We start from the raw sequence: 144179 nt of genomic DNA, 5'->3' as shown, positions 1-144179 counted from the left end.
TTGTTTTGCATTTAATATCCAGTATGAATGAACACATGTGTCTTTCTGAGTCTGAGTTACCTCACTCAGTATGGTTTTTTCCTAGTTCCATCCATTTGTCTGCAAATTTCAAGAAGTCATTGTTTTTAACCACTGAGTAATACTCCATTGTGTAAAAGGTACCACATTTTCTTTATCCATTCTTTGGTTGAGGGGCATCTAGGTTGTTTCCAGGTTCTGGCTATTACAAATAAAGCTGCTGTGAACATAGTTGAACAGATGTCCTTGTGGTTTGATTGTGCATCCTTCGAGTATATGCCCAAGAGTGGCATTGCTGGATATTTTTCTACTTTTTTTATTTGAATTACAAACAAGATTGAATTACATGACAATCCAGTTCCCTTCATCCCCTACCACTACCCCAACTAAAACACTACCTATCACACATCCTTTCTTCTAATCTACACCTGACTCAACCTTGAGGTAGATTTATTTGCAATTTTCAGAGAAACTGCCATACTGATTCCCGAAGTGTCTGTACAAGTTTGCACTCCCACCAACAATGGCGGAGTGTTCCCCTTACTCCACATCCTCTCCAGCATAAGCTATCATCAGTGTTTTTGTTCATAGTCATTCTGACAGGTGTAAAATGGTATCTCAGAGTTGTTTTGATTTGCATTTCCCTGATAGCTAAGGATGTTGAGCAATTCCTTAAATGTCTTTTGACCATTTGATTTTCTTCTGTTGAGAATTCTGTTTCGAGAAGTCAGACTTTCACTATTTGCAGATGATATGATAGTTTACATAAGTGACCCCAAAAATTCTACCAGGGAACTCCTACAGCTGATAAACACCTTCAATAATGTGACAGGATACAAGATCAACTCAAAACAATCAGTAACCCTTCTATATACCAATGATAAATGGGCTGAGAAAGAAATCAGAGAAATATCACCCTTAAAATAGCCACAAACAACATAAAATATCTTGGAGTAAGTCTAACCCAACAAGTGAAAGACATGTATGACAAGAACTTTAAGTCTTTGAAGAAAGAAATTGAAGAAGATATCAGAAAATGGAAAGATCTCTGATTGCTTAATATAGGTACTTAGAGCTATAAACATCCCTATTAGGAATATTTTCATTTTATCTCATAGTTTTTTATATGTTGTATTTTCACTTTCTTTTTTGCAAAAATATAATGCTTTCATTAATCTTTGAGAATTCATACAGGCTTGCAATGTATTTTAATCATACTCACCCCCTACTATTCCACTTGATTTACTCCTAGATCCCCTCCCAGTTCTAAACTTCCTGTCCTTTTGGGTTTTTGTTTTTTGTTTTTTGGGTTTTTTGTTTTGTTTGTGTGTGTGTGTGTGTGTGTGTGTGTGTGTGTGTGTGTGTGTGTGTGTGTGTGTGTGGTGTGTTTGGTATTTTTTAATTTTTATATACTTATATTTTGATCATATTCTTCCTATCCTCCAAAGTCCTGCCATATCTTACCCAGCCAACTTCATTCTCTCTTTCCCTGTCCCTCTCTCTCTCCCTTGCTCCCTCCTTCTCCTTCCCTTCTCAAAAAAAGAAAACAAAAATAAAAAAGATAGAAAATGCTGAACTATAACAAACAAAAAGCACACATAAAAAAATGGCTTTTTTTGCTTTTCTATTAATTTATTTTAGAAGCACTCTTATTTACATGCCCATCCCCCATCCCTTGCCCTCCCATCCTCCCATGCTCCCCACTGACCCCCCAACCCACTCCCCACCCACTCCCCAGGGATAATGAGGCCCTCCATGGGGGATCATCAAAGTCCATCATATCATTTGGGGGAGGGACCAGACCCTCCTTCCCATATCTGGGCTGCAATAGTATCCCTCCATAGGGAATGGTCCCAAAGTCCATTTATGCTCTAGGGATAAACACTGGCTCCACTGTTAGAGGTCCCATAGACTGCCTTGGCCTCCTAGCTGGCACCCACATTCAGAGGGCTTGGTTTGGTTCAATGCTAGTTCCACAGCTTTATGACTAGGGTCTCCGTGCTCTCACTAGGTCAGGTCAACTGTTTCTGCAGGTTTCTCCAGCACCATCTTGCCTTTTGCTTTTTAATAACAAATTGTTTTCAGAACAATTTGTGCTGTCCATTTACTCTTGGGTGTTGGGCCATTTGCTGGTGCATGGTCAACCACCAGGGCTATACCCTTAAAGAACACTAACTATCCCACCCTCAGAAGCCATCAACCATCAGAAGGTCCTCCTCTAGGGGTGGGAACCCATGCACTAACAGTCCTGTGAGTGTGTGAGTGCAGTGGGCCTGAAGACACCATTTCCCTTCAGTCCTCCCAACCTCTGAGTCTTACAATCTTTCCACCCCTCTTCCACAGTGATCCTTGAGCTTTCGTGGAGGAAATGTTATATAGATGCTCCATTCATTTCCTTTTGACTCTAGGAATTTTTAAAAATCTTTTTGGCATTTACTGTGTGTGCACACACACATGGGACAAAGGAGCATCTTGTGGGGTTGGTTCTCTCCTTCCACAGTGTGATCCCAGGGATAGAACTCAGGCATCAGGTTTGTTTGCAAACCCAATCCGCTGAGAAACCTCAGTGCCCACTAATGTGTTTTGTTGTTGATGATGATGGTGATTTAAGGACTCATTCATTATTTAATAGTGTGCTGTTCAATCTCCTTGAGTTTGTATGTTCTAGACCCCTCTCCCCACCCTAGACAAGACCACACTAGTAACCTTGGCTGCCATAGAACTCACTTTGTAGGCTAGGTTGCCTTCAAACATGTAGTGATCCACCTGCCTCTGCTTCCCTAGTGCTAGGATTAAAGGTATGTGCCACCATGCCCAGCTCTTCTAGGATGTCTTTTACTATTGATTTATAGTCTTATTCCATTGTGATCATAGGCAACAAGCAGTTATTTCCATTTTCCCTATATGTGGTGAGATTTGCTTTGTGCCCTAATTTATGATCTATTTAGAGAAAGCGCTGTAGGGTGGTGAGAAGAATGTGTTTTCTGCAGTGTTTGGTGGAATGTTCTAAAGATGTCTGTTTAAATCCATTTAATTCATATGTTTCTCTCTATTTTTGTCGGGAAGACTTGTTTTGTGAGAGTAGAGTATTGAAGCCACCCACAACTATTACACTACGACCAATCATCTCTGACTTTATATCCAGTAGTACTCGTTTTATGAAATGTGATAAACCAGTGCTCAGGACATCTGTGTTTAGATTGTAATGTCTTGTTGATGGGTTGTTCCCTTAATCAGTCATCTTCTTTATCTTTTCTCACTAGTTTTTGTTGGAAGTGTATTGTGTCAGACATTATAACAGTGACACCTGCTTGTTTCCTCAGTGTGTTTCCCTGGAATAGCTTTTTCTGTCTGTTCACCCTAGGGTCTCATCTGACTTTTCTGGTGAGATGCATAAGAGGCAGCAAATGGATCCTGCTTTTTGATCCAGTTGACTAGCCTGTGTCTTTTGATTAGAAAGTTGAAACCATTAATATGAGTTGTTATTGAAAGGTCTGTACTTATCCTGGTCATTTTGTTTTGTAATGTTAGGGTTTTGTTTATTTGTTTGTTTTCCCTTTTCCTCTCTGGCTTAGCTGTTACTCTAGCATGGTTTATTTGATCAAATGGTCTCATGGATAGATTTGGTTTTCTCTTTTCTTTGAAGGATCCCTCAAGTATCTTCTATAGAACTGGCATCTTGGTTATAAATTCCTTTTGTCTGTTTTTATTATGAAAATTTTTCTCTTTTTTTAGATTTTTTTATTTAGAAACAATCTTATTTTAAATATCAATCCTAGTTCCCTCTCCATCCTCCCATGCCACCCCCATTCACTCCCCATGGATGGTGAAGCCTTCCATAGAGGATCATCAAAGTCTGTCATATCATTTGGGGGAGAGCCTAGGCCCTCCCCCATGTATCTAGGCTGAGAGAGTAGCCCTCCATGGAGAATGGGCTCTTTTTCTATCATGTTTTCCTCTTGATTTTAGCTTTTCCCGGTATAATAATCTGGGTTGGTATCTCTCAGAACTTGAAATATACCATTCCAAGCCCTTCTGGCTTTTAGAGCCTCAGTTATATGATATGCTGTTATCCTGGTGGCCTACCTTCATGTGTGACTTAGCATCTCTTGCTATTTTCAATATACTTTGTTTGTTCTGTATACTTAATGTTTTAATTATAATATGAATGGAGAGGTGCATTTCTGGTCTTCTCTGTTTGGTCCTAAATGTCTTCCATCTCAGATTGACATCATTTCCTAACTGTGGGAAGTTTTTGTGATGATTCTGTTGAAAATACATATTTTTTTTGATTTTTCGAGACAGTGTTTCTCTGTGTAGCTTTGGAGCCTATCCTGGCACTCGCTCAGGAGACCAGGCTGGCCTTGAACTCACAGAGATCCGCCTGCCTCTCCCTCACAAGTGCTGGGATTAAAGGCGTGCACCACCAACACCCGGATTGAAAATATTTTTTTGTCTTTAGAACAAAAACATTCTTCTTCTATGCATATAACTATAGACTTGGTGTTTTCAGAGTGTTGCATGATATTCATTCTTATTTAATTGTTCCATCCCTCCACCATGTTTTCAAGCTCAGATGGTCTGTAATTTCCTTAATCCATTCTATTAGTGAGACTTTCCACCGAACTTTTTATTTGATTTATTATGTTTTAAAGTTCCATCATTTTATGATGGTTTTTATTCACTATTATTTTGTTTGTTGAAATTTTCTTTCACATCTTTTACTGCCTTCTTATTTCATTTGGTTGTTTGTATTCTTATCCAGGAGCTTATTTTCTTTCATTTCTTTGAAAATCATTCTTAAGAGTTGTCTGTCCAGGGTTTCATCTAACTCACTCTCACTAGATTCTGTTCCTGAATGATTGGTCATTTTTGGAGGAGTTACACTGCCCTGATTTTTTTTAATTTCATTTATTTATTATGTATACAATGTTCTGTCTGCATGTTTTGCCTGTACACCAGAAGAGAGCACCAGATGTCATTATAGATGGTTGTGAGCCATCATGTGGTTGCTGAGAATTGAACTCATGACCTTTGGAAGAGCTGCTAGTGCTCTTAACTCTGAGCCATTTCTCCAGTCCCTGCCCTGATCTTTTGTGTGTTTCTTTATTACTGCTTTGGGATTTACACATCTGAGGTTATTTTGTTGCTTGGTTGTTTTGTTGTTGTTATTTTGTTTTTTTTCTTATCCGATATATATTCTTTCAGTTGAAGTAATTGCAGAATTCTAGTGGGACTTGAATGTGGGAAAGGAGGTGTATAGTTTAGAAAATAGTTCCTCAATCAGGGAGCTCAGAGGCCTGATAAAAGGGCTCTCTCTCTCTCTCTCTCTCTCTCTCTCTCTCTCTCTCTCTCTGTCTCTGTCTCTCTCATATATGTATATATTTATATAGATAAATACAACCATATAAATGTTGTATTAACCAATTAACAACAGTGACCCCTTTAATAACTGTTGGAAAATAAACAACCCCAGATGGAATGGAGTAGAGTACAATTTTAGTTAAGAAGATTTGAATTGAGAGGAAGGGAAATTAGATGAGAATAGAGACAAGAATTAGATTAAATGGTGAAGGAAGGAGCTGAGAGGCAAAATGAAATTGTACCAGGGTTCACAGATCCTTGAGATTATTAAAGCTATAGAAGGTTTAATTGAGAGGTACAAAGAGGAAAGAGAATGAGAGAAAGGAGAAAACTTTCAGAAATAAGAGGGGAAGAATAGGGGATTTGAGTGTAAGGTATGGTATGTCTGAGTGAAGAAACGTACAATAGCAATCTTAAAACCTAACTGAGCTATATGCACAAAGACACCATGAGATGTATATGTAAGGGTGAAGGTTAAATAATAAAATAAGAAACAGGAGCTAGAGGGCTGGTTTCGTGGTTAGGAGCACTGGCTGCTCTTCCAGAAGACCCTGCTTCAATTCCTGCACCCACATGGAAGTTCACAACCATCTGAAACTCCAGTTCCAGGCGATCCAGTTACCTCCTCTGGCCTCTGTGGGCATCAGGCATAGTGCATAGACATACATGGAGCCAAGTCATCCATGGACATAAAATGAAAATAAATAAGTCTGTTAAAATAAAACTTGAATAAAAGAGTACTTAGGGAGTGCATTGATGACACATCTGTGCTGCCATGAAAGGTGAAGTTCCCAGATCCCTGTGACTCTGGCAGATTGCAAATGTGCTGTGCCTGACCATATGCTACCAAACAACCCACTAGAGTGCTCTTCCCTGGGGAGAAGCATCTCTCCCACTCCCAGCTTTTCTCAGTTGTCTCCAGTTCTTTGTGTAGGGTTAAGGCTTGCGGGCTTTTCCTGGTCCATGTTAGATGAACAAGGTATCATCCTTGTTCAGCTCATGGTTAGGCAGCCATGTGGGTAAGACTTTATGGGTATAGCCTCTGACGTTGCCAGGGGATACAGCTTTTGCCACGTTCTCTCTGCCATAATATTCTGCCTTGTTAGGACTAGAAACAGTGGATCTCACAATCATAGACTAAAACCATGTGCCAAAATAAATTTCTTTCTTTAAATTATTCCTCTCAGGAATTTTCCACAGTCTGTACATCACACTAAGTTATTTTCATTTATATCCTGAACTGCTGCCTTACCCCCTCCCTGGCCCTGTGGCTGTCATCCTTTTCTCCCTGAAGTTTCATTATGTACACAGTAGCTAATGTGAATTTTTCAAAACAATGAGATAATCTCTCCCTTGCTCTCCAAACCCTTCCAAGGAAGACCCCCAAAGTCTTCTGGAAGTGTAACATGCTCATACTCTCAGGGGTATCTCTGCTGTGTTTTGAAACTCCTGGGAAGTAATAGAAACTTGTAGAGAGGAAACACCTCGCCAGGATCCCTATGTAGGTGTGTTGGCACTAAACCAAGTAGCAAAGCAAAACTGTTCATGCTGGAGATGTGTGTTTGTTATGATGGGACACGGGTGAATGGACTTAATGCTACCACTCTCATGAAAGGCCTTGAGTGCTACAGAGCTACTCATTGTCCTAAACTAGCTGCACAATATGGTTCCAACTGATGCAAATAAAATGTCCTCTTCTAGGGTTTTCCACTGTTTAAACCTTTGAACTCTCAAACAAAGTTCACCAAATATAGAAATAAACCACCATAAGTCAAAATCAACAAAAACAACAAATGATATACTGATTACCCCTTATCTACCAAGGACATTATGTGTTTGAATTAATAGGTTAAGAAATAGAATAATAAAGATAGAATATAAAAAAAATGAACAGGATACACTGAGCCATCAGATCACCAGGCATCTTTCAATATCAAAGGAAATTTTTAATAATGAAATAATTATCAATAAATATAATGGATCAAGCTTGTTTGTAATGCATAAATTACATTCCATACAAACTGGAAGATTAAATGAAAATAAATTTATATGCAATGATGAAGCAGACAGATGAAGCTAAAGGGAAAAAGAAACTCTTAGATATGGTAGGCAGAGTGAAAAGCCTGGGCAAGCCCACCCATACTCCCTGATACAAAATGATGCAGAGTTTATAGGAATAGATTGCTGCTACGAGCTCTCTGCAGTGAGAAATAGTGATCCACAGACATTACAAGTTAACAGACACATAACAAAGCCACTTACAGCTGTGTATTCTGTGGGCAGACTGAGGGCAGAGTTCTTTCAAAAAGAGCTTCAGAGAAAAAAGTCACCGTGCATAAAAGGACAAAAAAGAAACCAAAAACTTCTGAGCACCAGCAATTAGCCGGGAACATTTCCAGAGTTTCAAGAGAAATAATTTTAACCTGTACGTGGAAAAAAAAACATAACCTTCAAAAATTAGAGTAAAATATTGCTTTCAAGAAAAACAAAACCTAAGCCAGTTTATCATCCTTGGACTTATCCTGAAGAACCTCAAACAGTATATTTCAGAAAGACAAAGGAAAGGAAGGGCTGAAAAACAGAAATAAGTAAGTAAGGGAAATGGCAAACATGCAGGTACCTATTTAAAAGTTTGCCTACAGTGATACCGGAGTTTTTATCAGTAAGGAAAATATTAGGCAAAACTCCAGTATGCACAAAGAAGGAGCTGGTCAGATGTGATGGCATGTTCAGAGTGGCATGGCAAAGATGGCAGAGGAAAAATCATGGTTAATATTTAAAGGTCCTCTTACTGTTGTGTAGGAATTAAAATTCTGAACTTAAGTGTCAACAATAGCTGCTAAAAGTAGGAATAATATGTAACTTCCAATCCATATTTGTAGATTTATTTTAAGCATATGAGTGTTGGGTCTGTCTATCTGTCTGATGTATGTATATGCACCTGTGTCTGGTGCTGGCAGAGGGCATTGAATCCCCTGGAACTAGAGTTACAGATGGTTGTGAACCCAGGGTCCTCTGGGAGATCAGCAAGTGCCATTGACCACAACTATCTCACCAGCTCCTCAAGGCATATTTTTAAAGTTAAGAATGGAGAGAAGTAATAAACAATCCTTTAAAAACCAGAGGAAACAAAAGGTATAGTTGTAGAAAACAAATGCAAATATATCAGCAATCACAACATAAATGAATGATAGCTTAAGCCTTTTCTAAGACGGATGCAGTGAGATTAGTGTTTTTCTTTTTCTTTTTTCTTTTTCCTTATTCTTCTCTCTTACAATACATTCCAACAGCAGCTTCCCTTCCCTTCCCTCCTCCCAAGCCCCACTACCCCCCCTCTCCCCAGATCCACTCCTTCTCTGTTTCCCTTCAGGAAAAAGCAGGCCTCCCAGGATATCAACCAAACACTTTCTTACAAAGAAACTTTGGAAAAGTGTGGGGCCAGGTGGTAGCAAGCTAAATGAGAAGTAGACTAAGGATTTCTTAGAAAGCAGTAACTCCTTAGCCATGCATGTTGGAGACAGGGCATGGACAAAAATCGGTCCAAAGTAAAAGGGTGGGAAATTTTCCAGCAAAGACTCATCAAAAGGAACCTAGAATTGCTTTATTGATACCAGTCAAAACAGACTCAAAGACAAAAAGCAGTGGAAAGCTAGAGTTCTTACATGTGGCTAGAAGTATATAAAGTGTATAAAAATAGCATATGGCTTTGGAAATTATACTATTTCTAAAATGGTCTCAAAATATGTGAAACAAAAATTAGTAAAACTTTAGTGAAATTTCATGTCTTTCTCCAAGACATCACTTGATAGCTCAAACAAGTAGGGAAAGTGATGAATTAAAGTGAAGCAACTAGACAGCTTGATTCAGACACAGGGAACTTTGCACTAAGCTCCCAGAACATTTGGATCAACTTTGCATGGAAGAGCTAGAAAAAAAGTTGACCTCAGGCTGAATGCAAAACCAGTCTCAACAGACTTCCACGAATCACAATTATTATAATCATAGTTTATGACAATTAAGTTACAACTCAATCACTAAAAGATCAGCCCCCCAAATTCCCCTTAAATGTGGAAATTTTCAAACATTTCTGAATAACTCATTAAAATGGAAATTTTTAAGTACTTAGAATTGAATGATAATGAAAATATTACATTTTCAAAACTTGTAGGATGCAGTAAAATTTAGACTTGATACGCTTTGAGGAGGTAAAGGAAAGGAGAGGTTGGGGTGAACACAGTGAGTACAGTAATGAAATTACCAATAAAGGTAGAGTGTAGTGAGTCTGCAGAGCCCAAAAGATGGTTCTGTGAACAGGTTCATAATACAGGGATTAATCAGACTTTTTTTGTAGAAAGGTAGTATTTCTGGCTTTGTAGGCCTTACTGTCACCATTGCTCAGCTCTGCTACCACAGTATGAAGTCAGCCATGGTGATATATGTAAATGACTTAGTATGGCTCAGTTTTAATAGTTCCATATACAAAAACTAGAGATGGGCAACACTTTGCATTCAGGCCATAATTTTCTAGTCATTGAACTAATTATATGACTGATAGAAAATAAATATCATGAGAAAAATTGAAAAAGTTGTTAGATATAAGATCAATGTACAAAAATAGTTGCCTTTTCATTTGTCTGTAACAGACTACATAAAAGAATCTACCCTAAAAAATATTGAGCATTGATAGTCACAACAAAAAAGTAAGGATAAGTCTTCCAGTATTCAGCCGTATAAAGAAACGAAAACTATTACTTAATCTGCCTCAAAATAGTAGTTCTCCAGAATTTGATTTCCAGATACCTCTATGCTCTAAAAATAGCAGAGGACTACAAGGATCTCTTACTTGATTGGGCTTTATCAATCTATAGTTATTATAAATTAAAACTAAACATTTAAAGTAGCTAGTAATTTAAAATAATAAACTACTATATACTAAAGTATTTGATACATCTGTAAGAAAAGACTGTACTCTCAAAAAGCTAATGAAATTTTTTTTTATTTTCCCAGCTCCCTTCAGTGTCAGCATAAATAAAAGTACTTGGGTTCTAATAGTTCTTTCAATATTGGATCTGCTGTGCTGTGTAGTTTTACTTTCATTATATCACAAGCCTGGCCTTACATAGACATGCAGATGGAGAAGGGGAGATGACTTTAATGGCCTTTTCAAAGAACTAAAGGTATTTCTTCTTTGGTACAGTATCAGTCTTTGGCAGGTCATAACTTCTTCAAGGTTAGTTGCAATATGGAACCTAAAACCATATCAATGAGCTTGTCATGTTCCATCATATTAAAATTCATTGTTCTGCCTTACACACTGGATGCATCTTTTATCCAAGTATGGTTGTGTGAAGACAGTTGACTGTTTGGAAAATGCTGGGATGCTGAGTTAAGTAGGTTTTCAAAATGATGACACCATTTTATAGTGTCAAATTTTTCACTTATTAACATTATCATCAGAAAAAAAACTTTCAAGTCCTAGAAACTGTCAAGCTAACAGTAGCAAATGTACATTTTCCAAAACTCTGATTTTCATTTGAAAGCTTAAGTTTTATCATTGGCAGCAAATACTGTCACCTGTTTTTCTTGATGTGACAGCTCACTTACCTTGTTCACTGTCAAGAAAGTATCTGTTAAATCTCTATGTCTGGGTAACCTTAATTTGTCAGCCATTCTTTCTAGTAAAACTCATATTCTGTGGAAAAACTGTGTCCTAAGCATGTTAAACTTACAGTTGGGCTGAGTATGGTGGCACACACCTTTAATCCCAGCAGAAGCAGGCAGAATTTGTGGGTTCAAGCCAGCCTGGTCTCCGTAGTTCCAAGCTAGCCAAGTTACATGTGAAACCTTGTCTCTAATAATAATAATAATAATAATAATAATAATAATAATAATAATAACAACTTTCAATTGAGACCACCCCACAAATGCTCTTCCTTGAGCTCACAGTTGTGTTTCTCTCAGCATGCAGTGAGACTGTATGTTACACAGAACATTAAGATATTGTATACTCACGTGTTGAATTTGCAGATGAATAACAATTTTCATGGATGAGTAAGTACATTTTTAAGTAAAACTTCCATCCTTACTGTTTGCTGTGTGTGGTGGGAAGAACTAATACAATTTGGTACCACTGCCAGCTTCCTGCTGAGGAACCAGCATTGTACCAGCCATTGTGTTTGTACCCTCAGCGCAATGTCAATGCTGTAGGGAAGTCATGAAGCTTCTTTATATTATATCACAATTTGAGGATCAATACTCTGAAAATGAAAAAAAAATCCAAAACCTTTTTGGAACTGACATTATGCCACAAGAACAAAAGTCTATACCAGCCAGGTGGTATTGATGCTCACCTTTAATCCCAGCACTTGGGAGGCAGAAGCAGGTGGATCTCAGTGAGTTCAAGGCCAACCTTGTCTACAAAGCAGTCTACACCAAGTACAAAGTACCAGTCAAAATGTAGAAGCACAAAAAATATTGTATGGAATTGCCCCAGGTCACAGGAGCAATGGCTGGTGGTTATGAGCACCATCTGCTTCCAGAGGATCCTGGTTCAGTTCCCAGGATCCAGGTGGCAGCTCACAACCGCCCATAACTGTTCCAGGTGATCTGATGCCCACTTCTGACCTCCTTGAGCACCTGGTACACACATGGTGCACATATATACATGCAGGTAAAATCCTCATACATATAGAAATAAAATTATTTTCAGGCTATATGTGTATGAGGCATATATGAGATGCAAATCTCCTATCTTTCTGTTCAAATCTGGGTCTCATCCCAAGGTAGATCATTATGTATTTGCAAGTATTCCACATTCATTTAGTCCCTAGCATTTTGCACAAATGATTCTTGGCATGTATCATGAAAATAGTATTGGTTTAATTGACATTGTGAAAAATCAGAAGATCCTAGGGATCCATGCTAATCCATCATCCTAGACATTCCCGTGGTTCTTGCCATGTGTCACGTGGTCTAAACAAGTGTCCTGACCTCAGGGATGTTGTCCACAGTCCTCTGGTGACTTCTGACAAGTCATCCTATCCTGTCTGTATGGTAGTACTTGGCACTACTGAGTAGTTTTCTGTTTATCTACTTAGGTGATTATTGTCTGTCTCTCCCAACTAGAATATAGATCTGTCCTGGTCAGTGCAGCAGCTCTGTTTCTGAAAACCTAAAACACACAATAAATGTCCACAGACTAGTCAAGTCAGGCTGAAGTAATGCAGAAGGACTGAACATTCAGCAATTCTCCTTCACATAGGTTCATGGCTAAAAGTAGACGATTTTACTCATTCTGGCTTCTCTGGATAACAACAAAGGGAACTTTTGATCTCAGTGTTTCGCAGCATCAACTCTGTCCCACTGCAGTTGTGCAAGTTGGGTATTATTTTATAGTGGTTACAGAAAAAGCACCTGAGGGACAAGAGCCGTTTCCAGTTTGAAGAGCTAGTAAGCATTCGATTCGAAAACTGAGCTCACACCCCGTCAGCCTCCTCCCAGGCGAAACAGGAAAGAGATGGATGCACACCGAGACAGTACTGATGACTGCTCAGATTGCCAGAGTTTCAGGAGCTGCCTGCCAAATGATCAGGCACTAGTCATTCAGAAAGTGTTTGTATGAGGGAATTTTTTTAAGAATTAAAATTGAAACTGAAGTTGCAACAAATGAGCAGCAGATTTTCAGAATTAATTTTTTGTACATTTTAGAAATGTTTGCCTCAGTCTTCAATTCCCAAGAAACCATTGTATTTCTTCAGTCGTTTGCACAGAAGTTCTTAGGATCTTTCCTAAGAACTGGCAATGAGATTCATGTTTTATTCACCCCAAAAAACATATCCTTTGTACTTCTTGGTGGAGTAAATGTATGAGAACATGTGGTTGACTGTATGTTGGTTTGAAGACCTGAACCAAAGCCTTGTCTTGGCTTTTAGATCCTTGCTTCATGATGTAGTGTCAAGAAGCTGTGAGTGAATGTCTGGGAGTCACGTGGGAGCTAACATCAGAACGTGGGATAAGCATCAAGCCACCCACTCTCTAGAGGATGCTGTGTTTGTTTCAGGTTTTCAGTATTTGAGATCTTTAATAGCAAGAATAGATTTACGAAGATGCATCAGGGCTCAGCCAAGCTATTAGACACCAACACTCCAGGATTGTGTTTGTTAGTCTGAGTTCTCTAACTCAAGTTGAAGTACAGTACCAAGCTAAGTTTGGCTGGGGGTGGGATGTGCTAAAGGACTCAGGGCTCACTTACCTGCAAGAGGTAATAATGTGATTTCTGAAAGTTGCACTGGCCTTTCTTCCTACAAGTATCAACTAATGTAACTTGACTTTAGTTACAATACAAACTTGCCTGGGAATGTCAAAGGAGGTTATTATAAGCCAGAGTCAATTTTTTGAAAACTGAATGGAACACCCTAAGGTTTTCAACTCTACCAAGGAAAACCATAGAAATGAAAAAAAAAAAGTGATTTTGAAAAATGACATTTCCAAGTGTGGAGTTGGAGCTTCAGAAGAACACTGGCACGGAAGACCAGGGTGGGGAGAAAATGAAGTCTGTGGACTGGTGTTCACAGCCTCAGACTCCCAAGAGAGCTGTATAGGTGCCAGAGTAGATCTAGCTGAGGTTGGATTCTCACCAGCTGTGAGAAAGGCAGATTTCCATGCCTGTGTAGCATGGAAGAGCTACACACACAGGAGACACACACACAGTTCTCTCTGATTAACTTCTTCAATGCACCCAAACGTGGAAATGAAGTTCCAGTTGGTCAAGGTCTGAGCTTGACCTCTGCTAATGCTACTACCTATTCAGGCCTCAATTCACCCTTGGTTTCATTCTTGTTACTACTGTGTGAAAACATCAATCTCCCCTTGCACATAGGATGTGAGGTGTTTGTAGTATGTAAAGGGATCATCTAATGCACTGGTCTCTATAGCCTTTTGTAATCCATATTCCCTAGAGGGCATCTTTGCCCTTGCACACATTACCATCATAAAGACTAGGTCCATAGTTCATGAGATACATTTAATAGACATGTGAGAAATACTTCCAGGCTCACTGTCTCCAATTCCTTCCCCCAAACCTAGAGTACTGTCACCATGGAGAGTCACCTCTCCAGCACATATCATAAACATCGTCCCTCATCAAGACCATATGTCTTGTGGCTTTGATCTGCTATAAAGTCATTGTTCATAATCACATTTTTATCCTTAGAGTCTGCTAAGATCCCTGACATGACTTTATCAGCCTGTGGTCTCCAAAGGGGGTTCATCAAGGCCTAGAAATGAGAGGGTTGTCCTGAGGCAGAGGACTGTTGATGCCACCGTGGGTAGTGGCTAGGATTGTATTTTTACATCTTATTTACTCATCATCTGCTAATTACTGCTAATAGTCATCCCTGTGCCAAACTGCAGGCCTCTGTTCACTCAACTTCCAAATGCTCATATATTTAAACTGTGTCTTGGAGATTTTTCTCTTAAACCTGAGGAGAAAACACATAAGGGGGCCCACTGAGCCTACTCTTCTGTAGCATCCTCTGGGTACCACCCCCTGGCCCACCCAGAAAAGACTAATTTTCATCTGAAAATTATGGCTCCACCTTTTATGGGTGGGGTATGCCATATTTATCTAGCACCAATCTTAGGAGGGAGAATATACTTAAAGATTGCAAAGGTTGGGTAGGTCTTCCTCTCCCTTAACACAGTTTTCGTTTTTTGTCTTTTAACACTTGCTCAGGCACCCCCACTGCCACTCTTGAACACTGAAAGATCCCTGTGGTAGTGGCCATGACATGGCTTCTAAATAAGCTCCAGAGGCCCATTTGTGTCTGTGGCCCCACACGTAGCCAAGTGACTGGCATGTGGTAAACATTAAGTACTTCCAGTGTGCATCAATGTCTGGCTTCTCCCATCTTTCTGAAGTCCCACACAACTTGGCACTTTATTCAGTGTTTTATGTGGTCTATTTCGAGGCACCTCAAGTTCTTACTGGCAGCTAGAGATCATTCTAACTCAGAGCTTTAATTCTTTGGGGCATGGATATAACACTTTGGAAAGCTCCAGAAGATCAAACTTCATCATGGGTCTTCACTGGCCATTTTGAGCATTACATATGATGGAGTTTCTGTGAATATGGGGACCAGAAATGAGCCAAGAATCCATGGTTTTTGGAGAAAAGAGCCCTGGGAGGCTATAGAAATGAAAGGCAATCAGAGAAATCAAAAGAGGCTGGAGCCATTAAACACACGGCAATTTTAATGTCTTGTGATTAAAACAAAAAGTAGAGGCAACAAAAATATGTGTTCTTTAGAGAAATGCTGATTACAAAGCATATGGCAAAGAAATCTTCACACAGGCTATCATGGTATCGCCATCTTTTCAGTGTTCCTTTAATGTGGTAATATTCCAATGGGCCTAAAAGCTATTGATTGGTTTGGGTAATTTGATATTTGAAATGGTGAAAAGAACTTGACAGACCCATTGACCTAATTTTGACTTGCAAGAAATCCAGCTTGGCTATCTTGGCTTCCATGAAACCTGGGTGTATAGCAAATCTCATTATCTTAGTGGAAGGGTGCCTGCCTGCTTCTTCAGGAGAGAAGACACTGCAGAGTGTCTACAGCTGTTGGAATTGTGATCTTGCCCCTTCTTGATTTCAAACACATCCGTACGTACATCTGCTCATCTCACCTCTTCCCAGGACTCACTTGGTGGGTCCCAGTCTCCTCTACACACTTACAAGGTGTTCTTTCAGAGAAGTGCTTAGCTACAAAGCCACCTAAAGTAACTCAGGGAACCCACACAGGCAGGGCACCTAAGGCTGCTCCAGACAGCTCATATGGACAGTTTTGAAGCCAAAGGGGAAAAAAAAATCCAAATCGGCCATCTGTGCAGGAAGAAAATAAAACTCTGTGCACTCTCATCCCTGATTGTGTTTCCCTTTGTCCGATTTCTGTTAGACTCAGATTATATCAGCTTGCTAAGCTCCTCCTTCCTGCCTACAAGCTTACTTATTCATTCACCCAGCCCACATGAGCTCACTCTCTGGGTGATCTCAGTCTTGTGGCTTTTAAATATCATCTCTATACTAAAGGCTCCCACTTTATCTCTCTAGAACCATCCCTGTCCTAGATCTCAGGCTGTTCTCTTGTCCTTATGATCCCTTCATAAGGCCACCCCATAGGCTGTTAAATTCAGCACATCCCAAGAGTGTTCTCACTCCCACGTCTATCCTCCCTGGGGTTTCCTGTTCAGCAGAGCCATCCCAGGGCATTTGGTCACTTACTCAGAACTTCCCAGAGCCATCCTTAACTCTATTCCTTTACTTCCCTCATCTAACTCAATAGCACATCTGACCACTTCTACTTTCCAAATATATGTGGAACCTAGGCACCTTGCCACCTTTTTCTGTTTCCTCCCTCTTTGATCCATCAACTGGACCATTCACTAGTACTACCCAGGAGCTACCTAGCTTGCCTCCCTGCCAACCAGTTTTCCACATAAAAGTCAAAGTAGTCATTTTAAACATAAATTAAACCTATGTAACTTGCCTGCTATGATTTGCTATGATTATTCATAACCTTTAGACTAAACACAGACCTGCACCCCACACGGCTCGCTTTTAAATTTGGCCATGACCACCAGCCACTCTGGCCTTTTAAGTTAACATAGTGTCAAGCCATTTCATACTGTAGTTTTGTTGAACCAGTTACTTATTTTGCTGGGGAAGCTACTCACTGAAATCTGCATGGCTTACTCTCTCACATCACACAGAATCTGCTTATGAGAGACTTTCTATGACCAAGATGCCGAGGCAAGACCTCACCTCCCACGTCTATCAACTCTGCCTCTGTCATGCCTCAGTTTTATCTAGAGCACATTCTATTGTGGAACTGTTTGTATATTGATGTTTCTCCTGAAGGTGGGTGCTCCTTGAGACGAGTACCTTTGCTTTGTTCCTGCTGCATACTCGGCACATGAAGGAGTGTATGACATCAGGCACTGAATGCTGGAGACAGCCAATATTGGTTGAATGCCTATCCCTGTTTTCTGCTACAGTAAAATCAGAAGAAAAATGTGACTCTGCCCTAGGGAACTCGCCTGAGGTAGCAGAGACAGACATAGAAGCAGTTCTGTGGTACTGTTATGGCTGAGATGGGGTGGCTCCAGCTTGAATTGAATCTCCCAACTGTGCCTGCAGGAGTTGAAAAGGCTAGAGAGGCTGACATTCTAGATTATTCCTGAAGGATGAGCAAGTGGTTTCAAGGTAGAGGAGAGTGGGAAGGACACTTCAGGTGTGGAAATAGCAGGTGCAACAGCATGGAGCTAGGATAGGACAACATTCAGTGATCCGTGAATGTGAACAGCTTATGGGAGAGCTGTGTGACAGGAGTGTTGGTGAGTGAGCTACCAGGAAGTAACAGCTTATTTTATTCATGGCCCTGAACCTGCTCCTTGGAATTTTCCCTTTTAGTAAGTGGTACCTCCATTCAAATAATTACTCATGCTGAAATTCTCTAAGTCATCCTTGTGAAGTATTACTTTCCATTCGCTTACACTCCACTTCCAGTCTGTCAGCTAATACCATCAGCCCCACCTTCCAAATAGATGCCAAGCCCAGCCTCTAGTCACTAGTCTTAATATGCACCCTCCCTACTCCAAACTACAGTTGCTCAACCTCCCATGTCCACATTATGCTCAAAAGTTAGCTCTCTCATTGTCAACCTCAGACTGGAAACGCAACAGGCCAGTATCAACTAAATGGCTGCCTGTTGAAGACTCTGTGTATGTTGGGGGGTGACTTGAGATGGAGAGAAAAAGAGAATCTGCATATCAAAGTCTGTATTTGTTGTATCTGTGTGTGTCTTCTTCCTTCTCTTCCCCCTCCTTCTGCCCTCACTTGCCTTCTTTCTCTCCCCACCTTGTCCTCCACCTTTGCTCATTTTGGCAAAAGCTTGCCATCCTCTTGCCTCAGCCACCACACCCAGCTTCATCTGCTTTTGTCTTTGTGATCCTGTGGTTTTATGTATGTGGTGGTGTGTTCATATGGGGCAGTCCCATTGACAGTGGAGACAGGGACCCTTCCTATTTATCTTTATTCTCTTAAGTTACCTGCACTATGCCTGCACAGAGTCAACATACTATCAGTGGGGAGAAGCTTAATCCTAAATGAAATGCATACTTGTCTAAGACTGTATAATTTAGCCCTTTAATGTTTAAAGAGAAAAGACCTTAAGATTAACCACTGTGGGAAAAACATGGGTTTAGTTAGTTTTTTCACTGCTGGGGCAGAATACCTGATAGAAGTAACTTGAGGAAATAGAGTTTGTTTTAGATCATTGCTTCAGAGACCATTGGTTCACCATGGTGGAGAAGCGTTGGAGGATAGGAGGCCCCATCCACAGTAGTGGAAATATGCAGAGTTCCATCCATGGTGACTGGAGTTTAGTACAGCTTGTGTGCATCTTGGAAATCAGAAATCAGAGCATTAGAAGTCTGTAACCTTCAAAACTGATCCCAAAACCCATTTCTTCTGCTAGGCCACAAGTCCCAAAGGTTTCACAACCTCCAAAACAGAAACATCAGTTTGGTACCACATGTTCACAAGCAAACCCAGCAACCTCCAAAACAAAGCTACAAACTGCGTTCCATGTGTTCACATGCAAACCTAAAAATCACTAATGAAAATTCAAAATACTAGTAGAGTATAATAGCACTTTATCAGAATAATGTCATAAGCAAATGAATTTTATTCCAGGGGTTGAGGATGGTATAATAGAAAATCTATCAGTATAATCCATCACATTAAACTATAATTTACCAAATTTATCTTTTATAGGAAACACTATACTACCTTCATCGATTCTATAAAGGTATTGATATAATTCAGCATCCACTTTTCATCAAAAAACTCTTGAAAATTAAAAGCAGTACTTCCTTAATACAATAAATAAACAGTGGAAGTAGGTATAGGATCTCACCATGTAGCTCAGACTGAACTTGAACTTAAAATTCTCTCCCCTTCTCCTCCCAAGGCGGTGCCACCATATCTAGCTGATGCAAGTTTATCATTATCCTAAATATACTATCCATGCAGGACAAAAGAAAGACAATAGAAGTAAAAAGAAGCCAAAATCAGTGTTTAAATTGACATTTACTATTTATATATATAGAATTCCCTGACTTGTCTGCTTATTTATATCTGTGAATCAACTAAAGTTTATTATAACAGAACTCAAGCAATAGTTCATAGAATATCTTTTATATGTGTAACTAATAGTTGATTTGAAGATTTAATGAAATAAAAACATCCTTTCTACAACAGCAGTAATTTCAAATGTCAATGTTTTATATGTGAATATGATATGTATATAATATAGGAATTGAATTTAAGAATCTGAGATATATTTACAAGTGAATAAAAATTTTAAACTCTTTGAGTACAGAGGTAAAAACAAAAATGTAAATGAATGAAAAAGCAATCCCTATTCTTAAAAAGAAATTTTCAGAACTATAAATACAAGCATAAAGATTATTTTATAATCAAACAAAGTGAAGCCTAAATTCCTGTGGGGAAAAAATTAACCAAGAATAGTCCAGGAAAAATATGAATTATTCTTTAAGAATTAAAATGTATTATATTTGAATAGGGCCATTAATAGACAAATCAGTGATGTAGAAAGAGCCTCAATTTCATTTTAAATTTTAATTTACATAGGGATGCATTTCATATCAGTAACATAAAACTAAGTTGTTAATAATTTGTGCTGGGACAACCAAGTATCTGTCAAGGGGAAATGCTCAAGAATTCAAATTTATGACAAAATTGGTTCTTAGTAAATCCAAGCTTAGTTTTTAAAACTTGATCTTAAAAATACCAGAACAGTTTAGGGAAAAATTGTTAACATCTACAGGTGCATAAGACCTTTCAAAGGCTGAGACAAAATCCAAGAGCTATAAAAAAGGAAAATCATGAAATGAATTCAGTTCCATGAAAAGCTCAGATATTTGAGGGCCAGATAAACACAACCTTACGCAGAGGCGAATAACAAAGTAGAGAAAACATTTTTTGCAACTAACATATAAAAAGAACTAATTCCCTAATATATAAAGAACCTTTGCAGGTAACTAAGAAAAAAGTGGCGGTGCAACAGGGACAGTGGTGGCGCAATCCCTTAATCCCAGGACCTGGGAGGCAGAGGCAGGTGGATCTCCAGGTTTGAAGCCAGCCTGGTCTTCAGAGTGAGTTCCAGGACAGTCCAGGCTATACAGAGAAACCCTGTCTCAAGAATGAAGGAAGGAAGGGAGGAAAGAAGTCACTGAGGCAAGGAGGGAGGGAATACAGGAGAACATAGCCCACAGAATCAACCAAGCAGGGTTTATTAGGGCTCACAGAGACTGAAGGGACAAACATGGGTCCTCTGTGCATATGCTATGGTTGTGTAGCTTGCTGTTCTTGTGGAACATCTAACAGCAGGAATGGCGTGGGTGTGACTCTTTTGCCTGCTCTTGGGATCCTCTTCTTCCTCCTGGGCTGCCTTATCCAGCCTTGATATGAGGGCTTGTGCCTAATCATACTGCAACTTATTATGCTATGTTTGCCTGATATCCCTGGGAGGCCTGATCTTTTCTGGAGGGAAATGGGAGAGGAGTGGATCTGGGGAGACGGGAGGTGGCAGGAGTGTGGGGGAGGACTGGGAGGAGTGAAGGGTCAGGATGTATTGTATGAGAGAAGAAAAAATAAAATCAATAAATAAATGAGTCAAATAGAAAAATGTAAGGGTCTTACCAGTTTACAGGAAATATAAACAACTGCTCGGGATTATACAAAATATGATCAGCTTATTTATTTTAATGAATGGAATCAAATCTATAATAAGATACTAATTAACAGGAAAAGATTTTTTATTATTTAATAATGTGATCTATTATCAAGACTATGGTTAAAGAAGCGTTGATAAATACCATCGAGTATCGTAATTATTCTCTCAAAGAGCAATTTGGCAGTAATCAGAACTACAAAGCTTAAAGCAGTCTCCTTCTGTCCTTGCAGAAGATACTCCAAGATCCCACGTGCACCTGAGACAGGAGATAGCAACAAAGCCTGAACACTGGTGCTCTGTTTGTTTCTGTTTGTCAGGCTCTCACTGAGTAGCCTCCTGAATGCTGAGATTACAGTCATACACACCTCACCTGCCCATTTCCATTGGAAACATTTAACACACACTGGGCCTTAGCTTGCTTGCATCCTGAGGTGTGATAGTGAAACTAATACAAATGTCTTCATCTTTCACAATTTCACTGACAGAAAATTCATTGTAGTGGGACCAGGATCTCTCCCTAGTGCATGAATTGGCTTTTGGGAGCCCAAAACTTACGTAGCCTAGACACAGAGGGGAGAGCCTTGGTCCTACCTCAACAAGGTGATAGGACAGACTTCGCTGACTCCCCATGGGAGGCCTTACCCTCTCTGAGGAGTGGATAGGGGTGGGGTGAAGGAAGGTGGGTGGGGGAATGGGAATTGGTATGTAAAAAAAATAGAGTACAAATAAAAAAATAAGTTCACAGCAAAGTGGACCAAAAAAAGAAAGAAAATTCATTGTTACCATGAATCTTAGCAACTTCAATGTATGAATCCTTTATCTCCTCAAGAACTTCACCTTTTCACTTAAAGTAAGCACTTGCAGTTTCTTTATGCTGTTCTGAATATCTATCATGAAAAAATCAGCTAATTAATTATAAAATGTCCTAATAGTGGATTTTCATAAAACAGAGAGAAGCTTTTATACATGGAATAATACTCAAATTATATTTGTGTGCACAAATGTATACAGGTGCACATGCACACATGTGCACATGAGTGTGAAGGCCAGAGAATGACATTCGTTGTCTTCTAAATCACTCCTTATATTATGTTTTTGAGACAGGGTCTCTCACTGGACCTGGAATTTGCAGCTTTTGCTACAGTAGCAGCCAGCAATCCCCAGGGATCCTTCTGTCTCCCCCTCCCCAGCACCGGGGTTACAGGCACATGTCCCTGTGCTTGACTTACTTACATGGCTTTTAGAATCTTCGTGCTTGTATGACAAACCTTTTTCTGAAAGAGTCATCTCCCCGGCTCACAAATTAGATTTTTAAGTGAAATACCAAGATGCATGAGAATGATACAGTGCATAAGCTTTTATATAATCTGTAGATGTGTGTATCTTTGCCTAAATAGGCATAAAATTCCTGTAGAACCACACACAGGAAGCATTTGTTGCTCTTGGAAAATAACATATTGTCGGGGAAGCTAAGAAGGAGTTGGGGATATGAATGAGTGAATATGAATGAGAATCATGTGTGTGCAGGTACACGTGTCTACACACGTGTGGAGGACAGAGGACAGTCTCGGGCATCATCCTCAGGCACTACACGTGATCACCTTCCCCCTCTGCCCAGAAGGGTCTCCCACTGGTCTGAAACTTGCCAAGTAAGGCAGCAGGGGCTAACTACAAAGCCCCAAGGATCAGCCTGTCTTCCTCTCCAACTGCAATTACAGTTACACACCATCACACCCGAACTCAGGTCCTCATGCACCTCACCAAATAAGCTGTCTCTCTAGCGCTAAGATCCATAGACTTTAGAGCTCTTTTACCTTTTAAATTTTCTAGTAAACATATATAATTGTACATGATAATGGGTTTCATTGTGACATATTCATCAATGCCTTTAACACAATCTGATTGAGTCCTTCACTATCCTTCTTATCCTACTTTCTCCTGCCCCCCTTTCCCTTCCCTGATAGCCACTCTCCTGCTTCCAATGTCTTTTCCCCCTAAATTCCATCATGAGAGAAAATATATGATATTTATCTTTATAAACGTGGCTCTATCATACTTAATATGATACTATCTAGTACTATCCATTTCCCTGTAGTATTCCATTGTGCATGGGTGGGTGGGTTGATGGCTGTGTGGGTAGAGGAAGTAAGGAAGAGAGGGAGGGAGGGAGGAAGGAAATACGGAAGGAAGGAAGGAAAGTAAGAAGGAAGGAAAGAAAGAAGGAAATCACAATTTTGTGTACATTCATTTGTTGAAGGCTTACTTAGGCTGATTCTCATGTAAATGTAAATAGTGACACAATAAGAATTGCTATGCAATTATCTCTATGATATTTTGATTCTGATTCCTTTCTGTGTATACCCAGGAGTGGCACAGCTCGATTGTATGTAATCTTAGTGTGCTTTCAATGATTCCATAGTACTTGTACTAGTTTCTATTCCCACTAGTAGTGAATATGGGTTCCTTTTTCCTCTGCTATTATTTGTTGATGATAGCCATTCTGCTTAGGGGAGATGAACTCTCAGTGTAGTTTAGTTTTCATTTTTCTGTGGTTAACGATGTTGGACATACTTCCATGTGTCTATTGCCCATTATATTTCTTCTTTAGAAATGGATCTGTTCAGTTCATTTGCCCAGTTATTGGGTGGGTCACATGTTCCTTGCATGTTCTGGATACTAAACTTCTGCCAGATGAATAGCTGGAAAATGTTTTCCATGTATTGTAAGGTATTGTTTCACTCTGCTGATTGTTTCCTTCGTTGTGCAAAAGCTTTTTAATGCCATGCAATCCCATTTGTTAGTTCTTGCCCTTATTTCCTGAGCTAGTGGTGGCCTATTCAAAAAAAAAAAGAAAAGAAAAGAAAAACCACTGTTTGTGCCTATGTGTTCGTCTATTTCCATATTTTTCTGTAGGAGTTTCAAAGTTTCAGGTCCAATGTTACCATCTTTATGACTATTTTGAGCTGATTTTTTTTTTATAGTTAAAGAAGCTGCCCTTTTCTTCAGTATGTTTTTGTCACCTTAAGAATCGGATGGCGACATCCACATGGTTTTATTTCTGTGTCCTTTTTCTTAGTTTCCATTCTGTCACTGTGATAAACTATCCTGACCAAAAGCAACTAATGGGAGGAAGGCTGTCCATCACGAGCTTTTGAAGGAGGTAATCGTGTACTGAGGTTGCTTTCGCCTAGACAGTAATTCAGCTGCTGGAGAATATGGGCCTAATGTGTTAAAATCATGGCTGAATTCAAAAAGAAATGAGTTTCTGGGCTAGCTCCTTGGGAAGCCACCTTCATGACTGATGCGGGGCTGCATCATGGTGACTATTTCTCTTCATTGTAGAGAAGCAATGTTCTGAAGATGAGCTCTTTCAAAAGCCTCCTTGTTTCTCAGGTTCATGCTGAGGAGCTTGCATGACCCCCACCCCTCCCTGGGCAGTGCTGTGGCTTTGTTTTCGATTGTCAGGTCAGCAGGTTTAAAAATGAACAACAGGTGCAGGGTGTGGTGTGTGGCTTCCCATTGGTTATGCATCCATGTCACCCATGAGGTATAATTAATCTCATGGTTCTCACCACCATGGAAGTTGTTTTTCTAATTTAATGAAATAATTATCATTGTTGTTCCTGGCTTAGTCTGTGTGTGGCACGTTGTAGGTACTCAACGAGTGTGTCTCAACTGACAGAATCAAAAAAATCAGTTAGCTGCTCTAGCCATTTTGAAATTAAACCCTTTGTTAAGTCACATGAATCAGTCTCTGTTAGATAAGCTAAAAGCAGTGGCTGCCTTTGGTGGTTAGGTGACCAGGATGTTACACAGATAATTGTGAAGTGATAGTCATACTCTGTTACTTGGTGTAGATTATATACAAGTATACATTTGTCAGAGCTTAGTTACTCTGCACTAAAGATCTATAAAATTTGCTATGTGTGTTCCTCAAAAAAAAAAAAAATCAATCCTTGTACCAGTCTTCAACACTAGCACATACTCTGCCTGCTAGACTATATGGAAGAGGGTGCTCATTTCTGCAATTGACTTTGATGTGCACTGAAAAAATAATAGATGAATATATAGAATAATAGAGATTGTAATGAAATTGTGTGAATTGTGGATTTTTTTTGAGTGAGAAGCTTTATTAGAAAGGGGAGGGAGGGTGAAGGAAAGAGAAAAGAGGTAAAGAGACACAGAGGGAAGACAGAAGAGAAGAGGGAGACAGGAGCAGAAAGAGAGGAGAGCAGAGAGAGAGAGAGAGAGGAGCCAGAAAGAGAGAAATCATGGATTCTAAGAAGAGAGTGTGTATAGATTGAAAGTTCCTTATCCAGAATTCTCAAGACCAGAGTATTGCAGACTGTGTTTTTAATTTTTGAGTATTTGTATATGTCTAATGAACTACCTTAGATATGGGATCCCACTATAACGATTCATTTGTGTTTCATGCATACTTTATATACATAGACAAAAGTTACTTTATCAATATTTTTATTTTTCACATGAAACAAAGTTTCATGGTATCTAGTTTTCTTCATGTGGTATCAGCACTAAATATGTTTCTGGGTTTGATGATTTCATGTTTTCAGATTAGGGAACAACTTGTAGTTGTTAGATATAAAATTATTTGAATACTTTTTGTAAACTTGAAGTCTTAAATCATTTTTCTAAAAACGAATTTTTCAAAGCACAAAACCACTCAGGGCCTTATACATGTGACACCAAAGAGCACTTGACATCTTTACCCACATCCCAGGTCTGCGTGTCCACCGCTTGAAACAGAAACCCTATCATCTGATATACATCCTGATGAATCCAGCACTAGTTCTTTATACATGTGTAAGGGGCCTCTGTTACTGCAGTGCTGGCCATCAAGATTTGAAAGACAGCTTTAAAAGGACAGAGGAACTTTATATTTAGTGTGGCATCCTTCGGTATGGTCTTAGGCATCACAGTAAGAAAGCTGGTTGGGCACCATTAAAAACAGTTTTATTTTATAATCGTGCTCATGACAGAGACTGACAGTTTTATCATCACTAAGAAAGACCTGAATAGCTACAGTTCTGTCATACTGTCAGAAAATGGCTGCCTTTGCCTACCCCCAGTGGTATCTATAACTTCCTTGTAGAATGAAGTGTAAGCCACCATGCTTAACTTTAGGGCAAACTGTGGGCATGCGCTCACATCTCCCTTCCTCCTTATGTTTCTCTTGTGCAATACAGTGGAAACCTAGAAGCCAGACACATGTGCTCTCCTCTTTTGGTTGCTGAATGGTTCTGTGATCTTGAGTACTTTGCTTATTATCTTTGGGTGTAGCTTTCCACACTCTTTGAACAGGCTGATTCAGTCAGATCATCTGAAAGTCCCTTCCACCATCGGGATGTACCTACCCACTGTAGTGAAATCTTGAATCCAGACTCTTGGCATAAGGTACAGAGCCCCCGGGTCCCATCCAGGTGAGACCCAGTCTACAAGGGGTTCATTCAAATAGTACTTAGGAGTTTAATCAGAGTGAGTTTTCCATCTGCTTCTCCCTACTGTCTGGACATGGATTTGGATACTAAGGTGTTCACAGCAATAAAGCCAAGATGTCTTCTAAACCTATACTAAAATTATCAAGAAGAAAGAACAGAGAAGAGAGTTATTTGAATATGTGTGCAGCTGTACATTTAGTTCTCTTGCACAGTTGTCCCCATGAAAATGCTCTTACATTGATTGTGAGCAAAACTATCAATTTGTAACCAGCTTTTCCCCCAGTGAATGAAAGAAGAGAGGAACTAACAGGTGAGTCTCTCTTCATTCTCAGCATGTAATGGAACACAAAGGTACAAGTGGTTTGGTGTATCACAATATACAAATCACCCAAAGCCAATAATTAGATAAACTTTGGACCTGTTCATGTGCCATATGCTCAGCTGTGTTGCCAAAGTCAGAGTTCAACTCCTATTGAATATGTGCCTTAGCTTACTTTAATTACCTATGGGGGATGATATGATACACACATATTTAGATTCATAGTTGTACCATGAATACTATATTCCAATTGTAGTTTATCCATATATACAGTATACATGCATGTTTGCATATTGGGCATGGACCTGTCTATACTGTCTCTATTTGATAAGCTGTAAACACAATGTAAGTAGTGAGGTAACCTAACTAAGGAAAGGAGCTAATAACCAAGGACTTGACTTTTCTAATGTACTCAGGCTGAAGATGTTTTAGGTGAGAACATGGACAAGCCATCTGATTTGGTCCATTATTATATTTTCAATTATCTTTGGTATTCAAAGAGAGACATTAATATAGCTGAGGATGACATAGCAAATTACCACAGCTCTCTAACCCTTTAAATTGCTAACACTGTTGTAATCTGTAATTATAGAAATCAGTGTGAGAATTGTGGCAGTGCATAATTATCTTCCTGATACTTTATTGCTGAATGAATTATTAATCAGAATCAGTCTTGTATAGTATTTGCAGCAACTCAGAAGAATAATGTATAATTACATTTCATTATTCCTATTTTTGTGTTAATGTTTTATGATGTTGTAATTGATAATTAATTGGCCAAAACTCATACAATACTTGGAAGTTTCAGGTGGCTGAAAAATGTTCAGTGTGCTGGGTTCGTTAACTAAGTAATAGACATTCTGTCTCATCCAATCTGTATGAGAGAGTTTTTAAAAGTGGTGTCTTAACCTTATGCTTTTCATGTTTCCTTAAAAGAAAGCAGTAACTGTGAGCATTTGTGAATGATGAAGACATCTTGATAGCTTTCAAATTGGGTCCATTTTAAGTAATCAAACATAGGTTGTGAATACCAGACTAATACAATGGTAATTTGGAGTGACTCTCTATATATCAGTTTCCATCCTAATTAAACCATCAGTCTCTACATAACTACCTTGTAAGGGAAAGCAACACTGCCATAGCCTTACAAGCCATTTCCTTGTGTGCTTGATGAGTATAACCCATCATGTAGCACAACTTTTTAGAGAAAGTCTGGTTTAGTCTTTTTCAATTATTCAAAACACTATATGGTTTTCCTCCTTGCAGACACATCAATTTAGAATCTGAAGGGATTATGAACTTGTCCTTGACTGGCACCCTAACTAAGAATCCCTGGCGTGAGTTTCTTCTGGTACCCTTTGCAGCCTAGGTAACCAGGAAAGCTCAGAATCTAAGAATGCCTTTCACTCGGGCCGACTTCTCTTGAAAAGATGCTTTGTTGGGCATTTTGTGGGAACTTCTGCTGTGCTCTTTGATTTGATTTGAAGAGGCCATGCTTCCTTCTGGTTTTCAAAGTACCTGCTTTAAAAACATGCAGTTTTTCTCAAGCAGGGGATCATCTTTTTACCTTCTCAGGAGTTTTGAAGCATTGTATTAGGGAACTTGACAGTGCATGTGTTTTTTTTTTTTTTTTAATCAACCCTTTTCTGAGCAGATTAGAAACCATGGCAGGGAGGAACAAAGGGAGTGGGGGGTTGTTTCTGGGATTGCTGTGCAAATGTAACTCCGCATTCCCAAGAAGATCATGACTGGATCATTTTTCTGTTGGTTACACTTGGTTCTGATACCTTACATCCCCAATTTATTGAAGAGGAATCTGTCATCAGATTGCACGAAGAACATGCTTGCTAGATGGTCTTCATGCTTGTTGATCTTGGACTGAAGATCAGAAGCCATCCTCACAACTGCAGGTGCTCCACAGCCATGTGTGACCCCAGGGTACCAACATTACAAGACATTGCCCCCACTCAGCTTGACCACACTAAAGCACCATCTGAACTCTCAGCTGAGTGCCTATGCGACAGTAATTTTCTGAGAGCTGAAACTGCTGAGGGAAAGCCTGTTGGCAGTCTGAGGTAGAAGTCTGTGCTTAGAAACAGGTAATGTCGGAGTGGTCTTTCAGAAGCAGGAATAGTGACGCTGTGGGCAGAATACAGCAGCCCACCTTGTGTGCAGCCAATGACTAAAGATGCTTTAGCGTTCTTGAGGAGTTGAGCCCTTCCCTGCTTTTTGTGATGTCCCAGTGGGACGAGTCTGGAGTGTGCAAGCCAGAGTCTGGAGATAGAACTAGGGATGTTGGAGACAGCTCACAGCAGACAGTATATGAGCAAAGGCCTGAAGGTGATGGAGACGGAGCAAGTTACCTTCAATCCCAAGGCCTCTCAGAGACACATATTCTCTTCATCTCATGTATGAGGAAACTTAAGAGAACATACACAAGCAGCTGAGATTACCCAGCTCTAGGAATTCACAGGGTGGGAATTCACAGGTGTTTTTTTTTTTTTTTGGGGGGGGAGGTGCTTTGGATCCACCACTGTGGGGATAAAATGCAGGCTTCTAACCATACTATTACACTAAATACAGATGTGCAACTTGAGAAGTATTGTAATTCAAAGAAATAGGGAATTATTGAGAGAGCCTGGAGTAGGCAGGAGGTGGTGCTAAAAGTAGGAACTACTCATGTTACAAAAATACAAACCATTGTCAGTCTGGGACTAGAGGGTGGATTTAAAAAGTTGGCAACAGTAGAAAAACTAACTTTGTTTGATGTCCAAGACAGGAAAACAAACTTTATTAATTGCTCACAAGGCATTGAATGAGTAAACTAATGAACAAATGTGCAATTATTTAATCCTCAGAGCCCTATCAAATAGATGCTCTTTAACATACTTTCTTTTAAAGAGCGGGGATGACTAAGACAAAGAAAAGCTAAATGGGCTGCCTGGGGTTTTGCAGCAAATGAGAGACAGGCAGACCTAAAATCCAAGCATTCTGGCTCTATGGTCCATGCCCATAACCATTGCCTCCCTATATGACATGTGCCTATACCATGTCCTTAGTAAACACCACACTCCACCTCAGGTGCTTCTCCAGCCACTGTGCATGCTAGTGTGTTAAGTCATCACTCCATATGGCAACTGAATGCTGATGAGGTATTCTTACCCAGAGTTATCATGGCTTTCTGAGATGACAGCATGTTCAGTATTCAGATTTAGGCAGGCGGGCCCCAGTGAAAGCACATACATCTCTACTAATGAAAGAAGGTTCAGATTTGTTTAAGTACAGCAGAGAGAAAGCAGGGGAAGCCTGCCCCAGAAAGAGGAATATTCAAGGCACGTGCATGTAACAAATAGGAAGGGGTGGATGCTGTGGGGAATTTTATTAGATATATATCTGTACAAGTTCCCCATCTGCCAGGTACTTCTTTTAGCATCAGAGAGAAATACATCAGGAGTAAGTGTCCATAAGAGAAGACTTTCTTGATATAATTTCGTATAGATTTAAAGTAGTCAGGAGGATGGTTCCTGATGTAAGCTGAGTGCTTCATTCTCTCCAGAGCTCTTAGATCCACTGCCTTCTGTGACCTTCATGGTCTCTGGGGGACATGGTGGAAAGCAGGCTACAGTGATGTCATGGCCAAAGCTGCCAAGAAGCATGAGAGCCCACCTTTTGTCCCATCCTTATAGCCTTGAATGGAGACTAAGCAAATTGGCCTTTTACCCAAGTTAAAAAGAAAATGTGTGCAAATGAAAGCAAGAGCACCATTCTTCAATGGTTCCTATTTACCTCAGACATGAGACATTCTCTGTGTACAGAATTACAAATTTATATAATGTGCAAATAGTTGTTTCTCATGATGGTAGTTTGGGGCTGAGGATGTAGCTCAGTGGTGGAGCATTTGTCTAGTACAAAAGGGCCTTGAATCTGGTCCCAGTACCCACTACCACCACACACACACACACACACACACACACACACACACACACACACACACACACACACACACACACACACACACACACAGTTTTTATTTGTGGTGCACTTACTACAGAAGTAGCATCCTAAACACCCTGTTGTTTCATCCCAGGTAGTCTTGTCCTGTCGATGGAAAGAACAAGAGCTACAGAAGCTAATTAATGTTCAATAACTGTCACCTAGGAAGTAGGCAAGCAGGGATCAAATGCTAGCCCTCTTTGTAGGGAAGGAAGAAGAACTGGGAAATGAGTGCTGTGTGGGAGCTAAGTCACCTCTTACTGCTGGCACACCCAAATGGCTTTGAGGCACTCCTTCCTGACCATTCAGACAACGAGTATTTTCTACCCCTAAACAGTACAAAATTTTGACTTTTTGTAAAGAGTAAAAAGAGCTGGAAAGATGGCTCACTGGTTAAGAACAATTACTGCTCTTACAGAGGAACTTGGGTTTGACTCCCAGGACCCGAATCACAAGGCTCACAACTGCCTATAACTCCAGTTCCAAAGGGATCTGATGGCTTCTTTTGTCTCCAGAGGTACCTTCAGGCACATGGTGCATATACATTCATGCAGGCAAACACACATGTACATAAATAAAAATAAATATCTAATGGTCTTTTCTCTGATGCATTTTGCTTTATCCAGAAGATGTTCTATAAGGTAAAAATGTGTGAGTGGTGTGGCGTATGCATTTTAACAGAGTGTTCTGAATTGTGAAGCATTTGCATCCCTTTTTATAGTAATAATTCACACTCTAAGAAGCGGCCACCCTTGCTGTCTGACCCTTCACGTTCTGTTTTCCCCCAGCCTGTTTTGCTGACTTCTGCCTTTTCCATGTGCTCTGGAGGAGACTTTCACCTGTGTTAATTGTCTACCTCCATTTGGCCTATATGGTGGCAGATGGTCCAAATCCTTGCATTACCTGGTGTGAGATTTAATGACTGCTGACCCATCTTCACCTTGGGAGTTTAATCACTTTTAAGTGGAACAGAAAAAGGAGGAAGGGAGTCAGACTCCAGTGGCAATCCGCAAACCTTTCTCAGAACACTACTGAGTAAGCTTTGATTAGATGCTGCCAGATTTGGTACACTGCATTTTTATTTCCTTAGATGCCAGGTGAGTCGTGTGCAACCTGAGCCTCCTCCATTCTTTCTGCATTCCTGCAGAGAAGACAACTTTTCAGAACAAAACATGTCCACAAGATCCAATGTGTGGGAAGAAAAAAAAAAAAAGCAAGTTCTCTCTTATTAAGAACCTCTTCATGAGACAGAGGGAAGGTTCAGCAGGTCAAGGTGCTTGCCATGCAAGCCTGAGGACCTGAGGTGAATTCCCAGATCCCACAGAAAAGACAGAAGCGATTCTTGAAGGTCATGTATTGACTTCCACATGCTCACACAACATACACACTAATAATATTAATTACATCAGAACAAAAATACAGAGAATGTTCTCTGTGAAGTCTGTATTTCTGCAACCTTTGAAACTGTGACTCTATTTGCTTTCGCTGTATAAATTTTGTGCCCTCTTGGGAGCCTGGAAGAGCATCAGCAGAAATCACAGGTGTGAGCAGTCAACTAGCTGCAGATACTCTTTACATACGGGCAGACCCTTCCACTTACTGTGTGTCTAGAGGTGGTTCTGCACACAAGAAAAGACTGATTTCAACAATGCAGTCTCTAACATCCTGATCACGGTCAGCTGAATCTACCTTTGGTAAGTTCCACATCTTAGCATCTTCAGACAGTAACTACCCTGTGCTAGCCACCGTGACATGACTGATACTACCTCAATGCAAACTCCAGTCCAGTATTGTCACTGTCGTGGCGGCTAAACTTTTGATGTTATTAGTATGGTAAATCTCTAGAAACTGACGCAGTAAAAACAAAATTATTTTTAATTATAGCATTTCGGTGTTGTGTTCTCACCTCTGTCCTGTCCCCTCCTCCCTATTTCTTCTCCTTTTCTTCCGTGTCTGCCTCCCCAAAATGTCTAAAGTCCACTTACAACTGAGTTCAGTTTCTCCAGTTCTGCCTTAGTGCTGACAGTCATGATGAAGCTAGAATTAGGCAGGCTTGCAGTCCCCCTTTTCCACATTTGACTATCTGTTGTCTTTTCTTAATCTTTGATTCTGTTGTGAGTTTTTGACTCGGTTCTTTTTTGAGAAGACAGAATAATTTCTGCTGGGTTCTGGGAACTCCCCTCCCACCCGATGGAGACGTTTTGGGGAGGAGAAGCGAGCCCCTGTTGAACTGAGCATTCAGTACAGATCTGCAGCTCCTTCTATTAAAATGTAAAGTGATCCGTTGAGTCATCCTCCCTCTGGTTTGACTCAGACGCTTTATGGTGCACTTTGCATGTCATTTCTCTGTAATGATTTCCCCATGGAGAAGGGTGTCTGATAGAATCCAGGCAGACTGAAGATTGCTCTGAGTCAAATGGATCTTTTATTCTTTTAGTATTAACCCTTATCTCTCAGTTTCCCATCCTCAAATTTTCCCTGAAGGAACCTTAATGAGGTAAACAGGCTCCACCACCCTCATTTAGCCTCCTAATCACTATTCGCAGATTCTTTGCACGTTAATAGCACAAAGCTCTAGGGGACTATTCGGCTGGCTAGAAGGGGACATTGAGAGAATATTTCACACAGATGCCCTGATAAAGAAAAATGTAGAAAAGAGATGACATTTCTCTGTCCTCTAAGAGGCAGAAGCTAATGGGAAACAGAAATTGGTGTGTGAGAAATGAATATAAATGGAGAACATAGCAAAGTGACACCAGAGACAAGCTGAGTTTAACAATTTGGAAAGGAGAACTGACCAACAGTAGAAAATGGCCTGACTCAGGAGACTAGATCGGAGTGTCACCTGCACCCTTAGATAAGAGGATTGCCACAAAAGAACAACTAAAAGAAGAAAAAAAGAAAACTATCAAAGGGTCAATGGGGGGGGGTGTTCCCAGGCTAGATGGTTCAGCAGCTGCTTGGCCCATCTGTTCCTTGCCAGCTTCACACTCCTCTGCTCTCACTGTCCTCTCTTGCTGTCACCCCGGCCACCACGTTGGACTGCCTGGCATGTCATTTCACATGGCAGCTTCAATGCCCATGTTCATTTGACAGTAATAGTTTGTGTCATCTTACTGTTCGATTCAAGCTGTGACCTCCTCCCTGGCCTCCTAAACAGTGTGGTCCCACCTGAGATCACTGGACAGAGATGCAGGTAGAAGAGAGGACTAACATCCTCTTAGATGCTGCCACAGAGTCCAGTCCTGTCTCCTGGAGAGTACTGTTTGAGGTAGGGAGAGAGCAGGTTTCTCCCACACACACACACACACACACACACACACACACACACACACTCTCTCTCTCTCTCTCTCTCTCTCTCTCTCTCTCTCTCTCTCTCTCTCTCTCTCTCTCTCTCTCTCTCTCTCTCTCTCTCACTCCTCAGGGGGCACTGTGCTTTACTAGATGTGAAATTGGCTTCTGATTATCTTTTCTTTGGACTGACTTTGTAGACAGGGAGGTTCACACAGTCAGGGAGACACCCCCTTCATCTCCCTGAGTTATATACTGGCATTTTCCCTCCAATCAGTTACATTGTTTCCAACATATCTAGCTTCCTTTTAGGAACTGTGCTTAGAAATGCTGTGTTTCAAGACTTCCTCAAGCTCTTGTACTTTCATAGAAACTCAGATGCCAGAACTAGGGTATATTTTGAGTTCACCTGTTTCTTCATGTTACAAATAAGAAAACAGAGGTGCACAAACAGGTTTGGCTTTTGTGAGAAAGGAAAGCATAGGATCTCTGAAAATAGTTAATGGTGGAACAGAGCCTGGAGATTCTGGGGATTGGACCCCTCTAGTTTCAGGGAGACTCTGTTTTTATAAATAAAAAAAAAAATGATTGTCGATACAAAAAACAAACATGTAAGTTCCATGCTGGGTGGCTCAAATAACAAGCATTTCTTTCCCGGTGATGCAGGTTGGAAATTTGGAACAAAGGTATCCACAGGTCAGATTCTTATAGGAGCTCTTGCTGGTTTTAAACAGCCATCATCTAATTGTGTCCTTATGAGGTAGAAAGTGAATGAGGGGGATTCCTGGTATTGGAGCTACCCCTGTTCATGATGACTCCACTGTCATAATATGATCTTATTACCTCCCAAAGCCCTACCTCCAGGATAATCATCATGCTGGGGGTTTGTTGACAATACAAATAGTTTATTCCATAATACTATATATCACAAGCTGTTTAAGACTTGTCCATTTCTAACACAGTATTAGAATTGGGATGCATATTATTATTTTTGTTTCTTCTATAGGCTAACATTCAACATTAGGTTTGTGACAGTAATCTGCATGCTACACGTGGCTCTAATTTGCGGTTATTCCATGATATAAGTGTATTATAAATACTGTATACCTCAGTGCTCCTGACAGACATTCCATTGTTTCTATAGGGGGTTATTATAAGTAATGCCACTGAGAATGCTCTCATAGAATGTTCCATTAGGAACTCGGGAATATCTCCACAGTGTAACCTTGGAGTGCAGTTGAAGGACAGCACAAGTAAGTTGTTTCCCAGAGCTATTAAACCAACTTCACAGCATCACCAACTCAGCCTTGTCAGACTTTCTACTTCTTTCCCAGCTGATGCCTAAGTGTTGTCTTTAACTCTGTGCTGCCTTTAGATGGATCCATACAATCTGCCTCTACCGTGGTACTGTATTTTCCAGGTCAGCTTCTGGGGAAGGCCCTGGCTCCTCACTCAGATTACGTTTAAATAGGAAAAGTTAGGTGTGTCACTACATTCCCACTGGATACTTTGGAGTTTAGAGTATTTTATATTTTGATCTGTATAAAAGAATAAAAGAAACAATTGCCACAGATGCAGAGCCTCTCATGATTGCGTCCTGTTCAAATTTGGTGGATTTTTCAACTGTGCAGTAAAAACTATTGTCACAAAGGTATTAGTAGATCGTACTTCTTCCTGAAAGGTCAAGGAAAATGGGCATTTATACTGATCTGGCGGAGTCACTGAGAACTACTAAGGACTCAGTGATGTAAGAACTTCAGTCCTAACAACAGCCTTGAATTTCCATCCCCTTGGTGTGCTAACCAGAAGACTGCATCTGCAATGTGTGGGTAAATAAAGCTGCTCCACCGCAGCCCCCCACCCCTTTAGCTGTCTGAGGCATTAGTGACATTAAGCAACAAGCACTCACTTTTCCATTAGGAAACACTGGAGTTGAAGTGCTTTCCACTTTCAGCAGGAAGTTTGGTGTGTTTAGAAAGTGTCTCCAATCCAAAAGTAATAGCGAAGCCATTTCAGTACTCTGTGCACTAGAGCATCTCTGTAGATTTGGTAACTTTCTCCTCTAAAAACTAACCCTTGAAGATTTATAGTAAATAACTTTTTAAATGCCTGATAAAAGCAGAAATTCACTCAGCAATTACCACATAATTTAGTGTTTGATTCACACAAGTATTTACTTAAAGCACTGTTTCTGGGAGAAGTGTGGGGGGAGCGCAAATGAAACGGTTTGTAATTTACTCCTTTTCTTCACCCACAAGGCATATTCATTTTTTTTCATCCCAAGCATTCTAGACATGACAGGCTGTCTGTAAAATTTAACGTTCTACTTTTTTGTGAATTGCAGCTTTTCAGATTTCCCACTGTGGATTTTTTAACTTGGTGAATTATACTTTTAACACTAGAACTGTTAGACACTTTACTATCTGCACATGATCCAGTAATGAATGAAGAGTGGATAAGTTAAGAAAAGAGCCCACATTCATTAATATTGTATTTTTGACTGATAAGCATTGTGGTCCCTGTAGCTTCTTTTGAGGGGATGAACATGCTATGATACTATAGTAGTAATTAGCTTTTCCTGCTGAACCATATGAGGAAATGATTGGGGTGTGTGTGCTAAGCACATGTGCAGCTGGGGTTTTTGGCATGCAAAAAGAATGAGATCCAGCCAAAATCCAAATCAGAACCTTTGGAAAGCTTTCTCCCAATCTGACTTCGGCTAATGTCTACATACTTTAACACATTGTCTACTGCTTAGAGTAAAGACTGGCTGTCAGACTCCTACGTGCTATTCTGGGATCCTTGCTCCCCACACTGTGAAGTGTTTCATTCTTAGATCCTTCGATCCCTGCTGATTTGCTGCATTAGGCGGCAAGTGTTGCTTAATTAACATTAGGAATGAGGGGAAACAGAAAGCAGAGTGTACAGCGCTGCAGTGATAGATGGAAGAGCCAAAGTCAGATCCACGTTCACAGAAAACACGTGATGGTGAGGGATGAAGGAGCTACAGAAACAGTCCTTTCCAGCATGCCTGGAGAGACCAGAAAGGAGAAGTGTCAGCAGAGATGTAAAGAGGAAAAGGGAGACAATGGAACAAGTATAGCAGAAAGAATTATCCGGGAGTTGGTAACAACATCTAGAAAATCACCAGATAAAAGTTGAGCAAGCACTTTGTAGTAAACTCCAGTGTTTGCCTAGTTTGCTAGTTTTTATGTCAACTTGACACAGGCTAGAGTCATTTTGGAAGAAAATAAACCTCAGTTGAGAAAATGTGCCTATCAGACTGCCCTGTGAGCAAGCCTATGAGGCATATTCTTGATTGATAATGGCTATGGGTGGGCCCATGCCTCAGGGGTAGACACACCCCTGTTGTGGGTAGTCCTGGATGGTATAAGAAAGCAGGCTGAGCAAGCCACCAGGAGCAAAGCAGTAAGCATCACCCCTCCATGGTCTCTGCTTTCAGTCCTCCCTCCAGGTTCCTGCCCTGGCTTCCCTCAGTGATAGATGGTGATTGGAAATACAAGTGAAATAAATCTTCTCTTCCTGGGTTTGCTTTGGTCATAGTGTTGTATCATAGCAATAGAAGCCCTAACTCACACATCAAGCATGTGGAAGGTTCTGGGTTCAATCCCCATCACCACCCCAAAACAGATGTCAGTTCATACTGTTTGATGAACAGAATTAATATTGTTTAAATGGCTTCAAAAAATTACTTGAGGATTTATCCAGAAGAGTAGATATCCATGTTAATGTGACTTTTATAACCCCCTTTGTCAACTGGGGCTCCATATGCAGCTATATCCCCTTTCTTTTCAATAGCCAACACTCTTAGCTCCCTCCTCCCTCTGAGGGAGCGCAGCCTTGCTTGTGTCCTGGAATAGAATAATCTCCCCTCTGCCTTGTTTTGTCACTATTCATGGTTTCAACTTCCTAGTTGTATGTGGTTTGTCCTCTTCAGAGTTGGGTTAGGACCCCACTCAGGCCTCTGGAACATCAGCTGAAAATCCCCAGTGGCATATTCTTTAGTTCGTGTTTGCTTGTTCAGGTGACATTCCCAGACCAGGCAAAGGATTGCAGCCACCAACACAGCATCACTTCTCTATGTTGCACCTAGGTGTCCCCTGTACTTGAGTTCCCAGTTCCTGAAAAACTTTACTTCATGAAAGTTGTTGCCTTCCCTAGGAATATCATGATGAATCCTGGCAGATCTCCCTAATCAGGGATCTGCAGAACAGGAGACAAGAACCCTGCTTTTCCCCCATATCCTTCCAGAAACCTATGCACACTGTCTACTTCATTTCCTGTAACCAGATCTTCAGAGACAAGTTTTATTCGATATAACTTCTACAATAAAATTGTATTCATAAATTGTCTTCAACAAAAGACAGTTTCTCTCACCTAAAAGGTAATAGCCTACTCTACCATCACTTAGGTCAATGGTCCTCAACATTTCCAATGCTGAGACCCTTTAATACAGTTCATCATATTGTGGTGATCCCAACCATAAAATTATTTTCATCGCTACTTCATTAATATAATTTTGCTACTGTTGTGAAGTGTAGTAAAAATATTTTTGGAAACAGGTGTTTACCAAAGGGGTCACGATCCACAGATTGAAAACCACTGACTTACGTCTGTTTCCCTCATAGCCTCCTGAACTGCCATAAGATTTTAGATCTATAAGATCACAGCTGAGCTTGTGGTCCGTGGTTTACATTTTGTAATCCTGGAATCGGGTGCACACAAAGAGAAGCAGTTTGTCCAAATCCACAGAGCAGGTCAAAGCTACGGCTGAAGCAGAGGCCACTGCTCTTTCTACTGTGCCTCAGTCATTGCTCTACATTTTCTTCCATTTCATCTTTCACCCAGCCTATGGCTTTGTGTTCTGCATAGCAAGCTTCTGTCTCAGTATAGTTACAATGATATCGATTAGCCATAAGAAAATTTTTAAAGTTAGGTACCCTTTATACATGCCCTTCCTCTGGTGAATTTAGTGTGTCAGCTATTTCCTAGAACATTAGTTGCTCAGCCATGTTTTGAGTGTTGCTTGCTACATATAACCTGTACATATAACCCTTTAACCCAATGCTTTGTGTAGACTAATAGAAAAAAACTGAATATGATAGGATACTGTGTGTAATAATTTAAGAATGGAGAAAATAAAACAGGATTGAGACTTGATATGACAGACAAAATCCTGGAAACATTCCAAGAAATGAGAGCTAATTAGAAGAGAGTAGAGGGTCTGGAGATGTGGCTTGGGGGCTAAGAGCACTGTCTGCTCTTACACAGGACCTGAGTTTGGTTCCCAGCACCCATATCAGTGGTTCATAACTGCTACTCTAGCTCCAGGAGATCCAATGCCCTCTCCTTCCCTCTGGGGTACCTGCACTTATATGCACATGGCCACATGTCTTAGTTAGGGTTTCTGTTGCTATGATGAAACACCATGGCCAAAAAGCAAGTTGGGGAGGAAAGGCTTACACTTCCACATTGTAGTCATTCATCAGAGGAGGCCAGAAGAGGAACTCAAACAGGGCAGGTACCTGGAGTCTGGCGCTGAAGCAGAGGCCATGGCAGAGTGCTATTACTGGCTTGCTCTTCCTGGTTTCTCAGCCTGCTTTCTTTCTTTCTTTTTCTTTATTTATATTAGAAACAAGCTTCTTTTACTTGTCAATCTCAGTTCTCTCTCCCTCCCCTCCTCCCCTGCTTCCCACTGATACCCTATCTCAACCCCTTTCTGCTCCCCAGAGAGGGTGAGGCCTTCCATAGGGGAATCTTCAAAGTCTGTCATGTCATTGGGAGCAGGACTTAGACCTTCCCCCATGTGTCTAGGATGAGAGAGTATCCCTCTATATGGAGAGGCTCCCAAAGTTCATTTGTGTACTAGGGGTAAATACTGATCCACTACCAGTGGCCCCATAGATTGTCCAGACCTCCAAACTGACTTCCTCCGTCAGGAGGTATGGAACACTCCTATGCTGGTTTTCCAGCTATCAGTCTGGGGTCCATGAACTCCTTCTTGTTCAAGTCAGCTGTTTCTGTGGGTTTCTCCAGCCTGGTCTTGACCCCTTTGCTCATCACTCCTCCCTCTCTGCAACTGGATTCCAAGTTCAGCTCAGTGTTTAGCTGTGGGTGTCTTCATCTGCTTCCATCAGCTACTGGATGAAGGCTCTAGGATGGCATATAAGGTAGTCATCAATCTTATTATTGGAGAAAGGCATTTAAGGTAGCCTCTCGACCATTGCCTAGATTGTCGTTTGGTTTCATCCTTGTAGATCTCTGGAAATTTCCCTAGTGCCAGATCTCTCCTTGGACCTATAATGACCCCCTCTGTTATGGTATCTCTCATCCTGCTCTCCTCTATTCTTCCCCCGATTCAACCTTCCTGCTCCTCCATTTCTTCCTCTCCCCTCCTCTTCTCCTCCTCTCATTCTGCCAGCTCCCTCTCCCTTACCCTCATGCTCCCAGTTAGCTCAGGAGATCCTGCCCCTTCCCATTCTCGAGGGTCCATGCATTTTTCTCTTAGAGTCCTTCTTATTTCCTAGTTCCTTTGGTGATGGGGATTATAGACTGGTAATCCTTTGCTCTATGTCTAAAACTCATAATGAGTGAGTAATACCATGTTTGTCTTTTTGTGACTGGGTTACCTCACTCAGGATGGTTTTTTCTAGTTCCATCCATTTGCCCTCGAATTTCAAGATTCCATTGCTTTTTTCCACCAAGTAGTACTCCATTGTGTAAATGTCACACATTTTCTCTATCCATTCTTCAGTTGAGGGGCATCTAGGTTGCTTCCAGATTCTGGATATTACAAACAATGCTGCTATGAACATGGTTGAACATATGTCCTTGTTGTATGAATGTGCATTCTTTGGATATATGTCCAAGAGAGGAATTGCTGGATCTTGAGGTAGACTGATTCCCATTTTCCTGAGCAACCGCCACACTGATTTCCGGAGTGGTCTTACAAGTTTGCACTCCCACCAGCAATGGAGGAGTGTTTCTTTTTCTCCACATCCTCTCCAGGATAGATTGTCATTGGTGTTTTTGATTTTAGCCATTCTGGCTGGTGTAAGATGGTATCTCAGAGTTGTTTTGAGTTGCATTTCTCTGATGGCTAAGGATTTTGAGCACATTCTTAAGTGTCTTTCAGCCATTTTAGATTCCTCTATTGAGAATTCTCTATTTAATTCTGCACCCCACTTTTTAATTTCATTGTTTGGTGTTTTGGTGGCCAGTTTCTTGAGTTCATTGTATATTTTGGAAATCAGCCTTCTATCAGATGTGGGGTTGGTGAAGGTCTTTTCCCATTCTGTGGGCTGTCATTTTGTCTTACTGACTGTGTCCTTTGCCTTACAGAAGCTTCTCAGTTTCAGGATGTCCCATTTATTAATTGTGGATCTCAATGTCTGTGTTACTGGTATTATGTTCAGGAAGCGTTCTCCTGTACCAACTCGTTCAAGGGTATCTACCACTTTCCATAGATATGGATCTATCTGCAATCGTCTGCATGTCTGAATCCAGTTGTGCCAGCACCATTTGTTGAAGATGCTTTCTTTTTTCCATTGTATAGATTTAACTTCTTTTCAGCTTGCTTTCTTATAGAATCCAGGACCACCAGCCCAGAGATAGCACCACATGTAAATGGAGGTTTCTCATCCTGCCCGCCAGTTCCCAAATAACCACCCTAAGGCTTAATATTATAATTATTTGGCCAGTGGCTCGGGCATATTACTGACTAGCTCTCACAATTAAATTAACCCATTTAGTTTAATTTACCATGATGCTTGTGACTTATTACCTCACATCTTGCTTCTATGGTGGCTATATGGCATCTCCCTCACTCCACCTTCTTTCTCTCGTATCTTTGTTTGGATTTCCTATCTGGCCCGATTCTGCATGGTCATTGGCCAAATCAGCTTTATTTATCAACCAATAAAAGCAGCACATATTCATAGCATACAGAAGGACATCCCACATCAGCCACCCACAATGGCCTGGGCCCTTCCCCATTGATCACCATTTTAAAAATGCATTACAGCTAGTTCTTGTGGAGGCATTTTCTCAATTGAGGTTCCCTCATTTCAGACAACTCTCCCTTCTGTCAAGGTCATATAAAACTAGTCAGGATTCCACATGCAGACATACAAATAATTAAAATAAATCTTTTTAAAAGGAAGGCAGTAGAAAACACTTGTGTTCTTTATTAGGGAGTAAAGAATGTACCAGCAATTTTCCTAGTATTAAACAGACACCAGAGACCTTGATTTTATTCCTTTACTTAGGGATTGTTTTAACCGAATTGTCAGTTATAATGTTAGTCTTCTAATTTCATTTGTAATTGATTGTAAATAATCAACTTTACTAGTACTTCATTTTTATTTAAATGCCAAAGAACTAATACGTTTTCCTCACGAAGATGTTTTGTAAACCATTTGTAGCAGAGTGTAGTTTATACTATTATTAGAAATGTGATAAAGTAGTAGAGAAACTATAACTAATAAATCCAGAGTGCTACTGAAATGGCTGGAGGGTAGGGGGTGGTAAAGGCAAGCACCAGGCTCCACCCCCGAGTCCACACAGTTCAGGGAGAGGACCTATACCTGTAAGTTGTCCTCTGGTCCCACATGTATGCTGTGGCACATGCACTCATGCACACTTGTACACACTCATGCACACATAAACACATACCATAAACACAAGTAGAACAACTTTTCAAAATAAATCCAGGATTTTTGCTTCTAGCCAAAATTGAGCAACAGCCTGAACAACTATTAAATACAAAGTACATGAAATACTGTCTTTCAGACAAACATGGTACGTACTCACTCATATATGGATTTTAGACATAGAGCAAAGGATTACCAGCCTACAATCCACACCGACAGAGAAGTGAGGAAAGAAGGAGGACCCTCAGAGAGACATACATGGTCCCTCAGAAAGGGGGAAAGGGACAAGATCTCCTGAGCAAATTGGGAGCATGGAGGGAGGGGAGAGGGAGTTAGGAGAAAGAGAAGGGGAGAAGAGGAGGAGATGGGAGGAGATGAGGGAGCAGGAAGGTTGAGTCGGGGGCAGAATAGGGAGAACAAGATAAGAGATGCCATAATAGAGGGAGCCATTATAGATCTAAAGAGAAATCTGGCGCCAGGGAAATGTCCAGAGATCTACAAGGATAACACCAACTAACAATCTAAGCAATAGTCTAGATGCTACCTTAAATGTCCTTCTCCGATAATGAGATTAATGACTACCTTATATGCCATCCTAGAGCCTTCATCCAGTAGCTGATGGAAGCAGAAGCAGACACACACAGCTAAACACTGAGCTGAACTCCAGGAATCCAGTCTCAGAGAGGGAGGAGTGATGAGAAAAGGGGTCAAGACCAGGCTGGAGAAACCCACAGAAACAGCTGACCTGAACAAGGGGGAGCTCATGGACTGATGGCTGGGAAACCAGCATAGGACTGTCCCAGACCCCCTGAATGTGGGTGTCACTTAGGAGTACTGGGAAATCTATGAGGCCTCTGGGAGCCCATTCTACATAGAGGGATACTCTCTCAGCCTAGACACACAGGGGAGAGGGCCTAGGCCCTGCTCTAAATGATATGACAGACTTTGAAGATTCCCCATGGAAGGCCTCACTCTCCCTGGGGAGCAGAAAGTATATGGGATAAAGGAGTTAATGGGGGACAGGGGAGGAGGAGAGGAAACTGGGATTGACATGTAAAACAAGTCTGTTTCTAATTTAAGTTTTAAAAAGAAAAAAAAAGAAATATTGTCTTTCAGTACACTACAGACCTAGGCAAATAGCTCAGTTGGCAGTGTTGCCATGCAGTCGATAGGACCTGAGTTTGATCCACTGAAGTGTCTTTAGATATATGAAAGCTCCACAGCCACAGACCCAAGAAACTGGAAGGAGACTACACCAGTGCTTATCACAGTCACGTTATTCCACAGGGAAATGCTTGATAAAGAGAAAATCTTAAACAGGGGAAAAAAGAACAAAACTAAAGGTGCTGGACCACTCCCTCACCTCCCTTCCCCTGCTTTCCCTCCCCTTTCTCTCCCTCCCCTTTCTTCTCCCTCTCTGCCCTCATTTCTCTCTGAAGGTTCTTGCTGTGTGGCCTAGGCTAGCCTCGAATTTGTGGTGTTGCCTCAGCCTCCCCAGGGCTGGGATTCTGAGGGCAGGTTCTTAATTGAAGCAGTGCAAGTGAAAAGATATGGAATGGAAGGAACCCTCACAGCATGAGCATCTGAGAAACACCTGTTGCTAACACCATGCATCCTAGTGAAATGACAGATGCTCCCCCCTTCACATCAGCAAGGCAAGGGTTTTGATTCTCATCACCTCTGTTCAGTGTTATGCTAGAGCCACTGGCAACATGGTCAGGAACAAAAATATGTAAAGCATCCAGATTAAAAAGGAACTAATGTTTTTATTTACAGACAACATTATCTTCACTGCAGAAATGTTACAGAAGTTTCAAGAAAGGGCTGTGAGAACTAGTAAGCAATTTAGGCAGGATTCCAGTTTAGAAAATCTTTACACAAAATTATTTCTTGGAGCTAGGGATGTAGCTTAGTGGTGGAATATTTGCCTAGAATTCTAGCAAGAGGTCCTGAGTTTGGTCTCCAGCACTGAAAAAAAAGTATTTGTATATTAGCAATGAAAATTATATTTGAATGCTTAGTTATAAATCTGTGAAAACATATTAATACTTGTACAGCACTAGAAATATATTTTAGATTTGACACCAGAAGCACAATATATTTCTTAAAAGTTACATAATTAGATTTTATCAAGTGAAAACTTTCAGAATAAATATTAAGAAAAGAAGACAAGCAGTGGCCCACTGGAGGAAAATATTAACCTGTTGCATAAAGGAGTTGAGAGCAGTAAGAACTCTCAAATGTCCTCAGTAAGAAACAGACAACCTGATTCAAAACGGAAGCATCTAGCATGGTGTCGTGTATATTCCCAGCTCTCATGAGGCAGAAGTAGAAGGATCTAGCATTGAAAGGCTAAAGCAAGACCCTGCTCAAGAATTAAAATTAAAAATTAAAACAGGCAAAGTATCTGAATAGACAGTGACAGATAAACACTTGGAAGTTCTCAGCATCTCCAGCCATTACAGGAGTCAAAACCACAGAGAGATATCACAGTGCAGCTACAAGGATACCCAGAGTTACAAAGATTGACCATGCCAAATGTTGGCAAGGATGTCAAGAACCAGTGCCCATATGCTCCTAGGGAAAGATAAGATGGTACAATCATGTGAAAACACGATGGCAGTTTCTTAAAAACTTAAACTTGTACATGCCCTCTGGTCCATCCACTCTCATGGACACTTATCCGGGAGAAACTCGGGTAACTGTCTGTATGAAATCTTAAACACTGCTGTCTTCCCAGCAGCTTTAGTTATAGTAACCCCAAACTGGGAAACAATCCAGGTAGCCATCAGTAGATGTGAATGGCTTAAAACTTATACTATGTCCATGCAGTAAATACAATAACAAATTTCTTTTTATTGATTTATAATTGGCATACAAAATAATGGATTTTGCCTATAGTATTTACTTTTTAATATTTTAATATTTGATTATTTCATACAATGTATTTTTATCATGCTCTCTCACAGTCATTTTCCTAACTCCTTCCAGATCCATTTCTACCTCCCTAGCTCCCAAACCATGTGTCCTCCCTTCTCTCTCTCTGGTCCATCAAATTCAATTTGGGATGCCCATTTCCTCATGCTATGTGGCATCTACTGGAACATCCAATGGACTTACCAGAGGCCACACATTTAAAGAAAACTGACTTTCCCTACCCAAGAAGTGATCAATGGCCCACAGCTCCTTATTTATGGATGGGGGCTTATAAACCCTTTCTTCCTCTATGTTAGAATGTTGATTGTCTTGAACTGTGTATCAGTCCTACCAAGTCCTGCCAAAACACTGTTTTCCTCCGATTCTCCCCAGCTTCTATCTCCTAGAATCTTTCTGTCCCTCTTCCACCATCATCTCTGAACTTTTCAGAGGGGGTTAATAAGGTTTTCTCATTTGTTCTGACCATGCCATGACTTTTATGCTGTGTACTTTGACCAGCTTGTAAGTTTCTGCATTTAGCCACCACTCACTGCACAAAAAAGCTGTGAGAGATAAAAATTTTGAAGGTGGTCCATTTAGGAGAATAGTAGCAGATTCACCTCTGGGGCCTAGGAGTTCTCTAACCATAGGTTCTTGACCAAATTTACAGTTCCAGGCATTTATTTCCTCCTGAACAAAAAAGCCTTAAATTCAATCACAAAGTGATTGGTTACCCCCATAATATTTGTGCCACTATTGCATCCATGGGAATTGTCTTTACATGCCAGTTATTATTGTAATTCACAGGGGTCACAGATTGTTGATGACATTTTCTCCCAGCAGCCTACATAGCACCTTCCAGTACTATGAAAACTGTCCTGCTGGGAGAAAACTTCCTGGTCAGTACCAACTTGATTTTGCCATGTCCTGTGACAAATCTATATGGTATCTTCATCAATAATTTTTACAATCAAGTTCTGATGAACAGTCAAGAACAATACTGATATCTTATATCATTTTAGGGGTGTCTGGGATACCTCTAGCCAACCTCTTGAGGGGTGGTATCTCATACCTGATTTTTATTTGACATCTTATGGCTTCTGGAAGGAGCGTAGTCTCCTACGTGGGATACCTCCAGATAAACATACCTTTATCTGTTTATATATTTAGGAAGCTTATAAAATAGTAGATTTCCCTATGACCTTTTCAGAAATCCTTAATGTTAGTTATTCCTGCCTCCTCTGCCCTACCCTCCCATCTCTCCTTGTTTAAAGCTCCATCCCTCACATGACGGTATTTTCATAGATACCGATCATGAACGTTGCTCACATTTGGTCCCACTCCCCTCTCTTGCTGGTGTGTGTGTGTGTGTGTGTGTGTAGTTCTGGGTTCTGTATATCAAAGAAAATGAGATATTTTATCTTCCCTTATTATTTCCTCTTGGTTTCTTTTAATATGGACCCCTTCTAATTTTGTATTTAAATCTAGATATTGCATATAAGAGAAAACATGCAACGTTTATCTTTCCAATTCTGGCTAATTTCACTTTCCAGTTCCACACATTTTCCTGTTAATAATATGGCATTCTTCTTTAAAGCAGAATAAAACTCTATTACATATGTGCACCACATTTTCTATATTCACTAGTCTGTATATTGGCATCTAGGCTGTTTCTTGCCATTTCCTGGCTCTTCCAGTCATGTCGCAGTAAATACAGATGTGCAAGTGTCTCTGCAGCTTGCCAACTTAAACTCCTTCAGGGGTATACCTGAGAGCTGTACATCTGTGTCATATAAGTAGTCTGCTTTTAGCTTTCTGACACACTTCCGTGCTGGTTTCCATAATGGCACACTGGTTTCCGTTCTTACCAACAAAATGTAAGGAGGAACAAACCTTTGATAACCCAACAGCATGAGTAGATGGCAAAATCATTATTCCGAGTAAGATAATCCAGACAGAATATACATGATTCCATTTAAATATAACTCTAGAAGAGAGCAGTGGTTGCATGGCTACTGAGACGTGTAAGGGCTACAGCAGACTTTGAGTGGTGATAGTATGTTCATCTTGATTGCATTGATGGCTTCCCAGTTGCATACACATGTCAAATGGTAATTGCATACTCCAAATATTGCAGCATCATATACCAAAGTGGTTTTCAAAAGCAAAAATAAAGATTGGAGAAAGGAGGGCTTGCTACTGGGGTTTATGCTGGTAATAAGCATTACTGAAAACCCAACCTTTGACATAGTTATGGACAGTGCATCTTAAAATTACTCCCAGGGTACTTTTTAAAGCAAAGGGGTCCTTGTAAATCTTACTTTGAGTGTATCTTTTTTTATGGTTCCTATTGCTATATTGTCTCCTTAAAGATGTTCATTGGGTCTTCTGAGATAATGACAGCATTATTCCATATCTGAGACAGGAGTGACTGCCATGTTGTATTGCTCTCACTCTGCCATGAAGGGTAGAGGGTGGATGGGCTAGCAGACCACAACTACATTTTAGTGCACACACAGTTTGGTGCACTTGTTGAATCATATCCCATGATTCATATTTAGTCTAAACGTCTTTACCAAATGTCAACTTGGGAACTTATGTGTACTTCATTCAAATACTTCAAAATTATTTGTTCCATTTTGACACAAATCTCAGTTAGTAATTAGACTTTTATACATACAAGTTGTATTTTAGCCTCCTAATGAAACCAAAACCACCCAGTGTTAAGGTGTTCCATTAAAAGATAAAGAGGTGCCATGAGTGGAAGGAAAGCAATAGGCCTCAGCTTTCCAGATGTTTCTGACTTTGTTATGCCAACCCGGAATGACTGTGCCACTGAGCAATCCTGTTCCCCTCTGCCAGGCTCCTGGCTTGAGGACCTAGGAGCTATGATGGTCCTCCTTACCTTCTCTGTCACTTACGGGGTACTGACCCAGCCTTTCTTTCTTCCAGGGTTTGAACGGCATGTCTGTGGATGAGAAGCCTGACTCCCCCATGTATGTGTATGAGTCCACAGTCCACTGTGCCAACATCCTCCTCGGCCTCAATGACCAACGGAAAAAGGACATTCTCTGTGATGTGACTCTGATTGTGGAGAGGAAGGAGTTCCGAGCCCACCGGGCCGTGCTGGCTGCATGCAGTGAATACTTCTGGCAGGCACTGGTTGGACAGACGAAAGATGACTTGGTGGTCAGCTTGCCCGAAGAGGTACAGTTGCTTGGTGTATTTGTGTGATTGTTACAGGGGGTTTATTGACTTATTTTTCAAAGATGGCAAAGGAAGAGGTAGAGTTACATGTGCACTGTGCCACATTGATGTCCACGTCATCCACACGTTGACTTGTAGCATATTCAGTTTCTATTTGATACACTTGAGGCCTCAGAAGCATGAATACAAAGTGAGTGTGCTTCTTTAAGAGAACTGAACGTCACATGGGGCCCAGGCCCTCGAAGTTTCTAGTTCACTTAACCTTCGGGTTTTGAGTAGTTCAGCCTCGGTCTGGTGTAGTTCTCTATGTAGGATTTGAATCAATGCTGTTTCTTCTCTCTTTCAAATGGATCTTTAGATTTCCCCTAAGAATAAAATAGCAAAAGAATTCACAGGACCTTCCTTGCTTAGGGAAAAAAAAAAGCAACCAACAGTTCTCACCATTAATGCAGTAAAATTCTAAGAAGTATAAATTTGCTTTTCTCATCAGCATTGAAAATATCCCCTATTCAGGTTTCTTATCTACCTCGGTGAAGACAGTCATTTTTGTACTTTGGGGACATGAATAGCTGGGCTTACTCTGTGTAGACAATGACAGTCGTTTGAGAGGTAGGGGACCCAGAAGATGGGCTTCACAGTGGTGAACTATTAAATTGTCCACTCTTCAAATTCTTTGATTACTCAGTCATTCTGAGTCCCCATACTTTTAGAAGACTGGGGATAATGCTAAGCACCCTCAGGCTTTGCGTGTGGAACAGTCTTCTCTGTATAGCACCAGCATGGTGTACAACTCCAGAGCCCGAGCAGCCATTTGCAAGCTCTGCACCACACAAACTGCAGAGATGCAACTCAAACTCACATCCAGGTCCTCATGCCTGAGACCCAGGAGTACCTCCTCCACTTTGTGGCTTCTTCACAGCAGTCTCATGAGACGTCAAAGACCCAAAACACAAGGAGTTAAAGATGATAACTACCCCTAGGTTCCATATTCACAATCTAGATGCCTTCAGACATACCACAAAGGTATTAATGTCTGTAATTATATGTAAAACAGTAGGGAGTGGTGGGATGAGCACCTGCACCACCAGAACTCATCCAAATCTAACATGGAAGAAACAGAAAGGATGGAGAGTTGGCTCAGTGGTGGAGCACTTACCTCGCATGTTCAGTCTGCAGCAGTTAGAAACAAGATTCGTGGGGTGGGTGGAAGGGACACCAGATTTCAGTCCCTTGCTGGACAGTGTTTGTGACTACCTGCACAGAGGAGAAGAATGGCCAGCTGGTGAAGAGCATAAGTTTGAAATATCTTCACATAGGCATCTTTTCATAGACATCATAGCTCCGTTTCCATTTCTTGTACAGTCTTGTGAGAAGGAAGAGAATAAACCATTCTAAGATGAAGTAACCAGGGTCAAGTCAGGGAGCAGACTGTTAGGTACTAGGTAACAAGAGAAGACAGAACAATGACAGCTGACATGGTCCTGAGCAGGGTCACCATTTCCCAGTTGCACTGCATGGAGGTGTAGCAGTCAGTGAGTTGCTACTAGTGTTAGCTGAGATCATAAATGTAAATGCTTTAAATCCAGACCATCCTGTAGCAGGCCAATTGTCAGACGTAAGTCTTTCTTCTCCAGATGGGAACAAGAACATCTTCCTTGCTTACTCAACTCAACAGTTCTCTGGAACTATTTACAAAACTTCCAGTAATTCAAAGTGGTCTCAGGAGGTGATGTTCAATTATTCATTTATTAGTGTTTTCTGTCTGAGAACCAGTGTGTGTGTGTGTGTGTGTGTGTGTGTGTGTGTGTGTGTGTGTGTGTGTGTGTGTGTGTTACTCTTTTCCAAAATTATATACTAAAATACATACACAAATAAAAATCTTACTTTCTGTAGTGAGGCTTTCCTCAATGACTGTGTTAGCCCCACCTCATATTTCCTAGGATATAAGCCCTTAAGCCCAGCCTGTTCCCAATTCTAACTTGAATCCTGGTCTTCTTAATCTCTCTGAGCCAGGTTCTTACTTCTAAGAACTTTTAAGAATATCTGAAGCCTTTAAATTATTTATCAAAATTTAATACCTGTTCAGTAAAATATAAAGGAAGCCAAGCTATAAACAAATGTTACAAAACCTGGAGTTTCTTCTCCAGTCAAACCCTTAATACAAATGCTTCTTTCCATGGCATTTCTCAGATCTATTCAGAGTACGAGGACACCGACTACAGCCTTGGACAGCCAATAAAAGTCTACTTAACCTTTTGAGTTGTATTAATTAAGAGGGAATTGGCTATGTTTTGGTCTTGTTGCTTCTGGCCCTATAAGGTGACTTTTGTCCATATAGTTTCTATGTCATCTGTGTGTTACTCAGCTTTTTGTCACTGGAAAAAAAATCACCGAGACAAACAACTTAAAGGCAGAAGAATTCTTTTGGTTCACTGTATCAGACCATAATCCCTTAGTACTGTAGTTTCTAGGCCAGAGGTAACACAGAGCACTATGACAGAAGAGAGTAGAGTTGGTAGCCTCATAATTACCAGGAAACAGAAAGAGCAGACAAAGAATCAGGCAATATACATCCTCCAAGAAGGCACCCCAGTGACATCCTTCTTCCAGCTAGGTACTGCCTTCTACAATTTCCATCCCCTCACAGTAGTCATTCAGGTGAGTATCCATCCACCCATGGATTAATTCATTGATGAGCTCAGAGCCCTCACCATCCTCTGAGCATTGCTGCATTGGAGACCACACTTCATTTGTGCCTTTGAGGACATCTCAGCCTTAAACTATTAAAACCTTGTCATTGTTTGTGTTGCTGGAATCTTCAGTTACAAGTAGATCAAATATTTTCCCTTAGTTAACATGGGTTTATATTAATAGTAACACAGCTCTTCATTCTAGTGTGTTTTGTCATTGTTCTGTTGCTGTGAAGAGGCACCATGACCAAGGCAGCTCTGATGAAAGAGATCATTCTTTTTTTTTTGTAGCCAATATCTGTGTGTTATTGGACAAGACTCTATTAACTGTGTTAATTTTTTCATTGTTAAAGACCCTGAATGCCCAGAACTAATGTTTTATTTTATTCTACTTTATTTTTTGCAGATTTTTTTTAATTAGAAACAAGATTGTTTTACATGACAATCCCAGTTCCGTCTCCCTCCTGTCCTCCCCTACCATCCCCCCCAACTAAAACCCTACCTATCACATATCAAAAGAGATCATTCATTTGGGGGCTTGTTTCAAGTTTCAGAAGTTTAGTCCAGTATCATCATGGCAGGGAGTGTGGCAGTGTGCAGGCAAGCCCTAGAGTAGTAGCTGAGATCTACACCATGATCCTTAGGCAGAGAGAGACTCTGGATTTGGCATGGGCTTTTGAAACCTCAAAGCCCACCCCTGGTGTTCACTTTCAACAAGGCCACACCTCCTAATCCTTCTAATCTTTTCAAATAGTGCCACTCCCTGGTGACTAAGCATTCAAATATATGAGCCTATGAAGACTATTCTCACTCAAACCACCACATAGTGGGACTTGTTAATGAGCCCCGGTGGTAGCTTCCTTTGTGGATCTGTACATGTCCCAAAGCCTGCTTTGAGCCTTTCCTTTCAGTTCAGAACACTTGTTTGTGGCACCATGCACTAAGCATTACCTTCATGTTGATTGCTGTGTACCCACTGAAGAGTCCTTGTAGGCTCACACTTAGCTCAATGGATGACATCACAGAATTTGAATGAAATGGCAAATAAGTAAAGACCACTCTAATAACCATCTGCTGGAAATTAACTGAGTTTGAGCCTTATAAGGAAAGGCATTAGATTTGCTCTCTAGATATCTTCACCTTCATATGATCCTGTCATTGAATTTGAATAAACTTCTAGCCTGCCCTCACAATTGCCACACCTCCACACACCAGATAGCCAACACTGTGTGTCTCAGACTGAGAGTTCCTCTTTGAACTAGGAAAGTTCCTAAAGCAAACTGCAACCCTGTTCCTCCCCTCCTCTATCATTTTAGGCCAAACTCAGCTCTTCTCTTCAACTACCATCCAGCCCACATAGCCCTGACAAACAATTGCCTGCAAATAAGAGCCACTTGTGGCCTCTAAATTGAACACGAACACACACACACACACACACACACACACACACACACACACACACACACACACACACACACACACGAGCATTAGTACTTTTGTTCCATAACTGAACACATCATTTAATTTATCAATGTGACTGTACTGTACTTGGTGCTGAGAGAGGAGACAGTGGCTGGTGTGCCAGGCATCTCAGGCCAGGTTGCCCGATACTCATTAGACTAAAGATAGCTCAGCAAACAGCTCCTTATCTATGGTCATGGAGAACATTTCTGGCTTGATGCTCACCATCCCAGAAGTGGCCTCACAGTCATGAAGTTCAGTCTATGGTCTGTGGAGTACAGAGGATAGAAATGGACTGTGTGTCTTTAAGAAGAGACATGCACACCACCCTTTCTCAGAAGTCTGCTGGGTCCCCTCAAGGAACACTAACAGGCTACCATCTAGTTGGTTACTCTCTTAGTTGCCACCACCTATTTTTTTAAACTGGTTCCCTGTGTCCTTCCAGCTCAAACAGAGAGAGGATGGTTGCAGGGTAGAAATGATATAGCCTTTGAAGTAGCCTTACATTTATTTTCAAAGATTTTCTTTATTTTTCTTTATGTGTATGCATGTGCATCTGCATGAGTTTATGTGCACTACATGCATGCAGGTGCTCACAGAAGCCAGAGGGTGCTGGTTCCCTGTAAATGGAGTTATAGACAGTTGTGAGCCGCCTGATGTGGGTATTGAAAACTGAACCCAGATACTTTGGGAGAGTCATTTATGCTCTTAACTGCTGCAGTCCCATAACCATGTTTTATCTGTTACAAATATTTTACACTTATGCTAATCTGCCAACTCCTATCCCTCAACAATTTGGGACAAATCTTTTTATTCTCACTATTTAAAAAAAATGGGGGGGGAGAGAATCTGGGCATGGTAGCACACACCACACTTCAATTTCAGAAGGCAGAAGCAAGCAGATCTCTGTGAGTTCAAGGCTAAGATAGGTAGGCCTAAATAGTGAGATCCTATCTTAAAAGTTTCCACTTAAAAAAGGGAGGAAAATCTGAGGACTTGGACGAAAAGAGGCCTGTTGAGTCCTGCCCCCAGGGTGTGATGAGGTTCTCCCCTGATGGTGCTACCAAGTGCAAGATCATGATGTCTTCTCTTCAGGGGGCATTTATAGAACTATAAAGGTTGTTAACGTCTCTAGGGTGGTTTGGGACCCTCAAAGAAGCAGTGAGTTATCTTTGGATGGTCTTTGCCGAATGCTATGAGAAGTACTGAATGCTGAAGCACAGGGTGCTGTCAACCTTCAGCCTGGTGAGGCTATCGAGGAAAAAGTTCTAAGGTATATGACAGGCAATCAAGGGGCAAAAAGAACACCCACCCACCCTGATCACAGAACCAACCCCTCCACCTCCCCAGGCCACCACCATTAGCCTGAAAATCCATAAAGGCAAGTTTTCCAGACTGAGGAGTCATTGAATGAAGCACCATCTGAACCTCTATGCCCTCCTGTGTGGAGGCTCAAGCAGTCGGCCTCCTTGAACCATTTCCTCATATGTTCAATGCCACATTGTCATTAAACAAACTTTGTCCAGGACCTATTGTGCACCTGGAAGGGCCGTTCTGGGTGCTTGGTGAACCTCACTTATGTTCCAAAAGGGAAAAAAATTAAATGGACATGAAATTTACTTTGTTAGATGCCATTGGGGAAAATGAGACAGAGGAGGAGGCTATGCAATGTCTTGTCACAGGTATTGAGATCTTAAACAGAAAAGTCAAGAAAGGCTTGTTTGTAAAGGTGACTTCTGAGGACAGAGAAGGAGAAGACAAAGGATCGGCCATATTGACAGCTGGAGAGTGAGTGAGTGGGTAGATGGGTGAGTGGATGGGTGAGTGAGTGAGTGACTGAGTGACTGACTGACTGACTGAATGTATGAGTGACTGAGTAAGGAGTGAATGATTGGGTAACTGAGTGAGGAGTGAATGATTGGGTGAGTGAGTGAGTGAGTGAATGGGTGAGTGAGTAAGGAGTGAGTGAGGAGAGAATGATTGGGTGAGTGAGTGAGTGAGGAGTGAATGATTGGGTGGGTGAGTGGGTGAATGAGTGAGGAGTGAATGATTGAGTGGATGGATGGGTAGGTGAGTGAGTGAGTAAATGCGTGAGGCAGGGAGTAACAAGGAAAGGTCCCAAATGTCTGACACAGTACAGAATGAGGAAGGGTGGAATGATGCCACATATGTCAGAGAGGTAATGAAGGCAGGACTGTGACCCTACTAGACACTTGACCTTTGCACAGAATGAACAAAGAAGCCACTGAAGAGTTTCACAAGAGATTGTTTTGATGACTGTACATGTACATAGATCCAAAGAGGACAAAGGGAGAACAGAGTAGATGTAGACATTGGCATATCTAAGACATAATGTGGGGACCCTGATGGCGGCAGGGAAAGACGCCAGCATCAGATTCTTGTGCTGTTCTGCAGTCAGAGCTTAGGAGATTTCCTTACAAGCTGGAGAGAAGGAAATGAAGGAACAGTTAGCGCCAAAGATAATCCAAAAATCACGTTACCATTAGCTGAGATCACTCGGGACTAGTGAGTAAGTTGGTGGGTTCAGAGGGTTGAGCAGGACTGGGAGTCCTGTGTGTATCTGTAACATTTGAGATGCCTGTTGACATCCAAGTAGAAGTGTTTAATGCCCAGTTTTACGTACTCATGTATATACTTTGTGTATAGACATATTTATATGTACATAAATATATGTGTGTATGTATATGTGCACATACACATATGTATACATATATACATATACATATATACATACATACATATATTCATTCACCGGTAAGTCTAGCCTGAAGTTAGGAATTTGAAAATTAGAATATTAAAGGCCACTCAGCAATGTGGATGCTGCTTGTGATTTCATTGGCAGGCAGATGCAGTAGAAGCAGAAACCCACCCCACCTGTGTTCCACAGAAAAGAAGCCTAATTTCAGCTGACTGTAATGCTGCTCAAGTTAAAGCGAGCAGAGAACTGGACCGGTAGCTGGAGGGAAAGACTCCAGCATGCTTGCATACCACAGCAAATGGTACTAGTGTTTACCTCATCCATTTTTCCTCTTTTTCCTGGACACACAAAGACAGGCTACACTGGTAATCAAGTAAGCATGTCACTAAGTGTAGCCAGTAGCATGAAAATGGACTAACTTGTCACTTCTGGTCTAAGACTATTAAAAATAGGTCTGAATTCTTGACTGTTCTCGTCAGTTTAGCTGGTATCTAAGAACTTAGTGAAGCTGAATCCCAAAATCCCTGAGTCAGTGTTGAAGGACAACCATCTGGCTCAAATCACTTGGGTTTTTGTTTTTGTTTTTACAATTTCATATGTATATACTGTGTGTTCTAATTCCATTCACCCTTCGTTCCTCTGCCATCCCTCTTCTTTTCTTCTGAACATAGCAAATCCCCCAATGGCTACACCTGAAAGAAATTGATAATCTACACTCCACCTCAGCAACAACCATTTGCAGTCATTGTCTTCTCAGGACAGGGTGGGGCCTTGTAAAACCTCCTCTAAGCTTGATGAAAAGTTGGAGGGCCCAATCTCGTGCAGATCTCCATTGGCCATGTTGTATCTGGATGGCAACATTTCCTGGCATGTGTCCTGATCCTCTGGCACTTATGTTCTTTGTGCTCCCTCTTCCTGTGTCCCTTGAGCCTTGAGGGTTTGGTTTGGGTGTCCCATTTAAAGCTATGCATTCTTTTGTCACTTACACGAAGCACTTGGACCAGACGTGAGTACTACATTAACAGTTGCCCTCTGCAAAAAGGAGCCTCTCTGTTTCACCAGATCACATTCTGGTGAAGGAAGAAACAATTTGGTGTTAAGCCATTAAAATCTAGTGTTTTAAGTCAGGCAGTGGTGGAGCTCATTTTAATCCCAGCAGTCAGGAAGCAGGGGCCGGCAGATCTCAGAGGCAACCTGGTCTACAGAGTGAGTTCCAGGTCAGCCAGAGAAACCCTGTCTTTAAAAAAGAAAAAGAAAAAAACAGAATTTTTTAAAATCTAGCGTTTTTTAGTTAGGCATGGTGAAGCAGACCTGTAGCCACTTGTAAAAACTGAAGCAGTAGGCTCATTTGAGCCCAGCCTTGGCAATAGTGACACACACACACACACACACACACACACACACACACACACACACACACACACACCTCAAAAAAGAAAGGGAAGGCAAAAAGAAAGGAAGAAAGAAATTGATGTTTGATTTGTTAGTCCAGTGGAGCTAACTAATTCCAGTGCTAATAAATGGAGAATTTCAGGAGGAAAAGAAAACTTGATTAATTCTCTAGGAAACAGCAAGTTTCCCTGAGTGCACAAGAGAAGAAAGGGTTTACTGACCGAGGGACTTACTTGACTTTGCCAAGTACACCCTTATCTGAGTGGTGGGTGGACCTGGGTGGTCTTCGAGGTGTAATCCCATGTTACAGGTCTCCGATCCTTGAAATTTTCTAGGCTGGTGCTGAAGGGGGAGAGAATTAGTGTTGCTGGCCAAGAATTGAGGAGATGCTTGGATTGGGAAGCAGGGAAAGACCATGGAAATGGGAAACAAGCTGTTCAGGAAAGCAAAGAACCATACGTCTTCAGAAAAGGCACCCATGCAAGTCTGTGGCTCATTTTTGTCAGTACCCCTAGTTCTAAGAAGATGTCTTACATGTTCACAGGAGACAGTAGCAAAAGAGCCCAGAGGACAGTGGATACACAGCATCCTAGAACATACAGAATATGCATGATGCAGACAGATCATGAGTCCTTAACTGTTTCAAGGATTATGGTCCTGAGAAAATAATTTAATTTAATGACCTCAATTTCAATATGAGTATACAGAGAGTAGCAATGATAGATCCCAGTTTGACAGGCAGGCTGCCATTCAGATTAATGAAACGTGATATGCTCCACTTCTTAGAAGGCTGGTGCTATAGAAACAGTAAGTATTATTATTCCCATAAAAGGAGAGAACAGTCTTCTCTGGTGAAATGGCTCTTAGCTCAGAATCCTCATTAAAAGCCGTGTTGCAATTTTCCAAGTTGCATTAGTGAGACTTGGCAGGAGATGAAAAAAAAAGCAAATAAATAAGAAGTCAAAATATTCCGAGCAACTACTTACAGGCAAGTAGGAAGTTTTCAAGTGCTAGCATCGAGTGCTGATAGTTCTCAAATGCCTAAAGGCAGAATTTATTTATAGTAAGGCAGAGGTGACTTCCAGCCCTGACTCTGGGGCCTTGGTCTCAATGGGGGTGAATGAAAGCAAAGCCATGGGCAGGGAGCTGGGGCTGTAATGAGTCTCTCTTTGGAGGCTGTAAGATGATGCCGGCAGCAGGGAGGGAGGTCCAATGTGGACAGCCACAGCAACAGCTAATTTTAAATGAAACACATAAGCTGTTTTCAAACCTGTTGCTTTTTTTTTAATCCTGAGGCCATTGCATCCTATTTAAAGAAACATTCAGAAATATGTTCCTCTTTTGGCGTAGTAGCAGGACTTGAATATACCAAAAACTGAGACCCATATAAAAAGTATTTTTAAGTGACCTGATTTCAAAGGCACTTTAGAAGATTCTTTTCATTATACCTGCTTATCCTTGATATAAAATGACCTCAGTGATCAACATTTGATATGGAATTGTAAAGTTCCCTTTAACCATAGTGTTGTTCAAATTAAATGTTGTAAAATAATTTGTGTATTCATTCATTTTTTAGACGTTTCTTTTATATATGAACAAAATATCCCTTACATTTCTTTCTTTCTCCTATAATGGAGACTCTTAGCTGTTTCAATTAAAGTTAATAATAGCTTTTAAGACAAAGTTCAGAGCTATAAAGTTCCTCACTTGATCAGTAATCATAACTATTATTTTGTCATATTTAATCATAGGACCCAGGCCTCTAACAGAGTATTTAATTAAACTTTTAATTCATGATAAGAAGTTAAATAGCACTTGAGAGAGTTTTTAAAAATTATTTCACTTCCCAACCAGATTACAAAAAAAAAAAAAAAAGGTGTGATAAAGAGACAGAATGGCTGTCAGCCAGGAAATTGTAGGTCATGTCAGCATGAGCTGGCAATAAGCCACTGTCCAATTAGTGTGGCTTCATGGATGCCGAGTAATCACTCCTGAGTGGATGGGTGAGTCACTCGTGATGTAGTGGCACTTCCCTTGATCCAGTACTTCTTAGAACAGCGTTCTTACTCTGTCATTGCCAGTCCTACCTTGCCAATGAAAGTGCAGTACTGTTTAGGCTAAAAGACTAATGGAAGAGAAACCCAAACTATGTATCTTATTTCTCTTTGCTTCCTGAAAACTGAGATTGCAATTAAATAGGGAAAGCAGGGTGTGATTTTGAAGTGAGTCACAAGAAAACACAATTCCCATACAAAAATACCCAAAGTTGGAGTCCTGGAGCTGGCTTTTGTTCTGTCTTTTCTTTGGCAGTTTTAACATCTGGCACAAGTTCGAGGATATCAATAAAGTTACTTAATAACCTTAATGGATTCACATTCCATTCAAAACTTGGAATGTCACCAGACTGCTTCAGGTCTCTGCTCTATTGTAAGGGTGTTCATGGCATGTCTGGTGGGTGTACAGCCATGAACACAGAAAGTCTTTGAAAGGTGTCCTTCTTCATATGAACACCTGCAGTCTTGGTAGGAGGGACGTGCAGTGGTGAGCCAGAAAATCAATTCAAGAATTTCTAAATAAAATGTATCATATCCAAGCATGGAGTGATATGTGGTTGTCAATTTAAAAAGAACATGATTTCAGTTCTTAGGAGGGGGAGGGTGCTGATAGTTAAAGCCAAGCATGATTTGTTTTACTTCTTAATCAAATCCCCAGGCCAAATAAAGGATGGCCCTGTTTTGTTCTGAGAATTGCAGCAATTATGTTCTAGCACTTTTGGTTTCCTGTTACTCCAAATGTGTTCCTTTTGTCCCCATTAACTTGGTGCACATAGTAAAATTCATCACTTTGCCATAGACTTCTGAAATATGTTGAAAGTCTCTCAGATGCTGGGCCAGTTTCAAACTAGCTAGTGACACTGCACCTTACTGACCTAGATGGACTTCCATGCACAGCCTGGGAAGATTGGGTGTGAAAAAGTTAATGCTTTCAGCACCCTAGGTGGGTTGGAGCCAAGCCTCCAACATGAACACGTTTTTTGACTGACTGGCAGCAAAGAGAAATACTGACAGCTGTTCCCAACCAAGCCAAAACATTGGCCCGAGGGTGAAGAGAAATTCTGGACTGTAGCCAATAAAAAATTCCTGAGTTTAGAGAAAAATCTTAGAAAGATGGAGGTCACATTTGCAGGCTTCCACCTTGTTCAAGTAGCCACTCTTTCCTTTTATTTGTCACTGCTACTCATGTTTCCTTTTTATTTCTAAGGCATCTTTTGTTTCATTGATTTTTTATTATCTTTTGTGTACAAAACCAAATCATAGGTTATTTTTCCTAAAAGTGATAGTAATAACATCATTCCTGTAAGCAGCCAGAGCCGAGTGCATCAGAGCAGACACATGTGCACAGTGGCTGCACTTGTGTGTCAGACCATGCTGAGTGGCACAAGTCAGAATGGAATGGATATGGTCACTTCAGAGATCTGAAGCAGTAAAGCAGGTTCCCTGCTGGTACAGGCCTGGGTTTAGTCCTCAGCAGCATTGAAGGGGGAAAGAAAAGAATGTGTTCAATGAACTCCTTCTGATGTCTTATAAGTTCTCTACTGTAGTTGTTGTGCTTGTTTCTGAAAGACAAGGGTAGTGAAGGGAAGAACATTGCTAAAAGCTAGCAGCTCACTTCCTTCAAGGGCCTCGCTGTATTTGGGCTGTCATTCTTTCTTACAGGGTTCTTTGGACTATTTGGGAGTAGTATCTCTTTGTGTCACTTGAATCTGCAAACTGAACTGGGCCTTGCAAGTAAGATGACAGAAATATTACAAAGCATGTCCCACCAGTATTTGGGATGAGGTAGAATCCTGTCTTCCAAAAGTACCGATATTTTGACTCCTTCCTTTCTTGTGTCCCCATTATCTCTTTCATTTTTCTTATTGCTAAGACTTCAAGTAGACCAAATATTAGGACACAGAGTAAGCAGGAGAGAGATAGTAGACATCCTTGTTTTATTCCTGATTTTACTGGAAATGCTTTGAGTTTTTCTGTTTAGAATGATGTTGGCTGTGGGCTCCCTGTTATTACCTGTATTATGCCAAGATGTGTTCCCTGTATCCATATTCTCTTCAAGACTTTTACCATGAAGGGTGTTGGATTTTGTCAGAGGCCTTTTCTTCATCTAATGAGATGGTTGTGAAGTTTCTGTCCTCTACTCTGTTGATGTGCTGGATTATACTGAGTAATTTACATATGTTGAACATCTCTGCATTTCTGGGATGAATACAACTTCGTCTCTTGATGGATAATCTTTTTGATGTGTTCTTGAATTAAATTTGCAACTATTTTCAAGAGTTTTATGTCCACATTCATCAGAGATATTGGCCTCTATTTTTGTTTCTTGTTGAGTCTTGTCTGGCTTTGGTATCAGGCAGTGATGGCTTCATAAAAGGAATTTGAAAATGTCTCTTCATTTTCCATGTTCTGGAATAGTTTGAGGAGTATTAGTTCTTTGAATGTCTATAGAATTCCATACTGAGTTCATCTGGGCCCAGGATTGTTTTACTTGGGAAATCCTCAATTACTGCTTCAATTTCATGGGGCATTATGAGTCTGTTTAGAGTGTTTATTTAATCTTAGTTTAACTTTGGTAGGCAGTGTATAGCTAGAATTTCATCCATTTCTTTTATTCTTCAACTTGGTACAAGATCGACTTTTAAAGTATGCTTTTATGATTCTACTTTGGAGAAAGTCCCATGGGCTGCTGAGCAAAACATGTATTCCTTATTGTTTGGGTAGGATGGTGTGTGTGTGTGTGTGTGTGTGTGTGTGTGTGTGTGTGTGTGTGTGTGTGTGTGTGTGTGTGTGTTAGGCCCAGTTGTTATGATGTTACTCTAAAGTCTATCTTTTTTCCAAATGACATGTCTATTGATGAGAGTGGGTTATTGAAATCACCCACTATCATTGTACTTAGGTCAATCTGCAGTTTTGAGTGTAATAGTGTTTCTTTTATGAAACTGGGTGTTCCTTTGTTTGGTATGTATATGCTTAGGATTGTAATATCCTGTTGTAGTTTTAGTTTAATGAGTATTAAGTGTCCCTCTTTCTCTCCTCTGACTAGTTTTGGTTTGAATTCAATTTTTTAGCTATTAGAATGGCTATACCTACTTGCTTCTTGGTCCAATTTTCCTAGAACACCTTTTTCCATCCTTATTGTCTAAGATAGTGTCTATTATTGATCATGGGTATATTTCTTCAAGGCAACAAAAAAGGTGGCTCCTGTTTTTTGATCCAGTGTGCTAGTTTGTATCTCTGTTGGATGGTTGAGACCATTAATATTAAGAGTTATTATTAAACAAAGTTAATTAGTTCCCAATACAAACATGAGAAACATATGCACACAAAAAATAAAAATGAAATTTTAAAATTCAAAACCATTATGGCAAATGATTAATAAACACTAGTATAAGCCAAGGCAACCAACAGTGCACATTCTCCCTCCATCTCTACTTCCTCTCCTCTTCCTTGACCCCTTCAGTCAACAGGGAAAGTCAGATCTGTACCCTAAAGCAGAGTCTGATGTGAGGGTGGACTGGCTTCAGCTTCTGTCCCCTACTGATCATCAGGGTTGATTCACCTGATCTGGCTGGCTAGACAGTTGTCCCCTTCTTCCTTCACTGGTCCACTCATTCTAAGAGGACTCTCGTCCCTGATAGAAGAGCATGAGTGTATGACTACCTGCACTCCACTGCGAGAGAACCTTCAAAGAAGCCCAGAGCCTCCAACTGTCTTCACTCTAACCTAAGCATTGATTCACTCCTAGTGGACTAACTGGTATTGGGTGTCTTGTGGTACAAATGTTCATGAAATACACATCACCTCCAGTATATAATTTGTTCTGTTTAATGCTTTTAGATGTAATTTCCAATTGAGAATTAGAGGGGAAAACTTAATGCCATGGAGAAAATAAAGCAACAAGACAAATCTAGAGACATTCTGCAAAACAAACAGCCTGATTGCCACAGTAAATCAGGGACATAGAAATGTGTCTGACCAGATTAAACAGGATGTAAAGGCCTTACACACTAGAAGCAGTAACTAGTGCTGAGACCATGCAGTTATAAAGGACGTTATAGGAGAATTGGAAAAACTCAAATATGATCCGCATATTAGATGAGATCATATTTTCAGGAATTTAGTTCAGGCTCTGACCCTGAACATCCACAGAGAAGGAAACTGTGGCCTTCAGGTGAAACACTAAGGGGCTGTGAAGAGGGTATGAGGAGCGCCCCACCTGCCTCCTCCCCAGTGTAACTGTCCTGAGACAAGAGGAAAGGTAAATTTTGTGGATATTTCCAGACAGACATAAACATCTGTAAGTGCATGTGCTTTCAGATGTCACTCGCAGGCTGGCTTCAGGCTTGGGATGTGTATTGTATATTGTATAGTTGCTGCTTCAGGGATGTGTCTGCCACTGCAGAAAGTGTGTAGTCACAGAGAATGTTCTGGCATGAGAGTGAAACTGAATACACCTTTGAATTTGGTGTTGACTTTGGAACCATTTAAAAATATTTTACAAAATACAACAATTGGAATATATTTTAACAGTTAATGATCAACAAACCTGAAATTTAAAAAAAAATAGAAAAATGAATTCCCTTTTTAATTTTACTTTTATTTTTATGAATTAACAACAGAGATTAACTTTTTAACACAGTGCTATTAGCATATATCATTTGTGGAATATTCCTTAAAATAACTAGAATGAAATTTTGAAAATTGCATTGTCACAAAGACAAATTGTTGCAAAGGGTTGTCTTTGATTAACGGGAACTAGCAGAAACAAATGCTGGTGTCATGTGACCTGTGCTGAGACAAGAGTCCTCTGAAGGATGTTCCAGTGCAGTGGAGACTGTATATAGGCCATGTGATTGGGTGTACTGTGGCATCAGCACTGTTTTTCTTTGGGAAATACCAAAAATTCCTGTTCTCAGGAGATGCACAGTAAAGTAATCAGAGGTAAAAGGGTACTATCAGGATTCTACTCTCAGATAGTTGGGGAGGAAGGGAGTGAGATTTCTATGTGATCTTACATGAATAGAGAGATATTTATAAAGAAAGAAGGGCATAAAGTTTGGCAAAATTTAGTAATTTAGCATAAATGCATCTCTTGCCAGAATCCCAAATTCACCCCAGATAAATATAGATGGATATACATCTCTTTCATCTTTTCTGTGAATTGAAATTTTCCAGTTTAACAAACAAAAGAAAAAGTTGGGAAAACACACCAGGCAGTGGTGGCACACACCTTTAATCCCAGCACTCAGGAGGCAGAGACAGGAGGAACTCTGTGAGTTCGAGGCCAGCCTGATCTACAAAGCGAGTTCCAGGACACACAGAGCTGTTTCACAGAGAAACACTGTCTTGAAAAACAAAAGAGGGGTGGGGAGGGGAACATAAATAATGGCTTTGGGTTATGTATGTTTGTTTTTCTATAAAGTGTCCAGTTTATTCAAGAAGTATTTACTGAGTCAAGTCAGTAGCACATGCCTGTTGCCTCAGCTACTGAGAGGCTCAGACACAATGACCTCTTGAGCCTAGGGGTTAGAGGTTAGCCTAGGCAACAAAAGCTCCCATCATAAAGGAGAGGAGAGAAAAGGAGAGGGGGAAGGCAGGGAGGGGAGAAATAGGGGAGGGGGGAAGGAGAGGAAGAAGGAAGGTTAAGGGAAGAGGGGAGGACTTTGTACTGAGCACCCGTCCAGTGCTCAGTTATGATTCCAGACTGAGTATTTAGCCCTGGGGAAACAAGGTAAGCTAGCATTCTCATGGGCCTGTATTTAGCATGTAAGACAAATAAGAAAATGTTATCATTTAAATTACAACTTGTGCTAGAAGCTAAATAAAACAGAATTATATTACAGACAGTAATTGAGGGAGAAGTGACATTACCTGGTGTAGCTAAGAAGACAGGCACCTCATCATGGTGCTGAGAAAACTGGATAGCCACATGTATATAATGAAAGTAGAATCCTATCTCTCAGTCTATACAAAAAAAAAATCATCTGCAAATGGGTCAAAGACCTTAATATAGCACCTGAAACTCTGAAGGAAAAAATAGAGAAGCCATTTCAAGATACAGGCATAGACAAGAGCTTTCCGAAAAGGATTCCAATTGCTTAGGGAATAAAGCCAACAAATGGGACCTCATGAAACTAAAGTCTTTTGTGCAGCAAAGGAACCAGTTAAACTGAATAAAGAGCCTGTAGAGTCAGAGAAACTCTCTGCCAGCTATACATATGACAGTAAATGCCTAGAATATATAAAGAACTCAGAAAACTACAAGAAAATCAGATGGTACCATCAATAAATGAGCTGGTGAAATAGTTCTCAAAAGATAAAATACAAAATACAATAGCAGTAGAGAAAAGTAAATCTAAACTAAGTTGGGATTCTATGTCACGTACTCAGAATGACAGTCATTAAGTAAACAACGACAAGGACGGGGATGGCAGCTCAGTGAGTAGAGCGCTCTGTTACTGTTCTGTTGCTGTGAAGAGCCACAGTGACCAACGCAGCTTATAAAGGAAAAGCATTTAACTGCTTACAGTTTCAGAGGGTGAGTCCTTGAAAGGCATGGAGGGAAGCATGGTAAGAGGCAGACAAGCAGAGAGAGCACTTGAGACTGGGCATGATGTGGGCCTTTGAAACCTCAAATCCTGCCTCTAGTGATACACCTTCTCCAACAAGGCCACACCTCCCAATTCTTCTTAAACTAACTAGGGACAAAACATTCAAATATATGAGCCTATGATGGGGGGCATTCTCATTTAAACCACCACACCATGCAAACATGAGGTCCTGAGTTTGAATCCCCAAAACACACATAAAGCCATAAACATATGTCTGAAATTCCAGTACTCCCACAGGGAGAGGGAAGCAGAGATAAGAGAATTCCCAGAAGCTCTGGCCAGCTAACCTAGCATACACATGGGGGTTGGGGCAGGAGACTATCTCAAACAAAATAGAAGACAAAGACTGACACCCAAGGTATTCCTCTGACTTCTGTATATGCAAGGTGGGACACACAGGCTTGCATTGTCTCTGTCTCTGTCTCTGTCTCTGTCTCTCTCTCTCTCTCTCTCTCTCTCTCTTACACACACACACACACACACACACACACACACACACACACGTAAAAAGAAAAATGGTGACACACTCTAACTTCTCTTTTTAAGCAGCAGCCTTAAATACAGAATTGAGACTTGCCTGCCAAAGGTCAGGACAGAAGAGGGTACAAATAGTGATTCCTGTGACAGTCCAAGAGAAAGGTGGTTTGCACAAGGGTGGGGAGAGAGAAACAAATGAGGAATAATTGTCGATTAGGGATGAAAGACAGAGTTGCTATTCACTGAGAAGGGAAAAACCTGTACAAGAAGCCATGTGAGAAGACAACTAGTTGGGTGAACTTTCTGAACAAGACTCCAGTTGCTTAGGAACTAAAGCCAACAAAGGATAGACTGGTGCAACCTAAGTAAGCAAACAGTGGTAACAGAGTAAGCCATCCCACAGAGGGACAAGGCAGCTTTCAAAATATGCTAGCTATCTCACAATATGATAATTAGGAGTACCTTGTAAAATCTTGTAGTAGAATTTTTCAGTTTACAGATTATTTATTTAAAGTTGGTATCTTCCAGCTCGGATGAAAACGTTAACTTCCAACTTGCAATGACTTTTGCCTCTGGCTCCTATTCCTCACACAGAACTTGTGGATGGGGGGCTTTCCTTGCTCTTGGTTCTGTCAGGATTTCCAGTAGGAGAAAGAGAAATGACACTGAGGATATAGCCCTATTCACTGTGGCATGTGACAGGGAGTTAGTGGGTAGAGCCCTGCAGGGTTCAGCCAGAGTATAACAGTGGTTCCCAGACATTTTTTGCCAGTGACCTTTGACGTGTCACTAAATTTCACAGGCTGCCTTTCATTTTTTTAAGCCAATTTTCCCTCCATTCTTTACCCCACAAATGGCTCCATGAGAGACATACATTCTAAGCATATTTTGTTCCTCAAGAGCAGGCCCTGGCAGCTTCGACACTATTCATTAGCATTCCTTTGCCTCTTCTGCTCGCCCTACAAGATGCCTACAGTCTGCTCCTAAAATAATGCCGACTTATTTATTCAGGTCCTTGTCTCCCCCAAAAAAGAAATGCTGAAGGCTTTTCATGAGAATTCTTCAGGAATAGCTGAAGTCTGGTGGACTTTGGAGTGTGTGCTTAGAATAGAGACTTGACAACAAGAGCCCTTGTGGGGTGACAGGCTTTGAACCCTCTCTGCCAGGAGAACCTTGTTTTTGCAGCTGTTTTGTTTTTAATTAGGTATAATGCCAGGCTGCCACAATGAAAAGGTTCTTGAAATCTGAACTGTACACATCTTAAAGTCAAATTAAAGACTTCTGAATCCAAGCATGGTGGTAAACATGTATTATCAACACTTAGAAGGCTGAGGTAGTGGAGTCACAAGTTCTGGAACAGCTAAAAATAAAACCTTGGGGTTTTTTTTGGTTGGTTGGTTGGTTTGGTTTGGTTTGGTTTGGTGTTTTTAGTAAATCTTGATGCCTGGTCATCCAAGCATTTTTCCTTGTGCTATCTTTGAGAACTGATAGGCCAACCTTGTCACTAATATGATCATCTGTGATCAGAGACTAGTGTCAAAATAAGGTCCTTCCTCTATCAACTGTTATTTGGGGCCTTGGTTGGTTATTCACTTCAATTTATGTCTAGAGTTTGCATTCAAATCCCTAATTAATACTTAGAAAAATTACCTAGAAATCCCAACTCAGATCAAGTGCTAGCTGTCGGCCCAGACTAGATAATAAACAGGGGCTAGAATAGGAGGCATCCAGAAAAGAGTTGTGTTCTCTAAGTTCTGCCTTTTCTTCACTAGGATTGCTGGACATCAGCACTCGTTTTAGAATGTGCACATCACCCTCAACTCACTCACTTCAGGACCTTCCCTCCTCTGTTATGTCTACTCACAATTAGATCCAGTCTCTTTTCTCATTGCTGCCAAAGACTTCAGTATTTCCTGCCTCCATCCTAAAATGTGTCCAAGAAATAGTTACTAACATAGATGAGGTGACCAGGTGATTAAGGTAATGGACTTCGGGAAGTTATTAAGGAGGAAAAGCTTTGGGCTTTTTTTTTTTTTCACCTGCCACTTCAAGGTATATAGAATCACAGGGTGGGCACAGCATTTACGATATTTTTAAATGGCTCAGTCATTATGTCAAGCCCAGGAAAATACAAGATAGGGCCTGCTGCTAACTGTGGCTAACTAACAGGCCTGTGTGACTGACTGACGACACTTGCTCACCCAGCAGGTCTAAATAGAAGGTTTGTTCAGGGAGGGAAACTAATGTCTGAAAATAATGCCTTACAAATGTGTTGAAACTGAGACAACTCAGTCTGCATTGTTTGATTTTAAGGTTCTGCAGTCATACAATTGAATTTCTATTGACTGGAATGATGGCTTTTGAAGACGCAGGAAGTCACTGACATCTTTACTTTCTTATGACCACCTGGCACTGTAGCCTATCAAAGCTCCTTGTGTTCTCTGCACATTCTTGGTGATCTTAGCTGACTGGTTGGACTGGGACAGCATTCCAGCCTTGGTGGAGGTGTCTTTCATAAGCTTATTGGAGAATTAGGGAAGTTTATTTTGTCAACTCACTAGCCAGTGGTATATTTACCCAGTGGTATCCAGAGTAAATGAAAATACTATCAAGTACTCAGTCTTCTATCCCTTTGTGTGTGGACTGTTATGCTGATGATTCTTGAGTCATGAGCTAAGGAACATCAAAGATTAGAGGTTAATAAGGCAAGTCAGCAACACAAAATGAACTCCAGAGTGTGTGTGTGTGTGTGTGTGTGTGTGTGTGTGTGTGTGTGTGTGTGTGTGTGTGTGTGTTTTGGGTTTTTTTTTTTTTTTGGACATTTTTGTTCTACTGATTTTTTGTTTGGTTTGTTGATGTTCCCTTTTGTGCTTTTGTGGTTGTTAGAATGAGGGAGAAAAAGATGATAAAGTTGGGTAGGGAGGAGGGAAAGATTTGGGAGGAGTTGGGGGAGGGGAAAACATGATCAAAATATATTGTATAAAAATTTAATTAGAAAATGGGGAGGGAATCCTTTGTACATTTAAGTAAGACACTTCAGGAGCTGTAGCTCAGTAGAGGAGTGCCTGCTGAACTTGCACAGGGCTCTGGGTTCAATCCCTGAGCTGCAGTGAGAACAACAGCAACAATAATATAAGGCATGTCAGAGTGTGCTCTCCCAGCCAGTTTGGAATTGTAATAATGACATAAGTTGCCCTCCAGACTCTGCAGCAACTCTTGCAGCAGTGAGTGCTCACCAGCTTTCAGAATAACAAGTTCCAATCTCCCTAACTATGTTTACCAAAAATGTCTTCTCATGTTTGTAGCAGAGATTTCCCTCTGTTTTCAGTTGCTCTTCTATTTATGGCCCCTGGAGTAGAAGAGAACAAATCAAATCTCAACTTTCCATGATAACCCGCCCATTCTATCCCTGAAGACCCTCACATGGGTCTCCATAGATCCCCTCTCTTGGGGTTTAGCATCCCTTCTCCAAGGACCACCTGAGATTCAGATTCAATGATAGTCATGATTCTTGTAGTCAGGATGGTTCCTCACATGCAGTTCTGGGACCAAACACGGGAGTGTCAGTGTGCTCTGAGCAAAGACACTTTCATCCCCCACGCCCCTCTCCTTTTCAAGACAGGGTTTTTCTGTGTAGGCCTGGCTGTGCTGGAACTAGCTCTGTAGACCAGACTGACCTTGAACTCAGAGTTTTTCTTAATGTAGCCTAGGACTGTGTTGGGTTTCCTGGAAACTGTCAGAGTTAGTATTCTCCTGTCCCATCCTTATAGTCCCATCCTTATACATTGAGTTTTCTTATTCCACTGCAGGATTTTTACATCAATTTTTCTTAAATTGAATGTATGCATTTGCCTAATAACATCAGCCTGTTGTCCTCATTGGGGATCTCAACTCAGCCTACCTGAGTAGTTCACCCATTGCTAAACATGTGTTTTCTAGGTCCAAGATATAAGTTAAACAAAATGAGATAGAAGAGAAAGCTGGTTTGCACTGACAATACTTTTCCCAAGTTGAAGTTGACTCCAGTCCATCAACCAGTTGCTGATGGTTCGTTTGACTGCCCCCCAAGGCATCGTTTTTCATTCTCAGAGTGACCCAGGAGGTGTTAGTTGTCAGGCTGAATTCCCAGGATGCTGTTTTTACTGCATCTCTCAATAGTACTGCCATCAGAACCAAAAATGCAGTTCTTTTGGCATGCCTTGTTCCCAGTCAGGCTTAAATCATCTGCCACTTTCTTGCCTGAGTTCTGAGTGGTTCATGCCAAGCCCAGGAAGGTCAAGAACAATTCAGATGGACATGTTGTTGAAGACTTGAGTTCTACTCGTTGAGAGCATCATGGGAACATCTGCAGTGTTGTATATGTACCCCAATGGAGTGACAGTCAGGAAAGGTCTTCTGTTGTGTAGAGCATAAAAATTTAAAGAAAGTAAAAAGGACCATTTATTCCATTTATTCTAGGGGTAATTCATGGGGAGACTGGATATGATTAAAAAGAAGAAATGGAAGCTGGATTTTAGGGGATAGTATTAAAAACTGAGTTTCAGAATCCTAGCAAAAACAAGCTGATCAAAAACTCCTCAGGGGAGGCAGTCCTCTCAGACAAGGCTGTGGTTCCCTAGGCGAAGCAGCCCTGGCTCCTTGGAAAATGGGCTCAGCATTCCACAGAAGAAAAGCAGATTGAAAACATACCAGAAAGAACCATTCTTCAAGAACTCCCTCAGTAAACAGTCCAGTGCCCCACAGGCAGAGAACTAGGGTCTTTTCACATCCAACTCCAGTCTCCCCAACTTGGGACCATTTTCTCATTTCTTTCTCAGGGGCAGTGTTTCTGAGAATCATCAGCCATGGTCCTTGTCCCTCCAGCCCCTTTACTGTTTTCAAATAGTTGTACTTTGCTTCCTCAGGCTCCTCTCTCCAACATCACAAATGACTGAATCCTGGAAGATACTGCTGTGAATTCTTTTTGGCTCCCTTCCTGCCAGCCCCAGTGTCTGCCTGCACATGACAACCATTAACAGCTGTTGGGAGGGCTTTCAGCTGCCTGGCTTCTTCCTGGAGTGTTTCAACACCAGTTTTCCAGGGCTTAGCTATACAAGAGAAGGAAGAGAAAAATGACAAAAGAGTTACATAAAAACCCCTTTATCTCGGAGTCAGATTTTCCTCCCTTTTTTCAGGAAAACAAAGATTTTGGTAAAGGCTGAGGAGATACTGGCAGCTCATCCCTCTGGATAGTCATTGAGATGATCTCATGTGTTGGCCTCAGAGGTGAATCTGGGTTGCTCTCTGGACCTCTGTGGGGATTGCTGAATGTTGGATGTCTGCTCATTGTTGATGTAAGAATCTTAGCATCCTGCCCTTACCTGATTATCTCCTCACAACATCTGGAGTTCTGAACTAAACAGAGGGGAGATGGGCTGTCACCACTGAGCCTGAAGCTGTAGCCAGGGTACCCTAATGCCACTCACCAATCCAGATTCTTGTCAACCTCTCCAGAGAAGAGAGTCCTTGGGAGGCAGGGGCTTCTCAGTTATATGCTTTCTTCCAAAAATACGGGACAAAATGCAGTAGACATTTGGGAAGTCCCCTGCTCCTTGTCTACTTCACTCCTCCCACTGTCACTGTCCCAGAAATACTGCAGCTGTTGTTAATAAGGGCTCAACACCTCATGACCACCGATACTCTGCTGCCTTTTGCTGCTCTCCCTCCACAGTGCCCATTCCATGCTGCAGGGGAGTCATGCACAGTTCTCTTTCATGTTTCACACAGGAAGATAAGAGAGGCCATGGCCAAAGTCTTTCATTCTCAGGGCTCAGCAAGAGTACTTGTCCAGGCTCCTAATCCAAGCATTTCCAAAACTATGAACATGAATAGCACAACATAGAGGTGACATTATTTGAGCTTGCCTATAAGAACTGTTTTTAAATCATTGTGCTTATTTACATGTATATTTGAAAAGTATAATTCGTAGCTAAGTATGGTAGTGCACACCTAAGTTCTAGCACATAGGGGTCCAAGGCAGGAGGATTGCTGTGAGCTCAAGATGAGCCTGGGCCACATAATGAGTTCCAGACTAAGACATAGAGTAAGTGACACTTTTTTCAGAAGGCAAAAACAAGCAAGTGTTGTTCATGTATTAAGTCTGAGTTTGCAGCTATTTTTACTTATAAGGGACAAGGAAGACAAGTGGTCGGGATATTTGCAGCCTCATTTCTGCTTTGTAGGAAAAGGCACGGTAAGAAGCTGGCATGACAGGTCAATAGGGCCTAATTAGGAAGAACCTTGAATGCCTGGCTGAGAGAGATGGGCAGTATTGTGCAGCAGCCTAGAGGTTCATTAGGCCTCAATTGGGCAGGATGCATAGAAAGTATCAGAGGAAAACAAGACGATGGCAGGTTTGCTGCAGGTCATAAGTAAACTACAGGGCCATAAAATGACATGTTGATGAAGAGAAAAAGTTGACTTTTAAAGATGGGAGGAAAATAGAAAAGACCTAAAATTGTTTATGTATCCTTGGTTGACCATCCTGGCTGTGCTCACTAATCTCCTTATGCTGGAGGTCAGCATGGAGCAAGAGCCACCTCTCTAAAGATGGGGACACACACTCCAGGATAGTAGACATCTGCCTGTCACTCAAAATGCAGCTAGTATGACTGAAAAACACATTTTTATTTTTATTTTTTCTTAATTTTAGTTAAATGCCCAAGGTAGCTCATGACTAACATACTGACCAGAGGGTAGCTCAAACTTTGTCCCTGATTTGCTGACCATTCTGTCCGAGAGTCTAGCACAATGCCTAGCATGTAGTGGGTACTCAGTAAATATTTGCTGAGCGAGTAAATTTTAAAAAAAAAAAAGGTGAAATGCAGGATTGGAACCCGTTCAGATCCACTTAACTGCTTTGTGGAGAAGTTTGAAAGGATGAGGAGAAGGGGGGGGGATTTCTCATACATGTTTGGGATATTCCCCAAATGTTTAAGCATAAAGAAACCTCAGGTGAGGCAAAAATGAAGCCAAAGTGGGTAGGTGAGAACTGCCTGTGCTGTAGCCAGGGTCTGTTCCACAATCCCTGATGTCATGCTTTTCCCAGTTCTTAAGTGCCCACCCCCAAACACACAAGAGGAATCACAAAATAGGAACACACATTGAGAAGGAACTGGGAAATGAGAACATCTTAGGACCTCCTTGTTAAGATGGACAGTGCAAAGGTAGAGTATAAATTCAAGTAGAGAGGCATTGCTCTTGCCCAGAACAGCTGCCTCCAAAATGAGATGAAGAATGTTTACATCAGTCACCAGGCTGCTGAGAGGAACGGGCAGAATCCGTAGTGAGAGCACTTAGATGATAGCTCTGTGACCCACAAATGGTCACCACATGTGTATTATAATTTGTACAAGCTGGAGCTATATCTAAAAATATACCTGAAAAGCCTGACTGTTGCCCTATAATTCTGCTATCTGTCTGGGGCTAGGAGCGGGAAATGTTGCTAGATTCTAGCTGCATCCAAACACAGAACCCAAATAATCTGAAAAAGACTTTTATCTCTTTAAAATTAAAATGGAAAAGCCTCTGGGAAAACTGATTCTCCCCCTCCCTGGTCTCTTAAGGTGGGACTCTGTGCTTGCCACTGTGAGATCCTCTGTGTCTTCCCAGCCCATTGCTGAGCTTTGAGAGTCATGGACACACACAACCCGACTCTGATTGCCAAATACCACCACCCCAGTGCCCTGCAGTCCTCCACCTAACTTCTTCACTTCCTCTGGCCACCATCTTAACAATACATAGAGACTCTCCTCCATGAGCTGACTTCCTTAGACTCTCAGTTTCCCTGCACCACTCATCACCCTCCACTGAAAACCCTCCCAAATAAGCCTTCACTTCTCTTCCAGCTCAGAACCTTTTTCCTCACACCACCAGCAGTAGAGTTGCCTGCAGTCTGCTTGCTAACTGCCATATGTAGAGCTCTGCCCCACCCTGTATCATTGTCTCCCTTTGTGATAACTGTCACCTGCTCCAGGTGACAGGGACTTCAGAATGAGTCAGAGACTCACTGCTCCTCCAATGTATTATTTATCATTTATTTATTTAGCTACAGGACCTCTCTTTTTTCTATTTTCACTGTTTTATTTAGACTTTACATTGTATTCCTGTATCTTGTCTATTGATTAAATCCTCCACCCCACCTCCACTCTCTAACTTCCCACCAACACATTCATTGCCCTCCAAACTTGATGTCCTTTTTGTTTTTTTAACACAGTAAGTCCAGGTGCTGCTCATAGCGCATGTGTGTAGAGTCATGTACCAGGGCATGGACAACCACCACCACCCCCATAGAAAAGTGACTTTCCTGGCCTAGCAGCCATCGACTGCCAATAGTTCCTCAGCTATGGCTGGGGCCTTGGGAGCCCCTTCTCCTTCTGTACTGGAATTTGTAACTGGCTAGATGTTGTACAAGTCTTAGGCAGGTGACTATAGTTGCTGTGAGTTCCTGTCATGCCCAGGGGACATATTTCACATTATCCCTCCTTATCCTCCAGTTCCTATTCTTTACGCCTCCTCTTCCAATGTTCCCAGAGGTTGGAAGAGGGGAGAGTTGGTATATATACACCATCTGCAGCTGAGCACACACCAGCGCTTTTTCTTGGCACTTTGAATACTTACTAGCTTCTGTATTAGCCACCACCCACTTAGGTGCTGGATCTCTGTTTGCAACCATGTCTGGCCTCAAATTCACAATCCTGCCTCAGCCTTCCCAGTGTTGACATTACAGGTGTGAGCCACCACACCCAGCCCAACCCAAGAGTTTTTAACGAGATTTAAGAGGGAAAATAATAGCAAATTGTCACTAAAATTGTTTTCTCACATATAACAACATTTTTTCAACTTTTTCTGATGCTTTGTGGTTTAATTTCATAGCGTTTAATATGGCTATTAAGGTAAGGAGTCTGACTGTAAATGATCCGTATAAGTGCTCATCAGTTTAGGGAACTCTTAACATTCATGTGACACCACCATTCAATATTCTCCCACAGCAAGAGTGTGTCCTCTGTCACATGTAAGATGGAAATGGCTGTGGATCGGAATGATTATCATTGTATTTAATCTTGATTGATTATCTTCTGTCTTGCATTTTGTTATATTCTTTTCTTTCCAAATATTAATAACTAAGCCTAACTGCAAATGAGACCATTTTCATCTTCAAATTTTATTCAGATTCTAATATCTCTTTGCAGTCAACACATAAACAGCGAGGCTACTCTGACATCACTCGTTGGTTTTAAAAAATGCTGAAAGTTGATGGATGTCTACTCTGTGTGACATCTGACAGTGGTGTCAACAACAGGCAAAATACTACATACAGTGAAACTGCACAAAAGATAAATAAGATGAAAATAATATGCTGTAAAATCTTTTCCAGAAGAAGTTAAAGTTGTGTGGACTAAAAGAAGAAAGAAAGAAAGAAAGAAAGAAAGAAAGAAAGAAAGAAAGAAAGAAAGAGTAAAAACAGCAGTAGAATCCCAAGACTCCAAGGTCTACCAGGTTCTACACCTGTGCTGATAAAATATAATATGTGCAAGGACCAGTTCTCAGGCAGGGTCTTTGTCTGGCAAAGCAGTAAAGAGAGTATCTCTAGCCCTTCTTTTCCTTCCAAAGGGTGTACCTGGAAAGAAGCCTTAGTTAGTCCACACGCCATCTAGCAGTGTCCCACCTACAGCTGGGAGCAGCCTATGCCGCTAGTTAGAACTGCAGTGGCCCTAACCAAAGGAGTAGATTAGGGTCACATGCACACAGTACTCATGAGGGCACATGGCCCCATGTTCATCTGTACATCCAGGTGTGCTTTTCAGTTTTCATTTTGCCTAGGCTGTGGGTGGGGTGGGAAGCCTTCTCTAAAATAGATGTAAAAAAAAAAAAATTCGTTCTGTGACTATAGCAGGAATCTTCACTACCTGAGACTTTCCAGTTATCTCATACCTTTGGTTTATGCAAATGCAGGCTATATTTTTGGTGACCTGGTATCTAAGATATGAAAAACAGAATAGACAGTTTGGATAAATTTCATCCCAGAAGTTCAAAGTTGCCTATCTGAATGCAGACTGTTTTGGTTTTTTTTTTTTTCTAGGAGACAGGCGATGAATAATACTTGGCTTTCAAAATAAGCTCCCATATCTTGGCATTGGTATAATTTTCTTTTATATTTTGTTTTGTCATCTCTTTTGCGTGAACAGATATTTATCACCATGTAAACAGGAGGAAATGAACTTCATAGTCTGTATAAAGTGAGAGGCCACAAAGTACAAAGGAGAAGTAGATACTGCTAGTGAGAGAATGAGGGAAGACCTTGGGAGAAAAGTATAGGTACAATTTCAGCAAGCAGAAAGAGGCCATTTGGGGTTAAGTGCCCCTCCACTCCACCCTACAGTGTCTTCCAGGTGTTCTGACATTCCCAGCAGCTAAGGCATTGACCTATAATTGAACTATTCTTATGTGTGCTGTCTCCCCATTTAGATGGTTCAGTCACCGTGCATGATATCTCTGTGGTGGTTGCAGTCGTTTTAATAGCCATTTGGTTAAAGTCAAATTCATTTTAGCATCGTTCTAGAGAAAGGAAAATGTATGGTGTATATTATGAGAATGAGTGGGAAAAAAAACCAACCAGATCACCAGTGCTAGTGACTTAGAATGCCAACAAACATGGTATCATTGGTGCATTTCCTGCCACACCTGACTTCTGTTGACATAGTTGTTTTGAATGGGGAAATACGTTTGGCATTCCAACTAAAGAGCCTATCTCCTCTGGAGAGACTGGGTATCTGGGCAGCAGTGATTTATCTCTGTGGATTGGTATAAATGAGCTAGTGGAACCCCCACCAGCTGCCTACGAGTTCACTACTGAAGAACAAAGGGCAGTCACTCCCTGGAGCTTTCCTGGGCACTGGCCTGCCATTCATTTTCAAGTGAGCTTATTCACACACTGGGAGCTGTTCCTGAGTCAGGAACAACATGTATTTTATAAAGATGCATTCATTCTCTGGCTCTTTTCCCCTGTGCCACCCACACAAGCATACAGAGAAAATTCTGCTCACCTTTTTATTTGAGCCATCTATTTATTTCCTTCCCTCATCTCTCTAAAATCTTACATTAAGACTATTGTGTTTATACCATGTGTTTTTAAAGCCGTCACAACCCAGCCACTTAATAATGTAGGTCACAGTGGAGCTTGATCTGTTGGATGGCAGACAGCCTTGAACGGAGCCTGGGCAGCCTTCACTGGCATGCTACAGACTTCACACTCCAGGCTTCAGTTTCCCTGCTATAATTATGAGCGAGAAGCCTATGGTTAATTGCAGTTCGTGAATGGAAGAGATTCTTTACTTATCTGCATTCATTGCTTGCACATAGTTTCTCTGTCGAGGTCTCCATCCATGTTGCTGCAGAGCTTTTGGCAATGTTTCTGCAGTTGCTTGTGAATTTTTATGATCTGTTGCATGTTACTCATGCAGTTTCCTGCCCTGTAATGGTATCAGTTTCCCAGACACAGAGGACTACAGGCTGAAACCCAGGAGCTTGCATTAGCATAAAATGTCCCAGTTCTGTCAGTTTGATTAATTTGTCTCTTTGTCTCCACTCTATATGATAAGTGCTATTAATGGTTGCAGCACTTCATATGTCAAAGTCTTTCTTCCTAATGACTTGAAAATGTGGTTTATTTCCCCCCTTTCTGTACTATTTTTCTCATTTAGCATTCCGCTCAGTATAGATTTATGCCATGCTCTTTCATTGTCTTACTGGTTGCAGCACTGGAGTGATTACATATGGTGTAGAGTGTGTAGAGATGTGATCCCAGGGGCAGCAGCTGCTGATGCAAGCTGAAATAGACCCAGCGTATGCTCAGCACTTTTCCCAAAGGCCTTTTATTTATTAGGAACAGCCTTGGTACAGGACAGCTTGGATCCTCATCGAGTGAGATGACTTTCTGTCTCTGCAAATGCTGCAGTGGCTTGGCTTATTTACTGGCACTGCTGTGCAATATTTCCAACCACCTTGTATCTCACCAGTGACTTAGCCTAACATAAATTGTAATATTGTCTCAATATATAATGAACTCGAGAAAAGACAGGCTCCATTTGAAGTAATAAGAGCTTGACAGCTCTAAGGTCTAAATTAAATAACCCTATTTGGAAGGTAGCCTTTGTACATGTTACACTGCTCTAAAATGAATCTTTATTTTACTCTGATTCTCACACCATCTTTAGTATTTGTTCTTTGATGAGGAAAGGGCAAAGGAATTGCATGGCAAAGCTGCAGTTCTTTCATAAGAAAAGAATATGAAGAAATGGGTTTGCTTTTTGTTGTTGTTGTTGTTTTGTGTTTTTTTTTTTTTTTTTTTTTTTTTTTTTTTTTGCTGAGGTCAAATCACTGGACTGGAACCAGCATTATTAGTGATTGAAATGGGCACTTATCAGTCCAAGCCAGCCAATCTGAGTAGCTCAGACATTATTGTAAGCACAGTACATCCGTGATACAAATGTAACAGCGGAATTTAGGATTAGAGTAACAGTTGATCTTCTGCGCATGTTTGTAAATTCATACACTTGCAAAATCCCAGTAAAATGTATTTTTCCTCCCCCCAAGAACTCTTAATTTGCAATGTCATTCTTCTCTATGAGAAGCAATCTTTGAGCAGAAGAAGGGCTAGCTTGCTTTCTATGCTATCGGGAAGTATCAATACAGTAATTCCTTTGTGCATGATCCATTTTTTTCTAAGTTGCAAAAGTGAAAAGATAATAATGTTCAGGCTTACAGATAAATGTCAAACTGAGAGGGTTGTTTCTGGGCGGGACCTGTAATATAGTGACAAAGCCTTGAAGAAAAGCAGGCTTGTGAATAGAGAGCAGACCTCTTTGTGATGAAGAAGTGGAAAATGGAGACCAAAATCCCAGTCTTTGCTTTCTTTCTGTTCTATGTGGTTTTTACCTACTCTAGAGCTAACCAATCAGAAATCAAAATAACTCTCCCCCTACACCTGTTCCTACCTGAGGTAGCACCATCAGTTTATTTCTTTAGTAACAGATTTCATTAATGCCACGATCAAAGAGAACTAAACACATGAATTCCTGCTGAGTTGGCATAAAAATTAAAACAGTGATTCAGAATGAAAAATAGAGTGTGATCATTTCATTTGCACACGTATGGAATCTATAAAATTGAAAAGCATCATTGAAGCCATTCATACAGTGAGCAAACCAGCAGGAGCTGAAGGAGAAGAGAAGCCACCTCTTGCTATCCACGTGCACAGTTGCACACAGAAATACAATACTGGAGCGTTTTATCAGTTGTGATCATTGTGGCTTATAGATTCTTTCTGGTTTATTTGGGGGTTTACACTGTCAATCTCACCCTGCTGTGAAGATGCCCTCCAAGGCAAAAGTAGTCTCAGGAAGAGGACAGAGGGTGAGGACCTGGCCAGTGTCTGCTGTGCCTTCTCTCTTACTCTTTATTTTTGCTTTCTTTCTTCACACCCATCCTGCTTCACAAAGACCACTCAGGCTTGTTGCAGCTCCTCCCTATCTGTGACACAGTGACACTGTAGCAGATTTCACTCTCTTGTCTAGTGGCCTCAGAGCAGTGGGGGATCTTGCTTGCTATGGGAGAAGTGACATTCAGGCATGACAACATGAATTAAGAATGGAGTTTAAAAATCAACTCTTAATTTCCCAGCTTTTTGTGGTTCTGAAATAGATTCAGCATGTTCTAGCTGGGAGAAAAAGCATGTGCTTTTGTTTATATGTGTATCTATCACTAAAACAGTGTTGGATCAATTAAATTGGCCTTGTTTTTCTCCTCTAGCGTGGACACTATATTATGAAAAAAACAATGAGGAAAAACATTTCACGTCTTGTCAAATTTTTCACTGGGGTTTCTGAAAGCTGATATTCCCTTCTGCTGTTAGATCTGAAATGAGGATAAAAGCCCTTCATTTTGATAAGTGGGACTTTTTTCCCTCTGAAACCTTCTCATTTCCACGATGCCTTAACAGAGATATCTCCATATGTACAAAGCTCCCCAGTAAATGACACAGCTTCTGAAGGAGGTTCTTGGAGCCAATTATTTAGCAAGTAGTTAGTAAACCAAAGACAGAAGGGAGATGTGTACTTGAAGACAGGAGACAAGCCAAGAAAGAAGGAACAAATCGACTTAATGTACACCTCCTGTATGCCAAGTCAACCGAGAATAATTTAAGCGAAGTCATAAAGACTTTAGTAACAAAGGAATGGTAGAAGAATGAGAGACTTGGATTTTTTTTTCCAAATGAGTACTGTGTTTTGCAGACAGATTTCAACAGAAGAGAGAAAAGGTAAAAAACATTTAAAAAAGATGAGGTTGTAAATGTTTCTCTTAAAAGGTAATGACAAGGAATTGCAGTCACTAGAAACAGACATCAACAGCCAAGTCTAATTCCAGGAAGTTGCCAGCAAGTAGAACTATCCTGGTCATTCCTGTCCCTGTATTATACTAGCAATTTCTGCCTCTTCAAATTTCTTTGGAAATGGGGGGGGGGGCAGGTGACAACTTCTGCATCCGAAGCTTTGTTTGGCACTTTGTATAAGATGTGCTTTTCCCCAGAAAACATCATGAAGCCCCAAATCAGCAGGATTCTTTTCAGTGGGTACCAGGAGCCAATATTGATTGTGTCTGGTCTGAAATCCCTGTAAACTCATCTTGGCTTGCTACAGCTGTGACTATACTCTGTTTTCTATTACTGACTCTTGCAGTAAAACATACATCCACTCCACTTTCACACTTCAGATTTCAAGTGGAGGAGAGCTACTCAAAGGCCAACTTTCAAAACTGACTTGTTGGACCTCACAAGACTTGCAAGCTATCGAAGGCTGGCACAGTAATATGTACCTACAGTCCTAGCTACTTAGGAGGCAGAGACAGGAAGATCATTTGAGTCCAGAAATTTGACGGCAACCTGGGCATCATAGCATTGATATGTACACCTGTCTTTTGAGAAATATTTTTAATCCACAAAAAGATGACATTTTCATCAGTTTTAATGCAACTAGCCCTGAGCATTCATTTTTAGGATTTATTTTGAGTTCAGTGCATGCATGTCTGTGTGCATGCATGTACGTACATGCATGCTTGAGTTTGTGGGTGTGCATGTGCATGCATGTATGCGTGTGTATGTGCATGTGTGTGAAGGTGCAGAAGAGGTATTTGTATCCCCTGCTGCTGGAGTTACAGGCAATTGTAAACTGCCTGATATGGGTGCTGGGAACTGAACTAAACTCGGACCCTCTGTAGGGGCAGCATGCACTCTTAGTGGTTAATTGATCTCTCCAATCTTTGGACATTCTTAAAGAGCTCTTGTGAATAAGCTGGAGCCCATATTCCTCAAGTTTGGTCACACTGTAGTCCACTAAAAAAAATCAGTTATACTTAGGTAAGGTTTATTAGTAAGGCCATCAAGTGATAATATAGTAGTGATTATTACAAAACAACTTTGACTCAGCACCTTCCAATTGGCAGCAAGGAAAGCTGTTACTTGAGAGCACAGCATGATGCAAGTACGTAAGAATACCAGGGGATTTTTCTCTCCTGTGATACACTGAGAACCGTAGAGCCTTTGTCTTAAAGACATCTGATCAAACATTAAGGAAAAAGGCCATCATTTGTCCCTTTTATGTCCCATATATCTAATACAGTGATGATAATGTTGATGATGGTGATTGATGAAGATGGTGGCAGTCTTTATTGAACATTCACCATGTGTTGGGTGCTGCTACATTTATTATGTGGGACATTTATTAGCACATGGACTCTATGGAATTATGATATTAAATTGCCACATGCCAAATGGGGAATCTGAGGCAAAAAAAAAAAAAGGTTAACTTGATACAACATCAGCTTCTAAGCAGAGGAGATTGAACGTCATCACAGCAGCCTGGCCCCCATGGTCCATGTTCTGAACCTTCACATCAGTGATAAAAACTGCAATGCTCAATAAAAGTGAAAGTGTCTGATTTTAACAGTGGGAAAACTAAGCCCAGACTCACCAGCCTGCCAGCTGTGCCTTTGGAAATTTGGGGGATGACTTCCCCTGTAGCTTACGGTTTCCCAGAACCACACAGCAGGCACCATGAACCTGAACTAGGAATTTAGTAGTAACAGGAAAAAAAAAAACGAAGAAAATGCAATTTACAGTGATAAAACACGTGAAATTGGAATAAATTATCACCATTTTTCTTTCATTTTGCCCACTAATGCCTCTCTTTAGTTCAAGCCACACAACTGTGTGAAGACCTTGCTTTATGGGTCACCTTAATTTAGACAAGATCCATTGAAAAAACACCTGATACCTCAGAAGTGTTATAGTAATCACCATGGTGAGCAAGACAACTACCCCCAGAGCTGCCTGTGTCTGGGTCCCTAAAACCTGTGCATTTGACACCCATGGCCAGGAGATCCTGCTATGGGGAGATCACCCTTGCTGAGCTGTTGGATTTGGTACACATCCTTTGGAGAGGGAAGCATGAGAGCCAGAGTCAGAAAACCCAGTTTGAAGCTTGAAGTCTACATAGGTGATGGTGGAAGACGCTTCCAGAGGCCCAGGTAGCTCCAGAATTACAAAAAAGAAAGTTCCACACAAATGGGGCCCAAGAGGACAGCTGCTCTCCCCTGTCTTTTCCATGTTCCTGAAAATAGGGACATCATCTCATGCTGTACTGGTTCATCTAAATTCCATTCATCTGTAGTTTAAAAAAAAAATTTAAGACCAGATATGGTGGCACTCGGCTTTAATCCTATCACCTGGAAGGCAGAGGCAGGTGGATCTTCCTGAGTTCTAGGTCAGCCTGGTTTACATAGCATCCCACACCAGCCAGAGCTACACAGAGAGCAGAGCAGAGCGAGAGAGAGCGAGAGAGAGAGAGACAGAGAGAGAGACAGAGAGACTGAGACTCAAGTTCTTTGGGAGCTTGTGCTTTCATTTTACCCTACAATTCCTGTATCTGATAAAGCGAATGACTGGCATCAATGGCTGGTCCTTCAAGAAATGGTCTAGGCTACAAGGACTGAGCCCTGCCCTCCATCACTTAAAACTCTCAGACCTCGCCTGCCTGGGCTGGTATGAGAATCTCTGCACATTTCCTGTTATAGTAAACACATGGTAAAGTAGCCTAAATGGTTTCCAACTGGAGCTCATTCCTCAAGTGCGGTGTCCAGGTTGTGACTTTGGTTAACTAGAAGCAGTGTGAAGTTGTGTTAGTCATTCCAGGTCTTGAAGTGGCTGGTAAGTTGGCCTTGTTCTTGCAAACTGCCAACCCTCACTCCTCTTGCTAAGCCCTCTGCTTCTCCCTCCCAACAGTGCTGCCTGTGTTCTAGCCACAGTTGGAGCTCTCCTGGACCTCTGTGACTGGCTTGTCCCTGTCTAAGCTGGTCCCCAAATGCAGCAGCATGATCTCCCTAATGCCCCCTTGCTTGGCACACTGCAGTGCCTCTCCACTGCCTGCCAGCCACTTTTGTGTTTGAGAATGGCCTTTCCAGTCTTGCCCTCTGCTCCCTCCTCTCCAGCATCATTGATTCTCCCCCTAACTGATGTACCCACCCTGCAAGCCCTGAGCCCTGAGCCCTAGTCTCATGTGTCTTTGCACATTATTCCTGCCAGCTCCAGCAGCATGTATAGCAGTGTTAAACACCCTTCCATGGGCAGCTTTACATCCCTTACTACATCCCAGCTGTCATTTGCTTATTGTATCTGCTGACCTGTCCTGTCTCACTAGTCCAGAACCTCACTAGCCGGGTACCCTTTCCTTACTTACTGTTTTGTGTCATGTCCCCACCCCCAGCCGAGGCATCTGACTCACAGACGGTGGTGGGGTGCATTCGTTGAAGGAATAACATGGTCTGTACACTACTTTGTGAAGTTGGTCATCACCAGCATTCTCCCTCTAGGGGAAAATTCTGTTCACATAGTTTTGTCCCAGATGATTGACACCTCAGCCTATAACCCTAGTCTGGACAAGTCTTTTTTGTGAGACATTGGCTTCAGAGTCACTGTATCTTGTGGTGATGGTGAGCCAAGAGAACTTCAGAGTGACTGCCTTAAGGTGATGTTAGTCCTTGGTAAAGCTAGCAACTCGAAGTTTTTCTCCAATACAAGCTAATCACAAAAGCAGCCTTTTAAAGGCCAGCATTCAGTTGTCGGTTGAAAAAAAAATGTATGCTAGGTGTTGGACAAACAAGAGGTTCGAAGTCCCTTCCCCGTTCCCAGAAAAGCACAGCATTTGAATTTCACATGTATGTGTGAGGCAGCTTGCTTCTCCAACCTCATCTTCAGACTTTTCCTTGTGACCCAGATATAGGAGGAATATCTTGTGTTCTCTTGCTCCCTCTCCTGGCCTGGCCTGTCTTTAGCAAGATCCTGTTTTAGAATTTGCACTACCTGGTGCTAGAGAAATTCTCAGGAATCCACAAGGATAACCCCAGCTAAGACTCTTGGTAATACTGGAGAGAGTGTCTGAACTGGCCTTCCCCTTTAATCTGATTAGTGACTACCCTAATTGTCATCATTGAACCTACATCCAGTAACTGATGGAAGGAGAAGCAGTGACCCACACCTAAGCACTGGACTGAACTCCTGGAGTTCAGTTGAAGAAAGGGAGGAGGAATCTTATGGGGGGGGAGTCAAGACCATGGTGGGGAAAACCACAGAAACTGCTGACCCGAGCTAGTGGGAGCTCATGAACTGTAGACTGACAGCTGGGGAACCTGCATGGGATTGAACGAGACCCTCTGAATGTGGGTGACAGTTATGTGACTTGATCTGTTGTGGGAGGGGGTGCTGGTAGTGGCACCAGGAACTATCCCAGGTGCATGAACTGGCTTTTGGGAGCCCATTGCCTATGTGGGATACCTTGCTCCGCTTTGGTACTGGGGAGAGGGGCTTGGTCCATCCTCAACTTGGTATGCCAGACTTTGTTGACTCCCTAAGGAAGGCCTTACTCCCTTTGAGGAGTGGGTGGGGGAGGTGGGGAGGTGGAAGAAGGGGAGGGAGGGGAAACTGGAATTGGTATGTAAAATGAAAAATAATTTTTAAATAAAAAAATGCACTGCTGGGTGGTGGGGGCTTCTGGGCTGATCGACCAAGCCGCTGTCCAGCTCTGCAGAGTTTGTTAGAAAATCCATGGGAAACCAGAAGCAAAATCTTTCCTTTGTATGTGCAATGCAGTTTGGCTAAGTGAAGAGGATGGTGCTGGCACTGAAAAGAAATGGGCCTGGCATCCTTTCTGGGGAATGAAATGCTTCCCAGAAAAAGGAAAGAAGCATTGCCAAAAAAAGCACTTGATACTACTTTTTTAAAAAATGTCTCTCTGAGGACATGTAGATCCATGGATGAATGTGCTGATCTATTAATGGTGCTAGTTAGCTCATTATCTATTCCTTCCTTGCACCAGATGAAGTCCTCTAATATCTGGCCTGTGACATGGTGAAGAGCAGACCATACCCCTTTCCCACCAGAGGCCAGAATGTGAATGTTCTTCAGAGCCTGGCCACATGGTGCTTTCTTCAGGCACACACAAGCTGGCGGTGGCAGGACAACATTGTGGCCCCTACTCTTCATGAGGAAAGCAGACTTCCCCTGACCTCCTCGGTGTGCAGCTCCTCTGAAAGCTGACTCTGCTCACCTGCCTTCTCTGCAGATAGCATTTTAGCTTCATAATTCTGCCTTCTCACCTTCTGTGGCTTTTCCCCACTAAGCTTTCTGAGCTATCTTCCCTGCTAACCATGCTGACTTTCCTACTTTACTGTAGCAGACTGGTTTTATGTTCTCACGCTAACCTAAAAGGGCTTGCCCAAATGTAACATTTTCTAACTTATCAGATTAAGAAAAATATAGTTCAGCACTTCACCCTCCCCACCTTTACTTCACGCCAGCTTTCAGGCTGGTGCCCTCTGACTTGCAGCTCTGACTTTGGGTCCCTGTGAGCCCCCTCTGCTCTGCTCTGTGCCTTTGCACACACTGCCAGGATCTCCTGAGGAATTGTAGCCTTTGTGTTGTATTGTCTCCTTTGAGACATCTGTTTGATGGTTAGCTAGGTGGAGGGCGTTGATTTTCTTTCACTAAAGTAAGATGCTCATTCTGGGTGTTTATGGAAGGTCTTTTCCTAGAAAGCCATGAGGTTGTTATTTTGAATTTACCAAGGTTAGGATCACAATATTTGAAGAGCAACAACTGTTGGTTTTAGTTTTGTACTCTCTTGTCACCTAGCCTGTTTCCATTTAAACTTAATGTGTGAGGCAAAATGTACTCACCCTCTTTCTCTCATATGTTGCACCAGCAATTTTAACAATGGTTAGGTGAGCAATTCTATGCCTGTTCCATGTATCGTCTATACATTCTAAGTTCCTTCGTGGTAGAATTCATATTTTGCTTCTGTAAAGTTTACATTATGACCCAAAGTAATAAATGTTCAAATAATATTTTGTACTGGTTATTTAGTAACATTGTACTTATGCAAATTACCTAATTTATTCAAGATTCATTAGCAAAAAATGCAAGATGAGCATTTCCTTATGATGTGGTGGGTTTCTATCATTTAACCTTTGTCAAATAAGGTAGTATTAGACTTGACATGGAAATGTGACCCTTTGCTAATGTGTGATGTTACTGTGTTCAGAAACTGACAGAATTGGGCTGGAGAGATGACTCAGCCATTAAAGGCTGGGCTCACAACCAAAAATATAAAAATGACAGAATTATCTTCTTCAGGCACATTTTAACCAATTTTATTAGAATCCATTGAAAAGGCACATGAAAACTTAAAGTTGATGAATTCCTTATCTAGAGAGCCATCATGAAATTTTCAGCTAATATGAAAAAATCACTGAAAAACAGCACTTCCATATTAAATGCAAATGATGGTCTGTAAGCAGTATCTGTTGTCCAGGTCAGAGGAGAAGGAGCCAGTGGAATTGGCACCTCCTTTGTAAAGGTTTTCCCTGGCCTCTCATTCCCTACTGATGAATACCCCATCCCCATCCCCATCCTTCACAGCTTTCAGAGGTATCACTGTGCATAGGTACTGTTGGAGAAGCACGGTCCAGAGTGCACCTAAGCAGCAGGTACAGCTTCATTCAGTTAATGCTAGAAGTCAAAGGAAGGGCTGTGCATCTGATTAGAAAAGACAACTAAAAACCCAAAATACTTAGGTTGGGAGAAATTTTGGAAGTCATACAAAGTATATGTAGCAGGTAGCCCTTCTCAAACAGACCATGTCAGTAGCATTTGCTCAAAGATTCTTCAGCCTCCCTCTGATTGACAACCCAGAGAGATCACGAAGGTGCAGGAGAGAGGAGATGTGAAGTCAGCAGGGAGTAGCATACTTGAGTGGGGAACTGGCCATGACTTCTGGTTTGGCTTACATTTTCCCTGCAATGGTGACCCTACCTAGAAGTTTGTAAGCTCTGGTCTTCCACACTGATTACAGAAAGCAATGGTTATGCTGTCCAAACACCTACTAGCTTAGTTGAGGTTTTCAAAGTGTGCCACACTACAAGACTTCTGTTTTAACTATGGATGAGACCTGTGGGTCCTGCTGTCCATGAACCATATACTCACTGCAGAGTATTTCATACTGGGGGCATGATTTTCGTTGTTGTTTTTTATCCTGATTTTCAACTTCAGTAACTACAATTCTATCAAAATACTAGAACACTCCTGAATACTCTGGCTATCTCCACCTGCATCTTTAATAACGTGTTCAGAAATAGTTTAATTCACCCAACATGAGACCACCTGGTGTGCTTGAGGTTTGGCATTTGTCAAAAAACAAAAGTTCATTTTCAGGATATTTGGATATCCTTATTTATAGGGGTTTTTTTGAAAAGGTATTTTCCCAGTTAGGAGCTATGAATAAAGAGATCTTGCATAATAGTTCCCAGTATGTCCAAAATAGATGGCCCCAGAACAACCTCCAAGGACATTCTGGATGCACCTGTGAGCTATTTCCCCTTCTCAGCATCTCTGAAGTTACTGTGAAAAGTATGTTTCAGCCCCACAGAAACTGGATATGACCAGCCACAGTCATTGTTAGAAATGTCTGCCTCTCATGCCTCAGCTCTGCTTCTAGCAGATATGACGCAGTTGACAAAAATAGGGCCCTGTCTTCATGCCCCAGCAACCTGAAGTCCTGGACCCACTGCACTTCCCAGTAAAGGCTTGCTTCCAATTCCTGTTGATGATATTTACAAGCCTATAGTCTTGGTATCCCAGAGAAGGCTGTATGAAGTCTGGAAGACAAGAATCCAGAAGACTTGGGCAGATACAGTAGTGTGGCTATGCTGGTAGTTGTTAACTCCCCACTATTCTCTCACACAAAACATAGAGCTCAGCTCGGCAGGATGGGAGAGGGGTGGCTGGGTGGCAGGCCTGACCTGTGTTCTGATCCAAGGGTGTGGCTATTGAGTCATCAGAACTTCTCCATCCCAGCAAAGTGTTATCTTCTGTCTGTCTGACCTATGGCTTTGGGACAATCATTGACCAATTCACATATGACTCTGTTTAAATCCTCTCAGAACACAGATGGTGCCTGCATCAGTGTTAACTATCATCCATTGACACAACCCATGGTAGAAACAGGCAGAGAACAGAAATCAATCCTTTCAGGGGGAAAAAAATAATAATTTTCATGTATGATTTTTATATCAACTTGTTGGACAAACTTAGGTAACCTACTCAGTTTGCCCCAACTGCTATTATGTGGTGGTCAGTGAAGGACTTAAGTGAAAGAAAATGAAGACTTCAGAAGTACTATAATTGCTGCAGTAGAAACCCCACTTGGAAAGCAAGCCATGCCTTTGTTCTTCCTGCAAGCCCCAACTTGCATTGCAAAGGCAGGAGCTCTGCTTGTCTCTCAAAACCCTTTCAAGCAGATTATCTGCATTTCCTCATAATGTCCATGTTCATTCCTATTTTTGCAAACAAAGGAAGGAAATGACAGAAGATGAGTGGCAAAGGAATGCCATCCCCATTTGCCTAGTAGTCCTTCCATGGTACACTGGATCCTTGTGTCTTATTGGGGGAAGGGTGACATATGAACCCTCTTGCTTCCTGGGGTCAAGAAGAAAAATAACACTTTCCATAGGAGACATGTGGTCTGCCAGTTTGGTTTTTTTTTTTTTTACTTCTATTTCAGGTGGAAAATATGACTTCATTTCTTGAAGGAAAAAAAAATGTTCCTTAACCAGGCAGGACATGTGTCTTCAAATATGTGATGGGTTAACTTGTGAAGGAAGAATTCAAGCTGCTTACCATAGTAGCCCATTCTAGAAATAGCTCAGTATTGTCAGTCGTTATTGAGATCTGAGGGTGCATGCTTTAAGTTGAAAATTGTGAGGAATAAGGGAGATGAGTTTCCTGCTAAACTCATAGCACCGATGATGGGAGACGCTGGCAAGCTTGGCATTGATATGAACATGTGAAATGCATGGTGAATGGTCAGAGAAACCCAGGAAAGAGGAAAGACACAGTATTTCTACGCTATCTATGAGTAAAGCAGGAGAAATGTTTTAAGTTACTGTATTTTTATGTATAAGTGCATGTGTACAAGTTCCCGGAGAGACCAGAAGAGGGTATGGGGTCCTTAGAGCTGGAGTCTGGGTACTAGGACCTGAACTCGGGTACTCTGGAAGAGCATCAAGCACTCAAATCTCTGAGCCATCTCGCCAGCTCCAACAGCACTAACTTTCAAATTTTGAGTTTTAGCTTAGTAACATGATCATAAGTAGAACTGCTTAAGTAACCCAGACAACCTAGTGGAGAAAATGGCATTACACTATATGTGTTCCAATAAAAATGAAATAATTGAAGAGAAAAGAGCAACACTGTGCTTTCGAGGGAAGTGAGTCCAGGAACATGAGGACAGGCATCCTCTGGGGAATATGGAGGAAATGAGAAGTCACCAAGTAACACTGATATTATAGTTTATGGCAGATCACATGGTTGGGTTTGTATGTGCCATGTTCTTGTTCCCATTTACCATTAAAGCAAAGCAGAGGCATGCTCCTGAATGTCACTCACATGAATAGCTTCCAGAATTCTCTTCAGTCAGTAGACACTGGAGTGGTCACTGGTCCACGTTGTGGTATATGGAAGGACATCGTTGTATGTACCTACCACATTGACTGACCCTTTCGTCTGTCACTGGACATTTGAGTTGCTTCCACCTCTTGGCTTTTGCAATTTGTGACATAAGTATGCAAATTCTATTTAGCCATCCACTTTGGTTCTCTTGGATGTTTACCCAGAAGTATGACTACTGAGTCAAACAGCAGTCCTCTATATTTTCATCTTGGAGGAATTTTCCTATCATTTTTCCTTTTTAAGGGTTTTACAGTCCTATCAAATGTGCACAAGGGTTCAGTTTCTCTGCATTTTATCAGCACTTGTTCCTATCAAGAATAGCCATACTGTCGGAGGCATCTGACGCCAGGGGTTTGCTCGCCGGATCCGAGCTGGGCAGTGGGATCCAACAGATCCAGACACTGCCTAGATCCCAGTAACAGTGCCACCTCCATCCACAACAAGAGGACAGACATCAGAATATTGGAACTGTTTGCATCTACCAGAAGGGAACCTTGGTCCCATACCCACCAGGAGAGGAAGAGACTTCTGCTACACCCACCAGAAGAAAGGATGAGAAGAGGTCAATGTAAAAGCACATTCAACAACAGAAAACCCAATATGACACCACTGGAGACTAGGAACCATACACCAGGAAGATCTAAACATCACAATGCAGATGAAGCAGAAGAGAATGACCTTAAAAACATGAAAATGATACAGGACCTCAAAGAGAACATGAGAAAATCCCTTAAAGAAATGGAAGAAAAAACAAACCAAAAATTACAAGATATCAACAAATCTCTCAAGGAAACAGTTCAATACCTAAAAACTGAAATGGAGACAATAAAGAAAGCACAATCTGAGGGAATGCTAGAAATAGAAAAGCTGGGTAAATGATCAGGAACTACAGACCCAAGCATAACCAACAGAATACAAGAAATGGAAGAGAGAATCTCAGGAGTTGAAGATACACTAGGAGAAATAGACTCATCAACCAAAGAAAACAAATCCCTAACACAAAATATCCAGGAAATATGGAATACTGTGAAAAGACCAAATCTAAGAATAATAGGTATAGAAGAAGGTGAAGAAATCCCTCACATAATTTCGCCACCATCACCAAATCAAAAACAAACAAGAATGAACAATCAATGGTCATTAATATCCCTCAACATTAATGGTCTTAACTCGCCTATAAAAAGACAGAGATTAACAGAATGGATAAGAAGACAGAATCCATCCTTCTGCTGCATATAAGAAACACACCTCAACTTCAAAGACAGACGATACCTAAGAATTAAAGTTTGGGAAAGATTTTCCAATCAAATGGACATAAGAAACAAGTGGGGGTAGCAATAATATCCAACAAATTGGATTTTAAACTAAAATCAATCAAAAGAGATGAAAGAGGTCACTCCCTACTCATCACAGGAGAAATCCATCAGGATGAAGTTTCAATTCTGAACATTTATGCCCCAAATACAAAGGCATCCACATTTATAAAAGAAACATTACTAAAACTCAAATCACACATAAAACTGCACACAATTATAGTGTGAGACTTCAACACCCCACTCTCACCACTGGACAGAAACTTAACAAAGAAACAAAGGACCTAATAGAAATTATGGCACAATTGGACTTAACAGATATCTATAGAACATTCTATCCAAATACAAAACAATTGACCTTCTTCTCAGCGACACATGGAACCTTCTCTAAAATCGACCACATACTTGGCAACATGGCAAACCTCAAAAGGTACAAAAAAAATTGAAATAACCCCCTATATCTTATCAGACCACCATGCTTTAAAGTTAGAATTCAACAACAACATGAATTACAGAAAACCTACAAACTCATGGAAATTAAGTAACACCCAATTGCACAATTCCTGGGTCGAGGAAGAAATAAAAAAAGAAATTAAAGATTTCCTAGAATTCAATGCAGACACAACATACCCAAACCTATGAGAGACTTTGAAAGCAGTGCTACGAGGAAAGTTCATAGCACTAAATGCCCACATGAACAAACAGGAGAATATTCACACTAGAGAATTAACAACACAACTGAAAGCTTTAGAACACAAAGAAACCAATACACCCTGAAGGAGCAGACGCCAGGAAATAATCAAATTGAGGGCTGAAATCAGTAAAATGGAAACTAGGAGAACAATACAAAGAATATAAGGAAGAGTTGGTTCTTTGAGAAAATCAACAAGATAGACAAACCTTTATCCAAACTTACCAAACAGCAGAGACTGAACATGCAAATTAATAAAATCAGGAATGAAAACAGGGACATAACAGCAGACACAGAGGAAATCCAGAGAATCATCAGGTCATACTTCGAAAACCTATATTCCTCAAAATTCAAAAATCTAAAGGAAATGGACAATTTTCTGGACAGATGTCACTTACCAAAATTAAATCAAGAACAGATAAGCAACTTAAATAGACCTATAAGCCCTAATGAAATTGAAGCAGTCATCAGAAGTCTCCCAACCAAAAAAAAGCCCAGGGCCAGATGGCTTCAGTGCAGAATTCTACCAGGAACAACTAATACCAATTCTCCTCAAAGTACTCCACACAATAGAAGAAGGGTCATCGCCAAACTCTTTTTATGAGGCTTCAATAACCTTTATACTCAAGCCACACAAAGACACAACTAAGAAAGATAACTGTAGATCAATATTCCTCATGAACATTGATGCAGAAATTCTCAATAAATTACTGGCAAATCAAATCCAAGAACACATCAGAGAATCATCCACCATAATCAAGTAGGCTTCATCCCAGGGATGCAAGGATGGTTCAACATACAAAAATCCATCAATGTAATCCACCATATAAACATCCTGAGGGGAAAAAAAAAACACATGATCATCTCATTAGATGCCGAAAAAACCTTTGACAAAAATCCAACACCGCTTCATGATAAAGGTCTTAGAGAAATCAGGGATAACAGGAACAAACCTCAATATAATTAAAGCAATATACAGCAAGCCAACAGCCAACAACAAATTAAATGGAGAGAAACTCAATGCAATTCCTCTAAAATCAGGGACAAGACAAGGCTGTCCACTCTCTCCATACCTCTTCAATATTGTCCTTGAAGTTCTAGCTAGAGCAATAAGGAGATCAAGGGAATACAAGAACAAAAAGAGATCAAGGGAATACAAATCGGGAAGGAAGAAGTCAAACTCTCACTATTTGCAGATGATATGGTAGTCTTCATAAGTGACCCGAAAACTCTACCAGGGAACTCCTACAGCTGATAAACACCTTCAGCAAAGTGGCAGGATACAAGATTAACTCAAAAAAACCTGTAGCCCTACTATATACCAAAGACACATTAGTGGAGAAAGAAATCAGAGAAACATCACCCTTTACAATTGCCACAAACACATAAAATACCTTGGGGTAACACTAACCAAGAAAAAGGGAAAGACCTGTACCGTAAGAATTTTGAGTCTCTAAAAAAAGAAATTAAAGAAGATACCAGAAAATGGAAAGATCTTCCATGCTCTTGGATAGGTAGGATCAACATAGTAAAAATGGCAATCTTGCCAAAAGCAATCTACTGATTCAATGCAATCCCCATCAAAATTCCAACACAATTCTTCACAGACTTTGAAAGAACAATTCTCAACTTTATATGGAGAAACAAAAGACCCAGGATAGCCAAAACAACCCTGTACAATAAAGGAAATTCTGGAGCCATCACCATCCCTGATTTCAAGCTCTATTACAGAGCTATAGTCCTGAAAACAGCTTGGTATTGGCACAAAAATAGACATGTAGACCAATAGAATAGAGTTGAAAACCCTGATATTAACCCACACACCTATGAACACCTGATTTTGACAAACAATCCAAATTTATACGATGGAACAAAGAGAACATCTTCAACAAATGGTGCTGGCATAACTGGATGTGGACATGTAGAAGACTGCAGATAGACCCAAGCCTATTGCCATGCACAAAACTGAAGTCAACATGGATCAAAGACCTCAACATAAACCCAGCCACACTGAACCTATTAGAAGACAAAGTGGGAAATACCCTTGAATTAATTGGTACAGGAGACCGCTTCCTGAACATTACACCAGTAGCACAGACACTGAGATCAACAAATGATAAATGGGACCTCCTGACACTGAGAAGCTTCTGTAAGGCAAAGGACACAGTCATTAAGACAAAACGGCAGCCCACAGACTGGGAAAAGATAGTAACCAACACCACATCTGACAGAGGGCTGATCTCCAAAATATACAAAGAACTCAAGAAGCTAGTCTCCAAAACACCAAACAATCTAATTAAAAAGTGGGGTACAGAACCAAATAGACAATTCTCAATAGAGGAATCTAAAATGGCTGAAAGACACATAAGGAAGTGTTCAACATCCTTAGCCATCAGGGAAATGCAACTCAAAACAACTCTGAGATACCATCTTACTCCTGTCAGAATGGCCAAAATCAAAAACACCAATGACCGTTTATGCTGGAGAGGATGTGGGAAAAGGGGAACACTTCTCCACTGCTGTTGGGAGTGCCAACTTGTATAGCCACTTTGAAAATCAGTATGGCAACTCCTCAAGAAAATGGCAATCAGTCTACCACAAGATCCAGCAATTCCACTCTTAGGCATATACCCAAAAGAAGCACATTTATACAACAAGGGCATCTGTTCAATAATGTTCATAGCAGCACTATTTGTAATAGCTAGAAACTGGAAACAGCCTAGATACTCCTCAACCGAAGAATGGATAGAGAAAATGTGGTACACTTACACAATGGAGTACTACTCAGTAGAAAAAAGAAAACTATGGAATCTTGAAATTTGCAGGAAAATGGATGGAACTAGAAGAAACCATTCTGAGCGAGGTAACCCAATCACAAAAAGTCAAACATAGTGTGTACTCACTCATACGGGAATTTTAGACATAGAGTAAAGGATTACCAGCCAACAATCCACACTGCAAGAGAAGCTAGTAAACAAGGAGGACCCTAAGAGAGACATACAAGGTCCCCTGGAGAAGAGGAAAGGGTCAAGTTCCCCTGAGCAAATTGAGAGCACAGGAAGACAGGGGAGGGAGCTAGGAGAATGAGAAGGGGAGAAGAGAAGGGATGCAGAGGACATGATGGAGCAGAAAGATTGAGTCAGACGAAGAATAGAAGATAACAAGAATGGAGATACCATAATAGAGGGAAACATTTTAGGTTTACAGAGAAATCAGGCACTAGGGAAATGTCTGGAGATCTACACAGATGACACCAGCTAACAATCTAAGCAACAGAGGAGAGGCTACCTTAAAATGCCCTCCCCTGATAATGAGATTGGTGATTGACTTATATGCTACCCGATAGCCCTCATTCAGCAGCTGATGGAAGTAGAAGCAGACACCCACAACTAATCACTGAACTGAACTGGAATCCAGATTCTGAGAAGGACGAGTGAAGAGCAAAGGGTTCCAGGCCAGGCTGGTGAAACACACAGAAACAGATGACCTGAACATCGGGAGCTCTTGGTCCCTAGACTGATTGCTGGGATACCAGCATGGGACTGAACCAGACCCCAGGAACATGGGTTTCAGTGAGGAAACCTCAGAAATCTACGGGACCTGCCCTAGTAGTTCAGTACTTATCCCTAGCATAGGTGTGGACTTTGGGAGCCCATTCCACATAGAGGAATACTCCCTGAGCCGAGACACACGGGGGTGGGCCTAGGCCCTATCCCAAAGGATACTATAGACTCTGATGACACCCTATGGAAGGCCTCACCAGCCAGGGGGAGCAGAAAGGATATGTGATAGGTAGGGTTTTAGTTGAGGTGGAGTGGTGACAGAAGGGAGACGGGAACTGGGATTGTCATGTAAAACATTTTTGTTTCTAATTCAAATTTTAAAAAATCTGAGAAAAAAAAGAATAGCCACCCTACTTTATGTTACCAATAAAATTTGGCTCACATGGGAGAGTGCTAGTGAGAAATGGAGCCATTGCCATGACTGTGCCTCACAATGAGGCTCAGCAGCTTAAGAAATTAGTGTGCAATAAATTTCTCCCCCCTTTAAGTTGATGATTTCAGATGTCTTATTATATTATGGAAAAATAGACCATATAAATCATTCATACCTGTATTGATATGAGAGTTTTCAGCAGTATATTAAAATTATCCCTTTACATAAAAAAAGAATAGCCACCCTAATGAGTTAATACTTCATCATGGTTTTGATGTGCATCTTTCTCATTTTTTATATGCCTATTGGGTATTTGTGCATCTTTGAAGAAATGCCAGTTTGAAGTCTTCATTAATCTTAAATCAGACTATTGGGGGTATTTTGTTATTGGGTTATAGGAATTATTTTCTATAGTGTGAACAACCCCTTCTCAGGCAAATGATTTTTTAGATTTCCCCCCACTCCTAATATCATCTTGCACTTTGTCAATTGTGTCCTTTGATGAGTAACTTATTTTGTTTGTTCTTTGGTTTGGGTTTTTTCCCAGGTGTGGTGGGTGAGACAGGGTTTCTACGTATAGCTCTAGCTGTCCCGAAACACACTCTGTAGACCAAACTAGCCTCAAACTCACAGAAATCCACCTGCCTCTGCCTCTGCCTCTCCCTCCTGAGTACTGGGATTAAACGTGTGAACCACCACTGCCCACTGGGAAATATTCTTAAGACAGTCCCACTTAAATAGTTTTGCTTTGGTTTCCTATGCTTTGATGTCATATCCAAGAAATCCTTACCAAACCTAGTGTCCTGAAGGGTCCCTTACATAAGTTTTGGAATTTGGGGTTCAAAACATTTTGAAAGTGTTTTTAAATAATAGAGTGGTAGAGATTATACCTATACTGGGAAACAAGATTTGGAGGACTAGGCATTCCCACAGCAAAATTCAAACACCTTTTTTCTACAAAGGAAGGTAATTATGCCAGAAGTTCCATTTAATTCGGAAGGGCTAAAGAAAGCAAAGCAATTACCTTCTCGTGTCTGTTAAGGAAAGTAACAATTAGACCAAAAAGTAAGGTAAGGCTAAGCTCTAGAAACCCTGGGTCCATGGACAATAATAAAGCACCTATACTGCCAATCTAGATTAATTAAACCCCAAACTACAGAGAGTAATGAGACACAATTGTATTACAACCTGTCATTGTCAAATCTTTGAGGAATTATGGAGTCCAGAATATCATTTGAAAAACAGAGATCAGAAATTTTTGTAGTTTTTTTTGGGGGGGGGTAGGGGTGAGGAGGTTGTCTTCAAAAGACCAAAGAACTATTTCTACAATGGGAACATTTCTGAATATCTAGAAAAGTGTATCATATATTCTTAGGTCAAATTTTGGGTTGTGCAATGTTAAGATGAGCACATGGGTGAGTAGCAGCACATGCTGGAAAGCAGAGGATTGAGAAATGTTAACTGTGAAGAATAAATCTTCATCCACATTCCTCAGGAATCTAATGGAGAGTGGAGAGGTGACAGTCTAGACTACAACAATGGTCACAGCACAGACTCAGGCCAAGGTTCCTCATAGGGCAGCAGCAATCCATAACTGCATGAGGGATGCAGAAGACTCAGAACCAGTTGATCTCAGAGGTAGGGTTTCCAGCCTAATGTTAAGGTCTCTAATGAAGGACTCTGCCTCTCATCGCTGGAGCTCCTCAACTTGTTTAGTATTTTCTGGGCAATGATGAAGTGGTTGACAGTGTGAAAAACAGGCCTTGATTCAACGAAGTTCTGGTCTATAAAGATCATTGAGTTTCTGATTGGGGAGAAGGTCACTTAACATGGAAATTAGATTTTAAAAAAACTTTTAAAAAATAGAACTTTGGGGGTGTTTTTTCAAATGAAACTATAAACCCTGGTGCACGTTTTACTCCTTCATTTCTGGTGAGTGGGATGCTTCTCGCTTTCATTTTACACTGCAAAGTGTAAAATGCTACTATTTTATTTCTATTTTAAGGTCTGTACTTATATTGAAATCGCATTCTAAAAACTGTTCCATGAACTCCCTTGCATAATCTTTCAGAAGGGAGAGCTGCTATTTTCATTGTGTGCTGTTAGGGTAAATATGAATATATTTATATCTGATATGACTTCTGCCAGTCATTTACTTGGGAAACATAACTGTCTTTACCTGAAAGAGAAAATAACAAGTGTCTCACATGCAAGTGGTGAGGTAAGGAGTAGAATGACCCAGTCGAAAGGAAGGTTCCTCAGCCCAAGAGGTTGGCAGTTTCCAGGAAGGACGCCATTGCATGCTTATTTCCCTCTCGGTTCTTTCTATCCTGAAAGAACCGGAGAAATACAAAGGGGGATATGTAGCCCCATGTTGGTTCTGAGCCAGCCAACACTGACAGAGGACACACTTGAAGCTCCCTCTGGACACCAGCTTTCCCAGGCTGTCTTTCTAACCTAGACAGAGCACTGGTACCCTATGCCTCTCTACCAAAAAGCCATTTACTCTTTGACATTGTCTTACTTCTCCTGCTATGGTGATAAACTCCCCTGAACAAAATTAACTCAAGAGAGGAAGGGCTTAGTCTGGCTCACAGTTGAAGGGACCAGGCCATCATGGCAGGGAAGTCATGTGCTCAGACATGGGGATGTAGCTGGTCATATTGCATCTTCAGTAAAGAAGCACAGAGAACTGAATATTTAGACTTAGTTCCCTTTCCTTTTTATGCATTCCTGGGCACCCAACTTACAGAATGGTATTTTCCACATTTAGGGTGGGTCATTCCAACTCAGTTTAACCTAATATAATCCTCCACAGACATGCCCAGAGGCTTGTTTCTTTGGTAATTCTAGATCCTCACAAGTTAATCGTAATAATCATCTTCCAGACTCTAAAGTCTGATGTTGAACTGAACCTGCTGGGGTTTTTTGGTTTGTTTGTTTTTTTTTTTTTTGGGGGGGGGGGGTTCTCTGTGGCTTTGGAGCCTGTCCTGGAACTAGCTCTTGTAGACCATGCTGGTCTCGAACTCATAGAGATTCGACTGCCTCTGCCTCCCAAGTGTTAGAATTAAAGGCGTGTGCCACCAACGCCCTGCCCTGCTGGCTTCTTATAGGCTCTCCAGAAGAGGGCATTGTAACTGTGCTCAGGAGATAACCCACCCACCCAGGATTCCAAACAAGCATATTAAACTCAGTGGGTCACAAAGAGAAAGACATGAAAGTGAGAAGGGGACTTGCTGGGAGGAGGAAGGGGTACAGTAGAATTGAGAGGAGGATAAAAGAGGAGGGTGGGTTTCATCGAATTATATACGCATGAAACTATCAAAGAATAATTTTGTAAAGAAATTTTTAGGAATTTCATTGAGCAAGAGAGGAATATAGCAGTTATCTCCAGTCTAAGAAATAGGCCCAGAATCTGACTCATGCAAATAACAACAAAACCAAGTATGAAATTCACCCTCCTTCATATTCGAGGTACCACAGTCAGTTGACCAGACATCTTTAAGTAGAGTTGAATACAACCAAATGCTCTGGAAAATATAAGGAACAATACAATAACAGGTATGAGCTCTACAGTAGGAAGGGGCTTATTAATAAGGAATATGGTTTAGGTAATTTTCTATTTTGATTGATAGATTCAATTCTTTATTTTGTCTGCTTCATGGATCCCTTCCCATAATGCACAATTATGCATAGGCATAAGATTGTAAATTGGAGCCGGGCGTTGGTGGCGCACGCCTTTAATCCCAGCACTCGGGAGGCAGAGGCAGGAGGATCTCTGTGAGTTCAAGGCCAGCCTGGTCTCCAGAGCAAGTGCCAGGATAGACTCCAAAGCTACACGGAGAAACCCTGTCTTGAAAAACCAAAAAAAAAAGAGAGAGAGAGAGAGAGATTGTAAATTGGGGGGTCTCCCTAAAAAATTCATTTAGAAGGTCTCATTTCCCATTCACCATAAACCAGTTCAGGCAAGAACACCCCTCCTCCCACATACATGGACATAACTGAACGTGTAATATGCACTTATAAGCCCAATACTCTGGAGGTGAAGGCAGGAGGCTCAGGTCATTCTTAGCTACATAGCAACTTTGAGACCATACTTCATCTTAAAAATAAAATAGTTTAGCCAGTCTTAGTGGCACTCACCTCTGGTGCTAGCTATTCCAGAGGCTAAGACACCGGTATCACTTAAGTCCAGGAATGGCAGGCCAACCCAAGGAGCTAGGCTTAACACTGGGCCAGTAGTTAAGAGCTTACATCCTGATCTGAAGGTTGGAGGCAGAGAAAGATTGGGCCTCACATTGGCTTTTGAAACTTCAAAGCCTGCTGTCAGTGACGTGCTTCTTCCAAAAAGGCCACACTTCCTAATCCTTCCCATAATAGTTCACCAACTAGGGACCAAGCATTCAAATATATGCACCTATGGTGGCCACTCTCATTCACACTAGCACATTCCACTCCCTAGTCCCCATAAGCTTGTAGCTGTATCATGATGCAAATACATTTAGTCCAATTCTAAAAGTCCCCATTGTTCCACAGTCCCAACACTGTTTAAAAGTCCATTGTCTCTTCTGATGCTCAAGGCAATATCTTAACTGCAATCCCCTGTTCAAAAAGCAGATCACATCCTTCTAACATACAGTAGCACAGAATATATATTACTATTCCAAAAGGGACCAAGCATTTTAATACATGAGCCTATGAGAACTATTTTCATTCAAGCTACTGCACTTTGTCTAAAATATACTAAAATGATTAGAAGCTTTACTGAAATTATGAGGTTGATGACCTTAGTAAATTCCTCCTAGTAGCAAGGTTAATTAGTCTAACACATACAATCTAAGTGTTTTGTGCTTGTATAGCATAATGTGTTGGAGAGAAAATGTGACAAGTATTAACTATAGAAAATTGAGATTAGAAGTGACAAATAACAACAAATGTTAGTGAGGCTGTAGAAGTATAATCTGGTGCAGGCACCATGGAGATCAATATGAACACTTCATAAAAAAACCGAAAAGGCTGAGTGGTGGTGGCACATACCTTTAATCCCAGTACTAGGGAAGCAGAGGCAGGCAGATCTCTGAGTTGAAGACCAATCTGGTCTACATAGAGAGTTCCAGGACAACCAGGGATATTTGGAGAAACCCTGTGTCGAAAAACCCAAACAAACAAACAAAAAACCTGAAAAAAATAGAGCTGCCATATGACCTAGCTAAACCACTCTTGGGCAGATTCCTAAAAGGCACTGTATCATGTCATTTTATATCCTGCCATGTCCATGTTTATTGCTGCACTAGTCACAGTAGCAATGAAGTAGAACCAACCTAGATGCCCATCAACACATGAATGGATAAAGATGTAGTGTATATACACAATGGAATGCTTACAGCCATTAAAAATTATAAAATTTATACAGGAAAATTGATAGAACTGGAAATTGTTATAGTGAGGTAACCCAGATTCAGAAATGCAAATACCACATGCTATGCCATATGCGGATCCTTGATTCTAATTTTTTTATGTGTGGGTACATATGTGAAGAGTAGATAAGATCATGAAACTATGAAGGAGATCGTGAGGGGGAGGAAAGTTCTTAAGAAAGTTGGGGAGGATAACAAAAGGGTAATAGAACACATGTGGCATACAGAAAAGAAGGGCACAGCAGGAGGGGTGGAGAAGGGGTATAGGAGAACAGGATCAAGAAAGACAAAGTGGGCTGGAGAGATGTCTCAGCAGATGAGAGCATTGGCTGCTCTTCAGAAGATCCAGATCTGATTCTCAGCACCCACGTAGTGGCGACTCATAACCATTTGTAACCCCCCCACTCCCAGTAGATCAAATGCCCTCTTCTGACCTTCACAGGCATTGCATGTGTGTGGAGCACAGACTTACATGTAAGCAAAACACCCCTATATGTAAAATAAATAAAGTAAAATACAGAAAAAGAAAGACAACATATGAAAGTATGATAACTAAACACACTAGTTTGTGTGCTATTTTTTAAGAAAATAAAATGGATGTCATCACTTGTAGAAAAATTACTACTAATGCATTATCTTTTTTGTTTTGCATTGCAGGGGTACTTATATATAGGAAGCAAATGATCTGTCACTAAACTGTACCCCAGTCCTGAATGCATGGTCTTAAAAGGGTTTAGAGCCAGGCGGTGGTGGCCCATGCCTTTAATCCCAGCACTCGGGAGACAGAGGCAGGTTATCCCTGGGATCCCCCAATGCAGCCAGTGATGGCACACCCAGAAGAGCCCAAGGTGGAGCGAAGAGACACTAAGCACCTTAGGTGAGGGCGAGAGGAGGGCTCTGACATCAGTGTTTCTCTGCCCAGGCTTCTTGTGAGTTTGAAGCCAGACTGGTCTGCAGACCCACTTCCAGGATAGGCTCCAAAGCTACAGAGAAACCCTGTCTCGGAAGGAAGAAAGAAAGAGAGAGGGGGGGGGGTTAAACTCATTGAAAATAATGGTGACTACATTTCATTTGCCTTGAGTTTCTAGTATACTTTTTTAAATGTATATGCACTGAACTTGGGAAGGTTTGACATAAATACCGCTTTGAGGGCTGAGGACTTTTTAACACATTTTTTATCTTGTTTTTATTGAGCTATACATTTCCCCCACTCCCTCCCCTTCTGTCTTCCCCTCTCTCCTTCCCCCCTCCCCCTGGCCCCCATGTTCCCAATTTACTCAGGAGATCTTTTTTCCCCTCCCTAGGTGGATCCATGTATGTCTCTCTTAGGGTCCTCCTTGTTACCTAGCTTCTCTGGGATTGTGGATTGTAGGCTGGTTGTCCTTTGCTTTATGTCTAATATCCACTTATGAATGAGTACATATTATATTTGTCTTTGTGGATCTGGGTTACCTCACTTGGGATGGTTTTTTCTAGTTCCATCCATTTGCCTGCAAATTTCAAGATGTCATTGTTTTTTACCGCTGAGTAGTACTTCATTGTGTAAATGTACCACATTTTCCTTATTCATTCTTTGGTTAAGTGGCATCTAGGTTGTTTCCAGGTTCTGGCAATTATGAATTATGCTGCTATGAATATCCTTGTGGTGTGAGTATGCATCCTTTAAGTATATGCCCAAAAGTGGTATTGCTGGGTCCTGTGGTGGATTGACACCCAATTTTCTAAGAAACTGCCATACTTATTTCCAGAGTAGCTGTACAAGTTTGCATTCCCACCAGCAATGGAAGAGTCTCCCTCTTACTCCACATCCTCTCCAGCATAAGCTGTCATCAGTAATACATACATTTTTATTTATCTGGTCAAGTTAGTCTTAGTTGAGTAAACTAAAAATGAGTGAAGCAAGTGTGACGAACAAAAAGCCAAGCCAAACATTAGTGATAAACTACTCAGACCACAAAGACAGCAGCTGTGCTTCCTCATCTCCAGGATAAGACAGTCTTTGTCTTGAGAATAGGCCATTGTGCTGTTGAGATGGACACTGGGCAGTCACTGCTGTTGCTTTATTTGACAAGTGTTTTGCTGTGAAGATACATCCTACGGGAGTGGTCAGCAGCCTGCGTTTAGGAAGTCCAGAAGCATAACCGTGTTACACCTTAATGTTCCCAGCTCCTGCAGTGGCAGAGTTCCCATATGCACCTGAAGATACAGGTTTCCATGCTTTGCAAGGCTGTAGTTAAGAAACAAGAGGAGTACATCCCCCTCCTGGAGAGCTATCCCCACACCTCCTACTTTATCTTCAAATGAGCTCTCTGCCACAGTCATATGTTTATGCTTCAAACCCAACAAGGGAGCCTCAATTATGTACCTTAAGTAGAGGGTGTTCCTAGTCTCATTAAAAAAATTCTAAATTCCCATTTTAAAAAAATTTAGGAGTGTGTGTGTGTGTGTGTGTGTGTGTGTGTGTTCTGTTTGTGCATTGGTGCCTGTGGAAACCAGCTGTGTGGGGGACCTCAGGACCCCCACTGCCATCCACACTAGAATCACTGACCAGCTTAATCTCCTGTAGATCTTGTGTAGCCCCAGTTGCTGTGAATTCATAAGTGCAGGGGCCATGTCATGCCAGAAGACAGTATTTTACAAGACCCCTCCCCACCTTTTTTCTGCCCCCTCTTCCATGATGTTCACTGAGCCTTGGGAGAGGTTGATGTAGATCTCTCACTGATAGCTGAGTACTCATACTTACTCTCAGCACAATGACCAGTTAGGAGTCTTTACTTTGACTGCTGCTCCTTGCCGAAAGATGCTTCTCTGAGCAAAGTTGCAAGTAGCACAAATATATGGATCAAAACATAAATATTTATAAGGCAGTTTGATAATGTGTCCACATGGTAAAACAACAGTAGTAGGTTACACACACACACACACACACACACACACACACACACACACACACACACACACACACACATATCACCTTCCCAACAGTGAGTGTTTGACCCCGTTTACAGTACCAGACATAAACTATCATCTCCTGTGGAGCTCACAAAATCAAATGCAATCAGAAAACAGTTGATTGTCCCATAAAAGTCATGGGACCCCATTTTTTTACATATGTTTAAAGGCCAACTGTGTGTGTTTCTTATCATAAGCTCTGCCCAGTAGCAAGATGGGTTCCTTGGGAGGTGATGAGCTCCCCATCCCTCAAATTGCACCCACTGTGTGCTCTGCTAGCTGAGTGTTTATTAGCCCATCTTCCTTTTGTTAACTGCATGGAAATGTTGCATCAGAATCCAAAGGAATTAAGGGTTAAGGGTCAGAGTTCTGATGTGTCATTGTCAATGTGAGTTTGGTGGCCTGGTCTTACTATCAGAGCTAACACCTACAGGTTGATACCACTGCCTCATGTGTACTAATCATTGACTGAGATCAGTAGCCAGTAGGACACACAAAGCAGGAAAACATCCTGCATCCTTCCTGGTCTCAGTCCCATGTGGAATGTTCTATCTGCTCCTGATGTGGGATCTAGTACCATCTGTACAGTACATGCTGTGAATTCCAGGCCAGAGAGCAACACAGTTAAGCATGATGAAAAAAATCTCTTCAAAGTCATCCAACCAGGATATCCCATTCAAAGGCAGGGCTATGACTCCAAGTTCTTCCTAACATTGTACTTACTTACTATCTGTTTATTGTGCCTTTATGATGTTCCTAAATGACCAGTGGGCTTTAGCGTAGATATGTCCTCACAGCAATGGGACTGGGCTCATTAACAGCAGTGGAATGGAACAGGTTTTCTATTTCTAACCACTTTCTTTCTGCTTTGTGATCATTACTTTTTTAAATACAATTTTATGGGTCATTGGTGTTGTGATTCTCTGCCTCCCTCCCTTTTATTGTTTCCCATTATCAGAGACTTACTACTCAAGAACAAAGAGTAAATAACAGTGCAGATGTGATGACAGATTTATGAATGTAGAACTTCACCATTGTTACTTGGATTTGGCATCTGATACAATGAGTAGATTTAGTTGGTTTCTCAAAATAGACAAAATGTGGAAGCATCTTTGGAAACATGGAGGCTAATCTACTATGTAGACGACATTTTCTGGTTTTAGCACTGTCCAGAATGTCTGATGTACATTTGCTTTTGTTGTGTACATTTGGACCTATTACCATTGCCTGGGGTTCTCTCTAGGCAGTTGTAAATGCACACATCGTATGAATATGCCTTGACCCACAGTGTAAATAAACAGGGACTTAACTCCATCCTGGTGTCCCGGTGCATGTGTTCAAGGGACCTGCAGGCCACCAATCTCTTTTCTTGTATTTGTCTGGATCTCTTAGCTGACAGCTATTCACATTCTCTTGTGATGGCACTTCTATGGTTGGCTTGCTTATGCTCTTACTCAGTAATTATCTTGTCATTCTTTGTATCTCTTCTGCACGGCTCTGAATATTGTATTTATATCCCAGCAGTGGGGTTCCATTTTTCATTTTTTAGGCACTCTCAATGCCTCCTCTTCTCCACAGCCTCACCAACACATACTAAGTTTTACCCTTCAGATAACATCCATTCTTAGGTAGTATCTTGCTGCGGGTTCGAATCACAGTCCCCCATTTAGAAATGATGCTGGACACTTTTCATAAATCCATGGGCTTTTGTATGTCTTTTTTTAAATATATGTTTGAGGTTTACTCCCTTTTTAATTGAAATTTTTCTTCCTATTGAGTTCTTTATAACTTTATTTGAGACAGGGTTTCACTATGTAGCCCTGGCTAGCACAGAACTCCTTATGTAGATCATGCTGGCCTCAAATTCACAAAGATCCGCCTATCTCCGAGTCTTGAGTTCTGGGATTAAAGGGTGCACCACCATAGCTAGACTCATAATTTGTTTTTACATTTTGCCCATAGTAAATGTAAAGTTTACAGTATATTCTCATATCTTGTGGCTTCTTTTGCACTCTATTGTTTCCTTTGCTATGTAGAAACTTTCTAAATTCTGATATAATCCCATTTGTCTGTTTTTGCTTTTGTTTCTTCATACCCAAAATCAGGCAGTATATCTTAGATCATATCCAAAACCATCATAGTCCAGACCAACAGAATGGAATTCCATGCATGCTCCCATGCTTTCTTCTAGAAGTTTTGTAGTTTGAGATCTTACATTTAAGTCTTTCATATACTTGGAGTGGATATTTGTATCTGGTGATCTGTATAGATGTGCAGTTTTCCCAACAGCATTTATAGAAGTGATGTTCTTCCTCTAGTGTATGTTCTAGCACCTTTGTCAAATCAGCTGCTTGTAAATGTATGGGTTTGTTTCTGGGCTCTCCAGTCCATTCTTCTGGTCTGGTCCTATGGAATGCCATGACAATGCTGCTTGGGTTACTACAGTTTCTATTATATTTGAAAATGGAGTAGTCAATGCTTCTTGCTTTGATATTTTTCTTGTAGATTGCTTTGGTTATTAGGCATCTTTTTGTGGTTCCATACTGTTCTTCTAAAGCAATGTCTACTCCTCCTCCCAAAGTCTTAATAACCAACCGAAACATAATTCACCCAAAGTTCATTCTGGAGAACCAGTGAGTTTGTGGCATCCTTACAGACTGTAAGTGAGAGGTTACTTACATGGGTGTGGGCACTCCTTCCCCAACTAACTATACCTGAAAAACCTTACCCAGTAGTGATGTCAGGATTTCCATAGCCCCATCTAGTCTTTCCTGACTGATATGCTATATATACTCTAGACCCTCCCCCAAGCCACATGCAGAGTTGCCAGTGGGAGAAAGTAGTTGGAAATAGCTGGATACTCAAGAAAGTATCTCTTTGCTTTGCTAGGGTATAAACCACCAACAGCTCAGCTGAGATGAACTTTTGCAAGGGAATACAGCTGAATGCTCCAAGATAGCAGTTGCCTGGCACAGTCATTCACAACACATTCCAAAAGAACAAATAATAATAATTAAGCAGCAGCACCAGGTTTTAATAAGCCATTTACTACTATAGAAACTCCCTAAAATATATGAATTTACATCTGTTAAAAGTTTAAATGGAGTTACCTTATGTTCTAGTTAGGTTTCTATTGCTGTGATAAAAACCATGACCAAAGCAATTTGGGGAGGAAAACTGTTTATTTCACCTTACAGTTACAGAGGTATATCATGAAAGAAAATCAAGACAGGAATTAAATCAGAGACCATGAAGAAATGCTTGTTCATCTTGCTTTCTTATACCACCTGGGACCACCTCCCCAGGGCTGATACCACCCACAGTAAGCTGAACCTTCTTACATTAACTAAGAAAATTCTTCATAGACCTACCTACAGGCTAAACTGATAGAGGCATTTCTTTAATTGATGTTCCCTTTTCCAAGATAGCTCTAACTTATGTCAAGCTGTCAAAGAACCTCCCAGAAGACCCTATAACAGGAGAACAAATACTCCAACTAGATACCACATGCTAGCAAATGAAAACCCTAGGAATGAGTTACTATTTTTGAGGTTTTATCCAATGAAGTCCCATAGATCCCCCAAATATTAATGACTATTGTCATTGCTCTTGATTACCACCCAGAACTTGATGGTAGGGCTCTACTGCTAATGATACCATTTACATGGAAGCTCAATCACTACTGGCTAGCTTTCATAACACTGGAAGGTGCTATGTACACCACCTGAAGAGAAAAGTCATTATCAGTCTCACCTAACTATGAACCCTGAATGCTTCTATAATGACCTTCCTGAGAAGATATGTCCACTGGTACAATAGTGGCACAAGTGTTATGGGAGTAACTAACCATTTTCTGATTGTATTTAAGACCCACTCCATGAGATGGAACTCATACCTGGTACTGTTAAGGGGAACAAGAACTTGTGGCTAGTAGGTCATAGGCCCTAGAGAAGAACCTAATAATAGTAGTCTGCTAAGTGGACATAATATTACAATGACCCCTAATAACTTACTGCTATACCCATAAATCAGCGCATCTCTCATCTCTCATCAGAGAAGCTTCTTCTTGCAATAGATGGTGGTTAATACAGAGACCCACAGCTGGTCAACATGCAAAAACTAAGAGACTTTGGATATCTGAGCCCTGAATGTGACTTCTGTATCATGTCCCTCCCTCCAAGGCTTAAGGATCTTCGTAGAAGAAAGGGTAGAAAACTTGTAAGAGCCCCCAGGTAGTGGATGACTTCAAGGAAACAGTTTTCCAGATACAAAAGGACAGTTGTGCATATGAACTCACAGCAGTTATAACAGCATGACCAAAACCTATGCAAGCCCAAACATGAAAGGGGGAAGTAGCCATAAAGTCCCATGCCTATGTGAGAAACTATTGGCATTTGATGGCTGCTCAGAGAAGGTCAGTCAGATTTCTTGAATGGTGTGCTCGCTAGTAGGTCAACCATACTTCATAGCAGGCCTCACACTTCAGGCAACAAAAATTGGACTTGATGGTTTTTGGGGATTTTGTTTTCTTTTGTTTCCTTTCAAGACTCTGGTAGAGGAAGACAAGAGATTAGGTGGGTAGGAAGGTAGTAGGGGTGGATCTAGAACATTGGTTCTCAACCTGTCTTGACCTCTTTGGGGGTTGCATATCAGATATCACATATTTATATTACAGTAGCAAAATTACAGCTATGAGGTAGCAACAAAATAATTTTACCATTGGCCTCACCACAACATGAGGAACTGTATTAAAGGGTCACAGCATTAGGAAGGTTGAGAACCACTGGTCTAGGAGGAGCTGGACAAGGAGGTGAATATGATCAAAAATATTGTATGAGATTCTCAAAGAACTAATAAAAATAATACTGTCTTTTAAAAAAGAGGCAGAACCAAGCCAAGTATGGTGCTGTACCCATATAATTCTAGAACTTGGAAGACAGAAGCAAGAGAATTAAGAGTTTAAGGCAGCCTGAAGTATATAGCAAGACCACCCATCTCAAAACAGAGAGAGAATAAGAATGTTGCCCAAGATGGCATCTAACTTCAAACAACCCTCCTACCTCAGCTTTTCAAGTAGCTAGAACTATAGGCACATGTCACCAAAATCATATAAGGCTTGTTTTTTACTTCTATAAATCTCATTCATATTTCATTTTTGGGTTGCTTTGGGTTGTAGATTTGCTTAGATAATATGAATGTTTTAATAATATTAATTCTTCTAGACTACTCATACACAATATCCTTCTGTTTGTATGTCTCCAGTTTCTTTCATCAATATTTTATAGTTTTCATTGTAGAGATCTTTTACCTCATTGGTTAGAATTACTCCTAAACGTTTTGTGTAGCTCTTATAAATGGGATTTCTGATGAAGACAGTTCACTGCTTGTGTATAGAAATGCTTTTGTATGTTGATTTTTGTGTTTAATAACTTTACTTTTAATTCATGATCATAAATGGTGGAATCTTCAGGGTTACCTACTTTTAAAAATCATGTCATCTAGAAATAGTAACAATTTAATGTCTCCCTTTCTTGCCCTTTAATTCCTCCATACATATAGGGTTTCCTCTATACATGTTTTATGCCAAATAAACATGTTACTGATGGCTGAATTCCTTGACCTTACTGTCTGGCAGATTATTTTTATTTGGATTTTTATTAAGTACTTCAACAATATCAACATTTAAAATCCCATTCAGTTTGTGCCTCGATATTCTTCTTTCCTGAAAGGTTGTGGTGATGCAAGACTGAGCCCTGAAGAATCCAGGACTTCTCTCTCTGGCTACAAGAGTTAAGAGGACAAAAAGCATTGAGTCTTGTGCAGTGGAGGCAGGTCTTTTTATGAGTTTAGGCTCTGCGTGCTGCAGGAAGTCCCAAGACAGCAGAAGTCAGCTGTTCAGCTTAGCACTCCATCTCCCTCCAAATTCCCTATCCCTCAGAGACTTGTGATTGCTGCCACTGTAGCTTCAGCAAGCACCCATGACTTCTGCTCTTGTTTGATGTGTTCACATGCTCTCTAGATCTGCCTTCCTTTCCCCTATCAGCAGCAGTGTCAATAAGGATCTACAAGATATTGAATAGTATATGCAGGGTAAGGAAACCTACCCTGAACCCCTGGGTTTAGATGTTTCCATCTTTAAAAAAAAAATAAGTTAATCACTTTTAATTGTCTAAGTCATTGCCTGCTCATGTACATATGTATGTGGAGGCTATGTGTAAATACCACATTTTCCAACTGTAAAATACACTGGAGAAGCAGCAAATGCACTAGGCTTAGCCACAGAAGATTTTAGACAGCTACATAGCAAAGCTGGTGCTCATAATTAGGGAAGGGATAGCCTGTGTCCTTTGCTACTTGGAAGCTACAACCATTGAAATGACAGCCAGATTGTGTAGATCTATGGACTCTAACTTTTTGAACCAGGAGTTAACTTCTTGACAGTTGTCATCATCTTTGGTGTTATTGTAAGATCAGGTATGACATGATGATAGAAAATCCCAAGTATTTTTGGACTAGAGAGATGGCTAAGAGCGCTGGCTTCTCTTCCAGAGGCCCTGAGTTTAATCCCCAGCAACCACATGGTGGCTCACAACCATCTGTAATGAAATCTGATGTTCTCTTCTGGCTTGCAGGCATACATGCAGGCAGAACACTGTATATATAAGAAACAAATGCATCTAAAAAAAAAGAAAGGAAATCTGAAGTAGGGCTGGGCATTGTGGTGCATGTCTTTAATCCCAGCACTTGGGAGGTAGAGGCAGGCAGATCTCTGAATTTAAGGACAGTCTACATGGTGAGTTCCAGGACATCCAGATGTACAAAGTAAGACCCTGTCTCAAGAAAAAAAGAAGCAGGAGTTAAGAGGAAAAAGAATCCCAAGTAGAAGCTATGAAGGGAGAAAAACAACGATTTTTCAATTTTTTTTTAACATTATAAGGAAAAACTTTTTAAAACTCCACAGACTCTTGAGTTTTTGACAGGGCCATCCTGCCACTTTTGCGGTTGACAAGAAAATGATAATGCTTTCTTTGGCTGCAAGAAGAGTCACAGCACCTCCTCTTGTGTAGAATGGCTCTCAACAGGACTGACTAGAACAGAAATTAATAGGCTTCCCATTGTTCTGTGCATTTTTACCAGGATATTTCATTAGTGTAAACAATGAGCCCTTTGTCATCTTGCTTCACCACTTGACCCTGGTGATTCTCCATCTGCTGGTGCCCTGAAGTACAGCGGTGGCAGGCGCCATGAAGTACAGAGGTGGCAGGCACGAGACAGGCACCAATTATTGGAAGCAGAAGCATTGCTGACCCAGGACGAGATTAACTGCTCCTTTGCAGTTTTTATGCTAGGGCATTAGCACTGTCTGGTTATCTTGCTTTGGTTGAGAAATTTAGGACAATAGCAGTGCTGATGGTAATGTTGGCAATTTTCCTGTTTGTTTTGCAGGTCACGGCCAGAGGCTTTGGGCCACTGCTACAGTTTGCCTACACTGCCAAGCTGTTACTCAGCAGAGAGAACATCCGAGAGGTCATCCGCTGTGCCGAGTTCCTGCGCATGCACAATCTGGAGGACTCCTGCTTCAGTTTCCTGCAGACACAGCTCCTGAACAGTGAGGATGGCCTATTTGTGTGCCGAAAGGACAGTGCGTGCCAGCGCCCCCAAGAGGACCATGGGAACTCTGCGGGAGAAGAGGAGGAAGAAGAGACAATGGACTCAGAGACAGCTAAGATGGCTTGCCCCACAGACCAGATCAGCTTTGAGGCCACTGCCATCCCAGTAGCAGAGAAAGAAGAAACCTTGCTGCCTGAGTCTGAGGTACCCACAGACACCAAGGAAAACTCGGAAAAGGATGCACTGACACAGTACCCTAGATACAAGAAGTACCAGCTTGCATGTACCAAGAATGTCTATAGTGCACCCTCACACAGTACCTCAGGGTTTGCAAGCACATTCAGTGAAGACAACCCCGGCAATAGCCTCAAACCAGGGCTCTCCGGGGGACAGATTAAAAGTGAGCCACCCACTGAAGAGACTGAGGAAGAGAGTGTGACACTCTGCCTGTCTGGAGATGAAACAGACATCAAAGACAGACCTGGGGATGTTGAGATGGACCGGAAACAGCCCAGCCCTACCCCTGCCCCCAGTACCCCTACTGGAGCCACCTGCCTGGACACATCCAGGAGCGTGTCCTCACCTTCCTGTCTGCGGTCTCTGTTTGGTATAGCAAAAGGTGTGGAGTCGTCTGGCCTGCCTGGTACATCTCAACAGCACTTTGTCAGGAGTTCAGCATGCCCTTTTAACAAGGGGATCTCTCAGGGTGACCTTAAAACTGACTACACCCCTTTCACAGGGAATTATGGACAGCCCCCTGTGGGCCAGAAGGATGTGTCCAACTTCACCGTGGGGTCGCCACTCAGGGGGCCTGGGCCAGAGGCTCTCTGTAAACAGGAGGGAGAGCTGGACCGGAGGAGTGTCATCTTTTCCTCGAGCACATGTGACCAAGTGAGCACTCCAGTGCATTCATATTCCGGGGTGAGCAATTTGGACAAAGACCTCTCTGAGCCGGTGCCAAAAAGTCTATGGGTAGGAGCTGGCCAGTCCCTGCCCAGCTCACAGGCCTACTCCCACAGTGGACTGATGGCTGACCACTTGCCAGGCAGGATAAGGTCCAACACCAGCTGCCCGGTGCCAATCAAAGTCTGTCCTCGCTCACCTCCACTAGAGACCAGAACCAGGACCTCCAGCTCCTGCTCCTCCTATTCCTACGCAGAGGATGGGAGTGGGGGTTCCCCCTGCAGCCTCCCTCTTTGTGAGTTCTCCTCCTCACCCTGTTCCCAGGGAGCCAGATTCCTTGCCACAGAACATCAGGAACCAGGCCTGATGGGAGATGGAATGTACAACCAAGTCCGACCCCAAATTAAATGTGAGCAGTCTTATGGAACCAATTCCAGTGACGAGTCTGGATCATTTTCGGAAGCAGACAGTGAGTCGTGTCCTGTGCAGGACAGGGGCCAGGAGGTAGGGAACCACATAAGTCCAAGGACCTGCTATCTCGGTCCTTTACCTGAATTTCCCCCTCTCCCCAAACTTCATCCTCAGATTGTTCTTATGTGCCATTTTAGGATTACTGTTGCTGTGATGAAACACCATAACCAAAACGCTAGTTGGGGAGGAAAGGGTTTATTTGGCTTATACTTCCATATCACTGTTCATCATCAAAGGAAGTCAAGGCAGGAACTCAAACAGGGCGGGAACCTGGAGGCAGAAGCTGATGCAGCGGCCTTAGAGGGAGTGCAGCTTACTGGCTCACTGTTCCTCGTGTTCAGTCAGCCTGCTTTCCTATAGAACCAAAGACCACCTGCCCAGGGATGGCCACACCCACAATGGGCTGGACCTTCCCCCATCAGTAACTAGTTATGAAAATGCCTCCAGCCAGATCTTATGGAGGCATTTTCCCAATTTAGAGTTCCTCCTTCCAGTGGGCAGTGGTGGTGCACGCTTTTAATCCCAACACACAGGAAGTAGAGGCAGGTGGATCTCTGTGAGTTAGAGGCCAACCTGGTCTATAGATTGAGTTTCAGGACAGACTCCATAACTACACAGAGAGACCCTGTCTCAAAAAAAAAAAAAAAAATCCCTCCTTCCAGGTAACTCTAGTGTATGTGTCAAGTTGACATAAGACCAGCCAGCACACCTGTCAAGTTTAAAGGTGATAGGAAATGGTCTAGTATCAGTAAGTGGACTATCTTCTCCTTCCTTGGAAGCAGAATGCTGCAATGTGATTCAGAATTAGCCACTTCAGTCTTAGAAAGCCCTTTACGTCTAACCTGGATTTCAGTGCTCAATGTGTAGAGGCAAGCTGAATGCAATGTGTATGCACTTGTTCAGGTGTTTCCAGTCTCCTCCCTTTCTCCTCTGCTGCCATCACTCCCCTATCTTTTACATGCTTTGGAAGAATGCCCTCATGTTTGCTCTCCACCCTTCGATATGAAGGGCAGTGGAGAAGCTCTTGCAAATTGATTAATCGGAGCTAAGTAGATCCTCACAAATAGCTGCTTTTCCTGCTTCTTATAAGTATTTCTTGTCAACAAGATGCAGGGTGACCCTGTCTCTATCACTGTGCAAATGACAGAATGGTTCTCATCCATCCTAGTCATGGTTTCCCTGCAGAAGTGCCCTAGTCAGCACACACAACGGTGTCAGGGCTCATTTCCTGAGCTCCCACAAGTGATAAGAAGTCATTATTTAGTGGATAGTGTGCTTGTCCAGCATAAAAGCATTGTGCTTTGTAGATAAAAATTATATGAGGCTTCATCTGTGGGTCGCTGTTCCTGGGAGTAGGAGTGGAGACAGCACTGGCTACATCATAAGCAAGACTCACATGACTACAAGAAAGAATAGGAGTCCCAGAGGTCCCTAGGTCCCTGGTGATTTGAATGTTCCCTAGACAAACCTAAGCATGTCTAGGTCATGACCTGGTGTCTACTATGCTATATTGCTGATTGACAAAGAACAAGCCAGAGACTGCCAGTGTGTCTCCACCTGTCTCAGGAGCAGAAGTGAGCAAACCCAGTGACAGGTCTTGCCCCTGTGTCTGAAAAACACAGGAAAAAAAAAATGTGGCTTGGGGATGTGGCTCTATGGCAGGGTGCTTGCCTGCCTTGGTCTGGCCCTGGATTCAATCCCTGAAAAACTGAAATGAAGGAGGAAGGAGAAGGGGAGGACAAGAAGAGAGGGAGCTGCCCCTGAGGCCAGTAGGCTCATTACTTATCTGCTCTTCAGCCTCTCTTACTCAGCAAAGATTAACTCTGCCAGACAACAGAAGTGCCATGAGAGGAGAGGTGAGGTAGCCATTTGAAGCCATGTGTGGTTGATCCGGCATCCACAAGACGGGGCAGAAAGCACATGAGCTTTAACTCCGGGCATGTTTTGAAAATGGACTCCAAAGCTGCCTGGAGCTAGCTGCAGACACACCCTGGGTTCACTTCCTCTTCTTTGCTAGTCTGCCTGGTCCCCCCTGCTTTCCTGTTGGTGTCTGGCAGAAATAGAGAAAGACAGAAAACAAAAAGGGTTTAATGTAAGAAATAGAAGTTATGAAGGCAATCTGAACGGGCAGCATTCCTGTTGGTATCTTAGCCTTTTGAGTTTGGGATGTGGTTACCACCTACACCCATGAAGTGCAGCCCTGTTCCTAACCTTAAGAGGAGTGAGGCTTCCTAAAACCAAGGTTGTGTTCTCTGCTCTTGTATTCTTCCCTGACAGCTTTTGTGAGGTTTGCTTTCCCTCTCTGGAAATGTTCTTGAGTGCTCCTCGTGCAGAAAGCTAGTCATTGAGTCAGCTCCATCCCTCAGCTGAACTGGTCCAGTAAGCACAAATGCCTGTTTCTTTGTCATCTCTTGAAGAACCCTCATTTACCCCAAGAAATCATGTTTCTTAGGAACTATCAGTCTCAGATACCCAATACCAGCCATGCGGTGATGGCACACTCATTTAATCCCAGCACTCAGGAAGCAAAGGCTGGCGGATCTCTGTGAATTCAAGCCAGCCTGGTCTACAGAGTGAGTTCCAGGACAGCCAGGATTACACAGTGAAACACTGTCTCCGGAGGGGGGAAAAAAAAAAAAACATCAACTGCCCAATGCCATCCGTAAGAGCGCATTTTTTTCTCTGTTGGGCTATGGCAGTCTCCACCTTAGACACAGTTATGGGGAGGACTCATTCAACCCATGAAATAGCCACAGACATGACTAGTCTCCCCTTAAAATATCCTTGCATTTAATTTTTATTTTTACTTTTCAAAACAAACTTGTTGAGCATGTTTGCCAAAATTCCCTGCCATTTCATGAGTCATACTCCAGCCCTCTCAGTAGCTCGTGTTGGGCAGGAGGATGGTAGCAAAGCTGAGGTTTTTCCCCAGTGGAGGAAGTTATTTCCCAGAACTACCAGGCCCTCAGCATGACGGCCCCTCTGGGAGTTAGTGACTAGCTTCAGGGGTTACATGGCCTAGGTAGAAGGTCTGCCCCAAAAGTACACTGAATTCTCATGAGTTTTAATTTGTTTTCTTGAACTGATCCATAAAAAACACCAGCATCTACTTTGGATTCTGCCCAGGTTGCCCTTAATAGGGTTTAAGTGTTTTCTTCCAAGTAAACCACAAGACGCAACCAAGTCTGAAATAAAATCTGAGACTCCTCTCCCAACCAGCCACCAGCATAGCACTGAGGCTTCTCTCCATCTTCTGAGCCGAAATGTTGGACCAAAAGAAAAACATTAACGTTTCTTACTTTCTAAAAATTTATTGCCATGTTAAATAACTCTCCTAGTTCATAAAACACAAGACTTCTTCCATCCTTTTTTTTACTCTTCCTTAGCTTGTTTTTTTGTTTTGTTTTTTTGTTTGATTTTTTGTTTGTTTGTTTGTTTGTTGTTTTTGTTTTTCAAGACAGGTTGTCTCTGTGGCTTTGGAGGCTGTCCTGGAACTAGCTCTTGTAGACCAGACTGGTCTCAAACTCACAGAGATCTGCCTGCCTCTGCCTCCCCAGTGCTGGGATTAAAGGTGTGAACCACCACCACTCGGTTCTTCCATAGCTTTGAAAATGCTTAAATTATTGGGTTGGATAGTTGGCTCAGAAGTTACAAGTACTGGCAGCTGTTTCAGAGGGCATAGGTTCAATTCCCAACACCCACACACATGGCTGCTCACAGCCTTCTATAATTCTGCCCTCTGCAGGTGCTGCATATACATGGTACACAGACCATACATAACATGCAGACAAAACACCTATCCACATAAAACAAATAACACATTTTTAAATAAAATATTTCTATACCATAAAATTCACCCTATTACAATGAAAATTTCAGTGTTTTTAATATTTTCACAGTGTTATGCATCCATCTCCAGTTTGTAGCTCTAGCATATTTTCTTTGCCCCAAAAGGAATACTGTCCCCAGTAGTAGATTCTCCTCATGGCTTCTTTCCTTCCACCCTGGTAACCACTAATCTGCCCCAGTCCTGTCTAAATAGTATTTGGCTTTTTTCACTTAGGATAGCATTTCAAAGTTTATCTCTTCCATAGATAGACCCACCTGGTGTGTTTAGATATATCAGAGCTCCACCCTCTTAATTGCTGATATATTTTGTGAAGCCATACTATGTTTTATTGATCCATCATTGCTTGGGGGAGTTTTGGTTGGTTCTCCTTCCTGGATATTTTGAAGAATGGGGTTATGAGAATTTGCATGCAAGGTTTTTGTAGATGGACTTCCAGTTCATTCATTACATATCTCTGAGTGGAGTTGTTGAATCATGAAATGACTCTCTATGTGGCCTTTGAGGAACTACCCAAACATTTCCCATGGGAAGGCAACTTATACCATTTTTGCATTCATTCCCCTCATCAGGCTAGGAGGAATCTAGTTTCTTCTCTCACTGCCAACACTAACTCTTCTCTGTGTGTCCATCTAATGGATAGTTGGTTCGACTTGCTTTACTGACATGCTTCATTTGGAGAAGAATAAAAGCATATGATAATGGCCAGACATAGTGGCACATACCTTGTAATCCCAGCATTGAGAATCGGGAGGCAGGAGGGTCACAAATTTGAGGTTATCCTGAACTACAGGGCCTTGTGTTAAACAAAACACAATGAAAATGGGAGAGAGAGAGAGAGAGAGAGAGAGAGAGAGAGAGAGAGAGAGAGAGAGAGAGAGAGAGAGAGGAGCAACCAGTGAAATAGTACAGAAAAGCCATATCTAATTCTTCTCACCAGAGTGCTGACTTGGATATTCTGATTGTTTTGTTTTGTTTTGTTTTTCTCTTTGATACTTTTAAAACTGTTATTCTATTATTCTTTGACAGTTTCATTCACATATATATAAAACGTACTTCAGTCTTTTTCTTCTTTCTTTTTCTTTTTATTTTTTTTTTTTTGAGATAGGGTCTCTCTACATAGCCCTGGCTGTCCTAGAACTCAATCTGTAGACCAGGCTGGCCTCTAACTCACAAAGAACTGCCTCTGCCTCCTGAGTGTTGCGATTAAAGTTGTATACTGCCGTACCCAGCATATTTTGGTCACTTTCAACCCCAGTTACTCTCTCTCATCCCCTCTCCCTCCCACTGAACACCTTCTTCTTCCCAGTTGACTTGATAACCTTCTGTGTAAGATTTTTACAGTCATTCCTGTGATTCAGTGAATCAAGCACATTTTTGCAAGTGTCTATAATTGGACTGCTTAATAAAGAGAAGATTTTGAATGGCAGCATAGAAATCAGCTGTGTTCATAATTAAAACAGTGTTTTCGTGTTGTCTAGAACATTCTCGGTGTTTGGAATTCCTAATGTTATTTGCCTGGAAGAAGAAACCATATGACAAGGAAAGATGGGCCTTACCTCACCACAAGGCAATTCCTTTCTCTGTCTAGTGTCTAATTTATTCTTCCTAGCAGTCCCAGCAGCTAAGTGAGGCAAGTATTTTCTCTGACTCACAGAACCTCAAGAGGTTTCAGAACCTAGAGGATGAGTTACTTGGGACCACATATCTAATTAACTGTAGTCTTAGGAGTGAATCCTGGGTGTCCTGGGAATATCAAGTAGACAGTAGTTGATACAGAAGCATCTCTTGGTCTTGGAGAGTCCATATATTGTCATGGCCTCCAAGGTGTCCACTCAGTCTGGCATTATGTACCTATGGCTTCAACTGATACCTGGTAAGAACCAAGAATGGAAGCAGGATGGCTTCGTCATCCGTTCTTCTACTGGAACTTGTAGAGAAAATAGATTGTTGGTTTTGGCTTTTTCTTCAAAACCTATTTCTCCACCATCCTTCTCCAGGAGTCTTTACCCAGCAAACCAGGAGCAGTGGACATGAAAAATGTGTGTTCATAGGCTTTGTGAAGAGAGATGGCTCGAGTGTCACTTTCACAATTCTGTGAAAACTGTGCAGAGCAAACACTGTAATGAAATCCATTACATTGTTTCAGAATGGGAACTTTTCTTTTGTCTCATATTTGAGTTCTGTATAGGAAATTATGTTTCTAATTATATTTTGAATGGAGATGAGGAGAGTGACTTCAGCTCCAGAATGTGGGCAGTTATTATCAAGCAGTTTTCTGTGTGATGGAAAGGAAACACTGCATCCCAGGTCTGCCTGCAGCCTGTCCAGCTTCTCTGGTCCAGGCTTTCTAGCTGGTCGTGCAGATATGCTGAGAAGGCAGATGTGGGTTTCATGCATCATTCAGAAGGTCCTCTGCCCTTTGCCTTCTCTAGATCAGAGGTCCCTGGTTACACTGAAGGAATCCATTTCACAGACTGCTAAAGAGCTGAGGCTCCCACAAAGTCTAACCTCACTTAGGCATTCTTTGAGGGGCAGTATAGGTCCCATACTGAAAAGTAACTTCGAATCCTGCACTTCCTGTGGGTTCCAGAGGTATGAAAAGACTCAGCACTTTGGCAAGATTGGGTACAACCAACAGGAACGTATTGTGCAAACCACAGCCATGGCCTGCAGTGCCCTCTTTGGCCCTTGGCCTGCTGACTCAGCGGCTACTCCTGCATCTCTGAGCCTTAAGTGAAAACCAAAATAGTTCACAACTAAAGAGTATCTCACCTACAAAACCCACAGGCACGCCTGCTGTGCAGCCTCCCTACCCAGAGAGTCTGCTGACTATAACTGCAGGCCATTCAGACAGGTGGCAGTGAGAGCTGGCAGATCGTTTCATCGTGTCATGTTGTCTATTCTGTGCTGTCTCTGGGGATCCAGAGAGTAAACACCTCTGATGAGAGGTTCAGTCTGGAAGGATTTGTTATGCAGGAACAGTGACTAAAACAGCAAGCCCTATGAGCTTTTTGTGTGGGTTGTCTTAATCTTCTGGAAGAATGAGAAGAGGCTTCAGCCTTCTCCGTGCTTTTCAAGTTTGCAAGGCCCTGTCACCTGGCTTTCAGCCCTGAGGGGGCACATTTGCATACACAAAAGCCTATGAGGAGAACATTCCTAACCAGAGGCCTGGTGCTTCCCATTGGCTTAGAAACATGGAAGGGAGGTGACAAAGCCTCTGTGTCCCACCTGCTAGTCAATGTAAATTCTCCCTTTCTGTGTGGTTAGCAAATCCAAAAGCAAAAACCCACCACCACAAGAGTGAGGGGTCCCTCTCCCGTGGTAGGGAAGAAAGTCTGTGGTTGACTATTTTCTTCACCCCTGACCCTCGTTAAAAATCAGTTTGATTGCAAAAGCCCTGATGAAATTTTGTGTGGGGTTTGCTTTGCTTCAAGGACTTTGACACTGCCCTTGTTGATTTTCCCTTTCTCCTGCCAACCCTCCATCCTATCTACCTGTTTTGTGTTTGCTGTCTAGATCATTTTAAATACAATAGCGTTTGGTGTGGAAGCCCTTTTGACTTTCCTTGTGAACTGCACTGTTGGCGTATTTTCTTTCTGGAAATAAGTAAACGCAATCTGGAGCTGAAGTAAAATGGCTGTACTGTCAGCAGCAGTAGAAGTCCATGAGCCCCTTTGCGATGCCCAATAGCTGACTCCAATAGTGTCTCCAATAGCTGACCCCTGTGCTGCTGAGGTGCCATCTAGGAGCTGATGTTATCTGTTATCCAAAGGTTGTAAATGGGAAATAAATAGCCTTTCATATTATTATGGGCCTTGTAGAAACACAGCCCCACAAGCAAAGGCCTTTCCAAGCCCCTGAAAAGGAGCCATTTGTCTTAGCAGCTTGTCTTTAGCACTCAGAGCAGGGTTGAGCCCACAGTGGTGTAATGTACTCCACTGTAGTTTCCTGCTCTTAGGTCCAAGTTTTACAGATGTCATAGGACCCACGTTTACTATGTGGGGTTCAGATCAGAGCACCCTTTGGGAGTCTGCCACAAATGCTACATGGAGTAAGCTCTCAGCTAGGAAGTAACCCAATGAAGCATGCTCACCCCACCACAGGAAAGGTAAATGATCCTTCAGTGGGCTTGCCTTTGTGCATGGTTATCAGCTGGGCACAAATGCCAGGACTGGGCCTCATGTCTATCTGATGCAACCAACAAATAAGATCCTGAGCTTAGGGTAGAAGAGCTGCAGCCTCAGACTCTTAAAGAACAGACTCAACACTCCACCATCTGAATACTGACAAGAGGTTGCTTTCTTCACTAAAATATTTTGAGCAGTTAAACCCAGGCCCACATGCTTTTTCTGGTGACTGTTTTTCTGGAGAGCTCTATGAGGTTAATGGCCTCACCCTGCACATGCCTAGCAAGCCTTTTAAGAGGGCTCATCTTAATGGTGATTTCCTGGAACAATAAGATGTACTTTGGATTTAAAATTTTTATCAATATATTTTTTCATTAACAACTTGTGTAAATTATATGTTAGAAGTACTTTATGTATTGGGATAAAAATATGTTCTTGAAACTAAAATCACCTTTTTTGTTTTGTTTTTACTTCATTTAATGTGGCTGCTATCAATTTGGTTTTTTGATTTGTTTTGTTTTTTGCAGGGTGTTGGTTTGGGTTTTCTTGAAACAAGTGGTCTAAGCTTGAACTCACAAAGATCTGCCTGCCTCTGCCTCTCAAATGCTGCTATTAAAGCCATGAAGGCATGACCCACAATGCTTGACTTACTTGCAAATTTAGCAACTTATTAGTTAGCCTAACACATGACATTTAGGCTTATAGTGCCACCTGCTGGCCCAGCCAAAAACAAAAATTGAATGAGAAAAAGTAAGTAACCTGAACTGGGTGTTATGGCCCAGGCTGGCCTCTGACTCTGTGTAGCTGAGGAAGGCCTTGAGCTCCTAATCCTCCCACCTCCACCTCCTTCCAAGTTCTGGGATTACTGAGATTGGAACTTTCCAGGAACTGTACAAACATGAAGAAATGATGAAGAAATCCGAAAACCCTCATCTCCACCTTAGCAAGGGCAGGGATAAAGTTGCAGGCCTGAGCCTCAAACTTCATGGGGACTCATGAGGCCCTAGAGATAGGGAGCCTGGGTTTGAATCTCATCTTCTGCATTAGGCATGAACTCATTGCTTTAGCCCAGGCTTGTCTCAAATTCCTAATTTCCATGCCTCTACTTCTGGGTTTATAGATATGTGTCACTATGTCAGGCCTTAGTAGTTGCTATTCTTAAGAAATAATAATAAATACCAAAATTTAACAACACAGAGAAGACATCTCCAAGGGTGTGTCATCCTCACTTTATTTGGGGGTTTCTCATTTATTTTTATTTATGTATATGGTTGTTTTGCCTGTGGGTATGTCTGTCTGCATACTACATGAGTGTCTGGAGCCCAGAGGCCAGAAGAGGGCAGGGCATTGAATTCCCCTGGAACTGGAGATACAGATGGTTGTGAACAGATGGTTGGGAGCTGGGAATCAAATCCGGATTCTCCGAAGGGAGGGAGAAGGGAACTGGGATTGTCATGTAATTCAATCTTATTTGTAATTCAAATAAAAAAATGATTAAAAAAAATCCAGGTTCTCCGGAAGAACAGCCAGTGCTCTTAACTGCTGAGCCATCTCTCCAGTTCATCATTCTCTCTCTAGAAAATGTTTACCTTAACTTATCAAGGACTCGAAAGCAGGAATCTTACTGATAAATTAAGCATTTCCACATAATTAACCACCCTAAATCTTATTGGCTTACAGCAGCCATGGTCACTTAACATATCTCACAGTTTCTGAGTGTCTGGAACTCAGCTGGTCCAAGGGAAGGTCTCTGTTACTTGAAGTCAGGTGTTGGCTGGTACTAGTTGTCAGAGTGTCTCACTAGCTTTAAGGATCCACTTCTGGGCTGGCAAGACGGTTTATCATGTAAGGGTGCCTGCCTTTAAGCATACAACCTGAGTCTGACTCCCAGGACCCATACAGTGAGTGAGAAAAAAAAACTGAGTTCAAAATACATAAATAAAATTAACAATGAATGTGTTTCCAAGGTGGTCCATTCAGATAACTGGCAGAATAATGACTATGAGCTGGAGGCACCAGGTCTCCCCCACAGAGCAGCCAGTATAGCAGGACTACGTACAAGTCTTGGTGCCCTTCAAGGCATAGCCTCAAGAAAAACACATAATGTCCACTGAGGTCCATCTATCAGAAGGAAGGACTGTCCATTTGGATAGAGGCATAACTACATTACGTTATAAGAGAAAATATAAGGTGTGCTGGCCAGTTTTTAAAAAATATTCTAAGCTCCTTTCATAATACTAACCTAAAAAGCAAACCTTGTTTTGCAAAGGAGGATATTGAGGTTCAGTAGGGTGATGTCCCCTCCCTGGATTCTCATTCCATGTGAGATCGAAAGCCCATTTGTGACACCTACTACCCAGGATATCTCCTTGTATTCTATGTGTGTAACAAAGACTCTTGCTGACTGTTGCATCTTTCCAGTGTCTTCAAGGCATGCTGGGCTCCATCTTTCAAGTCTTTGCATCAGTCCTTCGAAGATAACTTTAAATTGGTCATTTTGTTGAACTCAGTTGTGGTTCTTGTAGAAGATAGCTTTGCTAAACCATTGTCTCCCTTACAAAAATGCTACAGGATTGAAGAAACTAGTTTCCAATATGTTCAATGTCATTTGCTTCGAACGAACCTCAGGAATGAATGATAACATTATAATTTGTGTGTGCTTTTTTTGCATTTTCATTTTGTGGTGTGTGTTTGTGAGTGTGTGTGTGTGTGTGTGTGTGTGTGTGTGTGTGTGTGTGTGTGTGTGTGTGTGTGTGTGTTTTGAGACATGACCTTACTATGTATCCCAGACTAGATTCAAACTTGCTGTGTAGACTACGGTATGCTAAAATTCATGACAAGCGACCTCCTCCTGAATGTTGGGATAGAGTTATAAACCACCACACCTGGCCTACTTGTGTGTATTTGTATTGTTTAATTACACAAATATTTCATCTTACTTGTATTTGACACAAGAGAATATGAATCACTACTCTCTTTCAGTGGTTTCCATATGATTTGGTCATCTTTTGAAAAGATTTGGGGACTAGAGAGATGGCTCAACAGTTAAAGGCACTGGCTGCTCTTCCAGAAGACTCAGATTCAACCCCCCAGCCCCCACATGGTGATTTACAACCATCTGTAATTCCAGTCACAAAGGATCCAATGCCATCTTCTGGCATCCCTGGGTACTTCAAGCATATGGTGCACAGAGGTGCATGCAAGCAAAACACCCATATACATAAAATTAAAAACAAAATGGAAAAACAAGCAAACAAACAAATGAGATTTCATTGGGGCTGGACAGATGGTTCAGCAGTTTAAAGTGTATACTGCTCTTACAAAGGACCCAAGTTCGGTTCCCAGCACCCACAGTAGGTATTTCAGCTCCAGGGCCTCTTACCCTCCTTTTGTGGCCTCAGTGGGTACCTGTGCTTATACATATACCAATATACACACACATTAATTAATTATTTTTAAAAGGAGTTTTACCATTTTTGTATGTTTCACTTCCACAATTTCACTCCAGCTACTATAATCCATTCTGGTGTTCTTGGTTCCAGGTTAAACTTCCTTTTCCTGTAGATCAGATCACAGATCTGCCCAGGAATGACTTCCAGATGATGATTAAGATGCACAAGCTAACCTCAGAACAGTTGGAGTTCATTCACGACATCCGGAGGCGTAGTAAGAACCGCATTGCAGCTCAACGCTGTCGCAAGAGGAAACTGGACTGCATTCAGAATTTAGAATGTGAAATACGAAAACTGGTGAGTTGGTGAGCAGGTATTCAGCAACTGAGAGTGACCAAGACTAATATATATAAAGTCACATCCGTTACAGCTGGAGAAGTAGAGGGCCAAGTCACCCTTCAGGGAAAGCGGGGTTTATTCTCAACAGAAGTAATAGGTTTGCACCTGAAATGTATATAGATATAAGGTGTGTCATCATGTGTCATATCCTTCAACTTTCTTATGAAATTGGTTCCTTTTTATTTTCCATTTGTATGTTATAATAGAGTATGTCTACTGCATGCATCTAAAAATCAGATATACTTCTAAACTAACTCTCTACCTATATGCCTGGTTTTAATAACTAGCATTCTGGACCATGTTATTGTATAATTCTGAACAAACAGTAAAATCTAAGATAGATAGATAGATAGATAGATAGATAGATAGATAGATAGATAGATAGATATCAGGCAAGTTTCTAAAATACTTTATTGGTTTATTCAGTTGAAAAAACAGGACAACACTGCTGCCCTTTCTCCATCCACATTGTTCAAGTCCTTATTTTTTTTTTTTTTGAGACAGGGTTTCTCTGTGTAGCTTTGGAGCCTAGCCTGGCACTCACTCTATAGACCAGGTTGGCCTCAAACTCACAGAGATCCACCTGCCTCTGCCTCCCAAGTGTTGGGATTAAAGACATGTACCACCACTGCCCGGCCCAAGTTGTAAATGCTGTATGTTTTACTTGCTTTCTAACACCATAACCATAAACAGCTTGAGGTAGGAACAGTTTATTTGGCGTATACATCCCAATCACAGTCCATTTTGAAGGGATGGTCAGAGCAAGAGCTAGACGTAGAAACCAGTGCTAAGGCCATGGAGGAACTCTGCTCACTGGCTTACTCCTTATGGCTTGCTCAACCTTCTTTCATATACATCCCAGAACCCCCAGTCCAGGGGTGGCACCATGCACAGTGGGCTAGACCCTACATCAATCATTAATTAACAAAATGCCTCCCACAGACTTGCCTACAGGCCAGTCTGATGGAGGCAATTCCTCAATTGGCATTCCCTCTTCCCAGATTACTCTTGCTTGTATAAAGTTGAAAACAAAAACAAAAGTCTCTTGTCTCACTGCTGAACAAGAGCTCCACGTGTCCATCTATGCACAACTCTAACCTAGAGATTCATAGTAGAGGGTCTTTGGCTTCAGTTTTGGTTTCTTACAAGAACATCTTCCTTTGTGGATCAGGCTGGCCCTAAATGTAGTCCTCCTTCCTCTACCTCCCAGGTGCTGGCAGTATAGGCATGTCCTACCAAAATTCCATGTTTTTAACTAAGGCTATTTGTAGGGAGTCACCCTAGCCCCGCCCAATAGTCCTGGGGCAGGTACCAGGTGGACCTGGGGACTCGCCCATAAGGGCGGGGTGAAGGAAAGCCGGAATGACGTAAAGGGGGCTTCTTAAGGGGGGACGGGACCTCTCTTTGTTCTGGCCGCGCTGGCTGGGTTCTTAACCTAGCTCTGGCCTGTGTTTCACCCGGCTGTGCTTTGAAATAAAGAGACCTTAATCCAATAGCTATTCCTTTTCTTTCCTTTTTTTAAGATTTATTGATTTATTATGTATACAGTGTTCTGTCTGCATGTATCCATGCAGGCCAGAAGAGGGCACCAGATCTCATTACAGATGGTTGTGAGCCATCATGTGGTTGCTAGGAATTGAACTCAGAACCTCTGGAAGAGCAGCCAGTGCTCTTAACCTCTGAGCCATCTCTCCAGCCCCTGTTCTTCCTTTTCCAAGGAAAGCCAAAACCATGTCACTTATGGCACCTTATTTTCTTCTCCAATAAAGTATCCAAGAACATTTTTTAGATGAGTAGGCCCACAGAGCGTAGTGCCTAGACCAAGGGGTTGAGACAAAAGGGCCTGAGATTCCTTTCCTGGAAGACACTGGCCCTCATTTCTAGACCTTCAGGTTCAGCGACGAGAAGGCCAAGTTTCTGGGTCCACTTGCTTATGTCTCAATGGCGGGGATGGATTGAGTGATCAGGGCTGGCTAGCCTGGTCTGTCACTGCATAGTTCCCAATAGGCCCCGTACTCAATTCCTGCCCCCACAATGTCTCCCACATGCTAGACACCCTAATTTTCAGATGCACATAATGTATTTCTCTCAAGCTGCACTTGTACATCTGTTTATTTTTCATTTTTAAAGCATGTTTCTAGATAAATTTATAAATATTTTAACAGGTGTTCTTTCCCCCATATAAATCTCTCTCTTACACACATACCCACACCGCCTGCCAGATTGCATTCATATTAGTCCCTGCACAGTTCCTGTGTCAGAGACATGCTCCTCTCTCTCCTCTCCACTTTTCCTCGAATCCCTGCCTCGGCTTGCCCGCAAGATCTTCAGAGTGCTGGCTACCGCTCTCCCCACACTGCCTCAGACCCGCAGTTTCTTTGGCTGCTTTATCATGTGTGTGTCATGAACCCTCACTGCACTTCCTCACACAAATATTGATGGTGAAACTTTCATTAGTCCTCTCTCCAGCACTAAGTTCATCTGTCAAGGGGTGACAAATTTAAGAAATTCAAGAGCATATGTGGGATTTCGCTTAATGGGGAAAAGTCTTACTACTTGTGAGCTTTAGAGTTCACACTCATTATTGTGCACTGTATGGATTTGCACAGGGTGCTGACAGTACCATAGTGTACAGAATAGATTCACTGGCCTAAAATCCACTGTATGCCACCATCTTTCCCTCCCTCAATCCCTGGCAGCAGCTGGCTTTTGCTTTGTTTGCTTTGGTTTGGTTTTCTGTCTTTTTAAAAATATCAAACAGTTAATTGACTTTTAACACACACACACACACACACACACACAAGATAGTAACCTATTAAGGGAAGATTTTTTTCAACTATAAGGTTTGAAACAAAGAATTTTCCAGTCAGTTCCCTACAAACTCCAAATTCTAGGAGAGTAGAATGTCACTTGCCTCTCCAGCTTTCCTGTTGGTGGTGACTCAACTGGTAGTGCTTACTGGGCCTCAGAGGGAGGGATACCATGCTGGGAAAGGTGTGAGTGTCAGTGCTCAAGTGGTCAAGGAGCTAGCTCCCCAGCTGTGACATGTGGCAGAAGTGTGTGTAACTTCCTAGATTCTGCCCTAGTCATTCTGCAGTTAGGTCACAGTATAGGATGCCAAAACAAAGGTTTGAGAACCCTCCGAAATGAGGCTTTGTACAGTCTTGATTTTGTTTTATTTTTGTTTGTTTGTTTGTTTTTCTCCCAGGTATGTGAGAAAGAGAAACTGTTGTCAGAGAGGAATCAACTGAAAGCCTGTATGGGGGAGCTGCTGGACAACTTCTCCTGCCTCTCGCAGGAGGTCTGCCGAGACATCCAGAGCCCAGAGCAGATCCAGGCCCTGCACCGATACTGCCCTGTCCTCATACCCATGGATCTCCCTGGAGCCAGTGTTAACCCCGCTCCTTTGGGGGTTGAGCAGAGCCTTGCACCCTCCCAGTGTGCAGTAGGAGGAAATGTACCCTGCTGCCTGGAGCCAGGGGCAGCTCCCCCTGGGCTCCCCTGGGTGCCCAGCAACACCTCTGAGAATTGTACCTCTGGGAGGAGGTTGGAAGGTACTGATCCTGGGACCTTCTCAGAAAGAGGACCTCCTCTAGAAGCCAGGAGCCAGTCAGTGACCGTGGACTTCTGTCAGGAAATGACTGAGAAGTGTACAACAGACGAACAGCCCAGGAAAGATTATGCCTAGCCAGTATGATCAGCTCTGCCTCCAGTCCTCACACCTCCCCTCTCCAGATGTTCTTCTGCCAGCCAGGGGCACTGTTCATCTGTGTCTTGAAGAACCAAGAGCAAATCTGGTGCACACTACAGCAGTCTTAGCAATACTGTTCCGAAGTATTCCCTCCTCTCTGTAAGCAGGAGTGCTGGTTACCTTCACAATGGTGCTACCCCTTGCCCTGGCAAGGAAGACAACAGTGCTGACACTGTCTGTCTGTGGGTTAATTGCCGACTTCACAGGGATAGACTACACCTCTAGGACCCAACCACGGATTTTTTTTCTCAGTGGCCCATGTCACAAACCCTATCTCAGGAATTTCTTCTGAATGTTCAATTTTTTTCATTGAAGACAGCTTCTATACACATCAAAGTTTTATAGCTATACTGTACATATTATAAATAATATATATGAAATATATATCCATATGCAAAAGTCCTGCATGCCTCAATCTTCTCATCCTAAAACTGGAAACTTCGTTTATCATTTACAAACAGGTTCCAACATTCCTCTTTTGTCTATGATGCCAGAACTGGTTTTGTAATTGTCAACATGGTCATTTTTCTTGCTTCACAGTTCAGTTTCAATCTGTACTTATTTACAGACAAAATTCAATGTTGGAAGCTTTTTCTCAAGGTTTAATCTCAGACCTTTTGTTGATTTGGTTTCGACACCACAGAATGGTGTCCTATGAGCATTGTGGGTCTGTTCTCTTCTCCTTGTGTGTTCCCCTTGTTGCAGATACTGTACAGCAATGGTCAACTTTGCCACTTGCACTGAGTTTTGAGTCAAACCTATTTTCTTAAATGAAGTTGTAACTTCAGTATAACTCAAGTATATTGTATATTCTTTGCTTTTAATTAAGGAGTAAAACATTTTAGCTAATTAAAAAGCACTCAGGTGATAATCATGTAGGAAAACAAAAACAATCTTGCCAAATAATGAACCCATCCTAGGATGTGTAGACAATAATCTGCTTGAATATTTTTGTAGCTCACTCCCTCCCCACCTTCCCTAACCTGAAGTGCAGATAGTTCAGAGCTCACACTGGACGTTCAGTTCTGACGTGGGGAGAGAGTGGGGATGGCCCCCAGGACTGATAGCAAAGAACAGCATCCTGTAGTGAGTTAGAGCTCCACTCACACAGGGGAGGAGAAGCCAGGGAGAATATTTCCTTACCCAGGGAGGAACCGCATTCATTTCAGCACTTCATTCTGACCTCTGCTTGCAAGTGTGCCCAGAAATGTCCACTTCTTTGAAGGGCACAGCTTACCAGCCACCCAACTTTCCTGCCCAGACCTGGCCTCAGCCCCCTGGATTAATTGAGCTCACTGAGACTAGGAAAGAACATGGCAGAATTGAGCCTGAGATCCATGTGGACATAGGCTAATGCATCCTTTTTCCTTTCCTTTTTCAGATTCTCTCTGTACCCTAAGGTTTTTGTCTCCCTGCCTCCAGTCCCTTGTCTGAAAGCTGCTTCATTCAAGGCACTGGGCACATATCCCTAGGAACCCTCAGCCCCCTCTCCAAGCCCCTCCCCCACTTACACACCCTTTCCTCCCCAGGTAACAGTCTGCTTCCTTTGCTAAAAACTAGTTGGTTTGCAAATCTAGGGAGCAGCTTCCTTGGCACTAGGGTATCCTGGCCCCAAGCCATGTTTACAGGAAGGTGCCCCAAGGAGGAGTCAGCTCCCTCCTCCCAGTGGTCTCTATCTCCTTGGTAACCTGGAGACCACTCCAACTGTGCAAGGTTGTCCAGAAAAGTCTGATGTTGGGATAGGGTAGTGGGTAGTGGGGAATAGACAGTTGGTTGACTTTGTTTCCTCATCTGTGCCATTGTTTTGAACAATATTAAAGCTGCATGTAAAAGAGGAAATTAGTGTATGACTAGTAGGCAAAAGTGAAACCCTAGTAACATATGTTCTAGTATTATTAACTTCTTTCTGTACCAGTAGTAGTGCTAAATGTTTAAATATGTACGAATGCCAGAAGTTGTTGGTTCATGCGGTAGAATTTAAGGGGGAAATAACTTCTTTTAAAATAGGTCCATTTTTAAAACCTGCCTCTGGATTTTGAGTGTGTGTGTGTGTGTGTGTGTGTGTGTGTGTGTGTGTGTACGTACAGATTTGATAAAGCTGTGCAGAGCTACCATACTCATCACACCATTGGTGTTTCTTGGTGTAGTTCAACAGTTCCCTGCTTCACCAGGAGGCTTGTCTTCATGAAAAGCTGGTAAAGCTAGCATTTAAGTCAATGTGAATCATGTGATGCTCACAGCTACCTAGAATGATGCAGGAATCAGTATTTTTTTTTTTAACTCTCTTATTGCCTTTTTAAGTGACCTCTTGTAAAGAAACAAAAAGGCTTGTTTTCTGCTCGGGCGGGCCGTCACCAGTGCAGAGCAGCCTCTCAGCTTGTTTTGTGTTGCCCCTGCTCACATGCAGCTGGGAGTCTTGCCACATTCCACAGTTTCCCCCCAAGTTTCTGTTACCAGTAGCTCAGACCTGTGCTACTGGGTGGAGGTCAGGGGTTGGGGATCAGGTCTCCTCATTTCTCTCCACCCTAATTCAGCTCTCATCTTCTTCCGTCAGCCTCTCCATCATTTTTTCCCTCTTCTTCTACCCATGGGAACTAGATTTTAAAACTTGCCCTAAAATCTATCACTTTGGTATTTTTAACAAGTAATTTCATTCAGTACCCACCAGGAACAGCAACTGGCTTTGTGTAATGACTCATGGGACATGTCTATGTCTCTTGTTGTTCCAAACCATTGCTTATCAAAATTGTTCCTGGGTCTATTCAAAGGGAGGTCTCATTGGGGACTAGAATCTAAATTCTTCAAGTAGAATTCAGAAACCCCCAATCTGTCCTTCCCTGGGACCCATCAGTTCACCTCATTCCTTCTATAGGAAAGAGAAGGGAAGAGAACAGAAGAGTGTTTGCATACTAAGGGGACACTTATTTGCATGTTTGAAGGTTGTCTCTTTCGAAGATACAGGACACTCCAATCACAGGCTGTTTAGGATCACAGTGACAGCCTGGTTGGGTCTCCTAGAGGCTGAGGTGTATGTCCAGGTCCAGGGCTAGCACTGGTGACGCTAAGAGTGAAAACATCCTACCCAAATCCAGTCCTCCCCTTGGAGCAGCCTTTGTCCCCTTGTGTCTCTGAACAGCCAGCCGCATTCGGGTTGCCCAGGCTATAGGCAGGTGTGTGCTTTGCCGTGTGTGTTTGTTTCTCTGCGTTATCTGGGGGTGCCTTGAATAAAGTCAAGCTTCATGACTTACTGATTCTGGAACAAAGCAGTTACAATTTTTCTTTTAAAAAGTTTGCAAAGTTACTAGGCCATCCTGCTACTTCTCTTCCAGGTTCCCTAACAATGACTCAGGCATCAGAGGTGATGCTGCAGTAGGAAACATTATTTTTATGTCATACAAGTAATTTATTTACTATCTTTCTTAAGGTTTGCTGCTTTTTAACATGCACTATAATTTTGGATGTAATCCTTGCATTGCTTTTCCAACAAAGTTTAAAAATGGCTAGTAACTAGTGTGCTAACTGCCTCTTCTCCTGGAAGGAGCTCCAGAGCACCCACAGGATCTGCATGGAGGACTAGCTAAAGCCTACACTTTTCTCTTGTTTTAATATGTTATGATTTGCCACTGAAGAAGAAAAAGACAAAGATTTGAAATTTCCCAGTCTTGCCCCAGGGTTGCTTTGCATCTGGTGGAATTACATAGTCCTCCCAAGTGAGTCAGTCTGTAAACATGGGATCACATAGTCCTCCCAGGTGAGTCAGTCTGTAAACATGGGATCACATAGTCCTCCCAGGTGAGTCAGTCTGTAAACATGGGATCACATAGTCCTCCCAAGTGAGTCAGTCTGTAAACATGGGATCACATAGTCCTCCCAGGTGAGTCAGTCTGTAAACATGGGATCACATAGTCCTCCCAAGTAAGTCAGTCTGTAAACATGGGATCACATAGTCCTCCCAAGTGAGTCAGTCTGTAAACATGGGATCACATAGTCCTCCCAAGTAAGTCAGTCTGTAAATATGGGATCACATAGTCCTCCCAAGTGAGTCAGTCTGTAAACATGGGATCACATAGTCCTCCCAAGTGAGTCAGTCTGTAAACATGGGATCACATAGTCCTCCCAGGTGAGTCAGTCTGTAAACATGGGATCACATAGTCCTCCCAAGTAAGTCAGTCTGTAAACATGGGATCACATAGTCCTCCCAAGTGAGTCAGTCTGTAAACATGGGATCACATAGTCCTCCCAAGTAAGTCAGTCTGTAAATATGGGATCACATAGTCCTCCCAAGTGAGTCAGTCTGTAAACATGGGATCACATAGTCCTCCCAAGTAAGTCAGTCTGTAAATATGGGATCACATAGTCCTCCCAAGTGAGTCAGTCTGTAAACATGGGATCACATAGTCCTCCCACGTGAGTCAGTCTATAAAGATTCTTCAAGTCTGTATTTGATTGCTTATTCCTACACACTGTGGCCCATCTAAACTAGGAGCTGTTTATTGATGACCTCAAACTGCTCCACTGTTGCTTACAGTGTAGAGGGAATCTCAGATCTAGAAGAGAGCAAGAATAAAGGTTTATCCTCAGATCTCTCTCTCTCTCTCTCTCTCTCTCTCTCTCTCTCTCTCTCTCTCTCTCTCTCTCTCTCTCTCTCTCCCTTTCCTCAACACCCCCAACACACACACTCACACACACACATAAATACACACACACACACACACACACACACACACACACACACACACACACTCACCAGGACTAAGGGAAAGGATTATTTTAGAATAAAGCTCTTTGTTGTATCATGAATTTGTTTTACTTGAGGATTTTGTTGCAGATTCCATTTCTGGCAAGTCAGTCCACACAGTGTCTTGTGGGGCTGGTATTCATAAAGGAAGTCTGTGCATGGAGATATTTTGTGTTCAAAATGTATAATACTGCCCGAGCCATCTCATGACCCGAGTGTCAAAGACTGATGCTGTAGCATAGAATATATTTGTGCATAAATATGTGTGTGCAAATAGTATTTGTACATTGAAGAGACTTGTCATAGCAGATCAAAGGTAAATTATTCAACTGATGGTGCAAAAACATTACTTGCAAAGTAACTGTATAGTATTTTCCTACACTCCACCCTGGGAGATCATATTTATAACAAGTGAATTATTAGTGCATTTTAATTGTAATATGAAATGATGCTGCCATTTTGTGAAGAATATCCACTTGGTTGCAGAGGCCAACTTTTATAGTTTTGGTTTAATGTTGTGGCATGGTGTATACATTTCTCTATCAAGTGATGGATAAACTCTTGGCTTTCATTTTCATTCCAGTTTATTGACCTCAGATGAAACAATGGCTATTCATGGAAGTGTATCAAGACCACTCGTTTCAGGTAGACTCACACTCAGTGCCAAATGCTCCCGTGGGAATAATCAGACTTACACATCAGGAAAGAATGAAGGGACTCGGACAAAAATGGGTTTTCCTACAGATGGGTGCTAAATCTTCTACCAAACATGTCTCTGGGGGCAAAGAGTTGGCCTCCACCTAGGTCCTAACAATGTATTTTGGCTGTGGCAACGCTGGGATACCCATTTACACTCTGACACAAGAGCCTGGCACTTGCGATGAATTATCAGGAAGATTGCAGGTGCATTTGGGAGCTTCAGGTACTCGTTAGACACAGTGAGCCAGTCAAGGCAAGAGGGCCTGTGTGAATTTGTTCCAGAACCAGTCTGATGCAAGTGCACCTCTAATATATGCCTTACAAACTCCAGAGGCCATATGCAAAACAGGGTCTTCTCAGTGTATGCAAGGGGCTGCAGCCCCTCTTCTCCTCCTCCCCAGCTCAAACAATACGGACAGTTTTCACACATATCTACCTGTATAACCCTCCGTACCTCTCATAACTGGTCAACGACTGTAACAGGTTACATCAGGTGTTTTTCTACATACTTTTTACACAGATTCTATGCGATTAATGTAACTTAATTCAACGCATTGTTTTATTGTACAAGTTCTTACGCTTGGCCTTATTTTTTCCTAAGTGATTGTGGTTTTTCTTGTGGTTTTTCTTGTAAAGATATTGAGATGGCTGTTGATGCTTATTCTCTGTAACTAAGAATTTTTACCTTTTTGGGAAAAAAGCATTGCTATGGATTAATGAATTGAGACTTCATTTACCCGTTGTAAATACATTATTGTGCAAAAAAAAAATCACTCAATTGAATTGCTAGTGTTACCTGAATTTTGTCTAGACGCCATTTCTGTTGATGAAATAAAGACATATCATTCCGCATTGTAAAGTCCTCTAATCCCTGTGTTACATTTTGTAGAGTAGAAAGCCTCAAGATACATTTTTCCACAAAAGGCTATTTTATTGCTCTTTGGTTTGGACCCTTCTTTGCTCCCTGATTAATTGGATTCAAAAATCTTAAGAATTTAATAATGCTATATTTTAAATCTGAATTTAAAAAATTCCCCATTGTACATGAAATTAGATAACAGACATTAGAACCACTTCCATGGGAAAAAACATTGCTTTTATAACTGTGCATGAATCTACAATTACATCAAAAAGGGTTGACTAAAAAGAAGTCAGGTGTGGTGTCACATACCTAGGTCCAGTTACTCCAGAGGCTGAAGCAGCATCACTTGAACATATAAGTTTCAGACCAAAATGGGAACATGGTGAGGCTGCCATCTCAACACATAAGTGAGAGTAACACAAACAAATAGCATGTGTGATGAGTTACCAAGGACAGAAGTTGAGGGTTGTGGTCAGGGAATACACATATGCTAGAAAGATGTATTCTGTGTCTTCCATTTCTATGTAAAGGGAAACGGACACACCATGTTATGGGCAGACCAAACGTCCGTGAATAACACTGCACTCAGACTGCAAGGGGAGAAAGGAACTACCAAAAGAGGGCCACCACAATCTGCTTTGAGCAGTGAATGTACCTGATACCAGTTCAACCCTAGGCTCAGCAAGTAATGTCCCTTCTATTGGATGGGAAAACTGAAAAGTTACAGAATTCTCCCTCTGAGAATGTCATAGGCCTTAACGAGTTAAAGAGGGCTTGCTTGTATACTGTGTACTATTCCAAATCACCATGGTCAGGTCGTTTTTAACTGTAAGAGGTAGATTACTTTGCCTAAAGAAAAGAAACAATTCCATTCCGTCTGGGAAAAACAGGACATAGTCCTTACATTTTTGGTAGGAAAACTTGGAAAGTGGGCAGCCATCTTCATCTCCAACCTTGGCCATTTGTTTTGTGGCAGAATAAACCTTGCCAACTGTCCTATCCTGCAGAAATAATCACACTCTGTCCTGCTCCTGTCATGCAACTACTGTTCTTCCCTGCCTCAACTTTGCTTCTCACATGTAAGTCAAATCTGGTTCTAGATGTAACAAAGATGTCTACATTGGGCTCTGCCAGCAATTCTTACTGCATCTGGAAATAAATTCTCTGGAATCTCTGACCCAAGACCCTGTCCTTCAGAAACACTGCATAAACCAGGTTCTATTTGCTCTTCTTTAACAGCAGCTAGCGATGGTGTCCTAAGTAGAGATGTGCTCCCAGTGTCCTCCACCAAGTGAGCTCCTTTGCTGATACCTCCTGTCCTCACACACACCTCATATTCCCACAGATCATGACACAAAACTACCATGAACCAGCCTGGTCAGGCGGGAAGATGTATCACTTGTTTGTTCTCCATGGCTAGTGACTCCCTAAGGCAAGGAGCCTTGTCCCAGATCAGTGGCTGGAAGCCTTCAGACACCAGTGTTGCCACTCACTGGAAGTATTATATTTCCCACTTGGCCCTTAAACTTTGTCCTTAATTTTTATTCATGCTGTAAAGCGACAGCTCTGTAAAGAAGCTTCGTGATAAACCTGTTAACCTGTTAGGACAATGAAAACGGAATATGGAACTGGAAGTGATGGGTAAGGTACTGTTGTTGCCTTAGGGTTTCTACTGTTGTGATCAAACACCATGGCAAAAGCAACTTAGGAAGGAAAAGGCTCATTTCCACATCACAGACCATCATTGCAGGAACCAGGAGGCAGGAGCTGGTGTAGAGGTGGTGAAGGAGTGCTGCTTCCTGACTTGCTCCTCGTGACTTGCTTAGTCTCCTTACAGTACCCAGAACCACAAGCTCAGGGGTGGCACAACTCAGTGTAAAGTGGGCCCTCTCACATCAGTTATCAGTCAAGAAAATGTGCCACACACTTGCCCACAGGCCAATCTGGTAGAGACATTTTCTCAACTGTGGGTTCCTCTTCCAAAATGACTTTATTTTGTGTCGAGTTGACATGAAACTAGCCAGTACATTGTCTATACAAGCGTATTTGCTCAACCAACGCCGTGCAACATGCTGTGCTTCCAGTATTAAGAATGCAGAAACAAAGCTGGTAGTGATGGCGCACGCCTTTAAGCCCAGCACTCAGGAGGCAGAGGCAGTCATATATCTGTGAGTTCAAGGTCAGACTGCTCTACAGAGTGAGTTCCAGGACACAGAGAAACCCTGTATTGAAAAAAAAAGAGAGTGTATAAACCTTATAATTAAAGCATTCCCAAGCTGTCCAAGCAGGGATGTATACAAATAAATCAATCATTTTTCAGGACTTCTAACTTTCACAGACCCAAAAGCATGACTTCCTTGGGGATCCTGACCCCTACACAGCTTAGTCTGGGTTTGGACTCCAATTAACATTTCCCCTTGGGGCACCTTTAGCTGTGGAGGAAATTACTTAATCTTTTTGAGCCCTTTTGTCTGATCTATAAAATGGAGATGAGCTGTAATGATTTTACCCAGTCGTATGAGGAATAGGAAATGCACCCTGAGGACCTGGAATAGAATATGTGCTTTAAAAGGGTGGGCTGGAGAGATGGATCCATGGTTAAAAGCTGCTCTTCCTAAGGACCCTGGCTCTATTCCCAGCACATACATGGTAGCTCATAGCCATCTGTAATAATATCACCAAGAGATCCAACACCCTCTTCAGACCTCAGGCTCTTCATGCCAGTGGTGCACAGACATGCAAACAGACAAAACACTCAAACACTCATACACTCAAAAATCAAAAGGTCTGGTTTGGCTTTTCACCTTCCTGGTCTTCACTGGCTCCTCTACAAACTCACTGTCTGTTGAAGACTAGATCTTAAGCCAATGAGATGGTCCTATGGTAAGGGCAACCACCACCTATTTCTCCTGCCTAAGAGAAATAAATTCTCTGAAGCCCCTTTGGAATCTCTGACCCAAGACCCTGTCCTTCAGAAACACTGCATAAACTAGGTTTTTTTTTTTTTTCAAGACAAGGTTTCTCTGTGTAATTATCCTGGCTGTCCTGGAACTCACTTTGTAGGCCAAACTGTCCTAGAACTCACTGAAATCCACCTGTGTCTGCCTCCCAACTGCTGGGATTAAAGGCATGCACCACAACCACCTTGCGGGCATTCAGCTTTTTATTACACCAGTCATGGCAATATATTTTCACACGGTGTACAAATATCCCACAAGAGCATAAGCTAAGGCCAAGTTTTCATAGTTAATAAAAAGTCTCATGTCATTGTTAGAGAACTAGCAATATAAAGAGAAACCAGTTAAGAGTGTAGCTCAGTGGTACAATGTTTGCCTACTATGTACAAAGCCTTGAATTCAATTTCTATTCCTGTAAAGAAAGAAAAATAGAGGGGGTAACCTAGTTTGCTTTATATTGCTGTGATTAAACACTGACCAAAAGCAACTTGGAAAGGAAAGGGTTTATTTCATCTTTAGACTTCTAGGTAATAGTCCATTACTGAGGGAAGCCAGGGCAGGACTCAAGACAGGAGTGAAGCAGAAACCATGGAGGAATGTTATTTACCTGATTAATTCTTCTGGCCTGTCCAGCTGTCTTCCTTATACAACCATGGACCACCTGCCCAGGGGTGGCACTACCCCCAGGAGGTTAGGCCTTCCAACATCAATCTGTAATCAAGAGAATGCCCCCAGACATACCCACAGTCCAGTCAGATGCAGAACCTCCCTTGGCTGAGGTTCCCTCTCCCCACAGGACTCTAGTTTGTGTCACGCTGACAAAAACTAACCAGGACAGGGAGAGAAGAAGAAAGTTGATTTCCTGGATTGACCATGCATCTAGCATGCACCTCTCTGACAAAGAATACTATTGTGAGGCACCCTTGTAATCCTAGCTTCTTGTGAGACTCATAGGAGGATCACCAATCTGAGACCAGCCTGAGTGAGAAGTGAACATCCAGGCTTGATGGTAGGCACCCTTACCTGCCAAAACCCCCGTTTCAAAAACACTTTTTAAGGGCTGAAGAGATGGCTCAGCAGGTAAAGACACTTTCTATGCAAGTGTGAGGGCCAGAATTAAAATACCAGGACCCATATAACTAAACAAGTGTGGTCTCCATGGGAACCTATGACCGCCGACCCTCAACACTGAGAGAAGCAGAAATAGGAGGATCACTGAGGCTTGCTGGCTGCCAACCTATTTGAAAAAGTTCCAAGTTCAGGAAAAGACCCTGCCCTGAAAAATGAGGTGGACAATGATAAGAGATTACCTGCTGCCCTACAGTGCCCTCTGCATGTGTGCCTACCTAGCGACCCTAAACACAAGTCACACAGAGCATCCAATCATTAAATGAGCAAAGAAGTACAAATAAATGACCAATAACTAGATGTTCAACATCCTTAGCCATTAGGAAAATGCAAATCACAACTACATTGAGATTTCAGCACAGTCAAGAAAACAAACAACAAATTCTGGTGAGGATGGGTAGAAGAGAGTTCTAGACTACAGCTAATGGGAATGTAAATTAGTCCATGCACTATGGAAATCACTATGAATGGGCCTCAGAAAACAAAAGTGAAAACTACTGTAAGATCCACCTATGCCACTCCTGGGTCCTATGTCCAGAGGACCCATGTCAACACCACAGTGACAATTGCGCATTCATATTTATTCCCAAATACTCTCCACAATACTCAAGATATGGAGCAGCCTAGATACCCAACAGCAAATCAATACAAAAGTGTGGTGTATGTACACAATGGAATTTTATTATGTCATAAGGAACAAAAATATGTTATTTACAGAAAAAATGACTAGAACTGGAGATCATTGTATTGAACAAAATGAGCCAGACTCAGAAAGACAAATACCATGTTTTCACTCATTTTCAGAATCTAGCTTTAAATACACAGGTGTGCACACCACACACATACACACACACAGGACACAAAAATAAAAGGACCATTTGGATGGAAGAGGAGGAACAATGGGAGAGAGGTGCAAACAAGAAAGGTTGATAGAGAAACAGGAGAGAGTAATTGTTGACGGCTATGAGCTAAGCACATATTTATGTAAGAAAATGTCACATGAAGCCTATTATTTTGTACGCTCACAAAAATGTTAATTTAAAAAATCATAAAATAAATAATAATCTACCCAAGCCAATATTACCTGTTGCTGTAATCACATGACTGAAACAAAGAAAGGTGTGCTGGGGAGAAAGGTTGACTAAGAAGTAGATGCTGAAGTTGTTTCTATGAGAAATAAAGCCCAAGCCTGGTGTCATAGTAGGTACCTGTGGTATTTCCAAGTACTTGGGAGGCTGAGACAGAGTGACCTCTTGAGATCAAGAGTTGAAGACTAGCCTGGGCAACATACTGAAACCATGTTGGAAGGGAGAAGAAAGGAAAGGAAGGAGAGAGGGAAGGAGGGAGAGGAGAGAAAGGCACTTACAAGGCAGATAGGTACAGGTAAGTGGACAAAAGCTAACAAGAAAGGAAAGAAGGAAAAGGGTATTATAGTAACTTTTCTATTGCAGTGATAAAGCACTGATCAACACCAACCTGGGGAGGAAGGGGTTTATTTTAGTTTACAGATTACAGTTTTATACACCCCAGGCCCACCGGCTCAAGGGTGGCACTGCCCACAGTGCTTGGCCCTTTCACATCATTCATTAATCAAGAAAATGCCACCAAAGATTTGCCCACAGACCAATCTGGTGGAGGCAATTCATCATTTGAGATTCTCTCTTCTCTGGTGTGTCTAGCTGACAAAAGCTAACAAACTCTGAGAATGATGGTGCCTGTCTTTAATCCTAACACAGGCCATCCAGAGAGAGCTACATAGTGAGACCCTGTCATAAAAACAAAGACTAATAAGCACAGAAGGAAGAAAGGGAAGAAGGAAGGGAGGGAAAAGACTGAATTATGTGAGACACTGAGAAAGGGATGGAATGAGGGAGGGAAGGAGGCTGGAGGAAGGAAGGAAAGAGAGACCAGGCACTTACCAGGCAGGTGGAGACAAAGTGGAGCTCTGTGTGAGCCACGTAGCACATGAACATCCTGTGACTATTTATCTCACGGGATGTCTTATGGTTTCTATTGCTGCGATGAAACACCATAATCAAACAGCAAGTTGGGAAGGAAAGAGTTTACTCAGCTTCCACTTCCACTTCACTGTTCATCATGAGGGAAGTCAGGACAAGAACTCAAACAAGGCAGGAACCTGGAAACAGGAGCTGACGTAGAGGCCATGGAGGAGTGCTGCTTACTGGTTTGCTCCTTATGGCTTAATTAGCCTGTTTGGTTTTTTTGTTTGTTTTTTTTTTGTTTTGTTTTGTTTTGTTTGTTTGGTTTGGTTTGGTTTGGTTTTTTTGTTTTGCTTTGTTTTTCGAGACAGTGTTTCTCTGTGGCTTTGGAGGCTGTCCTAGAACTAGCTCTTGTAGACCAGGCTGGTCTTGAACTCACAGAGACATGCCTGCCTCGGCCTCCAGAGTGCTGGGATTAAAGGTGCGTGCTACCACCACCCGGCTAGCCTGCTTTTTTATGGAACCTAGGTCCACCCACAATGGGCTGGACCCTCCCCTGTCAATCACTAATTAAGAAAATGCCTTACAGGCTTGCTTACAACCCAGTCTTACAGAAGCGTTTTCTTAATTGAGGTTCCCTATGACTTTAGCTTGTATCAAGTTAACATACAACTACCCAGCACACAGGATGCATAGATGATGCAGAGCATCATGACTGTGAACCAAATTGATTCTTCTTATGACTTGAAGTCTTTATTACAGGGTATATGGCCAGGATTTCATGGCAATCTGTTCATTTGATAGAAGCTTAAAGAGCTATATAACTCCTTCCATGACCCACCATGTCACTCTGTACTGTGGAGACCAAGTATCTCTTGAAGCTCCTCTCCTGGATAGTTCATGACCACAAGGAGGGTGAAGATGGAGTAGTGTCTTCCCGGTACTACATGGCATCTCCTCTCCCCAGAATTCTCCTCCTCTTGTAGCCCCGCCTATACTTCCTGCCTGGCTACTGTCCAATCAATGTTTTATTCATCGGCCAATAAGAGAAACATATACAGAAGGACATCTCCCATCAGAGTAGTGCCTCCTGGTAACCCCTAGAAATATTTTTGGGGTCACAGTCAACATTTACCATCACTGACAATCAGTGGTGGCAGCAGGGATATAACCAGATCATGGATGTGTTTTCCAGTGTTTAAGTTGTCATTGCTTAATTTCTACAGCATTTACAAATCAAACTTTCATTTGCTTCATGTCCACAAAATGAGCTGATGCAAGAAATCACATGACAAGTTTCTTGTCAGCCTGTCCCTTACATACATGAAGTGGGCTCAAGCCCAGATTGAGTTTGGAGCCTCCATCTTGCTCTGGATTCCTGTCTGCTGCTGCTGCAGATCTGGGTGCTCTCTTTGGGTGTCTCACTGGGCTTCAGGAAGTAGGAAAGGGAGATGGCATTCCAATCCTCAGGGCAGGAGCTAGGAGCAGTTGTAGATTTTTTTCTCTCTCACAGTTCCTCTCTAATGGATATTCAGACCGGCCTCAAGCGACATGAGCAGGCAGAGCTGTAAGAGGCTGCCTCCAGCCCCGTGAGCCCTGCCTGCCAGGTGTGTTAGTCACTTGCTCTAACTATAACAAATACCCAAAATAATTAACTTACAAAGTGGAAAGGGTTGTTTGGACTTGTAGGTTTAGAGGTTTCAGCCTATGGCCAGCTGGACTCATCACTTTTGGGGCTGTGGTGAGGCAGCACATCTTGGAGGGAGCATGTGGCAAAACTTGCCTTATAGCCAGTATGCCAAAGGAAAGAGAAGGGAGCCATAGGTAGCCATGCCTTTAGTCCTAGCACTTGAGAGGAAGACGCAGATGGATCTTGGAGTTCAAGATGCTCTATGTAAGAGTTCCAGGACAAACCAGACTAAGTAGAGAGCTCCTTTCAAAAAAAAAAAAAAAAAAAAAAAAAAACGGGAGGAAAAGAAAAAAGAAAGGAGAGGAGCTGCCGTCCCACATTTCCTTCAAGGGCACATCTCTGGTGACCTCCTATTCTCTCGAGGACAGGCTCCACAGTCTCCAAGGTCAAGCCTTTAACACCTGGGCCTGGAAAAACACTCCAGGGCCAAACACTCTGGTGAACAAGGCAGAGTTCTTCCAGTTTGAGTTGACAAAGGCTTAACTTTCGTCCAGTAGATGGCAATGGCACTTGGTGCATTATTTTTTCATAATAGATGAAAGTTCTAGAAGCATGTTCTGAAAGAGATTTAAAAAACGACTCAAAAGGCTTGCAAAATCAATTTTGCCCATCCCCTTAGAGATCTGTGTCATAAACAGCAGGGACCCAAAGCCTGCTGCACAGTGTAGCTCTGTACAGCTCCCAGTCCCAGAAGTGGGTCATGGAAATTGTTCTGCCCACAAACCTTAGTAGGAAAG

The 144179-nt window shown here is 41.7% G+C and overlaps 1 protein-coding gene across 1 annotated transcript; it reads left to right on the top strand.

The window, feature by feature from the left end:
* Positions 1–48808: 48808 nt before the first annotated feature.
* Bach2 (BTB domain and CNC homolog 2) lies at positions 48809–129646 on the top strand. Its single transcript, XM_035438985.1, has 4 exons — positions 48809–49057; positions 112371–113942; positions 125429–125635; positions 128886–129646. Exons 1-4 carry the CDS (start codon positions 48815–48817, stop codon positions 129363–129365), a joined length of 2502 nt encoding a protein of 833 aa, XP_035294876.1. The 5' UTR covers positions 48809–48814; the 3' UTR covers positions 129366–129646.
* Positions 129647–144179: the final 14533 nt, after the last annotated feature.

Source organism: Cricetulus griseus, chromosome 2, assembly GCF_003668045.3.
Source record: "Cricetulus griseus strain 17A/GY chromosome 2, alternate assembly CriGri-PICRH-1.0, whole genome shotgun sequence".
Taxonomy (NCBI): Eukaryota; Metazoa; Chordata; class Mammalia; order Rodentia; family Cricetidae; genus Cricetulus; species Cricetulus griseus.
This window is presented reverse-complemented; position numbering and strand designations above follow the sequence as displayed.

What these genes read in the sequence shown, in the direction of transcription:
- Bach2 (XM_035438985.1), top strand. Translation starts at nt 48,815, where the DNA reads ATGTCTGTGGATGAGAAGCCTGACTCCCCCATGTATGTGTATGAGTCC. An exon ending in TGGTCAGCTTGCCCGAAGAG is followed by an intron (nt 49,058 to 112,370) that starts GTACAGTTGCTT and finishes TTTGTTTTGCAG; the next exon opens with GTCACGGCCAGAGGCTTTGG. An exon ending in AATGTGAAATACGAAAACTG is followed by an intron (nt 125,636 to 128,885) that starts GTGAGTTGGTGA and finishes TTTTTCTCCCAG; the next exon opens with GTATGTGAGAAAGAGAAACT.